Raw genomic sequence first — 144,179 nt, 5'->3', positions numbered from 1 at the left:
CATTTTTGTAAACCAACTGTTTTAATACCAAATTGTCCCAATAGGTACACTGCTTTTATAGCATTATTTTTACATTTCTCTTGAAATTAAATATGTCTTTCTTTCTAAAACATTAATGAAACTCTTTGCAGTAATAAACACCTTTACTGAAAGCAATTTTCAAAGGACTATGCAGTGACAATATCGAGTTTCACTGTGAAATTTGGGACTGTAGAGCCATCACAGACACAGTTACACAGGAGGTTAGACCCTAGATGACAGTCCAGGACAGATAAAAAGTAATCCTCCCTCTGTCTTTCCCCTCTTTTCTTTTTTTTGTTTTTACCTTTATAATGACCTGATCATACACAAACCCAGATTATCCCACTTCCTCACAAACATTGCTGGGTTTGTACTATGCCATTATTACAAAAGTGACACTGATTTCAGGATTTTCAAACACTGTGTAAAATGAGAAACTGGCCCAAAGTCAGAGAAATTGATTTTCAATCAAAATATAAATGACTGAAAATAAAATACATGTAGCAAAAATTACTATTATAAAAATTACAGATTTACAGCCCCAGTTTGTGATCAAAGGTCTCCAAGCTGCTATCACATAAAAGCTGTGCTCTGTCATGGAGGAACATTACAGCTCCTCTATTGTTCTCAAACACAGCTCAGGTCAAAGAAGTAGCATAGCAAATCAATTAATGTCCTACCTGCCTCCCTCACTAATTAGAGACTCTGCCTCTCTCTCTGCTCTTGATATTTGAAACTTCTCACAAGGTGAAGATTAAAGTAGCAGCTCTCAGACTTTTCCAGAGGGTTTCCTTTTTAAGCCTTGCCTTCCTTGACAAGTATGGATTCAGTTGAGGTGAAAGAACATTAGGAAATTTTACCATCTCTTTATTTATTTTTATTCACTCCCATAAACACAGTCTGTTAAACACTCCCACAAAGGATTATCTTTATTATTTTACCTCCAATTCTGGTTCTAAAAATATTCAGATAATCCAGAATATTGAACCTAATTGCTGTTAAACCTAATTATTCATGTTCCTCCCTGTTCCAGGAAATGTGGCCACAGTACACCTACAGTAAAGATCCCATCAACATCCCTGGTTTTTTAATCTGCTTTCAGATATTAACCAGCATCATCCTTCTTTTTTTTTTTTTCCCATAAGAGAAATTCTTCAGGCCATGTGTCTGAATTCCCACTGGACCATTGAGATACATGTTTTCTACTCTTTCTCCTGGTCATTCCACTCTGAACAATGAGGACATGTATATTCTGTCATTGTATTTTCCATATCCAAGACTATGCTCTAGGAAAACCTTTAAAAGCCTTTCCTTTTACTCTCCCTTTTTCTCAGCATGGGGAGCATTCACCAGCACTAGGGATTTAAACCAACATAATTATCAAATATGAAGGGTTTTGTTTCCATTACACAACTCGTCTGTGTGTAATAGAAGAATTTGCTCAGCTTCTTGGGCAAGCATGATTTGTATTCACACAGAATTAAATGCAATAAATGCAATTAAATTGTATCACACACAAGTGAGGGCTTCTGTGCACATGAAAACTGTTCTGGAGTGATCGGAGCACGATGACACCTGGTAAATGCCTGGATACACAAACCAAGCAAGCAGGAGTGTTTGTGCAGGAATTCTGGCTTTGGAAGGGTTAATCCAGGGCTTCAATCTCAGCATTTATGAACTATATCACACACCAGACTGCACTTGCAGCATTCACCAAAGCCAGTGGGAGTCATGGCTTCTTCAGCAGCGAGCCATACTCACCCAAACCGAGCTAAAATACATTGGTTACATACTGCAAAGCCAAGAATTCACAGAAGCCCTGGCACGGTACCGCAGGACTTTCCCGCAGACACTTCTCCAGAGCTGCTTTTTCACCTTGTGGCTGCAGCTGACCCTCGAACCATTTTGAGACACAAGTCAGTGTTCTGTTAAGCTGCCCGTGCCCTGCTGAGAGCCCCGGGGAGGAGCCGCAGGGATTTGGGCGCTGCTCCCTGCTGGCTCCCAAATGTGCCAGCACAGCCAGGGAAGGGCACAGCTGCCTCTGCTCTGTGTGCTCATCGAGAAGCTGAGCCCAGCAGAGTGAGGATTATTCCTGACAAGTCTCAAATGAGCTACTTTATTTTTCTTTTTTTCTCAGTTTAGATAATTTTTAGATTTTATTGCTATAGGTTTCTTCATTCCTTCCTGACTTCCAACTATTTAGAAGTTAAATATTTTAAAAGGACGTTAAATTTAGTCAATCCCCCACCCCCAGTTTTTCTCAGCCTCAAACATCTTAACAGGTTCCAATTACCATATTGGTTGTCTGATAGTTTTATTTTAACTGAACCCATACTCATGGTAGGTTAGGTTAGGAAGGAATTGTTCCCTGGGAAGGTGGGGAGACCCTGGCAGAGGTTGCCCAAAGCAGCTCTGGCTGCCCCTGAATCCCTGGAAGTGTCCAAGGCCAGGCTGGATGGGGCTTGGAGCTGCCTGGGACAGTGGAAGTGTCCCTGCCCATGGCAGGGGTGGCACTGGATGGGATTTGAGGTCCCTCCTAACCCAAACCATTCTAGGATTCTATGAAACTCTCACTTACTGGTCCAAATTTATCTCTAATGCATCAGCTCCAAGCTGGAATAACACTTTCAAGAAACTGGTGGGGGCTTCATCCATTAAACCACAGTTAGGGAAAAGTTAGCAAACGTTTCTATTACTCAATATTTAAGATTTACATCATAAGCTAATAAATAATTGATATCTAGAGTGAAATTCTGACATCATTCTCAAAAATGCAAGTCTGTCCAGTTATTTTTCTCTATGGGCAGTTTTTAGACAGAAAGGTGAATTTTAGTTCTAACTTTTCCTGAGTCTTTCTTAGATGACACCTCAAACAGTACAAAATGTTCTAATAGAAACAAGTCACTCTAGCAAGATGATTGTATAATTATAAAATGTTCTGATTTTCCAAAAGCAGATGGAAAAAGCTTATGCTGAAAGGCATTAGAAACATCTCTTCTATGGATTTCACGTTGAAGGAAACACAAAATGATATAATCAAAAAGGACAGAATTCAATTATTCTAATATTTTATTTCTGTCAGAGGCCAATTTTAGCCATTCCAGGGAAATGCAGAAAACCATTTCTGAACAATATAGAGTCTCAATGGAAGAAGTTAAAAACCAGAGCAGGTGTTGGAAAACTGTATCTGCCCTTTTTTCTGTTTGTTGTCCAAAAATGCAAATTGCTTTTTACCAGAAACCTTCCAGCTACATTTTAGCTTGACAAAATTTAGCATCTATTCATGCTAGTGCTGAGAGAGAAAGCCATAAATGTCAGCACACAGCAGTCTGGATTTTATAATCACATGTCTCTCAACATCCTTCTACATAGTGCCTAGGACCAGGTAATTACAGCAGAATTTTTTCAAGTCTCCTAATTAAATAAAATTAGGACAGAAAACATAGAGAAGTAAGGAAACTTATGTATTGGGGCTGCCAAATATGGATAATTGGCCCCATGTGCTTTAGTAACTGAAATATGTAAACACCAAAGCTATAAAAAAATCAGCAATTTACACTCAGATGTAAGATTCTTTAAAATTAATAAAGCATCTCTGCTTTGTTAATGGCATTAACAGTCAGAACCATGAAGTCCAGGAGCCTAATATCAAAATTCCTATTTGCACAGCCCTGAAGAGAACCCTTTCCATGTTAGAGGCACTCTCACCCAGTCCTCCAGCTTAAACCAGCCCAATTTTCTCAATTCCTACATCCAGAAGAATGAAACTACAGAACTCACATCCTTCAGCACCTTTCCAAAAATCCCTGTCCCACCTGACCTCTTCACTGGATATTAACTGACCTTTGTTTTGCGTATCTCAGGCAGGGCTCTGAGTGCTCACATGAGCATCTGATGTGGCTTTGTACCTAAATATCCAAGGGGAAGGAAACCAGGACTACCAGAGTGGAAAGACTGGTATAAATCTAAAAGGACCAGTAAAATTCTCTTTTTTTCCTCTATGAAATAAGTGAGATTCCTACGATCTGGCATTCCCTAAAGTTGTTGCACTGCATGCTTTGAGGTATTAATACAGCACCTGGACAGCATTCCAGAGTTACAAAGTTTTCTATAGATTACCCAAGAATTTCATTCTACCTTATATGAAGCTGAAGATTTTTCTTGTAAGTGTGTTAAATATACATTTTCCATTCTGGGTACTTTATTTTATTTCCAGAGCTGGCCAGTCTTGGTTATCCACAATATCTTGCATCCGTTTGGAAATTGTTTGCACAAGATTCCCCTGCTGACAGTTCCCATTAGCACACATTCATTTACACATACTTTTTTTTTTTTTTTTTGGCATTTGTGAAATTCCTTTCTTCAAGTGGCTATGAAAGGTTATTCCTTTAATAGTCCCTTCCCCACAGGTAGATAAGTCTCATTCAAGGAAGCTGTCGCTCAGCATGACCACAAGATCAAAGGAGCTGCAGCAGAAAGAGTCTCTGAATCTGTGAGGGATCACTTGTCCCCTAAGCCCTGGCTGATGTTCACATCAAATGATTGCCCAGGTCCACCCCAACCATTCTGGCATTGTGGCTGTAAGAGTGGGATTGCCAGGAATGCTACCTCAGGTCAGCTTACATTCTAATCAGTCACTTCATAAATTAGAGCAAAATTTATTTGGTCAGTGGGCACTAAGACACACAGAAAAGCTTGGCTAGTGCCCACAGCTAGGGTGAGAAGATTAACTGGACATTCACCCAAGGTCTGCTCTGTGGCCACCAGCACATCTCAAACCAGAATTGAATCCTGGTTCCTCTGAGGACCAAGTGCTGACAGTGAACTGAAGGCAGATCCTTCCTGTTAAGGTTGAGTTGCAGGAGTTGTGGAAACCAAAGCAGGGTCTATTGGAGAGAGGAGGTTCTAGTTCCTAATTTCTGTGACAATGGATATTCCATCAAAGTATTAATTTCAAACCTCTTTGAGAAGGGGGAGGATTTTTGTGAATGAGATCTGAAGCCACTGACATACATGGAGTTTTGTCTGAGTGAAAACCAGCAGTTTTAGACTGTTTCTGTATTATTTACACTAAAATGTAGTAAAAACAAAAGCTATTGGAAAGGTGGCTCAAGGTCAAAATGGTCTACTAGTTCACAGATAAGGGTAAAGAATATACTGAATTTATAAAACCTTTCAGTGTTAAAATAAAATCAAATTTTTACCTGTATTATGGGGCACGACAGTTTCAGCTCCAAATTTCCTCATGAAATGCAAGATCCTGCCTCAGGAAGGAACAGTCTGGAAGCTCAGTGCCAGCTGAGCAGCCCTGGCCTCTCTTGTCTTTTCTTGATCACTAGGCAATGTCTCCCATTGACTTTGGGTAGAAAAGATGATGCTTGGAAGATCTTAAAAAGTCCTTGGCATACAGCAGAAATAGAGTCAGATTCTGTGCCCTCAGTATTTCATGTTATCCCAGTTTTAAAGGTCTGTCAAGCACCAGGAACCCTGAGTAGACAATTCAATTGCCCAATTTGCCTTCAATTTTCTTCTTTCTGCAGCTGAGCCTGAGCTGGGAATTCAGCTGCAAGCATTTCAACATTGATGATTCACTGTTTGAAGGACCTCCAGGGAAGCCCTGCAGTACCTCCAGACAAAGTTCTCACCTCTGGCTTTTCTTGGCTTGCAGGTTTATTACCCAGCAGGGAGTTGAGAGGTATAATACATCAAAACACAACCTGAATTCCAGGCTTGTCCATGTGCTGATGGACCCTGGAGCTCCTAATTATAATTACACATTCATATCAGCTGAATGAGATGCTAAATCAGCCTGGATCCCACTCTGCCTCTGCACAAAGCCACAGCTGATGTTGATTCTCAACTGGAAGGATGGGAGGGGGTACAGGAACATCCAGATGTTGTGCATTTGACTCAAGAAATCATTTACTTTCTAATGTGCAAAATGATGAGAATAAAATAATGGAAGCAAAATAATATTCCCCACCCTGTGATTTACCAAAAAAAAATTGCTAATGACCTCAAACCTAAGGCTCTAATGAAAGGACAATAATGGCAATAATAATGGGAAATACTGTTTAAAAGCAAGCCTTTTTTCAATTAATGCACATTTTTACACTTTGTTTCCTCCTTGAAAGTTTGGCCAAAACAAATCTTCCTTAAGTTAATTTGTCTCAGGAGTAAAAGGGTCGATGCAGCACTACATGTTCATGCTCTGGATTCCAATAAAAGAGTTGTTACCATAGCAAAAAGTATTGTTGCAAAGACAACACTCACAGCGTAAGATTAAAGAAAAAAACCTCCAGAAATATTTACAATGCTCAGTGATAGTATAGGATACTCTGTCCTAATTACATAAAATGAGACTCTGCTACTGCTGTAATACTGGCTCCTTTAAGACCCATTATTCAAAAGGCAAATCTCTAAATTATTTGGGTATTTTTCAAAATCATATAAATTGCTTTCAAAATGATGCATGGCCTGAGGCTTGTCAAGGATTGGAAAAAAAGACATATTGTGTGAGATCTGTACACAACTTGTAAAAAAAGGGAGGTCATAGCTTATACTCTGGGTTAATTTCAGGAAAAAAGAAGAATGAAGGGAAAAAAGGCTGGGAATATGAATGGAAGGACAAGGCAGCAGAAATTTGAATAGAGATGCTCATGCAGCTTGGCACTGCCAGCATTGTTCAGTTTTTAAAGTTTCAAATAATAAACTGTGAGCTTTGTAAGCTTTCTTAGACACCTCAGGTCACAAGAGAAAGGATGGAAATGATTGCAGGAGCAGACTCCCATGTGGGAAAAGCTCACACTGCTGGAAAGTGAAGACAGCTGTAAATGATGCAGCACCAGCTGACACACAGAACAAGTGGAAGAGAGAAGAGCAGGACAGCAGAATGTGTGAAATAGGATGAAGAGCCAGGAAAATGATCTAAGGAGCAGAGTTTGAAGGGACTGTGTGGGGTGAGGCTGCCAAGAGCAAGGGCAGAGGGGAGGGCTCTGCCTTGGTAAAAGCTGAGCCAAGAGGAGCCCAGAAACACCTCTGCAAATGAGGGCACCTGGTGATGGACAGGGCAGGGGCTCTGCATGCCCTGCTGAACAGACAAAAGGATTTTCCCCAGGCTAGAGAAGAGATGGCCAGGCTGAAAAAGAAAACAAGATCCAGCCTTCAGCAACAGGAGAATGTTCTGTCTGCTCAGGGGAGAGAAAGGAGAGGGGAACGCAATAGAAAGTGTAAATGCAGGAACTAGGATTTCAGGGCAATGGTCTAAAAAAGGGAACAAAACAGTAATGGGAAAAAATGGGGGTGTGAGAGGAAGAGAGGAGGAAGAGTTCACTGAAGAGGGCAGCAATAAGATGGGAGATGGGAACATGACAGGATGAGAGCTGTAGGTCAATGGCAAATGGACATAAACAAACAGTTACACACCCCAAGATATTAATGTTTAAGTTCTTAACCATCATAAGACCTTTGACTTCACAATGCAAGGATTATTTTAAGAGTTTGTAGAAAGAAGGGGGTATTTATGGACTTGAATAAACCCTTTAAAAAGTTTACACTGCAAATCAAATGTCACGAGGCAGAATTCTGCCCCTCCAGGTGGTCGGCTGCTCAGGATACACAACAACTCTGCCAGTTCTGCCATAAGAGGTGGAGAAACAAACCTCTTCTCTGGGTTTCAAGTGCAGAGGTGTAATAATTATAAACCAATTCTGTCCCTGTTTCTCTGCACTGTCTCCAGAGCATCCTTTCCAATTATTCACTACTATTTGTCAATTGTTTTTACACCCTCACCTTCCTAAATTCTTTTAGTTTCCTTTACCACTCTGCTCTTGCCCTGCCATTCTTCCCTTCATCCACTGCCCTCCAACTTTTGTACCTCAGCAAGGCAGACCCCTGCTCTTCTCCAGTGCCTTAGCACAAGCCAGGAGGAGCACAGGGAGCTTAGAAGCGCCAGCCATTCCTATTTTTCTCTCTTCTGACCAGACTTATTACAGCTGCAGTGCAACCAGGGGGATGCAAATGCTTGCCAAGGCCTCTCCAGCCCATGCTCAGTTTCTCTGACAAAGGTGCTCATGTGAGCTGGTTCCGTATCAGAGTGCTCTGGTGGCACCTCTCAAAAATACAGTTGAAAAATTCAAATTACTCTCCCCTGAGCATGTTAAAATTGTCAGTTTTCAGATTCAAAAATCAAGTTCTCACCTCCTCACTGCAGGCCATGGAAGCATTAATAATTCTCAAAATTTCTTGTGTTTCTTACATATACATACACATGGTCATAATTACCTTCATACCTACACACAGCCCTGTAAACATGGGTAAACAATATCAACAATTTTTTTTTTTTTTTTTTTAAAGAGTAAACTCTCAAAACTATTTGCCCAAGGCAGACAGCATGGAAAATTTTGGCCAGAATGATCTAAGTTTGTCAAAGTCATAAGCAATAGAAAACAGGACCTTATAACAGAAAGTGCTGGGCAGCCTTATGGCAGACACCACCATTTGTGCTGCTTGTAAGACTTCATTTTCCTTAATAGGAGCTGCATGGCAGGCCTGGAATACCCTGGGGCTTCCTGTCTTTAATTTCCTTTGAATATAATCTTGGTCTTAAGCCTTCCTTCCTAAATAACCTCTGTCTTTAATTAATTTTTTTTAAGCAAATTACAACTTAACGAGCACACATTCTCGTAAGGCAGAGCCTCTAATTATCAAAATGACAGTGCTGCTTAGAATCTGAATTTCACAGTCATTCAGTGACCAATTCCACAGGTCAGTAAGTAAGTATACACCATCCCTGCAAAAAAAAAAAAAAAAATTAAATAGGATATTATAATGCATCACTGTGTACACTTTACATCACTTGGTCACCTGAATGACTCTTGCAGAGGAGTTTTCATGAAGGGAGCAGCAGGGAGGTGCAGATGTGCAAGTCCCACCTGGCCACACAATTTATGAACATTTAGAAGGTGTTTCTCAGCCTTTATTCAAGCACAGCTGTCACAAGTGCATGTAAGAGCACCAGGATGTAGCTCACCACTCATGGATACATTAGGCAAAATTATTCTGCTAGAAATAATTGTATATTACTTATCTTGCTAGGAATAACTTTTAGATCCTCAGAAAGGATTATGTCCTTTTGTAGGATTGGCTTTGCAGGTTTTCTAGACTTGCAGCACTCACATGTTTCTTCATCCTCTGAGGAGACATAGAACAGTCACTGGTTATGAAGCCAAGGACTGCCAGTTGCTTTGGGCCTCTACTGCAGCATCAGTGCTCAGAAATTCCAGCACAGATTCTTTATGCTGCTTAAAGAAACGTGCCTGGCACTGACCCTAAATGCCCCCATTATTCATCCCTGCATTTCCATTCTTACACACATCCCATACCTGAGGAGCTGAGATTTAAGCAGTGAACCAAGTGGGTACTCCCCAAACTGCTGGGGAGTTCTGAGACCACCTCCTCTCCATGACCTTCTCCCTCAACCCCCATTTTTACCACATGTGAAAATCCATATCACATTTAGATCTAAGAGGAAAAGAGCCATTTTCATGGTGTTCTCCCTTTGCAGAAGCCATCAAGATGGTTTTAATTTCTTGTTCTGGTTGCAGGCTGCCTGGGGTGGCTGCAGGCTGCACCACTAAACTCTCCTAACACACTTCTTAGTGGCCAGCAGCCCTCAGTAGTTACCAGCTTTGGACCAATATTGAATTAGAACAGAATACTTCTTCATTCTTATGCCAATTTCCTTGATTTAACCATACAACTCCTTTACAATGTATTTTTAAGGTTATTCTTTCTGTGATTTTAGGGGTTTCTGTATATAAAAAACCCACATAGCTTTTCTTTAGTGCCTAACAAAATTATACAGCAATATCCTTTGAAAAACAACTGTTTCAAGTAGTTGTGCAGAGTGAAAATGAGTCTAAAAATCGTAAATCATTCCTATAATTAATCAGCAAAATTATACAACAAAGCTTTTAATCACTGCTTTGAATATGAATGAAAATTCCTGAAATACTTGAGTTGCCTTATTCAAGGTAAAGACCTGACTCAAGGAAAATTGATCCATCTTGAAAGCAAACTAGAAAATAAGGGCTACACACATCTTCATGTGTGTTAAGCTAGTCTAAGTAAAAAGATGACTAACATCACCCTAGATTCAACTTTCCACAGCAATTAGCTAAAGTATCTCAATTTATCTTTCCCTGACAGTTTATGATTTTAAGGAAATTTGAGATGTTTGGGTTGTTGGGGTTTTTTTTCCTTTTAATGGACATTTTAGCACCATCTGCTGGTGTTAAAACTTGCTTGGAAACTAAACACCAGCTTCCTTCTTCATTTTAACTTCCTTAAGGCCTGCTTCTGGCTCTTATTAGGAAAGGTTAATTGCTTGCTTTTCTACTAGAGATCCCAGGATTGGATAAGTAATTCAGCTGAATGAATCATCCAGATGGAGGATACCTTCTGAGGCCACAGATCAGTAGCAACACACTATTAAAGAAATACCTCATCTGCAGCTACATCCAAGCATAAATGCAATGGTTTTCACTGTATAAAAATGACAATCCCCAGCCCTCATTCTTTAAGAGGTAATAGAAAGCTTTTTCCACTGATTTATTCCGGGTTCATACTGGTATTTAGACTACAGAATTATGCTGTGGTATTGGAGATTTAATGTCTGGGAGCACAGTCAAAAACTGACCTGCTGGAATTACCTCTGACTATATCCAGTTATATAATGATATGACTTATTCCATCTAATTCATCCAATTGCTTTTTTTTATTTCCTTAGACTGCTGCTGGCTCAAAGGCATTCCTCTTTCAGAACCTCTCAGGGCACAGATAGTCTGAAAGCACTTCAGGAAATGGTCCCATTAGATCCCAGCTGCCTTTGTGCAGCTCCTGTCCTGAATCCATGAAACACCTTCAGTACAAGTTTGATCTCTGCCTTGCTCAAGCCAAGCCTGAACTCCTCTCTAAAGGACTTGCCAAATAACTGGGTTTGAGTGACAACATCACAAAGCAACAAGAAACTGCCATGCACTTCATGGTCTCTGCAGAGGAAAAGAGCATCAGCCCAGTTGAGTTTAGGCAGGTCTAGCAGGGGAATTTAAGTTTTTCACATCAAGGACTCCTGTGACATGAAAAACTGGGAATGGACCTGGGGGTCATTTTTTCAGTCTTCCCTTTCAATACTCAGCATGACTTTTAATGGCTGTACTTCAGTCTCAGCTCCCAGCCACCACCATCCCAGCCTGTTTGTACATCTCATGCCCTGCTCTAAGGAATACCCTCCCTCCCTCCCTCACCTCTCCTCTGCAGCCATCACTTTCTCTTCTCAGCTGAACTTTCTTTGTGCTGGGAACTCCTCCTCACAGGATACCCATGGTTTAAAGCTGAATTCCAGTTGTCTGAACCTTAATAGGACACAGAGAAGCAATCTTTCAAAAAAGTGCATTCCAGATTGCTGTGAAAAGCTGATGCAGAAGCAGCTGACAGGATGATGTGCCAGTTTACCAGCATGGGGTGCCAGGATGTTATGGGCCAGCAGCAGGGCTGGGAAATGAGTTCCTTGTCCAGCAGCAGGGCTATAGGCACCCCTTCCCCTACAGATATCAGTAGGTCCCAGCACAACTGCACCTTGCCATGGTCAGTTTTGGCATCACTTACCCCATGGAATCTAAATGGCCAGCACACAGTTAAATATCTTTTGCTTCCAGTCACACATATCACATTAATCAAAGCCCAAACCTTGCTCACCTAGAGAGTGACTGAAGACTTTTCAGATGGGTGTTGTTGGGTAAGTTTTCAAAGTTATGCCTAAAAGGGTCAAGTCAAAAAAGAAATCCAGTTATTTGTTAGGAAGATTCGTGTGTACACCTCCCACATCCACTGCTTTGAAACGGACTTCTTAGTGTCTGTAGGGGATACAAAACCTAAGGTTCTCCTAAGGTTTCAGAAGGAGGAAGAAGGCCATTCTGCAGAAACAGGAATACTTCTCTTTGCATAAAATTTTACAAAATAACCTTGGGAAAAGGTGCAGTGCTGTGAGCTGAGACAATTCCTTAAGAGCTGTAAAGAATCAAGGAGGGCATTGAATATGTTAAATGTATTGATGGAAAAACTATGATCAAGAGTTCCAGGCCAGAGATGATTCCACTTGCAATACCCAGCCTCTGCAGATTGCAAAATAAAGAGGCAAATTTGGTATAATTAGTCCAATTATCTGTGCCAACAGTGATGAATGTCAATTCAAACCCATTTCTGAATTCACTTCTTTCACATGAATATAATTTCTATCTAATTTCTGTCAATATCAGTGAGATTCAGAAGCAGGTTTATCAAGAAGAAAGTATTTGGGTGGGGAGAGATAAGAAGACTCTGCTGTTTCAGCAAAACAAAAACTGTGGAAGCAAATTAATTTGGGCAAATTTCCCATTAAAACAAAGCCAAAATCTTTTGAAACTGTCCCAATGTCCTTTCCAAAATATTTTGAATAAATGAGTTCCTTTGAATTGCAATCTACTTCTGCTTTTCAAATTTAAATGAATATACATTCAAATAAAAGGTCAAAGTTGAGATGAAAACTTTCCAAATTGCATAAAAAGAATTGCCCTGATCTCCTAGATAGCATTAATGACAGGAAGCCACCACATGCCCTGGAACTCGCTGTGCAGTGAGACAGCAGAGATGTCCTGAGCCCCACCACCCTAACACAAAAGTCACAAAATTCAGAGCACTTCATGCAGCTCCACATCACTCCCTGTCCCTTCAGTGTCTGGTTTCATGTGTGACCACTTTGTTAAAAACAAATGAAAAACTTGTACATCTCATGGATTTTTTCATGCATTGGAAAAGAATTTTTTTTTTTTTTTTGCGTGTATAAAATATTTTTATGAAACAACTTCTGGCTTTATTACAATTTTTTCTACCCCAAGAAGTACCAAATTGCAAGCCATCAGCCACTCATCAGAACCTCAAATTGCAGCAAAGAATGTTTCTAAATGTGACAGGTTCTCCCCACCCAGGAGTACTCCAGCCCTGCCCTTTAGGGCTTTGTGCCCTTCAGTCCCCTCATCCTCACATTAGGCTATATGATATACTGACAAAAAAAGAGTTTGGGTGCATGAAACAGTTTTCAGTCTGGCCAAGAATGGGTTTCACTGGATGAACAGGGATAGTGTTGGATCAACACAAACCCAAATATCCCCTTTTGTGCTCATTCCCTGTCCATGGCTGATTATCAGACAAATCAGTGATTACCCATCTTCACCTCTAACCTAACATGGGCACTCTTCCTCCATGGCTGTGTTTGCTGCTCCTGGAGAACACAAATAATCTCCTGTTCCAATTTGATATGATAAATTATGTTTCCTCTCAGAACTAAACCAGCTTCCTCTGGAGGCAACAATAAAAAAGCCATTAATAAATGATGAGAGCCTTTAACAAGTATTGCTGTGGAATTTTATTAGCTCACTTCCTAACCAGCACTATTGTTCAGATAGCTTCTGTTCCTCCAACCTCTCACAACCAAACTGGGAGTGCACTTAGCCTGCTGTTAGTTAGTTAGTTAGTTAGTTAGTTAGTTAGTTAGTTAGTTAGTTAGTTAGATACATATTCTGACTCAAGTAACATCCAAATGTTCCATTCACTACAGCAAACCCCTACTTCCAAATATGCTCCTTACCATAAAACTATTTCTTAAGTTGCATTTAAATCAAAATGCAGTTGCAAAACTTTAACCTGTATTTCAAACTTTTTAGATTTATGGAGAATCCATGCATTTTTCCTTCCAAAAATTTCCCTTTGTGATCAGAAGAGTTTTCCTCTAAAGCAAGGCAAAGCTTAAGTGTTAGAAAAAGGAACTACAAGTACTTTGCAGTGAAGACATGCTTAAGGTGACAATGAATTCAGCAGCCACAAAATAATACCTTCCTGAGGGTTTTTATTACCTCAGTATAACCTGATAGCAGAAAAAGTGGGCTCCCTCCCCCCACTCATCGTTATGGTAAAAAAAAAATTAAAATCTTGAGCAGAAATCCCTTCAAACCATCATGAAAAGCTCTGTGCACAGCCTTGGTATAGTGCAATGAAATTAAAAAAGATGTCATGTAGCCATGTCAGCCACATCTGTGACCCATATGGTGCATGTAACAAGAGCATATGTCTGCACCTAAAGAGAACATTATATGCTGGATAAGGCTGGGACAAATGTAAAAGTGAAGTAGAACACCTTCACATTACAAACACAGTTTGTTATTTGTGTCACATCAAAGAAAGAGTCTCTAAGAATTATTGGCCTCTGAAGTCATTAAATTATGATTAAGTGAACTAAGAACTAATGTAAATGGTATTTTATACCCCAGTGAATTAAAGTATGAGATCTAGTCAAGGTGAATAAGATTTACAGCCAAAACTCATGCAACCTTACAGTAATTTCATGACACTTTTACTACTACCCTAGATATTTTTGTTCTTGAAATAATTAAAAGTACACAAGCAAATTTTATTCTTTGGATGCCTAAAATAAACCAGAGAAAAGAGAATAAGTTGCTTCTCAAGTGACCCATACACTTCTACTTTTATTATAAAAGGAACAAAGATTACGCAGGATAAATACGAACTTCAGATTTTACTAGAAAAAGGAAGGAGTAAGAAAAATAAGCATAGTAGAACCCTCATGAATCTCTTCCATTTGGACTAAGTCTGACACAGATTAAAGTCTCAAGACTCATCTCTGGCTAATCCCAATTCCTGCCTGCTAAAGAACACATTTGCTATGTTGAGACCCCATGCATAAAAGCAGCAAGTCAAATCAGCCAACTCACTTTAAAGGTTCTAATGGTCTTCTCACAGATTTTTAAGGAAAACTCTTCCCAGGCATTTGCCTTCAAACAGAATTAAGAGTGTCCAAGCAGAAGTGCATAACATATCAATGAATGAATAGTTATATTTCACAGCTTTTCCAGCTGGAAGTAAACTCATTTTCCAGTGACAACTGTTAATCCACTCTCTTCAAGAGTCGCTGTTTAAAAGGCTCCAGGTAAGGAACAGAAACTTGGCTGACAGAAGAAAGTACCAGATGGCTGCTGGGATGGGAAAAAAAATTGAAGGGAAGAAAATGGTGAAATGTGAGTTGTAGAAATAAGGATCAAATCACAATCACAATGTAAGTAGAGAACCAGAGCCCCAGGTTTTAACAGGAGCCATGTTTGCAACGAAGCATCTCTCCAAGGCACAAACTGGGGGGCCTCAAGAGGCCCTTAAAATGCAACAGAGCATTAACAAATTGCATAAATTAAACAAATAAGGAGTGCTCTTTGAACAGTCTCTTTTGGCTCATGTGGCCATACACTTTTGCACAAACTGATCCCCTCGTACCTCTTACACATAAACCGTGCACTTTTTCAACCTTTTAGCAAAACTTTAAAATTCCCAATAACCTATTTAGGAATCAAAGGGATCAAAGTCCATATGCTAAAAAAGTACTAATTGAAATGGCCATGCTGTGGTGGAAAATGGTGTGGAAGAAAAGGAGCTGTGGGACCCAAATTTAGGTCTAAAAATAAAACATGTAACTGACTTAGGAGCACCAAGGAAGAGTCTGGGTTACAAAAGACAATCTTGACTCATTGATCTCCTCCTTCTGGCTCTGGACACTAAAGTTAGTAACTTTAATCTGTCTCATTTTAACTTGACTTCAGAAATACTATCCTAAAGGAAGCTACTAATACTTCATTAACAACATAAGTGTCCAGATTTGTATAAATTTTGGATATTTGTGGAGTAGCCACCAGCAGGGGACGAGCACAGTGACTGTGGGATATAATCCCATTAAAGAATAGGGCCACCACTGTCAGCTGTGCTGGGCCACAACAGCTCAGGCCCCCATTTTATAACCATCCTAACAAGCTGGGCTTTAGGGGGGTTTCTTTCAAATAGTTACTGCTAAAGCTGCTTGGGAAATACTGAGTTCTGCATTTCCCACAGCAAACTGAGCACAGTGTGGTTGTCCTGAGCTAGCTCAGATACCTGCACTCATTATAGCTGTTCTTATGGTGCCTTAGGATTTTAGCTTTCATATTTTTCATACATTTGTAATCCTGTAATTCTTTAGTGCATAACTCTAAGCCCCATATACAGTCTTAGCTACTGTCTTCACATTTTGGTCAGACACAACAATTCCTCTCTAGGCTGGGAATCAAGGACACCTCACTGTCTCAGGCCCTGAGAAATGTAAACATAAGTGAGTTGGGGGGAGCAAACTGGGGGTAAATGACTTCATTACCTGAAGCTGTAATTGGAAGATTAACCTGCAATATGCAAATGGACCAAACTTATAAAAGTGTGAAAACCTGTGACCTGTCATCCATTTTGGGTGTAGCCCCTGGGGGGCTTTGTCTGCCCTAAAAGTACCTGAAGACCCTTCAATAAATACAACTGCTTTTTATTCTCTTAATTCTGTCTGGCCTCTGTTTTTAGGTAGCCCCAAAAGGCATCAGTCCCACACTTCTGTCACCTCTTCCTAGACAAAGCACTGCAACCAGCCTTCCAGAATATCCCCATTTTCCCTTGATTTTCCTTGCATTAGATGATCCTCAGCCTGACTGGTATGAGAGACTTCATTAAAACATTCCAGTTGAACTGAACTAGCCGATTCTTCCTGCCAATGAAATTGCTTTTGAGAAGCAGTCTGTGTAAAAGAGCAGCACCTGGAGACAGGAGATTGCTCAGGGGATTGGTAACAGGCTGTGGAATATTTAATCTCTAGGGCAGTGGCTCCAATCCAGAGTCAGGACCAAACGAGAAGCATCAGCCTCTCAGGCAGGCTGCCACATGACACCTTTAAAAATCACAGAGCCTCGCTCAGGAGAGCCCTCACCAGCCCTCTGCTGAGAAACCTTCTCCTCTCTCCAGCCTGAACCTCACAGCTGAGACAAGCTGCAAGCCTTTCATTCAGAAATGTGCAAAATGTTATGCCAACACAAAATAAAAGTTGTAGTGCAAGTGCCTGAGAGATGCCATGAACTAGATTTAGTGGTGTTTCAGAGGAGGGATGTGTAGGCTCATTATTTTTCTGTTCAAAAATAGTCCCACTATAACACAAGAGACAAATGACAGTAGTTCTCTATGCCCAGAGCAGTTATGCCAATAGTCTTTAATTCCTTCCATACCAAATCTTTATGGATCAATAATCCAACTAAAAATCCTTAATAATGGCTAAGTATAAAAAGCAGAAAATCATTTTAATGGAAATTAAAACATGGGGACCATCAAAACTTTAAAAATCACTTAAATCCAAATGACAACAGTGGAAGTTGAGTGTTTTAAACAAAAGACATTCCCCTGCACCTTTTCCCATACACAGCAGCAGCTGGCTGCTCCTTCTCTGTGATGGTGTTGGAAAGAAAATTCCTGTGCCACTCCCTTCCCTCCTCCTGTGTTATCATTGTCCACAGCAGATTTCTTCACACCCTTCATTACTCCTGATCCTCTTACTATTTGAGTAAAGACAAAATTATTTCCACTTGATGTTTGGCATCACTGTTCATCTCAATGAAAATCCAGTAACTCCCTCTATTAGTGTCTGAGGAGGTCTGTGACTGTACAGTATCAGTGAAAGCACAGCTGGAGAAATAAAACCCATGTAAATAGCTGAAAAGATAGGTAAAAGTCTGGGCAGGGATCCAAAAACACTAAACTACAGACTCTCAACATCTGGTTCAGGGTGGATTCCAAGAAAGACAGAAAGAGAGAAAAAGAAAGACAGAGAAAAAAAAATTTGATTTATCTGTTTTATCCGTAGAATTTTTACATAAGGTTTTAATTCAATTTTTTAATTCATCAAAAATTTTATTCAATTATTGTGGTTTAATTTCTTCACCTTACTGCATCCTGTTGCTTCACTCAGAAGGAAGCAGTGCCTTGGACAGGAGTTAGAAGCAGCCCTTTCATACTTTCATATTTTATTGTGATAAAAGCAATTACAGGTAAAAACCTCTAAACTTATTGTTCAGTCTCTCACTCTTTTCAGCTAGGCCTGGGTTTATGACACATGCATGAGAATCTTATACTGATTTCATGGCCTCCAGATAAATCATTACAACAGAGCTAAATCCCTGTCAGCTCCTCAGCCTGTCTGAGCAAAGCCCCCCTGGCTATGCACCCACCTGGGCTCCACCCCTGCTGTGTGAGGAGCATTTTCTGCTTTGAACACTTTTATTAGCCGAGAGCTTCTGCTGAGGACTTCAGAGACAACATAATTTTCAAAAGCTCATAGATGACTTAAAATCATAAAAGCCCTCTGTTTTTCAGGGATGTTTCCACTCTTAAGGTACCTGAGCTCTTTCCAAACTCCTGCCTCCCCAAGATAAAAGAGCAGATCACCCACCCCACGCAGGACTGCCTGTTGTGGCCACACGGAATGCCCCAGGCTATCAGTGCTGTCACTGTGCCCTGCTGCAGGTAGGACTCTTCCCTCCAACTGCTGCCAGTGGCATCCAAACCTCAAAAACTGCACCCACAATCATCATTAAATGCACAAATGAGATAATAAGAAGCTCTGAAAAGTGTCCAAACAATTTAGAATTTGCCTACTTTGTGCTTCAGCACTGCCTCACTCAGTGCTGAGCCATGAGTGTTTGTGTGCTTTCCAAGTGTTATTACATACAAACACAGAAAGAGAAATAAATTCACATGGGGTAACTGTGATTCTCCTGCCTTAGGATTAATTCTCCACTACATTTAGGAGTGCATTTTCCTACTTTTTCCTCTCTCCAAACAGAAAGAAAGTTCAAGACAGAGTTCAGGACTTGGCACTGAGCAAGTGCACAGCCAGGCTGGACACAACTCTCTCCACCACTGCTGTGCCCTGCCCATGGGCACCCCAGGATATATTTCCACCAGAAAACCTTTTATGCAACAAGGTAGCACCTTGCAGATAGTACAGACTGCCAGGATGATGGCAGTGACTCTAAATCTGTGATGAGCTTTCCACTCAGGAAAGGAGGAAATGACATTACTGAAAGGAGAATCCCTTTAGGGCAGTGACATGTAAGGAGGAGATTAATTCTGTCCCTCAGAATCAAAGTCCCTGAGAAATAAGAAAACTACAGTCCTTGAACATCAGTGCAATTTATTCTATAAGTAGGGAGCCTAAGGGCAAAAATTACATATGTATATTATTCAAATCTGAATTCTTTTCTTGCAACTCTCTTTTAATTGCGCCAGTTTACAGGACCATCTTTTCTACCTGCTCCCAGCCACAGAAGATCAGCTTTGTCCCCCTGGCTGCCTTTCTCCTGCCCATACCCTCTCACTTCCCCTTCACCCCAGTCCTGGCTTGAAGTGACCCTTAAGAAGCACACTGAGCTCTCCAGACCACCAGAAAACAACTGACTTTCACTCTGAAGATACTTGACTGATGCTCCACTGCCCCAGGCAGAAGGAGGAGAAGAAAGCAGCTTGCTGCATAGTTGACAAAGCATGAGTGCTTTGAAAAATGACTGATGGGCCCTCCACCCCATACCTTTGTGCTACCCACATCAGTCTACATGTGTATTTTCACACCCAGGCACCCAGATCACACACTGAAGGAAAGGAACCAACCCAACTGAGAGAGGCAGTTTCAAATCAAACAGCATCTCCCTCCGGGATACACTAACACCACTTCATAATAGAAGTGACAGAGAAATTGCATGAAATGCCCTGCTTCAATCCAACACCTTTTACCCCATTTCCTGCAGTTCTTAGATTCTTATGCAACCAAGTAATTTGGCAGAAAACTAACTCCAAAACACAGGACAGGACAGAAAGTTTTCACCTGAAGTTGTTTGCAATGGGTTAAAAGTTGGTTGATTTGAAGATTGCAGGTACCAGCTGATACACAGCTTTGGGTTAAAAATGGGGTCGAGAAGCAGAGGAAAAATGTCTAAATTCAGCCTTCATGACTGGCCCTGTCAGGTAGAATTAATAAAAGCACTTCACAAGCAGTTACACTTAGACTAGGTAAAAATCTAGCATTATACAGAATGCATTTTTGCAGCCTATGAGGTACTTAAAAAGATGACTCAAGACAGTCAAAAGAAGATTGATATCCTTCCTTTCCAAGGAAGGATCTCTACACAAACAGGCCAAAACTCTCCCTGAGACAGTCCAGCCTCATCCCATGCAATGAAGGCAACACACCAAGTCAGGCAAGTTGAAAGGAAGTCCCTTTTTTCTACATCTCAGCCCTTTGGCTTTCCCCCACCTGGACACCACTTTTAAAACGATGACCTCATCATTTATCATTTTACCTTTCATTGCTTTACTTAATACATGACCTGCTCAGTAAAATATTTGCAGACTTGGTACTCTGGTGCTTTATCCCATTGCAAAGGCACGCATAACATTTCACATCTCTCTCCTGCAGGTGGTCCTCTGTTCTGACTCAAGGCCAAGCAGAATATAAAGTTAGGCCAGTTCAGCAGTGTGGGGAAGGGATCTGAGCTGAGGGAGGGGAGTACAGTAACTAGAGATGCCAGTTGTGGCTATACATTTCAAAGATAGCGCTAATTTATTTATTTGGCTTACAGTGACCAAATCCATCTGTCCAGTACAGATGATCTACCACAAGATGTCTAAGAATCACTACAAATCAACTTTTTTTAAATTCAAATTGCTCACATATGTACCAAGGAGCCATAGAAAGGTGTATTAATGGTCCAGTTCTTTCAGGCAACTCCACTCCATTAAATATTATGAGTACACATGTCTGGAAAGGAGAAGAACAGAGGAAAAGAGTTTCCCAGTTTATTTTTAGAGTGTTAAACAGTGCAAAACATAATGCATTTTTAGTCAATTTCTCCATTTTTTTCTTCATTCCAATAAAATATTTCCTGTGCTAGATGATCTCTCTCCTAACAGTTCTACACCAGATGATCTGTTTGCAAGATTCTTCAGACACAGTGATTTTGATTTACAACCAGCAAACAGAACATATCAATGGAAGTACAGACAGAGGAGGTTCAGTGCAGGCAGGAGGCTTTTCTTTGCAGCTTATTTACAGAACACATTTGCCCAACTGGTTTTGATTTCTATTTATATTCCTCACTAAGAATATAGAAATGAAATTTGGTACTTATAGCACTGAGAGGTCCTGGGACTGTTGCCACTCACAAAGATGACACTGTGAGCTCGGGACTGACATACAGGTCCCTCCCAGAGACCTGGGACCTTCTGACCTTTCCAAAAAGGAGCACAGCAAAGAAGAGTCAGGAAGGAGATTCCCTCTGAAGTCCAGCTTTCAGAAACACATCCCTTCAATTCTGGTGCAGAACCTGCCTGAGCAAGGACTGGCACGAGAGCAAAAGGGCAGATGCAGAGACACACAGATGACAGAATCTAAGAGTGAGAAGTGCTTCACAGAGCTCCGTATTATGAAAAGCTGCTAAGGAAATTGTTGGGTCCACAGTGACTGACTTCCTATTCTTTCCCTTTTTTTTCAAAGCCTCAGCTATTCTGCTCTCAAATTAAGATCTGGCTTTAGCTTTTAGAAAGACATGAATAATAATAAAACCATATTGCTGCACATATGACTTATGATTAAGCAGCTCTCTGGGTTATATACAGAGGAAATGTCTGAAAAGGCACTGGCTGACACTTATCAGAGAATTTGGAAATGGAAATTACAGCAAGAGAAAGTAAATTAGCCAAGAATTTTAAAAGAAACAGGATATAATGATCAAATAGATGACATCAAATTAAAAACCCAGATCAGGAACCAATGCACTGACCTCAGGAAGACATGCTCTCAAGCTGGTGACATCATATTTATATATGTCCTATGTCATTCAGACATTTTCTGGTGGTTTCATTAAAGATACAAAGCACATGATTTTGAACTCCTGGGGTTTTTGTCTGTTGTATATCATCACCAGATTTCCAGGGCTTTTTAGGTTACTGAAGTAAGTCCACATTCACAATTCTGTTGCTCAGATTCTACTTCATGTCAGTGTCAGAAGGGAGAGCTTTCCAGCAGTTTGCTGATTGTGAAGAAAGAGTACAGCATTTTTCAAGACATGAGTTAATGAGTCACAGTGTTTGTGTTTCCCAAATAAATTAATAACAACAACTAACAATTCATTCCTAAAGTTCCTGCATGCCCACAATTGCAGTGGAAGCCAGAAATGCTCTGCAGCTCTGGAATGAAAGCCTGTGTCCTTTCCAGCAGAAATTTTTACAGATGAATCCAATGATGGTTAAAAGGGGACACTTAAAATCCTAGAAAAAAACAGATTTTAAAATTAAAAATCCTAAACCAGTAAAACACAATAAGCTTGTTTATAGAACAGAGTCTTCTGAGACTATTACTCCCTTGTCATGTGCAACCTGCCATTGAGCAGGAACTTCTTTATTTCTTAAGGGTATTGCCATTGACAACACTATCACTAGAATTATTTGTTACCAATTATTCCCAACAGAATATTGGCAGCATGGTTAGAACAATCCAAGTAGAAAAATGCTCACTTCTGTGGAATCACCACCACCTGGCAAGAAAAGCTGAAACCTGAACTCATGTCCTGGATGAACATTTTAGATGTGCGTAGGTATTGGTACCTAAAGCAAATCTGCATGTAAGGATCTCAGAGGTTTGGGGGGGCTGTTTGTTTGGGGGGGTTGTTTTTTTGGTTTTTTTTAACAAGCTGAGTTAGCATTTCCTTCTCTGTGGGAAGGGAAGAGCTGACTCAGGACAGTGCCCAGGTTTGCTCAGCATCAGCAAACAGCAGCATCCTCGTGTGCTGAGCTCAGCCTTCCAGCGCCCACACTGCTCCCATCTCCTGGGTGGGCAGCTTGGAGGAGCTCAATTCAGGAATGTACAGTCACACACCAAGCTCCTGCAGCTGCCACACAAGCCTGCCCTGAAAGAAAAGCCCCGAGCCTGGGACTCCTTGGCCACGGAAAGCAGAGCAGCGAGCCCGCAGTGCAGCGGGGAGCCGGAGCCCAGGGCAGCCGGCACTTCACCTGTGCGGGGAGAGGAAGGCAGGGCAGCCGGGGTTATGTAAGCAAATTCCCGGCTGGAATGTGCAGAATGTACACAGAGGGTGTGCCGGGCAGGCCTCGAGCTGGGGCCAGGGAAGAGCCCAGGGGCAGCAGGTTCCCTGGTAAAAGGCGTTCCCAAAGCGCAGCTCGTGTTCTCTGCGCTAGCGGCTCTGTCTGCCCTCGCACTCAGACACACAAAATCATCACACTGAACTATTTAATGATACTCAGATAATCATGAATAAAACAGTTAACATTTCTCCAGTGGCCTCATCTCCTTCCTGAAAGGCAAGACTTCTGCAATTGTTGGCAAAAATAGTGCAGGCAAGATATACAATCAAAGGTAAAGAAAAAAATTCACACCGTTTCCGGAGCAGTCTGGGTTTTAGGCTCTTGCTACTTTGGATTTTTTCCCATGACTAATTAACACATCCCTCCCTAAAATCTACTCAAAACCCCAAGTAACTGAAGGGGGAAAAAAAGAACATTTCAGTATTCAATGAGTCTGCTCTAACCACTGAAATACTCCTTTTGTTTTTCTCCTCAGGTGGCACTTGAAGCAATCAAACCCAACTGGTAAAGGTATTGAAAGTAAGTCTGCTTTAAATTTACAGATGTTTGTAAAGCAAGTACTTATGAAATCATGGAATAAAACATGATCCAGCTGAGAGACAGATTTATCTAAATAAAAAAAAAAGGGGATCTGAGTAAATTTGTGTGTTGAATACATTTACTATATACTTGACTGCTGGCTTTGCAAACCTGCTGTGGGCATCCAAAGTGTGCCTGAATATCCTCTGACTTCAGTACAAAGTGAGTTAGGGGCAGAATTCCACTCCTGCACAGCTCCAGCACTGCATCCTGTGAGTGTTTTGTGACTGCCAACAAGAAATCCGAGTTAAACTATCTGCAGTGGTCCTTGAACTGGCTCTACTGATCAGAACTAATTATAAGAAAAGTTCACACATTGAATGTCAAAGATGAATCCACAGAGGAAATATAACACATGAAACACATGTTCCAGACATGCTGTTCAAAACAAATCTGAAAAAAATAAGGTCAAAGCACCTGGAATATTTCTCACAGAGATTCTGCAAGCTAAGTAGTGAAATGGCATTAAATAAATTACATGGTTTCAGATTACTCACTCTGCAACTACAGAAGAGTCTGGCTCTTTGGGGTACCTGCTAGAGCACAACAGAAGTGTCTGGAGAAACACACAAAGAGCAGAAATTCTCAGTACTGTGTAACTCTTGGCCATGACTTACTTTGTTTCATGAACTCCAATCTCTTCTTCAGGAGCAGGATGTTGGGTGGACTCACTGAGCAGCTCTGTACTGAGGAATTCAGAAGAGAAGCATTAGCAGCAGCTGGACACAGACATGCAGGTCCACAGGTTTTTTTGAATCCCTCTCACATCAGCTCTGGGCAAAACTCAGTGCAGGATTGGGTGCTAAGGTAAATTTAATTTAGAACCAGATGTATTTCCTTGAATTTGGTTAATTTTGCAGGTCCAAAGATTCACCCAGTTGTGTGACCACTGTTTCCTGAGGTAACAAAAGGGATTGTTCACCATGCATTCAGCTTCTGTTAGAAAAGAGATGCTGGATTCTTCTGGAAATTTCATATTCTCAAGTGCCATTTTTCATAGGAATGGCCTCGTTTTTGAGTTCATAGACAGCGGAAAAAGCAATAAAACCTTTAGATGGGAGGTGATTTGTCATCTTGCTAGAAATACTTTACCACAATTCTAATTCACCACCATCCCAGGAAAGGCTGCTTATAACACACTGAGAGCCAGCTTGGGCTGTGAGCCAGCAAAGCACTCCAGCATGATTTCAGCTTTCACTGTACCACTGCCTGGAGTGAGATGACTTAAAAACCATTACAATTAGAAAGCCTAAATGGGTTGCTAATTTAGAGCCTTGGTGTGAACTTCCTAGAGTGAGTATCACAGCACCCAGCTACACCATTTTGAGTTTCTAAAGCCCTACCACATGGCCCAATCTGAGTGAGGCCCTACAGACGAGCTCCAGGTGAAATGAGATGGGAATGGACAATACTTGCAAAAGGCCTTCAGCAGAGCCCTTTGTATTCAAGAGTCTTTTATCCCACTGTAGGTGAGAGCATACTTTATACATCCCAGGAGGAAAATAACTTAGTCAGAAAGCTCTCAAGGAAAGATAAAGAGTACAGACAGAAAAGCTATTGTGCATAAAGCCAGGTGGAATCATAAGTCTTTCTCAAAATGCTGAAAGAATAAATCCCCCTTCCACAAACTACAGGAAAAGATGTGGTTCCCATGCACATCTGAGTGGCAAAGCAACTTCCCACATAGTCACATCTGCCTCCTTTTTCCTCAGTTCCATTGCTTAAATTCTGCCATGAGAGTAAACACAAGAAGGGGCAAGGGGCTGCATAGGCACCTGGTCAGAGCAAGAAGAAAAGGAGGGAAGAGGATTTGTACCTTAGGTATTTGCATATGAATTTGGCTTCAGCCTTCACAGCGTTTACATGCCTTTGAACACTTTCTGTTTCTTTCTGCATTCTTCACTGCTCCATTTTATTTATTTTCACCTTCTGATTCTCAGATCTTCTGCCAGATTGCTTATTTAATTCTACTTGTTGCACTGAAAACACCATTGTTGTCATCCAAATTAATCCCTGAACATAATAAAAACCTCAAAATAGCTCAGACAACCAGTTTTCCATCCTTTGGTCTCACTTCAAGTACAGTATAAAAAACCAGGACTTGGGAGCTCTGACAGTTTACAAAGGACCAGCCCTAGGTACATGGCATTTTAGTAGGCACAGGAGGCTTTTCCTTCTCCTCCAGTCTTTTCCTTTCACCAGCTGAGACTGCTCAGAGTCCCCCACCGTCTCCAGCCCAGTTATCCCCTCTGCCCAGGTAATCCATTGCAAGACTTGATGGTTTTCAAATAAACTTGGCACTTTTGAAATATTGCCTTCTGTGACAGGTTAGTTGAGAAGCAAGATAAATTAAGATTACCTTTGCTTTAGGGATGAGGGAAGGGAAGCATCTCCTAAAAATCTGTGCTGAAGCTGCAGGACACTCTGGCTACAGATTTCTTGTTGGGTTTTCTATGTTCCTCTCTGTTTAAACTGCACAGTGGGGAAAAAAATAGGGAGAATAAGACCAGACAAAAAAAGGCAAAGCAAGAAAAAAGAAAAGAAAAATGATAGGACCAATATTTCCCCCAAACCTGTATTGTCATCATCTGCCCTGAACCTTTTTCTCTTGCAGTCTTCCCAGGGATGAGAAGGGCTCTGGAAAGACTAAACACCCTTTTTCTTACTGGCTTTGGCCAGTCTCTCAGTCCTGTATTTTTACAAGGATAGGTCACTGATTACCCTTCTGTGTTTTTAGTTTTCTTTATTTGAACTAGATTGCAAATAAATATCATAATGTGAGCTTAAACAACACATCAGTGAGAAAAATATCCTCTTTAAATATAAGCAAAACTTTCACAGAGAGTATAACTTTTGAGCTGTTTCTAACTTTTAAAGGGCTGCTTTAGACCCATTCCTAGAGTCTCCACGACTCCCATTTGATTTTTTCACAGAGAATTCACAATTATTCCTACCATTTATGTCATCCAGTAGCACTTCTAAATTAGAAAACCAGACTGAAACTTCAGCAGCCTGTCTGAGTATTAACCAATCTTGGCTTCTCTGCTCTGACAAAGCCCTGGCTAAGAGATAAAAAAGAATCACATACCTTACTTGTTAAGAGCTATTCATGCCAACTCTTTCTCTTGCTGCTCAGCACTAATCACAAATTAGAGGTATTTTTATGTTGTCAACACAGAGACCTTATGTGAATACAGATATGAGAAATAAATCAGAAAAGTAACAAAATCTTTGAACGTATGCTTATGCTAATTTAGCAAAGAATTAATTGGCCAGAATTTCTGCAGGCTGCTCTCCAGTCTGTGGATATGTAAGATGCTATTTTAACAAACAGTGTATTTTTTAAAGTGAGTCTTTAACAACAAAAAGTATGTTAAGTTAAATCCAAAACATTTTAAGCATCCACTTTTTACAGTCTCTTGATTTTGCCATTCACTGATTTGGGGAAGCTAAATTGTAGTTTTCTGCTTCACTTTCTGTTCATACCAGGTTCCCTTTTTAGCTCTGACACTAAACACAGCAGGACTGCATTTAAATAAAAACATGCGGTTTCCAGGGGTATTGTGGATTTATCTTCCAGCTCACAGATATTCCTGCTCATATCAGACTCTGTAAAAAACAAACAAAAAGCCATGTCTAACCCACATTTTAATTCTAAAATATCTGCCAGCAGTCCTTTAATCCTGAAAGATAAAACTAGAATAAGATCATTACATGTATGCAGAGCAAAAAGCCCTCCTAAAACAAAGCCTTATAACTGTGGGGAGTTTGCCTGAGTATTTTGCCACACACTGAAATAGCCAATTGCTCCAGGAGGTCTGAGGCATGAGCAAAAGTTCAACACTGACATTTCCAGCCTCAGCAGAAAAATTATTCTGTCATATGAAAAAGTATTTACCACCTTTTAGCTGCTCTTTACCAGGGCAGTGTTTCTATCCTCTCAGAGCTGCTTAAGAGGGATACTCTTCCTTATTTTAACTTGGCTGCCATCAATAAGGGCTAACTGATAGAGAAGAAAGTAATGTGCATAGTTGCCTCTCCACAGCTCTGGAATCCTTTGAACTAGGAGCCCCTCAAAGCTTTCACTGAAAGGCAGATTTTTGCACTTGGACTGGGGCTGATATCCTTGAAACCATAATATTTACATTCTTTCTCTTTCATATTGCTTTTCCTAAATGCTTCCACGAGACAGTTAAAAATAGAAGGTGAGACACTCGAGCTGCACAGAAGGCAATCTGTGCTCCCCATGGCTTCTCCGTGCCTGTTCCTTTTTGATGACTAGGGGAAATACCTCCTAGGTCAGTCCTGCATCTCCTCCTGCTCCTGCCAGGGAAGGTTCCTACACTGCAGCTCTCCACCCTGGCTCATGCCCAGGCTGCAGGATCTCTTGCCCAGGTTATGTAATGAAGGATGCTGAGAGCTTCATGTGCTGACCTGGAAAACTCAACTGGCTCTTCTCTGAAGGATCTATTTGAGATCCTGCCGCCGTTCATCTGACTTCCACATCGCCTCATCTGCCATCCACGCCCCGTGCTGGAGGTTATCTGACACTGCAGCACTTCACCAAAATTTCAGGAGCTTGCTCTTTCCTACTGCACAATGTCAATATATTTTTCAAGCAAATTGAGTTGTCCTTTCAATGTCACTTTCTTCAGCTCTCCTCGTAGTAACTCTTCTCTTGAATATTGAAGTCTAATACAGAAAGAAGTTTCATCCTATCCTGGGCCTTTCCTCTCAGAAATTTGTGATTTGATCACCTTGGGGAATCTCCAAACTCTAACCAGTGTGGGAAGAGAAAGACCTGTCACTCACCTTGGTGTGGGATACAGCTGAAGGATGATGCACAGAAGGAATGGTTTTTGAAATCTCTAGTATCAGTCACCATTTCTTTATAAACAGTATTGCTATGGTTTACAAAGCAGCAATGTTCACATGCATCTGATGTTTTTTCATTTCAAATGCACTTATTTCCCATAAATAATCTTTAGATCTTTTTAACTGTATTTCAGCTTTGAAAAGGCAAATGTGGCTAAATGATTTAACTGATTTTACTTCTTCCTCGCGTTATTTTGTGACTGATTTTTTGCTGTCCTTTATGCTTGATTATTCTTTCATTTTGTCTGCCAAATGACCTCTCAATTTAGATTCCTCTCAAACCCAGTACTTTCTCCACCTCTATGCTTTCCTCTAAATGCAACCAATGGCTTGTCTCCTTTAGGCTTTAAATCTCTTCACTAGGCCTACACTTTCAGTGTTTATTTGTACAATATCTGATTAATTTGCAATCCTTTGAAAATTCTTACTAATACTTCAGTAGTTTTTTTTTCCCCTCACACTTAGAAGATGATACAGTGTTTGTCTTTTCTGAAGCCAGAGAGATAAAACAGTGATCTATAACTCCATGGACAAAAAACAGTGGAAAAATTAGGTGGTTTCAGCCAGAAAAACTAACAATCAAGAATTTTTTGGCAGGTCTGAATTTTAACTTAAAGCTGCAAAATACATCATTTGAGACAGTTTCAAGTCTTGACCAAATCTTTACTGGAAATTACAGTAGCAAAACAAAGCAGAGTCTCCTGAGACACCCTCACATTTCAGTTAACAGAGTTAATCACCTGGCAGCTTGCAGGCATTTATTTCACGTAAGAGGGAATGTTCCAGATGATTCTGGAATTTGATGGAAAAGATTGTTGAATTCAATAATATTCAGACTCTGGCAGCATTAACCAGTGTCAAACTTGCTGGGTCCAAAATATGATTTCTCTTCAAATATTATTTCCTTCTCATGGAGTTTAAACTCCATGAGGCTCCAACTTACACTTGTTCTCTGCAAGACAACTGGCAAGAAATTTTACCGACAAAACCCAAACAATTCACCCTGGGGCCTCACCATAAACAAAGTCATATATAAATGCTATTTTTATTACAAAAGCTGTAAAGATTTCCTGGAAGCTCATCTGTGAAGCTGCTGAATGCTTCATACCTAGCCGAGGTTTCCATCATACTGCCTCCAACTCCATGGACTTTCCAGGAGACAGGAACATTTTGAATGTCCTATTCCAGCAGTGGTGCTTAGGCTGATGGAGAGTATCCTTAGCCAGAGTTTAATAAATTTCTCGTTCTGATCAAGCATTAATTTTTTTTCTTCTGGAGATGGCAGTAGCATCTATGCACAGATCACTTAATTGCCTGTCTGCCTTTTCATGTGAGTGCCTGGAGAGAATAACTAATAAGTGGAAGATGTGTCAAAGAGAGAGAGACACTTTTACAACATGTGACAAATTAGTTTCATTCTCTCTCCTCCCCATTTTACCTCCTCAGCACAAGTCATGTCTTCATCATCTCTTCTCCAGTTTGTTTTGCTGTCAGACACCTGCAGGTCACAAGCTCTGAAAAACAGTGCTCAGTCATACAATTCTGATGAAGATGGCCTTTTCAAATAAATTGATTTGATTTTTCCAGATCAAGCTTGTATCAAGAATATCCCAGAAGATAAATATAGCTGAGTAAATGGAGCCCAAACACCATATGGGCAAGCTGCAACAATGCCATTAATCTGCTCACCTGCCTGTCCTGCCCCCTCCCACCCCAGCCCCACATCAACCCCAGATCTTTCAGATGTCTTTAATGTTTAGTTCAACAAAGAAGGTCTTTTCCTCTGTTCCAAGTCTTTCAGTTACTTGCCTAAATAGTTCTAAGGGACAGTTTTTTGCATCTAGCTCTCTGCCTCCTTTCCAGCATTATGCAGACCACCCAACACTCAGCTCCTCTGCCCTCCCTTCTCCTACAGCTGGTTGCATCTTGGGTTGAAATTTCTCAGAGGATCAACAACACCACACGTGTTCACCTTGTAATAGGTTCAGCATGTAACAGACAAAGCCCTGATCCTAACTGGTCCTTGGATGCTACCAAGATACAAACTGACACCATGTATTTTGGGTTTTAAAATAAGCTTCTGATTCATGCTCCCCCGGTATCGGCAAGGCCACGTGAGTGTGACAGAAATAAACCGTGTGACCTCCATATCAGCAGGGGATCTGCTTCAGGTTGTGCTCAGAAAGCAGAAATGGGAGAAGGGGGAGCCAAGCAGGCAGCACTTCAATCTCTCTCCTCCCCCTCTCTGCTAAGCCCTACCCTTCCAGGGCTATGCTTCCACCCTCCAGGCCCTCCTTCTGGCCTAAACTTCTGTTTGCTTCACAGTGTTCTCTCAAAGCATTTCCAAATTCTACAAAATAAGCAGCATTAGTCTATTTTTCCTTAAAATCTACAGCAGAGTGTCAGAGAGCAAGCTACTGTCAAGCAGGCAAGCTCTAAATATCCTTCCAAACAGAGATTACTTTGTTGAATAAAAAGCATTTCAGAGCCAAGGAATGATCATGTTTATTTTCTTATCTCCTTGATGAAACAGAACTAATTTCTCTCACGTTCAAAGAGATTGTGTTCAGAGAGAGCTTCGTTTTTAGAACTTCAACTCCTAACATTCCCATTAGGTTCTCCTTGCAGTTTAAACTTCTGCCAGCAAAACACAGACAAATCTGTTGGGTGTGGTCTGATGCCCATCCAGGAGGTCTCTCAAACCATATATTCTTAATGGTTCTAACCTACAATTAAATCAATCTAAAAGAAGAAGAGCTGTGTGAAAGGAGAAAAGAACTTTATCTAGAAATGAAAGAAAATTCAATCAAGTGTCATTTTCTGAGATTTAAAAGGTGTTACATCTCCCAGCAGGTGCTAAAGACAGGAAAGCCTCACTCAGTGATCAGTGCTTTCCCTCCTGTGTACAGAGCAATGGGTTCTGCTCCTCATCCACACACCACGAGACCAGTGAGTAGTTCTTTTAGCAAAAAACATGAAATACTTTTCCTTAAAAAAAAAAAAAACCAAGATAAAAAAGACAAAATAGACCCTCCCAAAACCCCCCCACACTTGTCCTATAGACAACCCTTTAGAAATCCATTTGTTAGTCTTTTCTTCATGTTTCCAGTTGTAGAAATGTTGAGAATTACAGGGCAGTAGGCAGGTTTGAATTGTGTGTGCGTGACATAATGCACTCATTTGTGCAGAGGTGCAGGTTTGCTTACAAAAGAGGTACAGAATTTGTAATGATAGTGTCACAACATTTTAGGGGAATACAACAACATGCAATGCTGTAACTCAAGTCCTTGAGACAAAAACTGTTCAAGCCAGCAAAGATGCTTTTCAGAATAACTATGTTTCTAACCAAAAAATGACATACTTGGTTGTTCAGTAGTGGCACCAAATTACAGCGTCCTCATATGGGGATTCCACATAAAATATCCTATAGCAGGAGCTGGTAATAAGGAGTAAATGCACAGCTGAGCCTCTGGGCTCACCCTGGCCTGGGCAGTGCTTCCATGACACCACATGGCCTTTGCCTGGCTCTGCACCACTACAGCACCTCCAGGCACTTCTCTTGCTGCCTGTGGAAGTGTCCTGAGGACAGGGCTGTGCCCTGAGCACCCAAACAGGAGCCCAGAGCCCGGTCAGTGCAGAGAGGCACCAATAAACACTGCAGCAGACAGGCAGCTCTGCTGGTGTCCCTGGGCTCTGAGCCCCGCCCTGCTGCATCCCTGAGGAGCCAGGCTCAGCCTAACCAGGGAGGTGGATGAAAAGGATCATTGCCTTATTTTGCTCCATCACAGCACATTCCTCGGACCCCAGCCCTGAGGGGCTTTACTGAACTTGCTGTGTGCTACACACACTTGGCTGTCTCATTAAACACCACATTTGGCAAATCCTACCTGCCTTAGGCCATGTCTACACGGTAAAGCTTTGCCAAAGTTTTGCACACCCAAGGTCAGCTCAGGGCATGGAAAATGCACATCCTGTAGCTGATTCTGTTACAATGGTGGGACTCTGGGGACTTGATATTACCTGTGCTAGCAGCAGAGTCCAGGTGAGTGCACCTTCTGCTCCTCAGGAAGGTGAAGTCCCTAAACCACCACCACCAAACCTGCTGGCAGAATATGCTGTGCCTCCACGAGGTTGTCTGTCCTGCAGCCACAGCACAATAAATAGTTTTTGCTGGGTGCACAAGACATACTAATTGCAAGCTCTACCTGTAGACTCCCATCTGGCATCTCTTCGTTCACTTTCTCTTCCTTATACACCATAGGGCTCCTTAGCCTTTACTTTGGAAAAGACTCACAGTTGCCTCAGGATGTAACAGAAATTCTCTGTGAATTTTTCATGTTGTGTTTACAAAATACACAGGTTAAAACATGCTTTTGGAGCTCAGTTTCTTGCAGATATCAATTATATGAAGATTCTTTTTGTTAAAAATACAACCTACATTTCACTGGGGGAGACACATTCAATACCAGGAATGCAAACTGATGGGAGCCAAGGGAGGGAGTGATAGGCAAAGAGGGCAACACCAGGTCTTTGGGATTGTCACTGACACATCATGACAAACATTCCCAAGCAGGTTCTGTGCAAAATAAACTATGCCCTTTCTCCTTAAAATAAACATCCTTGATATACTTACTGAAACCAGGAATGTGCCATTATTAATGATAATGTAGTGCAGGAGACAGCTTTTCTTAAGGTTACCCAAAATATTTTGCTGCTTCATCAAATGTATTGTTAGAGCTCACCAAACCCAGAGCTGTGGTGCACCTGTTTTCTCTCAGACACATCTTATTTTTCTTCCTTGGAAGTCCCAGCTGGCGTCCAGGTTTTCTTAAATTGCTACCAGAGCTAATTGCTAAATTGCTACCAGAGCAATGCCCCAGAAGATGAGGAACTGCTTTCTGCAGTGAAAGGTGAACAAATGAGTGGACTCAGTGGACCAGAGTGGCCAAGGAGAGGCGAAGAGCTGGTGCTGAGACCAGCGTGGGAGGGAAGAGGGGATGCGACAGCCAGGCAGGCAACCACAGCAGTTTCAGGGCTTTGTTTTGGGGGTGCTCAAAGCAGGAACATTTTCAGGAGGCTTAGGGGAGAAAGGAGCAGCTTGGGGCTGGTAAAAAGCTGGCAAACAGGTGGTTCTGTTGGGAGTTGATCAGCTATGAAATCACAAACCCAGGGAAAATATTTACTGAAGGCCAGATTTGCTCCACCTGAAGGCACAGAAGGCAGTCTGTTTTCTTCATTTGTTTTTTATTTCTTTTACTTGTTTGGATGCTCTGTGATATTATTCCAATATTATTTTTAGGTGGTTTCTCATTTAAGGAGACACTGTATTCAGCCTAATGGAATGGCTTCCCAGCTTCTGAGTGTTCTTCCCTCACAGAAAAATTAATCTCAAAGTAACAACTGCAGCAAACCCAGTAGTGGAAAGAGCAAATGGCCAAAGCTAAGAGTAGGCAATGTTTTTGAACTTGCATCCAGTTGGAGAAGAGAAAGAGAATTCAACTCTCTCAGCAAACTCACGACTTGGTAAAGGCTTTGTTGAAAGTCTTGCAGAGAAATTATTGACCACAAAATCGTGTATCATGGTAAAACCAACAATAACAACCACTAATAGCCTGTTCTGAGGGGCCTGTAATACTAAAATAATAGCGATAATTTAAAAATGTAAGTAAATCTGGGCAATTGTATGCACACACAATGGAAAAGACTTTCCTGTGATATTCATCTCAAGAGGCTATATCAACATTTTTACTCTCTGGCTTTAGGAACCACATCAGGAAATCAAACAAATATTATCCCATGTGTGCAGAGAACTTCTTTCTTCTTGTAACAAGCAAACAAAAATTATTTTCTTAATAAACATTCAACAGACAAAAGCACTACTGAGAAAGATCATAAGAGTAAGAAAAAACCTGTGCTATTGATGAAAACAAAAGCTTTCCTCCTTGCAGGAGTGGCTGGAATTGACACACATGGATTACTTATGGCTAGTGTTGCACAGAGGCAGCTTTGCAAGATGCTCTGTGCATGGGACCAAGATGAGCCTGTCATGCTGCTGGGGACACTTTGGAGAATACCCACAAGTAATAAATCCAAAGAAATAGATGTTATATAAGTTCAAAATGCCCAGTCAAGGCCAGACAGGGCCTCTTTGAGGATGGGATCTCAAGAAGAAAACAGCTGTGCAGGACAAAACTCCCAGGCTGAGAAATTGCAAGACTTGTCATTTTTCAGCAAATACACCACTCAAGGAATTTCAGGGAGAACCCCTAGAGAGCTTGGGATGTGCTCCCTGAGTGCAAAACTGCACAGCCTGTTAGAATGTGATGGGTATTAGAGGGGACAAAACTGGATGAAAGCCTCAGTCCCACCACACTGGGCCTAGATTGTGATCTCTAAGAACCTAAGCGCGGTCAAGTTATGTTAAACTTTGTCTGCATCATGTACCCATTGATTTGGCACATAAAGAGAGGTTGAGATATTTCATTAGCAAGCAAGGAAAATAGCATTAGAGATGGGCTTAAGAGAAATTCTAGGGTGGGTGTTTAAAAGTCTTCAATCTGAAGACCACTAGTTGCTACCAGAATAAACTACCCTGAAAACAGTGCAGGGCAATTGTTGCATTTTTCTGAGCAGACCAGCATCTCTAGATTTGTATTTGCCAGGTTCCCCACCCTCATTATCTCCCTCATGTTAGGGAATGGAGTTCTCACCACACAGGATTAGTCTCTCCTGTGAGGGTCATTACATTGCCAAAAATAATAAACAAGCAATAACCATTTCAAACTCAGGAAGATTTAAAATGCGATTCAGGGAGATGCTCATTCCCTGCTTTCATTTTCAGGAAAAAAAAAGAAAAAAAAATTCTTCAAGGGAATTAAGGGGGAGAGGGCAATTCTTCCCTAGAGGTTCAAATATATCTCCCAGGCAGCACAAAAAAAATGCTGGTATTCTGTACCACCCAGTGCCTGCCCACTTCTATGCTTGATTACCCCGATAAATCAGAAAACCTGTTTGTTACAGACTCTCCTTCCATTACAGCTGCTGCTCTGGTTAACATCTTCTGAATCATCCAATTCATCAGGATCACATACATGGGGCTTTAATCCTTTGATTTTTTAAGTTACTTTGTTCTGAATTTTTCGCTTCATCCCCTTACTGACAAAGGAACTGGATAAAGATAAATAAGTCAGAGTAGCATTGTTTTTCTGCCCTGCTTTTTATTCTGCAAGGGGAATAGGAAGGGGGAGAGAATGAAACTGCATTTCACAGTTCTTTAGTGATATCAGTGTTGATACTGCAAACCTCAAGTTTGAAGAGTCTGAAAACCAGTCCTGAACCTCTGAAGTACCATCATCTTCCTTGTGTTCTCCCAAACATTAAAATGATATATTTTTAAAATGTATATTAAATAGACAAATAATTTGGTGGTTATTCCAAGCCCCTCCATCACTGCTATGCCTTTCAGTACTAATTTCTGTAAAAGGAACAAATCCGGGAATTGAGTTACAGCTGGAGTGTAATAGCTACATAAATTACAGGGAGTGTCAGAGTGGGAAGGGAAGTGGGGAACACAGCAGGTCAAACACTTGCTAATGGGCTCTCAAGTCATTCACCTGCTCAAATCAAAATCAGACATGAGTACAACACTGGAAGGACACAGGAGAATCTACCCTAGAGCACACCCAGCATGATTTTAGGATTAATGCACACAAACGCCCCCATGCTGGTCCCCATGTCCCTGGCAGTCACTCCCAGCATGTGTCTCCTCTAACCCACCTGGGCTGACTCCCTGCTTTGTGCCAAGTGAAGATTATGCTTGGGAGCAGTGACAACACAAACCTGCACCCCTGCAGGGGACTCCAGCAGCAAGGCCACCTCCTCCCCAGGGAGGGCTGAAGCAAAAAAACGAGGTTCCTGAAGGATCCAGCTTCCTCCTCTGCCTGCCCAGCACTCAACACATGGGAATCCCAGCCCCTCAGTGCTGCCACAAAATAATAAATCATAATAACAACTGCAACTAGGGGGAACACAAATCTCTCATGGTGTTCCATTTTTACATGGCACATCTATAACATACACAAATGGGAGAAAATAAAGGTGATGACTAAACCTCAGTTGGTTCCGTGGCTTTATTATTGATCTGACACCCTTTGTTCTGAAAATCATTTCTTTATGCATTTCTTTATGGGAGTGAACTCTATACAGAGTCCTGAGACTGAGTTGTTCCAATCTTAGCAAACTTCAGGTAAGACTTCAAAACCTAATACAGACTGTTTATGAGAGCAAAAAGTCAACTTTTATAGAGAAGGAACATCTATAATATTTTGCATATCTCATGTTGGAGAAGCCTCATGTCAATGTTTATAAATTGTTTAGGAAGAAAATACAACAGCCTTCCTTTTGTATCTTTTTCCATCTATTTTTTCCTTTCCTTTCAGTAATGGCAAACTTATGTCATTGCAAGGAAGTATTTTATTAAGCAGAATAATGGACTCAAGATCTGAATCCAAGGGTATCAAATGAAAAGTACCTGTCTGGCCATATTATGTCAGAAGGTACGAGCCCTTAATTATCTACTTCCTATAATTATGATCAAGGATTTTGCTTCTGAATAATTTCACAAAAGCCATAAGAAATTATAGATGCAAAAAGAAAATTTCATGTCATCAGCAAAAGTACAATTTCTGGCCTGTCATATATAAGATAAAGACAAGCAAAGAAAACATAAATAAATAAATAAATATCTACACAAGCCTTTCTTCAAAAATCTGGCTGATATTTGCTACAGAAGGATTTAAATAACTGCTTTTGATTAAGTTTATCTTGTGTATTAAGCTCTCAATCAAAATATTTTGTACTAAAGGCTTTGAGCTCTTGTGCTGGTTGGACACAGTTGCACAGTATAAATCTCACTAGTGGAAAATCATAAAATAATCAACTAAACTTGTACAGGAAGAAGTTTGTGAAGGTCTTGAGGATCAAAGATACCAGTTTTGCCACAGTATCTCTTTACCCCAGAGCTTTCATTGAATTAAATAGATTGACAGAACAGGTAGCTGCATGAAAAATATGAGAAATGTGAAAATAAAAGCAGTATTTTAACTCTCAAAATCCAAGTGGTGGACTAAGAAGACAATATTTGTTTCAGGAAGAGAGCACACTCCTTTGATCAGAAAATGCCACCTGCTTGCTATTGTAGAAAAATTCCCTTTAACAGACAGAAAGATCCAAAAAGAGCAGCACCATGCAACATCCACCTCCAGCTGGGTGAAAACACAAACCAGGGTCAAATAACAACTGCAAGGATAAAGAGAGAAGCTAACAGGGACAAAAGCAGCACGTGGAAAGGTGACATAAATAGTCCAGCAGGAACATTTACCAGACTGTGACAAAGTTTGGGCTGCAAACAGAAATGGCATTGCTCAGAAAACAGACTGAGGAAGATGACACCGATTTTTAGAATTACTTGTTGAAAATAAAGTAGAAGAAAAAACACAAACATTAACATCTCTGAATATCTGACTTCAAAAATAGAGATTGGACTTGGTAAAGGTAATTATTATTCTTTATAAAACACGGAGGACTTTTTACTTTTAAGTCTATAATTAGACTTCAATGGAAAGTTACATTTTAAGTACAAGAAAATTGCCAAAGTTTCAATATAATAGAAGAATAGAACAATCTTTGTTCAAGGCTGCTCTGGACACGTGTTGTATTTTAACAAGTACTTTGCACTGGAAAAGTTCTCAGTCACAGCAAATTTTTAGTACCATTGGAACCAGATATTTCAAAATATGTAGAGAAACAGATCATTGTAAAAGAGACATCAAAAGGTTTACCTTGAAGCTGTCCAAGGCATCCAAGTGTAGTGGGGATAAGAATAACACAGGCCTGCTGCTGAGCCCATGTCCCCCACCCCATGGGAATGCTGCTCTTGGAGTCCATGAACGTCCCTGGCTGATGGAGGCCTCAGTGAGCCCTGGGTCCTCATCACATCATCATCATAACTTTGTACAGTTGGCACTCTGTCTTGCAAGGAAGTCAGAACACATTCAGCTCAGATATTGAATTTCCTTTCACCTCTCCAGAGTATGGTCTTTCCAACTCAGGGTTAAGCTTGTTTGCAGTTCCTGGGGAAAGGGATTGCTGCAATTGCTGCTGTCTGCACTGTGCATGGCTTGTGAACAAAGAACTCTGGTTTCTAGGGCTCTTGCAACTCTTTAAATAGTCATTCCCTCAATGAAAATTTCCTGAAATCTAACCCTCAGCTGTGAACCTTTTGAAAATAGGGGACGAACAGCCTGGATTTAAACCCTCTGAATCAAGTACCATGCTTCTTTGGTTTTAATTTATCCAGACCTCAATTCAGAAGAAACAGAGATCCAATTCCAGCATGACCAAACCTGAGTCTTGCCTTAGCAAATCTCATCCCAAGCTGACAGGATTCTCTGCGAGGGAGAAAGTAACTCCTGCAAGATTTCTGCCAACTTCTACTCAAATCATGCAAGGTCAAAGGCAGGATTTCAGCAGTCAGTAATCCAGACTCAGCCACATCAGTCTGAGCACACAGACCCAAGCTAAACACCAGCTCTTCATGACCTCTGCAATTCCACAGCACTGGGACCTGGACACTTCTGCAATCAACAAAGCCATAAGCACTTCATTAAAAATTGCAGTGTCTTCCCTCCCGTTCAAATGCAATTGCAATAATGTTAAGATATTCTTTCATATAATACACTAGTGCAGACATTCCATAAACACCTAATCCTGCTCAGAAAACCTTTATTAAAGTTTAAATTTAGCTGCCATTCTCTGCTTACTTTTCAGCAAGCCAAGGGACTCTCTCCAGAGGCAGTTCTGATTTTCCAGACAGTCGGGGTCTACAGTGGTCAGACAAGAACCTGAACTTTGGGAGCTCTGCAGCATTCCCTCCAGTCATCATAAACCAGCTGTGATGGGTTCAAAAGGAAGTTGTATCAGATGGGACTCGTGGGAAGTTACATCAGACCTTCATTTGCCCAAAGAAGGTCAGCAAGTCAGAGTGTTCGGAGAGAGCATGCAAAACATGGCACACATTGCAGGGTGTGGATAGAGAGGAAGGATCTTTCATAAGAAAGAAAAATAATTGACATGGCATATTTCATCTGACTGCAATTTTTCCCTATTTCCTGGACAAACCAAAGCCCAGAGAAAGATAACAATTTGCACACATCCATGCACAGAGTCTATCAGAACACGTATCTCTTGCAGGACACATCCTCTCTGTTGCTCCACTGCTTGGAAAGGAATGACTAGAGACTCTGTGCTCCTAAATCTCCTGCTTTGTGTTACTGTGTTTGTGTTTGTTACCTTACTGCCTGAAAACTGAAGTGTTTCTGACTGCTGGTCTTTTTAGTCACAAAGCTGTTTGGTTCCAACTGGCTGGGAATTATTCACACCCCAGAGCTATCTGTTGGTCAGAGATACACAGGAGATTGCAGTGTGAAGCAGCAAGTCCTCCTGGCTGACTTCCCAAGGAAGAGGTGGATCCTGTGTTCTGGCACACCCAGCACCTGCTGAGGGACACTGATCTCACAGGGCAAGGGGTGCTGGCCCAGTTTCTCCTGACACTCCATAAGGAGATGGCCTCAATACAGATTTGTAAGGGCTGGCAAGTCCAACATCTACTCCCAGTTCTTTGCAGAAGCTCAGTACTGAAGAGTGCAAAGCTCTGCACCTGGATCAAGGCACCCTCTGCTATCAGCACAGGCTGGGGTGTGCAGAGCCTGGGACAGCCCTGCTGAGAAGGATTCTGGGGTCTCATGGATGAAAAGCTGGACATGCCCTGGCCATGTGCCCTGGCAGCCCAGAGAGCCAAGTGTGAGCTGGGCTGCACCCCAGGCAGTGTGGGCAGCAGGTGAGGATGGATTCTGCCCCTCTGCCCCACTCTGGTGAAACCTCACCTGCAGAGCTGTGTCCTGCTCTGGGGTCCCCAACACAGGAAGGACATGGACCTGCTGGAGAGAGTCCAGAGGAGGTCACAAAGGTGCTCCAAGGGCTGGAACCCTCTCCTATGGGGATGGGTGGGAGGGCTGGGGATGTTCTGCAGAAGAGAAAATTCCAGGGAAACCTTTCAGTACCTAAAGGTGGGGACAGAAAGATGGGGACAGGCTTTTTAACAGGAGCTGTGAATTAGGACAAGCTGCAATTGTTTTAAACTCAAAAAGGATGGATCTTGATTAGAAATAAGGGAGACATTTTTAATGACAGGGACAGTGAAACACTGGCACAGGTTGCCCAGAGAGGTTGTGGATATCCAAGTCAGGTTGGACGGGGCTCTGAGCAGCTCTGATCTAGTTGAAGATGCCCCTGCTCATTGCAAGGGGATTAAACCAAAAAGTCCCTCCCAATCCAAACTGTAATATGGGAAAAAACCCTGTTGGTCTGCAGGTAACAGCATTAACCATGTTTGACAATAGAAAAGAGATTTATCACTTGCTATTCATAGCAAGGTATCTTCTTTGCCAGATTTCTATACATTGTCAACACACACCAGAGTTCTACTCTGCCTAAATACTTGATCCAGACAAACTGGCAACAATGGAAAACTAAGCAGGCTTTGACAGCACAGAAGTCACTCAATAATCCTTTATGACAGCAGTACAGTCTCCTAACTGCACACAATTGCCAGGGGTGAATTTTGGGGGCAAACACTCCCCCAGATAGTCAGAGAAGAGTGAGACCTACAAACCATTCTGGTCCCTGTGGCCTCAGATCAACACTCTCTTTTTACTCTAGAAAAATCAAGCTCAGCATCTCTGTCTTTCAGCTCTTTCACCTCCTCACTCAAATTGCCAATAAATTGGCTTATTGCAGTTCTGCCTACAAATAACAACAATAATCACTCAAGAAACCCCAGGCATTTATCTCCCAGAAAACATGCATGTGTTCAGCAGCTCTTTTCACATCAGTTACTGTAACACAGTAAGGTGGTTTTGCTCTGCCAAGAGATTGAATGGAGGTTCATTAGGGTAAAAACTCACACTGTTACTTAATAACCTCTCTAGGGTCTGAAGCTCCTCTTCTTTTCCTATCTCAGTATCTTTAAAATCCTCTACAATGTATGTAAGCCTGAATTCTCATAGCACTAGGAAAGCACAGCTGAGGTTTAGGGAGACCTATTTAAAATGAGAGATGAATACACCAGAAATTCTATTCTGCTGTTGAAAGCACGCTGACCTTGAGGCTCCCAATAATGTCCAGAATTACCTTGTCAGCAGCCCGGAGATCCAATCTCAGTTTTCATGGAACTGTTCCCAGAGCAGGTAGATAATGCCCAATCTTCAAAGTAACTATGTCTCAAGTTTATCAAACAAGCAGGAAAAAAAAATTACACACCAAAGGGCCTATTCACTAAACAGTGGCTTACACGAATCAACCAAGCATGTGAAGATCTATTTTTCTTGCTTGGGTGACATAAATGTTGCACTACAAAGGGCAAGAATACAACTTGTGAGTAGATTAGGTGGGTTCAGCATGGCCAGAATGAATTATTTCAGCCCAGTCACAAATCTACTTTGAACATCTGAGTTTAGAATTTGATTCAAGTATTAAGTTCAGATTTGAACAGCAGAGACCAAGAAAAGGAAAACTATGAGGGGAAAAAGAAAAAATCTAATGAAAAATGTACACTATGTCAGTAGCTCAAGGAAAGCAAATTCCCTTAAGCCAGTGTGACACATGCATTTCTAATCCATGAATGAAAAACTAGATGCTTCAGGGTTTATTTAGACAAAATTGAAACCTCCTCAAAGAAACAAAAAACTACAGCATAGGCTTGGCTCATCTGAAACAGGCATAAGGCCCCACCATAAGCCCAGACTTGGGTTGTGCTATTTCTTGTTGTTCCCACGTGGCATAATTAGAAATACTGTTACTAAGAGAAAAATTAAAGCCACACAATTCACACCAGCAAATACCAATGCAAAGTAGCAGCAGAAACAGACTGGGTCAAAACAGCAGCCTGAATGCATTTGTTTCTATCTGTAATAGTAATTATTATTATGGCAACACATTGTATTGAGGATATAAACCCAAAATCCTCTCCCAAGAAATGACTCATTGTCTTCACTCCCAACTATCTGCGAGATTCCCTGGAAAGAATTCGAGATACTCAATGCACACCTCTCTTTCATCTCAAAAAGCTGTCAGACCCTGCAGAGCTGCAGGGGAGTGTTTCACCATAACCTCACACCTCTCCCTGCCCCTCCTGAGAGCCACTGCAGCTCTGCAGCAGAGAAAACACCTCTGAGCTTCAGGTTAGGCTCCCAGGACTTCTGAGCATCATGACAAAGATGGGAATTCCTGAAATTAAAAGACAAGTCAAAGGAACTGTGGTTCTGAGCCAATACCTATTGCACTCAGATGGAAAGCTCTGCATTAACTTTATTCATGGTTCACCTTTTTGGACTCTTTTCAGGATTATTAGAGAGATACAGGACTGAGCTACCTTGTTTCATCACTGTCTCTACAACAGTCATTTCTAATGGTGTCAGTGTTCCAAATGCAGTTCCTGGGATACATCCCTAGAAATACAATGGTTTTTCTTAGGCTTGGCAGTTCTATTGATGTTTTATTTGCACAGACCCAGGATTCACACCATGGCTCCAATCATGCCCAAATGGCCTCCCATCATTCTACATTTATTTCATTTAGTGCATGGCATCTAATAAACCCCTGGAGAAGTCACACTGAGAACAGTATTTCTAAAAAAATATTGCATTTATCTCTCAGTTTGGGCATAAAGGATAATGTTCAAGAGCCAAAGGAATTACACTGCATGTGCACAGAAAGCAAATTAATATACTTTCTGAATTTCCCTCTGGTTACAGCACTCAGAACACCTACTGCTCAAGACTGTGTTACACACTTAACCTCCTCAAGAATATAACTCCTTGAAGGTGAAAAATAATTCACATTTTAGCCTAGATGGACTTCAGTGACTTTCTACCAGACAGGTATCTATCTTCCCAGTTTTGATATCAGTTCTGAGTACTGTAAAATTAAGAGTATTGAAGTCTTAGTCTTGACTAAAAAAAAAAAAAAAATCTGAAAAAATAAACTCTCAAAGAGAAACCATCAGACCCAGACATGTTTTTTACCCAGTCCCTATTTTTTTTTTTACTTGAATATATGGGCCAAGTCCTGCAAACCATGTTTATGGCCATCTCTTCAATTACAAAACTCCATGTCAGCTGCAGCAATTGAAAATGTGACTGAGAACAGAGCTGGTTTAAGGCCAGCCAAGTTGATATTTCATCTAATCTTTCACAGTGATGAGATCATATTCTACTACCAAGCTAACACTATAATCAAGATAAGTCCCATTTGTAGAGGGACCATGACTGACACATTCCTTCCATCTGCTTTAATGGCACAATCCTGCTTCTACAGGATTCTTCCCATGTTTTTTCTACCATTCATTGGATTTTTAAGGGGAAAAACCCCTTATTTTGCCATTACATACAAATAATAGAAGAACTAGCTAATTTAATACATAGAATATTGTTGAAATCCCAGATCAAGTTGTATAAATTTAGCTAATTTCCACAGTGGCCCACAATCTGCTTAACCCTGAGCACGTGGCTGCCTCAATATCCCGGAAAGGGTTTTTAAGAGCAGCTCCCTTCGTGTGTTCTGCAGGAGGCTCTGCTCAGACAGCCCCTGAAGAACTGGCACTGAGACCTTTGTGCCTGGTTTGTGACTGCTCTACCCAGCTTCACTCAAACATATTTAGCTGTCAACCTGCAAACAGGCCAATGTGTTTGTAATTAACAGAGTCCTTCATTTACTGTATATAAATCAGGAAAAGGGAAAGATACTGTTAAATGAAGACAGCTATCAAAGGAATTACTTTGCTTCCAATTAGGTTCATAAGGAAAAAGCCTTTTCAATGAGCAGTTTCCGTTGGATCTAACGAGATGCTCTCATTTGTTTTGCAGGGGTCCAAAGATTAGCCCTTCATTAGGGCAAAGTTAAGTGAAATGGCTAATTTAAAACTCATTCCCCTACTCCATAGATTTTTGTCTTCCTTTTAACTGAGAGGATTTGCTGGTAGGTCGTTTATCTTCTCTGACAGATGCTGCCATTTAGCTCTGATCACTTTGGAAAGTGCACATACACTCAAAAGCAAAAGATTTCAAGGAAATTCTATGTCATGGAAACAAGAAAAAAAATGAGTTTCATAATGGTGGGGTTTTTTAAGACATTATCCTGCCACAGTAATTAGCCAGCTATATTCTGCTTGTTACAAACTCTCCTTCATTTTCCTTTTTCCCCTGTCTGCTTTATATTTCAGACATAACACTTATAACTAAGCAATCACTCCAACAGGCACAGTCAGCATTTGACAGAGTAGATAGATTTTCAAAAAGCTCTTATGAAGCACTCTGGAAATTCAGGTAGGTAGACTTGACACACAACAAACTTTCCTTTCAAAAATTATTAAATAAAATAATTTGACATAAAAAACAGTAACTCCCATCATTTGTGGCCCTTAGCAAAATATTTTTTCAGTTGAGACAGCTCTTTTTTTTGGTGGAAGCCATATTTAAGAAGGCTTCAATAAGGAAGTAAACATCTACTTCCACAGTCATATATGAAGGAAAAGCTTCCTTGTCCTAACTGGGCACAAGAATTGCTTTCACCCTTCCAGATTTGTCTCACTCCACTTCCTGGATCCAAGGGCTAAAGCCTGGGTGCTCTCTGCAGAGGCACACTCAGGCAGGTGAAATAAAGATCTTTCTGCAGTTTTTGGGCATCCTTGCAGGTAAGCCATGCATGAATGAACACAGCCAGTGCCATTGGCTCACTCTCACCACACAAAAGGCCCTCAACAGCACACAGCAATCACGCATTGCCTCTCTCCTCTGAGCTTTAACACAGACAGTTTCTCCCTTACCCAAGGAAAGCTGAGCAGAAAGACACTGATGCTATTTCCCAGCCATGTGCTATTTGATTAAATCCCCATTTGTTGTGTTCCTTTGCCACCCCTTTTCTCAAGGCTGTATCTCTCCCACAGCTGTTCCACATTGAGTTGGGGAATTCATTTGGAGACTCAGGGAAGCAATAGCTTGGCAATTCCAGCACTGCAAAGGCAAAGCTGAAATGCCTTCACACAGCACCTGCTGAGGGGACCTTTTACTGCTTTCATAATATGGAACAGGAATTTGGCCCCAAGGGGAGGATCTTGATGTACACATGCAAAACCCCAGGTTCTGCCTCATTATAGTTATTGGCCTCCCAATTAACTTGCTTCCTGTGAGAGCTGGGAGGAAAGCATTTTCCTCACTGAGATTTCAAACTCTACACTTTGTGAAGTCTTTTGCCTTAAGGACTGTGTATATCCCTAATTGGTGTTTGTCACTAGCAATTCAAAATACTTTTCCTAGGCCAGCTTCCATACACAGCATCACACCCACATTTTACAGATAGGTAAACTGAGGCACAGGCCAGGACATCTCTCTGTGGTAGTGCAGCATGTCCATAATCCAGCCCTCAAGACTCAAGGCACTGTGTGCAACCTGCCTCAACACTGCTTCTCTGATTACTCAGCTATCAGATAACTATTTGTACATGGCTTTAACAAGGAGTGTCAGAAACACCCATTCCTGGAAATGTTCTGTGTTTGAGAAATAACTGGGATGCCCAGTCCTCTGTGAGTTTAATCTGGGTCATATAAAATGTTTTTCTGGTATATCATTCAGAGTCATCCATTGCCAATAGCATCTGCAACAATAGGATATTTAACTTGCAATTACATTAACAAACGTAAAAATGCTTGAAATCAAAGTTATCCTCTAAATAAGCTGTGTAATGCTTGCAGACTACTTAATATAAGCAGCATCTGTGATGCAGCACAAACCTACAAAGTGTTAAACAGTGCTACTGTAGTAAAACTGTCAGCCTTGATTATTTAAAAGGTGTCTACCTGCAGGCTTTGCTTTCATTCCCTGTTGTTATTAGTACATCCCACATGTCTGACCAGACTGGCCAATGCTCTGTTCATATTACACTTGGCCCCTGTTCCTCATTTATCAGCCATAGAGACAAAAGCTTGGCTTCCCCTTTCTGAACAACAAAGATTTATTCTTGATGGCATCCCTCTGCAGTCAAATAAAATCCTTGTATGCATTTCTCAACAAATCCACACCAATGCCATAAACTGACATGAGTGTTAGAGCCAAGACAATGACTACTTGTTCTGATAAAAGGTGGGGATCCTGCAAGTGCTGCAGTTGATTTTAACTTATAATAGAGTTGACATTGCATGAGCCATAGTTTCCAAGCTCCCTTGCTCCCTCCTGTCCACCTCCTTCCTTCAAGATTTTCAGCTGTCTGCAGCCCCCACCTCATTCTGCACATCTGCAACTCCCATTTCATCTCATGTCTACTCCACATTAATTCTTCACATCACTGAAAACAGGAATACTACCTAGTCCATCTCTGCAGCAGAGTTAAACAGTTTATGCAGCCTTCACTTCACACCACAGCTGAAAACATGTTCATGCAATCTTTGTGTTTCTATAAAACGTTAACATGCACAAAACTATATTGGCTTATTGTGCCTGGTGGACATGGGGAGTAAAATACTCTTACACGTTCCAGAATCTGTCCTTTCACAACCACTAAAATAACTTGAAAGTTTAAAGGGAGCTCTGCCTGATTCAACAGCTTTTAGCAAGAGTTTTTTAACGTAAAACATTAAAATAAATACAGTCTAGATTACATTTGATGTGAATTTATAGGTGAGATTTATAATGCTTATCCGTATGAACTAGACTAGCCAAAATTTTTCATAGCATTTTGCATGCCTCGGAGAGACAGAAAGATAAAGATTTAATTTTCTCTGAATGGGCCATTACGAGCTGTGAAATTGCTCGCTGTTATCTACAGCAAAGCTCTTTGTGGTCTAGCTGTATTTGTTCTGCATAATGAACAAAATGCCAGTGGTTTCCATCTCTATACAGCTCCTCACTCCGGGCACTCCACAGACACGGCTGACTACCTTTGCTAGTTAAAAATGGAGTTACCAGAGGCAAAGAAGATTTAGCGGTCAAAACCCAAGTCTGCGGCAGAGTCAAGAATAGAATTTCAAGCTTCTAAACTATTCCCAAAGGCCTGTTTTAACCACTACAGAGCACTGTGCTGGCAGGGTGCAACCACAGGTCGAGCTCTGCGCCAAAGGGAGAAGCCGTCTCTGGAGCTGAGCTCCACGCGCGTTTCCTTCCCATCCCCCAAACCTTTACGGGGCTTTTCGTGTGTGTCACAAGAGAATAAATGCCTGAGCCATTATCTGCCCATTCCAAGAGTTCAGAGAATGTGTATGACATCATGGGCATGACTCCCCCACTAATCACATTATATGCTGTTTAACTTAACACTGCTAAGCTTTGTCTGATAACATTGTAAATACCATTTTATTGCAAATTAGATTATACAAACCTCCTCAGAGTTTAGGTCAGTGCTTGCGTGAGGTCCTTGTTTCCCCCTCCTCTCTACTAGCCCAAATTGAATAATTTGGTGCCTAAACCAAGGCATTTCTACAGAAGGAAGCATGGGAAGAAACAATGGCTAAGTCGGCACTGCAGATTGCAGTAAGAGCACAGAAGACTCCACACATCTGTTCTTTTTCTCTCTCTTCCCTTGGAATAAAATCAATAGGTTTTGTTTTTCCCTTGAAGCTGTCTGGATTTCATTACAATATTCCTGTGAGGTAGCATATATCTGAGACCTATCATTTCCTTCTATCAAGCCTAAAGCTGAGTTATACCAGTTGGTAGCCACAGTGCTCTTCTCCTGGCCTGAAGATTTCAGATTTGTTTACAAAGGAAGCTGCAGAAGTGTCATTTTATTTTAATTTTTGCATTTGATTCTGATTTTTCTAATGACAGAATCAGACTCCAACTACACTAAACCATAGCCCCAGCATGATCTTCAAAGTCATTGCCACATTGATGGTCCAGAATTTTTGAGAATACTGAAGTTTTCATTTAATGCTGAGGGAGATATCTGAGAAATTTCTAATCCTTTAGAAAACTTCAGCAACAAGATTTCCCAACACTACTGCATGAGAAGATACTCCTCATCTTTCTTCCCTAATTTTATCAAGGCCATACATATCCCATGCTATTAGGGCAGAGGTTTGAGAATCCAGACTTCTGCTTGTTGCTCAGGACCCTACACATCCTCAGGGTAACTTCCTTGCAGGACATGGAGTTAAGGAATGCTGAGGGAAGCAAACACAATCCAGGTGACTGAGTGCCAGTAAGGCACCAGTTAACCGCACTCAAGACAGATCCTCATGTCCTTGAGCAAACCACCTGGCTTCTGCATTCCTGCATGTTCCCATCTGGAGGAAGGCAACAACAACGCTGCACAAACATAGCAAAGGATGCTGTAAAATAAACATTTTGAGATCTCACATGAAACTCAATCTACCAGAACTGTGATTACTAAATACTGCATTTATGAAAGGTTAAGGCTATAGAAACTGAGTTCTGTTAACTCCTGATTTCTCAGGACAGACTTTAAGGAAACTCATGTTATGAAACTCAAGTGGCTCTCCTGAAACATTTCTGTGGATTTTAATCTGATGCAAGCAGGTCTGTGCTCTCTTTACTGTGTCCTCCCTATACCTTGGCCATTTGCAGAACTCATCACAAATACACCTTTTTCTCAGCCTATTCATTCCTCTCTCCACAGAGATCTAGTGATGAAGTACCATGATCTGTGGGGCAGCTGGTTGCTTGATTGTGGAATTATCACTTCTCTTACCAAGTTTGCAAAGTACCTAGATGTTTTTTGTAAAATAGGAGAATAGTGCTCATTTTAACTACCTGATTCATTAAAGAACAAATTTAGTAAGGTATACTGAGCTAATATACAGAAAAGAATAATTACAGAATAATTATCAAATCAGGTTATTTATGTTTTTCAAGTTGTTATGTGTCTCTTTATAAGCATGCTATACAAAATAACCCAGTACTGTGCAAAGGAACTTGAGTAATGTTACTCACATGAACAGCAGTAAAGCTGAAAAGCTTCAGTCACCAAAAATGCACAAACTGGAGCCTTTCAGCATAAGTAGGAGAAAGTTTTTTGGTTTTATTTTTCCCTCTTTTGTCCCTCTATTCTTTATTTTAGGACGTCCCATCTAATCATCCACTTCTAGAATAACTCTGAGTTCAGATTCCTAACTCCACCTCACACACCAATATATTTCAGTTTTAGTCTCCAGTGAGAGAACCAGTGTCATCCCTAAAGACAGATACAGAGATACTGGGCCAAAAGTCCCAAAGCAACTTGACCACAGAAAATTACAGACTCTGTTCCACTGTGTAAATCTGTGCCTCAGCCTGAACAGTCACAGCACCAAGAGTTGCCTAAGGTATTGGAAAACTAGTCCCAGGTGAAAAGGTGAGAGCAAGAAAACTCAATGAATCTTTGCACTGATGTTCAATACAGACACCTACCACTATTTTGCAAGGAAAATGAATTTAAGGCAGCAGCACAGATGAAAATAACACAATGATATGAGGATTAACTGATGATCCCCACAGGTATCCCAAGGGAAATTGCCAGGCCATTAACTTTGGTATGAAATCCAGGTCATGAACAAACCTTACAGCAAGAATGAGAGACTAAGTGACATAACTGGTGATCTTAACCAAGAGAAATAAATGTTTGAGTTAGGAATGTTGGCACTCCCTGCAGACTCAGAATAGGGTCTGTGATGTGTCTCCTGCTGCTTCATAATCCATAAATGATCTGGAAATGCTGTGGGTAGGTGGCTGATGATATAAAGCCAGTGGGTGTTAAAATAGTAAATTTAATTCAAAGTCCATGGATAAAAAATAATGGATGAGGAAAAGCCATTCTTGCCATACTTTTAATGCTCTATTACCATTTATGAAAGAAATCTTGAAGAAGTGGATCATTCTCCAGAAAGGCTATCACAGTGTCAGCTGTCAGCATTTGGGGAAAACTATCCTGTTAGGAATTTTTAGAAGGAGAACAAAGCAGAAAATGGTATTATTCCTCTGAATAAACCCACAGTATGCCTGTCTCTTCAACACTGAGCACAGTTCTAGCAATTGTGGAAATACAAAGTCACAGAAAGAGCAAGAAGCACAGAGTACCAAAGCTGCACACAAGTGTTAGAAAGCCTTTGCAACAAAGAAAACTTAAGCAAGCCAGAGCCTTTCAACCTGAAAAACAAGGATAATAACAATTAAGTTCTAGACAAGCTGTTACAGCACAGAAAAGGTAAACAGCAATGATTATTTTAAAGTATTCTTAACAGAAATAATAGGGCACCAACTCAAACTGGCAGGCAGCAAGCGGGTTCAAAAGCAAACAAAAGGAAGTTCATTTTCACACAATGCCTAATGATGTTGTGGAACTCATTGCCACGGGATGTTATGGCAGCCAAAAATACAAGTGGGTTTAAAAAAAAAACGATTAGACAATTTTATGGAAAAAGGTCCATCAAGGAATATCAAAAACAATGATACAGCTGCAGCCTCCAGCTCAGGAAGGTCTCTAAACCAGAAACCACTGGAAGCTGGGAGGGTTTACCAAAGGAAGTATCACTCTATACTCGTCCTGTTTTCCATATACAAGTTATTAGCCATTATCAAGAGGCAGGATATGCGGCTAGACAGACCTTTGCTGTGACTCTGTTTTTTATTTTAATAATACTCACTGATGCAAATACAAACATACACCCTGCCATGGTCACAAATAATTCCATAAGAAGCTACTACAGTTAGAAGACACACACTTAGAAGAGCAACATCATAAAAGACAGCATTTTTTATTTGGGGAGGACTATTCTTGTATTTAATTTGATGTGTTTTGTGTTTTCCAGAGAGGAGTTGCAGTGTTAACCTTCTTTTTATCCCTAATTACACCAAAAGAGACAAACTCCGATTGAGAACCAGCTCCAAATGTCAGCTGTTAGGCCTAATGACTCAGTGGTCCTGTAATTCTAGCCCAAATCTCCAGGAAAAAAGTTACAAGTGGAGACAACAATATTATGCACTATGTTGCCCCCAAAAAGGAGCCTTCCCCATTCCTCAGTCAGCATCCAGCACTTGGAGATGTATTAATGTGAATAATTAGAGTCAGGATTCAAACCTGTCCTCAGCCATGCCAAGGAACCTGCAATTTTCAAATGGGAGAGAACCTCGGCAAGACAGCTCACCTGAGGGTTAGCAAAGCTCCCATGTTCATTTGCACATGATGTTCATTTGCACATATTTGTCCCTGATTCGTTTCACTAAAGACTGCAGATATCAATTACAGCAATCCTCTTCAAATGGGAGTTGCCATGAGTCAATTGAGCCAGAACAGTTCTGCTTTTTACTGTTAATCCACACAGGGATAATTAAAATCAGCAGATCCATGTTTGACACCAAGCTATCAATAACTGGAAGAGCTGGGTACTTCCTCATTTGAAAGTCACATCATTTATTTAGGCATCTGATTCCAAGACCCAGGTAGGCAAGTTCAGAGCTTTATCCTTTAGACCCTTATCTTCATTCTGCCACCAACTCTAAATGTGTCAACAACACCCTTTATACCTTGTTCTATACCTCGATGGAGATTCTGTTGTCTTCCAGTAGAAATCCTTCCACAAGGCAGAGCAGTGAGATTCCTCAGGTCAGGCACTCAGGTTTGTTACACACTTGTTAACACAGAATCCAGCACAAATAGGATCTATGGCCTGGAAGTGGTACTACAAAAGATGATAATAATAATAGTAGCTTAAGTAAAACCAATCAAAGATAAAAACCAATAAACCATCCTCTGCTCCCCTTAAGAAAATTTGTTTATTCACCCCCTCACAAAGGAGGTTGCCCTATTTGTCTGCCCGGAGAGCTCACATTCCTTGCATGTGCAGCACAGATGGTCACCACACCACAAAAGGCAGAAAGGCTCACGGTGGACGTGTCTGGTTTCTGGATATACAGAAACCTGGTCAGAGCTTCTGCTCCAGCAGGGCTGCTATGCATCCAAAATCCCAAACAAATACAGAAAGCCATCAATATCCTTTGGACAACATCTCTTAGTGGAAAAGGAGAATGTCCAGGGAAAAGGGGCTGCACAGTGACCTTGGTTGTGAGTCTTAATTAATTAGTGTACAAAGATTGTTGTGAGATCCCAAAGTGGGAAGTGTTGAGGAAGCAGAAGTATTATTTATTAAAGCTTAAGGCTCTGTTATTTCTTTATCCTCAGATATTCGCGTCTGTTTTTGCATTCATGGCCATTGCTACTTCAAATTATTTCAGCTGTCTTGATCTTTTCTTTACCAAATGGAATAGCTCCAGGCAGAGGATATGCAGTATCTAGTAGCTCAGATACTGGGTTGGCTCATTGCAGTTATTTATCTTACTCTTTTCTAATTTATTTACTGTTCTGATCCCAGTCCTGCTCTTCCTTTCATTTTATAGCCAGATACCAAATGTGGCTGCTCTCCATGGACAGAAATTACTCAGAGAGTAAATGCCATTAATATTTTTACTACCTCACTAAATACACTTCTACAGCATGTGGAAGGGGTCTGCAAGGTCTGTTTTAGCAAACTGGGTATAAAAATCATTGCTAATTCCTCTGAAAACTAAAAGACAGAGCAGTTTGGCAGTAACCATTTTAGTTCCCAGGGTGGGCAATACAAACCGTAATCAAAGAATAAATTTGGGGCAACTGAAGATCAATTGAAACAAAGCAGAGCAGAAAGTTAATTTTGTAACACTTTGTGTTCTGTGACACAAATTGTACACAAGTTTTTGTCCTCCTTTATGAAATTACTGAGTGCAGAACTGTGTTCTATGTCATACATGAAAAAAAAACGCTAAACTTGTTTCTGCTTTTGGAGGAGTCATTCTAGCTTTCAGTACTTAAAATACATCCCTCTTTTTCTTCAAAAACATAGGGTACAAATCTCTGCTTTTTTTCCCCTCAACTTAGTAAAAACATAAATAAACCAGGAAATTAAAGCCAAAAAAAAAAAAAAAGATGAGAAAGCTACCTTTTCCACATCCTGTTCTGCCTAAATAGAACATGTTGTACCAGCATGTATGATTTCTCAATAAAATGTATCTCGGACACTTCAAAAGCAGACTATAATCAGGAGAGTTAAGTGAGGAATGTCAGCTTGGATGGGGGATTGTGCTGCTTTTGTTGTACATTAGTTAAGCATGCAGGTTTGTGGGTTTTTACTTTATCTTGGATTTTACTGTAGTGTAATTGAACTCTGTTACCTTTCTCAGTTTCCTAAGTGTTCCACTAAGTGCCTGTGTGGATTTGGGTTTAAGGATATTGTAGACAGATCCAGAGGAGATTGAAGTCCGTGGCAGAGGCCTCTGCAGAGTTTGGCTAATCCTCCACTGTGGAAACTGAGTCTTCCTCTCACTTCTTAATCCCCCTGGGATCAGCCCTCAGACAAGTGCAGAAATAAGGATTCAAAACCATTAATTTTCTATGGATCCACAGGCAAACCTCACACTTACATCAGCAGAACCAGGTTTCACATAAGAGTATCTTTGATTGTAGTGGGATCATTCACTATACATTAATTTTATGCATTAAATTCACAGCCTTTACACGATTACACCCTCAACAGTAATTCCAGGTTTGGGGTGTCCCATCAGCTGTGTCTGGTCCCTCCCCATCTTGGACCTCTGTCATTTTCACTGGAGCACAATTTATTTCCTTCAGTTACCTCATCACACCTGAGTTTTCATATAGATACTACAGCAATAAACCCTTAATTTTTGCAGTGGAATGCTTGAACTCCTCAGATAGTGGTATCACCACGTAATCAAACATGATAAACAAATAGTCAACAAATGCACTTCAGTAGATTTTACTACCTCTGAAACAGCCTATATTTCTATAAAAAACATGAGTTTAGGCTTCATGTGTCAAGTTCTGCATCAACACCCCTTTTACAGCCAGAGCCCTGACAGGAAAAACTACCCCAAACCCCATTTAAAAACCAGACTCCTCACCCACTGCGACACTCGGACGGGTGTTTCACATCACTGTATCACAACTTCCTTCATGTCTTCACAAGAGAACACTGCCTGGGTCTGGGGGAAGGACCTGCAAACAAGGACCATTTTAACTCTTCCTCTGGATGATGTGGGGAGCACCTTACTGAGGGAAAGAGACTTGCTGAGGGGAGACCCACCATGGTGGGAACCTGATGAGAGGGAGAGACCCACCATGGCAGGAACCTGATGAGAGGGAGAGACTCACCATGGCAGGAACTCAGTGAGGGGGAGAGACCTAACACAGCAGGAACCCGATGAGAGGGAGAGACCCACCATGGCAGGAACCCAACTGAGGGGGAGAGACTTTCTCCACCATGGCAGAAATCCACGTTGGGGGAATCCACTGTGAGGGAGACACTCTCTGAGGTGAGAGACCTGCTATGGGGAGATCCACCATGGTAGGAACCTCCTGACAGCGAGAGACTTCCTGACGGGAGATACATGCTGAGGGGAGACCCACCATGGCAGAAACAGTCTGAGAAGGAATCCACTGTGGGGGAGACACAGCCTGAGGGGAGAGAAACATTGCGGGGAGACTCACCATGGGATAGACTTGCTGAGGAAGAGACCTGCTAAGGGGAGAGACACTCTAAGGGGAGACCCACTGTGGTGAGCACCCTCTGAGAGCATATCCATAGTGTGGGAGACACTCTGAGGGGAGAGACCTGCAATGGCAGAAACCTTCTGAGCTGGAATCTACTGTGAGCAAGACACAGTCAGTGAGGAGAGACTCATTGAGGGGAGTCCCATCATGGGATAGACTTGCTGAGGGAAGAGATGCACTGAGGGGAGACTCACAATGGGGGGAGCACACTGAGGTGGAGACACTTTCTGAGGGGAGAGACCCACCAAGGGAAGATCTGCCATGGTGGGAACCCTCTGAGGGAGTAGGGAGGATTCTCTCTGAGGGGAGAGACGCACTATGGTGGGAACCCAGTGAGCATATCCACAGTAGGACAGACACTCTTTGAGGGGAAAGACTCACTGAGGGGTTAGATCTGCTACGGGATAGACTGAGGAAGAGACATGGTGAGGGGATGGACCCACTGAGGGGGTACCCACCAAGGCAGGAACCCACTGAAGGAAAATACATTGGAAGGGAGAGACTTTTGCAGGTAACAGACTTACTGAGGAGAGATCTACTGAGAGAGGGGAACTTCTGAGACTTGCTGGGGGAAGAGACCCGCTGAGAGAGATCTCAGAGATTGCAGAGAGATCTGCTGAAGTAAGAGACCAGATGAGGGAACAAACCTGCTAAGGGAATCCCCACTCTGGGGGGACTCGCTGAGGGGAGAGACCCTATGAGAGGACACCGGCCAGGGAAGACACCCCACGGTGGGGATACGATAGTAAAATTAGAGGAGAGGAGGTTTGGTCACCATGGGGGAGACCCGCTGATGTGCACATGACCGATGCCTCAGCTCTGCACGCTGATGCCACCCGGAGGAGCCGCTGCAGCAGAGCGGGCTGGTGGCTCGGGGGCAGTTTTGGGTGCTTGCGGTTGTTTGTTTGTGGGGTCTCTGTCCCCTGTGGGGGCACGGCAGAGGTGGCGGGCATCACTCCGCTCCAGGGACACGACAAGCCAGCCCTGGGCCCACTCGGGCCCCCTCAGCGGGCCCAGCGCCCCGGGCGGCGCGGCGCGAGCAGCAGCGCCGCCTGCCGGGCAGGGCGGGCCCGCTCCCTGCCCTCGGTCCCTCCCGGCCCGTCTGTGCCCGCTTCGCGCCGGCTCCCCCGCTCCGCTCCGCCCGGCTCCGTCTGTCTGCAGCGCGGCCGCAGCTGCCGGCACAGATACGGTGTCAGCGGGCCGGGAGAGCGCGGAAACACCTGTTTCCAGCATGGGGAAGGTGGGGAGGGAGAGCGAGCGGCGCTGCCCGGCCCCGCCGCGGGCTCCCTCCCCTCCCGCCGGCTGTAACCCGGTCGTACAGCCCGCGGGATCGCCTTGCAGAAAGATCGCGTTCCGTTTTTACACGTTCGGCTGAAAAATGCGTCTCGACCCTCTCCTCACGTGTTGTTTTTTTTCCACCTTGTCCATTCCGGGGGATGGTGGGTGGGGGGCACCGACGGACCTGGGGCTTCCGACAGCCCCAGGGCCACCGATCCACCCGGGGGCTCCGACCGAGCCCCTCCGGGCCGGGGGTCGCGGCTGCGGGGCCGGGCAGGGCCGGGAGCGGGGCCGGGGCTGCCGGCGGTGCGGGAGCGGGTGCGTGCGGGGGCTCCATGATTTCATCGTCGGCTGGCGGGGACCTGCCAAGAGCTGTTACGCCTCACTGCGATGTGTAGCTTTTTCCTGCCATTTTTTTCATAATAAAAGAGGGAGTGAAGCGGGGCCCTTTTTTTTTTTTTAGGAAAAAAAAAAAAAAGCACCAACCCAAATGGATCAGAGAAGGGTGGGGGGGGAGGGAAGCAATAGCCAAAGGGGATGCCAGTGAGGTGTGGCTTGCATTTAAATATCCAATATGTCAATGTAAGGGGAGTGTGTACGTATATAAAGTGCAGTTCGCATCCGACGGCGGGACACTGGATCCAGCGATGGGAGGCGCGGGCGGCGCGGGGCCGGGCCGGGGCCGGCAGCGCGGGGCCGGGCGGCCGCAGCCCGCGCTCTGAGCGGCCGCTGTGCCCGCGCCCCCGGGGCCGCTCCGCTCCGCGCCCATGGCCGAGGTGGGCGGCTTCCTGGGCGCGCTGGACCCCGACCTGCACGGCTTCCCCCCCGCGCTGGGCGCCGGGCTGCCCCTCGCCGACTCTCCCGGCTTCCTCAACGAGCGCCTGGGGCAGATCGAGGGGCGGCTGCAGCGGGGCTCCCCCACTGACTTCGCTCACCTCAAGGGCATCCTGCGGCGGCGGCAGCTCTACTGCCGCACCGGCTTCCACCTGGAGATCTTCCCCAACGGCACGGTGCAGGGCACCCGGCAGGACCACAGCCGCTTCGGTAAGGGGCCGGGGGGTGCCCGAGCAGGTGCCCCGCGCGCACAGCTAATTACCCCGCTAATATAAATCATCCCGGGACGGATATAATTGGCCTCCTAAACAAATGCGCTCACTCCCCAGCAATGCGGGAGTTTTTATTTCCAATTTCCTACTCTCCCGGCGCTCAGCCTTTCTGCAGGTGCACTAAAACGTGCCTTCGCAAGGGGGGAAAAAAAGAAAAAGTTAAAAAAAATATTAAATAAAGAAAAAAGAGCACGGTGACCAGCTTTAGCTGTGCCTCTGAAGTTAGGGGTGAGGGAGGCAGAACAGAGACGTTCCTCGTTGGAATTTCTTGGAAATTCCTAGGTTGGAAAAAGAAATTCCTCGCTATTTTTTGTTGTTTCATTTTTTTTTAAACTCCTCCTTCTTTCGGGCGTCTGCAGATATTTGTGAGCTGCTTTCTTTTACATGCATGACTTTGATTAGAAGAGCGTCTCCCCAAAGCGGACAGGGATCTGTTGGCTGGAGGGGTGTCAGGAGCTGGGTTTGGGAAGGTTCCTGGAAAGGAAAGGGTGAAGCCAAAGAGGGAAAAACACTTAGGGGATCTCGGAAAGAAAGAAGATGGAACAATAGGCAGAGCACCGTGGATATACCTTGCCGCCCGGGATACAGCTGGAAGACTGCAGTGCCTGTATCAGTGGCATACAAGAGCAGTGACCTCTAATGAGACTATATGTAATCTTCAAAAAATGCATCCCAAGCCACAGGCAAAAGAGTGCAGTCAGTTTGAGCACAGTAAGAGAAATTCCCGCTACTCCAGCATCTAGTGCAGGTGTCTGTGTAAGCTATCAACAAGTCCCCTGCCAGTGATCTCAGCTACGTTGTCAACAGGTTGCAAGACGTGCTTGCAAGACTTTTTATAGTTTTCAAGTGATTTAACTCCTCGGTGAAAGGAATTCTTTTTTGCCTTTACTTGTTTGCAACCAGCCAGTTCTGATACTCTGGGAAGTGCTGCCGCTGCTATTGTTGGAGGTGTAAGGCAGGTTTTTGGAACAATTGGGGAAGCTTATCTTTCCATAAACACCAGGTGTGAGCATGGCATGTCCCTGCCTAAATCAACAAGAAAGTCATAACCCTCGGGTCAGAGTCAGGTACTAATATGCTCGTGGGGCAAGTGTTCTTTAATTACCTCCTGAAAACACCCATCTTTTAACCTTTCATGCTGCAATATGTGATGGGTTTCCACGTTCAAAGAGCTGAAAGCAAACCCATTGCATCTGGTTGGTTTTAGTTCAAGCTGCCACGTAGTGTTTCTAGTCTATCAGTTCTTTTTCCTTACCTTTTGTAGAACTAAACAGTTCTACAAAAGCCAGTTTCAAATGGCAGCATTTGTCTCAGGTCCATTTTTTATAAAGGTTGAGTAAAACAAGTATATTTTCAAACTTGGAAAAAAAACGTTAGACATGCTAAAACTTTTCATGGATTTTGCACACTGAAGCTTAAGTCACACAGTGCTTTCAATAAATCTAAACATTGGCATTCCCTAAGTGCTTTAGCAGTCCACATCCAGCTCCGTAAACTAGACCAGACTTCAGATATTATAGTTTTCTGCTTCAGGGTTTTCCCAGAGGCAGTGTAAAATAAATAGTTATTTGTTGTAATTGCAAGACAAAGCCCCAAAGGATTAGACTGGAATCCTTGCGTTCAGATCAAGTTTGACTAAGCCTTGCTTCAGCAGAGACTCAAAGCAATAATGTATTGGCACACAGTATTCACCATCTGCGTTCAGTAGCCATGAATATTTAAATTCCAGTGTTACTGGTATGGTTCATATTAGGATGTCATGTATCGATGCATTCCTAAATTTTGCATGCAACAGTCAGAAAGAAGTAACTTATAACAGGAATAGGCAGCCTGAGCAATTCTGGAGACTCCAAAACTGAGGTAAGGGATGCAAAGGTACACAAGGGGTTCAGGGAAGGACTTTAAAGCTACCTTAAATCTTGGGGCATCTGGAGAAATACTTAGAAATCCAGGATCAAAGCCATGTGGCTGGAAGGTGCTCGATGGTACCATGAGCAGATAATTAAGGTGCTCCATGGATGGCTGTGATGCCACAGCCCAGGCACGTGTCCAGCTGCAGGTGGGATGTAAAGTAGAACCAGTCTTGGCATCCCCATCTCTTAATTTGGGAGGGAGTCAGGAATAGACAGGCAGTATCTGCACCCTCCCATGCACTGCCATCCCAAAAGCTACCAGATGTGCAAGATATCCACATCTTCCAGAGAAGAAAATAGCCAAAGCCCAACTGATGCAGAACAGAGTCACAAGGTCCCAAGACTGAGGGTTAAAAGAAGAGATTCTTTTGTACCACAGCATTTGGGGGTGTGACTGTAGGACATGGGGAGGTACTGGCATCATCCACCCACACTGCCTGAGCAATCACAGGAACTACTGCCTCTTATCTGTCAAGGACTGGAGCCTTCCTAAATCACACCTGTCTTCTGGAATGTGGTATTTTATACTTGTAAAAACACAGGTTCTTGCAAGAACAATGGAGCACAGCTTATTTTTCCTAGAGGAGCTTTAATGCAAAATGTGGAAAAGCCCTCTAGATTTCTTGGAAGAAAGCTCATTGTTGCATTACAGAAATGCACAGATTCACAGCAGCTCTGGCAAGGTATAAAGAATAAAAGAATAAAGTGTTTTCCAAAATGTATCTGCCTCACTGCATCTGCTCAGAACCTCCCTCTACAAAGAAATAAAAGGACGAGCAAAATCTGGAGGGGGTCTGGACTGACATTAGCACCCCTATGACAATCCTCAGAATGAAACAGAGAGAAATTTGCCAGGAAAATCCCTTGCCAGGAGGAACTGCTCCTTTTCTGCCTCACATCTCTTTTACAGCAGCATTAAACAAGTGAACCCAACAGTGCTACTCACTGCAGTGGAGGACAGAAAGAGACCTTGACGTTGCACTGCAGGTGAATAAAGGCAGAAAACGAAGCTCTTCTGGGGTACAAACCTGCTGATGGATATGTTACACAGAGTCTTAGAGAAGCTACTGAGACCTCCAGAGAAAGTTTGGCTGTAATTTTGACGTTCAGACCACAGTGCACCTGTTGCTGAACAGTTGTTGAGGTTTTTAGCCGAAGCTTTAGGTTTGCAGCCATTAATACAACATCTGATGTTTCTGTAGCCCAGCTCCTGAATACAGTCATGTAAGAAGAGACAGGTGCAGGGAGCTGAATTGTTCTTTGAGGGATGGTTTAGAGTAAGGCGAGAGTGTGTGGGTCTGGCCATGGCAAAGCTCAGGAGATTATTCAGTGCTTTGGTGGTAAATGAATCCAGTCTAAGTCTTAATCAAATCTCTCCAAGTCTTATCTGGAAATGCTCAAGGAACAAAGAGAATGAATAGTCAAAGTGAGGGAAAAAAAGAGGCAAATCCTGGGGGAAAGAACAAAAGAAAGCAAAAGAAAAAAACAAAAGCATGCTCTACCACAAAAACACACCGCTACAATTGGAAAGAGAATTCTTGAGCTGGCCCCAGTGGCCACTCCCTGTGCTGCTGGAGATCAGATGTACGAAGCTGCAATTTTGTCTAGAATTGGAGTGAGTTAAGGACAGGATGGATATCCGCCCACATATTTTCAGCTTTCACTCTGTCTCCTGACTTTTGTGGGCTCAAGTTATGTTCTTAATGCTCTTTCAACATAGTCATCTTCCATGCATGTCTCCAAGTGCCACTCAGAGATCAGAAAAGGGGAATACTAGAAGGGATGTTGTCAGAAGAGATTGGCATGGGCACACCTTGGAAGAAATTTCATTTGCAAAACCTGTATCTACCCAACCTGCACCAGGTGAGGGATGTCTCATTCCTGCTCAGAGAAGGAATGTGCTGGTGCTGCACCTGACTTGGTCCTTCCCAGGTCTTTGGAGACCTGGATTCACATGCCTCATACAGAGCATGTGTATGGGCATACTCGAGAAAAGATCTGCATTCCCCTGCCTTAGACATCCCTCAGTTTCTCAACAGAACCACCAACATTTTCCTGCTTCCCAGAAGTGACAGGAGACAAAAAAAGTGCTGGTGCTGAGGGCTGTGTCTATACCTACAGGAAGGTGCATCTACCATTCTCTAGTTACCTGATGTGTTTCAGTTGAATATTCCTTTTTCTCCAGCCTGGGGAAGACTCCCCCATTCCTGGGTGTATCTCTGTACTCCTGTTTTACTTTTTACACTCCCTGTAGTTGTCCATCTTCCCTCACTCCCTCCTTTTCAAAGAGTGGCTGTGGTGATTTCTGGTCTGTGGATGGGAAAAAGCACTCAGCAGTGCTGACACTCCCTCGTGTCAGAACTGGTGGGGAGTGCAGGGAGGAAACCACCCTTCGTCCTGCACCTCTCTCCTCCCTGTTTGGGATTCTTTTCAGCTAAGAAACCACAACAACTACTGAGAAGAGGAGAGCTGGGGTCTGTGCCTGACTTGGAAAGGCTGCCTTCCCTGCCTGTGCTGCCTGTTCCTGATGTTTCTGCAGGCCAGGATGTGTAGCTGGGCATATTTCAGCCTGTAAAATGCCTGCTCTGGTCCATAAAGTGTGTTTTGTGGTGTTTGTTTCCCTGTTTGTCTTTAGGACTTGCCACTCCCAAGTCCATATTTCATGTCCCCTAGCACCAGCTGGTTTCAGGGAGGGCTGGATCAGACACACAAGCCCCAGAGCAGGCAGGGGAAAAGGAGGACAGGAGGTCTGATGGAAGGTAGGAATTCCTGCAGCCAGCTTAGCTGCCAGCACCCCAGGATGAGTCTGTGCAGCACGAAGGAGGTCAGGGGTGTCCATCACTGTCTGGGCTCTCCTATATTTAGGCAGTGACACAGTGTTGTCTGAGAATTGTCACCTCCATGCCCCAGGCTGAGGGGTGACCTAGAGCTGTGGCTGCCACTGAAGTCAGCTGGCTCAGGTGGCCGCTTGTCACGCGGTGGCTTTAAACCAAGGCAATACTTTTAACAGGAGCTCTGGGAGGTAACCTGATCAAAGGAGCATCAATTGCCCAGGGCTGGATGTTTGGGGAGCTATATTAGGAGAGCTGGAGCCACTCTAAAGGTTAGAGCAACTTTTCCCTCCAGTCAATGGAGACATGCAGTCGTCAGATGAGATGAGGAAAACCCTCTTCCTTCTGCCTCCCAGCTAATTAATCCTGCACTGGACAAGGGCAAAACTGCCCATGACCTCTGCATAGGCAGTGTGTGAAATCCGTAATAACACAGTCCCACCACTGCCTTCAGGAAGTCGTTCTGGGAAGACTGAAGGTCCCCACCACTTGTGGTGTTGGGTAGGGGCCGTTTGTTTTTAAGTCGTTCACCAAAGGTTCTCCTGTTACAAGTCTTTCTTTCCCCCATTGAAACAGCTGCCAGCTGTGGGGGTGCAGCAGCCAGACCCTGCTATTTCTTTCCAGAGGAAATGAGGCTGCCCCTGATGTTTAAAGTATCTGACACCATTAGAGCAGGCTGCAGCCTGTGGGTAAAACAGTTGCTCTTGCAGGGCTGGGGATGGCTGGGACAGATGCTGCTGGATTGGGAGGAGGCTGGGACAGGCAGCAGGACATGGGGGGTAGGAAGGGATTCTGTCAGTAACAGTGGCAAGGGGTGACAGAGAAGGACTGGCAGTGCCACGGCTCCAAAGGCTGCAAAGGAAGATGCATTTTTACCTCTGTGCTTTGAAGCTGGATCCTATCCCTGTGGCTTGTATATACATTTTGGGTTGACAAGTATCCAACTGGAGTGCCAGGATGAAGATGGTCCTCACAGATATCTCTTCTAGCACTTTTCACTTCTTGCTGAACCCATGGCTTTAAAACCTGTGGGACAATCATCTTATTCCAGAAGACAAAATCACACTCCTTTTGGTGAAGCATAAAACCCAGCATGGTAACACCCTTCTGACATTGCTAGTGGCCAGGCACAAAATTCTACATCTGTCTTCTTGGTGATAATTATGAAAAAAATCCAAACCCAAACCAACAAAACCTTGCAAAGCTTTTCTCATTAGCAAAGATAATCCCTCTTGGGCAACTCAAATTCACAATGCTGGGGAGAAGCCCAGACTGGAAATCAGAAGATTGCACGCAGATGAGACTACAGAGTTAAGAACTGTATTGTTGCTGGGAATGGCTGGTTTGTTTTTGTTGCTGGAGCCTGATGGTTTTTTCCCTCTGTATGATTTGCAGTTCTTTTCTTTTTTAGGGATTTTGGAGTTTATTAGCCTGGCAGTGGGGCTGGTGAGCATCCGTGGGGTGGACTCCGGACTCTACCTCGGCATGAATGAGAGAGGCGAGCTCTATGGGTCGGTAAGTCCAGGCTGGGCTGATTCCACCCTGTCCCACAGCCAGCACTGCAGCCTCAGCCATGCCACAGGCCCCCCACAACCTCGGGGTGCCACTGATCTCCATCCCACCCTTGATACCACTGCTGTTTTTACACAAATGATAGACAGAAAATCGGGTTTCAGGGAGGATTCACTCCTGCTGTGAGAGCCCATAGGTGCCAGCCCCTAGACATCACACTGAAGTTTTACCTTTCAGAACTGGTGTGGCAGTGGCCAGGTAAAGGCAGGGAGACATCTAACATAAAGCCAGCAACTGTTTATGTGTTTTCAGAGCCTGAATAACACATCAGTTTTATTCTCCTTGTGGTCAGGTCTGCACCTATCTGCAGGTCTTATCTTTGTATTATGGCTCTTTAACCAACAGAAGCTGAAATTGTGGCCTGAACATTACTGTAAAATTCTCTGTAACTCTTTTTAGGAGTTTAGGGCTGCTGCTCATGATTTCCTAGAAGTGCTCTTTTCAGGGTAAAATTTTCCATGTTTTGCCTAAAAACCCCAAGTGTAAACTCGTTAAGCATTATGACTTATAGTCAAAATGCCAGGTCTTAACAGCTGGGCAGAGGTGCTTCCTACAGGTTAATTTAACTCAATTCCTAATTATTTAGCTCAATTAAGGGTGGATCACATGAAATAAAATGAACCATAAATAAAAAGAAATAAAATAAACCAGTTTTAAACCAAAGCAGAAGGCAGCACTTCCTCTCACCATCAGATAAGCCTCAGTGTGCAAGTTAAAACTCATGTACTCTGCATACACAGAAGCTGTTAGAAAACCTTTGATTGGCAAACAGTAAACCATGAGTTTAGCTTATTTCTCCTTGTTCCATTTCCACATGAAACTGCCATGGACCATTCCACCATTTAAGACACAGTTGCTGATGTTTATGTGAGATAGTTCCCCAGAGAAGCTGTAGCTGCCCCATCCCTGCAAGTGCCCAAGGCCAGGTTGGATGGGGCTTGGGCAGGGATGAGCTTTAACATCCCTCCCAACCCAAACCGTTCTGTGATTCTCTGATCATCAAGTACTGCATGCACCAATAACTGTTCCTTTCCCAGCTAATTTCTGTAACAGCTTCTACCTTGCACAGCAATTAAATGCAGAGACGGTGGTTAAATTAAAAATGTGCAAAACAGTAAAGATAAAAAACACCAGGATTCCATAAAACACAGAATCTCCTGAAGCACACTTCAGAAAGCAGGGCTGGAGCAGCACCTCTCCTGTCAAACTCTAAGGCAGCTCAGCAGCTCCTTGAGTTTCAGCTTTCACTTGTGCCTGCTGGAGAACATGAGCCCATGTAGCCCCCCCTCTTTGCCTTCAAACCCTGCAGCTCTGATTGTGAATCGAGTTTCATGATGGGTTAATTAAATTCTAGAGCCCGTGTTCATGTTACAACACAGAAACAAAAATAGGGGAACATTTTACAGCACTGAATCTGGAAACAGAATTGACCTGAAGACAGTCCTGGGAGCTGTCCCTGCCCATGGCAGGAGGTTGTAATGAGGTGATCTTTAAGGTTGTTTCCAACCCAAACCATTCTGGGATCCTGTGCACCAAGCAGGACTCTGCAGGGACACACTCAAAAGGCTGCTCCAAACTGTGCTGGCGTCACGAGCCAGGTCCCCAAATAACCCTGGAGTTTTAAAATCTGGGACACGTGGGTTGTACAATGATGGCTTTTGGAACTCAAAAGCCACTACAGCATTCTTAATTAAAGGTCCATAAAACAGTGCCTGACAACTGCATTAGCATTACAATGGTATTTTGGGAGATCACAGTACAGCGGTATTTTTAAATTTTCAGCAAGTTTCTTATTTCCCTCTGTGCCAATTTTGCCTGATGCCTGTGTTGATGAGCCAGAGCCAGCCATCCCCACAGCGACACGTGGAGTCCCCTCGGGACACAGAGCTCTTCCGCCTGTCCCTGTTGACCTCGTGCCAGCATTTCTGTAAAGCTTCCCAAGGATTTCAGAAATGCCACTAATATTTCGGGCAGCAAAAGTCATGGGCAGCACCTTGCCTGCTGCCTGTGTGGTGTCAGGTTCAGTGGGGACATCCCAGGGATTGGAAAGGAATAAATCACACCTTGCAGAGTCACCCCAGACTCGCCAAACATTTTCCACAAACACTGTACTCCAAACTGGCCAGTGCAGCACAGGGGAATGGGGGCAAAGCAACAGCCAGAGTTCAGCCAGTCATCAGGTTCCAACATATTCCAAGTAGGTGGCATCTGAGAGGAGGGAAAAAACCCAGCCTGTATTTATTGACAGATCTGGGAAGAGAAGCCTGCAGTTCCCTGGGTCTCAGATGGCCAAGGCTGTGGCCTAGGACTTTTGGAGGTCTCACAACTCACCTCAGGCTTTATTTAATTAGCACCAAAACATTGAAAACAGGTTCTGAGCACAGGTGAGCTGCTGGATTGTGTTACAAAACACATCCACTGCAGGCAGTAACATTTACTGAGCACTCTGTGTGCTGTGAAGGGGACACATTCCCTGCCCGGATAGTTTACAGCAGAGGGACAGTGCCTGTAATATTAGAGCTCCCTACATTTGCAGGCTGCCCTTCAGCTGAGAGGGCTCCCAGTCACCCTGGCAGTACCTTGTGGTAGGGGATGGAGTGGCTGGACCCTCTGTGACAGCCCAGCAGGGCTGGTAAAGCTGCCTGTGTCCTTGTGGGGCAGAGGGACAGCCTTGCTCCCCACTGCAGCCAGGCACATGGAGATGGGAGGGAGGGGGAAGGAGCACTGGGCATGAACAAAGTCCATCATGAAACAGCCACTGCCAAGAACCCCCAGCTGTAAGGGCTGGATGGGAAGGCTGGCAGTGGCTGTGGTGACACCAGTGCTCTCTGTCCCCAGATGCCAGCACGGGATGGACCAGACCTCATCACATCACCTATCACCGCCCTAAACCTTCCCTGGGTCTGACATCCCAAATCCCTCTGGGTCTTGTTACATCCTCCTGCCACAGCTCACTGGCACTCCAGGAGGTGAAATCCTGAGCAATGCTTTCATTGCCATCTCAGTGAACCCAGCTGTGTGCGCTGAACAAGGCAGTGCTTGCTCCTGTTTCCCTGTTAAGACCCTTCAGATGTGCTGCCTGCTGCTTCTTTCACCCAAAAGAGGGGATTTGGGCTGTGTGGTACCTTGGAGGGCGCTGCTACAGGGGCACATGTCCCAACCACCCCAGCAAGCTCAAACTCACACCTGGACAGGTTTGGAGCTTCGCTGTGTGCCTGCCTGGTTTATTCATGGAGCACCTTTGCAAAATCCACACCCACCTTGTCCTGCTCTTGTGTCCTTCCTCCTCCAGCCCCAGAGGTCCTTGGGTCTTGACTTGTGCCCATTTCCAGCTGTAATCAAGGGGAAGCATCCCCAGCAACACATTCCTGATCCTCAGGGGAGCCAGGAGAAGGCAGCAGGGAAACGCTTGAAAAACAAAGTGAGGAAGGGTGCCAGTGTTTTCTCTTTTACCTTTGTGACACGAGTGTCTCTTTGTTCCCCTGCTGCGCTGCCCACGGCAGAAGAAGCTCACCCGGGAGTGCGTTTTCCGCGAGCAGTTTGAGGAGAACTGGTACAACACGTACGCCTCGACCCTGTACAAGCACCCCGACTCGGAGCGCCAGTACTACGTGGCCCTCAACAAGGACGGCTCCCCTCGCGAGGGGTACAGGACTAAGAGACACCAGAAATTCACCCACTTCTTACCCCGGCCTGTGGACCCTGCCAAAATCCCTGCCATGTACAGAGACCTCTTCCACTACAGGTGATGGTTCCTGCAGTGGCAGTGTACATACTTGGGCTCCCAAGCTTTTTCCCAGAGCATTCTATTAATAGTCATTCCATCATTCCTGTAAGCGTAGATGACCTAGGGAAGCACTTACATTGAATTCAGACACTGCTGTTCCTCCTTGTTTCCAGTGTATATCGAACCTGGGTTATTTATGGGGCGGGGGTAGGGGAAGGGAGGGAACCCTACATTTAATCTTCCATTTTCGTTCACTTTCGTTACCCGGTTGCTACAAGAGAGGCTGAATATTCAATGTTATGGTTGCTTAAAAAACGAGCAGGTCAGCAAACCTGATCAATGGGGAAAAGAAAGCCCCAGAACAACCTAAAAATGAAGAGAAGAAAAGAAAACAAAGACCACAGAACTGCTGCAGATGCTGCTGCTGAGCTGGGACAGCTCCCTGCTAAGGAAAAGCCTTTGAGTGATGCCCTGCTTAAGCAGCCTGGGAGTTTGCTACATGGATGATGCTCCATGGACTGGTCCTGATTTGTGGGGTTCTTCCTGCTGTTGGGGTGGGAGTGGGGCAAGGAACATTATTCAGATGTAAGCATGGATACTGTGCATAAGGACAAAACTATTTATAAAATGTATATGATATTTATTTTATATATTTATTTATTTCAAAATAATTTTATTTTTAATGAGAGATGCTATGACCGGATTTTCATCAGGAAGAATAAGGTCCTACTGAAACAGGAAAAAAAATGAGTTTTAAGAGCTTATCGGCAATAAAATTGTCTTTATATTGTAGATTTCTTGCTAGCCCTTTTTTTTTGGCATTCTTCAACAACTAACCCAGTATTCCCCCAGCAATATGAACAATAAATCCACCTCTAAAAGGGCTTTATGCAGTAAAGATCAATTACCTAAGCCCCAGACTCCTGCAGGAAGATGACATCAAGTCCCAGGTCTGGGCAGCACCAGCTCGGTCTCCTTGGGGCATTTCCATGGATTTACCATCCTGCTCAAAACCAAGAGGACAAACATTTGGAGCATCTGCTGTGTTTTGGATGGACCCATCAGTCCTGCAATAAAACCAGCACATCTTGCATGAGATTTACTTGCAGCACCAGGAAAAATCTGTGGGGAAATAAAAGCAACAACAGCAATTCTAAACCCTGGCTCTTAGGCAATTACAGTGGATGAGGATCACCCCTGCAGGCAGTGCTTGGATGTTCATGGCTGTGTGGCATTTTCTTCTGCAGAAGCTGCCTGGTCCCACAGTCCTGTCACCTTTCCACTCCTCCAGCTGGGCACAGCAAACCTGATGACATTTGGCAGCCCTGAGCCAGCCCCATATTCCCAGCTGTGTCCAACAGTGCCAGGAAGCCCAAGCCCTGCTCCAGTCAGGCCAGGCCAGGGACACTCATGGGGCAGGCTTGGCTGTGCTAGCACACAAGTGACACTTGTGGCACATGTCTGCCCTTGCTACCTGCTTGGGATGTCACAGACCTGCAGGGAAAGCTTCCAGCAACGATGCCAAATCATGTTCTGTACCCTGTGATCAACAGAGAGGGATCTCAGCACGCTGTGTGTGGTTGCAGAGGCACAGGCACTTTGCAGCACAAGGAGAGGCTGGCAGCAAGCAGGGTTCTCTGGAGTGTGCAAAAACCTGAACAACTACAGCTGAGGTGGCTCTGGGTTTTCCTTTCCACTGCTTTATCCAGTGTTGTTTCTTAACCTCCTTGCCAAACAGTCATGGTAAAACCTCAGCTCCTTCCTCTTCAGCCTGTGAATTCCCAGGACATTTTCACTGACCTAGAGATGATCCACACCTCAGCTTCTTCATGAGCAACATCACTGATGGAGCAGCAGCCCTGGAGCCCAGCTCTGCTCCCGACTGTCTCTTGCCCTTTCTGCACCTCCCATGGCCCTGCCACGTCCCTTCGCTGTCCCAGCGGGTCCAGCAGCCACCAGACGACAGGCTGGGGTTGGCAATGAGGAGATTACAGGAGCTTTACCTTCAATGATCCAGACATGAAGGAATTTAATCTCGTGTTTGAAATAAAAAGAGTTTATTTAGCTTCTTCCTCTGAGTCACTGCCGAAACATCTCATCCCCGGCTGCTGTGTCGGGAGCTCGCTCGCTCACAAGTCCTCAGGTGCACTTTTGACCTTCCCCTGCACGAAGGGAAATCCCTCAGCCCTGGAGCCTCACTCTGCCCCCTGGGATGATCCTGCTCCCTCCAACCAGGGCTTTCCATTGTGCTTGAAGATAAATCAGGTGGTTAAGATCCTGCTCCTTTTCAAAATGAAGGTCAAAATCCGATCTCAGCAATGCCAAGTACATTTTTAATCAACTCCTAAGGGAGATGATTTGGCCCGTGGGGGCAACACTGGATTCGTTCTTCTGATACCCAACTCAAAGAGCTGCTGCAGCAGAGCCTCCTGCCACAAGGGACACACAGGTACCGGGGATGCTGTAAAACCTTTTCAGGATCTGGGTTAAAAAAACTCATACTTGCAAAAAAGCAAAATCCACTGGAAACGCCTTGGTAAAGGCTGGTGTCCTGTCCTGTGCGGGGCATTCATTAGATGAGGATTTCAGTACTGCTAAATCCCACCCAAATAGTTCTTTCACAAGAATTTACTTTCTTTGCTTCTGGTTCAATAAAGCAGCTGAAGATGTGAGTGACCTGGGAGTTGCACAGCAGCAGAGGAACTGCCACAGGCATGGGGTGCATTTTGAGTGGCACAGGAGCGTGTGATGCACAGCACAGCAGGTTTGTGTGGACACTCTCACCTCTCCACCCCATCCCATCCCAATGGTCCAGCTGTTACCCACCTGAAGAAGCCAAATGCTCTCCTTTGGTTTGGAGGTGTTACAGGGCTGGCAGATGGACCCTGCTAGGAAAGTTTGAGAGGAAAATACGTTTGGGTTGCTTCATGCCAACAGAATCTTCCAAGTCAGCAAAAGGAAACAGTGTTTGGGGTCTCAGCTCATGTAGATTCCATGGGATTCAAAGGCACAACAGCCAACTGGAAAACTTCTCTCAAAGGGGAGGCAAAGGCTGGTGCAGGGAGTGGCTGTGATCCCCAGAAACCCCACTGTGCCCCTGACCCCAGAGCTGTTCTACACTCAGGACTCTGGGTCTGGAAACACCAGAGCAAACAGCACAAAAGGCATCTCTTCAAGCCTTCTCCTTCCATCCCAGAGGTGGGCCTGCTCTGTGGGAAACATTATCCTGGGACAGCTGTGCAGAGCAGGAGGGAGGAGGCTCCAGCAAAGAGGTGGGAAAGTGCCTGAGTCTCACTGTGGAGGGTGCAGAAACAGAGGGGAGCTGCCTGGGAGAGGCCAACGTGGAGCCAGCACAGCAGTGCCTTTCTCCTGGCTTGGGCCATGATCCAGGGCACAGGGATGGACTGGATGGACACTGACATACAAGTGGCAACAGCCACATGCACACAGGGACCATGGGGATCATGGAGACCTCACTGCCTGTGGGGAGCTCTTCAGGGTGGAATGAGTGGCTTGGGGCTCCTTTCTCCAAGGGGAAAAAGAAGAGGAGGCCCCAAAGACTCACCTCGTGTGGGGAGAGCGATGGAGAGCCCAGAACTGCAGAGGGAATCCAGAAACTCAGAAGAAATCCAGAAAATCCAGAAGCTGCTGGAAGGCAATGAAGGTGTCCTGGTGTTGTCCCACTTGGCTGGATGTCCAGTGTACTGCTGCTGCCAGACTGTGGCTGAGCTGTTCCTGGAAGGGCACCCAGGGATGGAGCATTCCTGAAGGAGAAGCTCGTGTTGATGTGGAGACAAAGACATCTGACACCCCTTGGGCCAGCACTGGTTATTGCTTTTTCCAAAACAACTGCCCCAGAGCTGCTGAATCCTCATCACGGAGAACACCAAGGGAGTCACCTCATATCTGCACTGGGTTTGAGCAGGAGCCCTGGGAAGTGAATTCCAAGGATTCTCAGGCTCTTCCCTCGCTGTGCCAGGAGGGATCTGGCAGAGATGCCACCGAGCAGGGCAGGTCACAGCAGACGTGGCCAGGGCACGCGTCCCCTGCCGTGCTGCTCGTGGGCATGGCGAGAATCCAGGGAAAAGAGCACCACTCTGTGCAGCTGAACTCCCACAGCAGCTGCTGGGTCGGGCTCTGGGGGTGCCTCAGGGATCAGTGACTGCCTCACTCATCCCCAAGCAGCTTTTGTGCATGCAAAGCCAGGGTGGTGTTTGAGATCAGACCTTGGAAGGGGCTGAGCACAGACCCGAGGGGTGACTCCAGGGCAGTGTCTCCACTCGGGCCACAGTGACCCCCAAGGCATCTCCTCCCTGGGGAAAGCAGGAACGGGAGCTGTGGCTGGATGAAAGGGTCACACACAGCATGAACTCACCCCACTCTTCCCAGCCACACACAGCAGGGCAGGAGCTTGTCCAGACCCTTCAGAGCAGCGCAGCTTTCCCAGACACGTTTGGAATTCTGCTGGTGCTCCATCCCAGGCCTCCTCCCCAGGGTGGGTTCCACAGCACAGAGGGTGCACAGGGGGTTATTTGAGACCTGAGCAGGTCTGGGAAGTTCAGACACCACGTGATTACTGGTGCCGGTGCTGCAGCCCCAGCATTTTTCCAGACTCCTCCAGCTGGGAACATTTAGGACATTTGGCTTTCCATAAACATTGAAAATCTATCCAACTTCAAAACTATTTTTTGCTTGAACTGATGAATTTAGCTTTATTTACTGTGCACAGAGTGGTTCTGCTTTTAAGATAAAGGCAAAAGCTGCTCAGGCTGAGCACAGCTGACACAGCAACAGGGCTGGGATATTCAGCACAACATTTTGGACATGGGACTCATCCCAGGACACTTCCCAGCCCAACACAGGCAGTCACATCCAGCCTGAGCTGCCACTGCCCTACACCAGTGTTCAGCCAAGTTAAAAAGCACAGGGATATTTAAAACCACACTGCCCACAGGGCCCCTTGGAGCACAACTCCAATATTTTCACCTCAGACACCATTTCCACCTCCCTCAGCTTTACCAAGACCGGCTGTGCCCCTGAGCAGCCCCAGCACTGCCAGGGAATGAGCAGAGGGCAGCTTTAAACACAATTATTACACTTTTCTTCACATAGGAAAGGGATTGCTTTACCCAACAGGTGGGATTTAATAACTAAGGAAGGGAGAAGTACAACTATGAGGTTAAAACATGGCAGCACCTTATTCTGATTTGACTAAGTAAAACTTCACCTCACTTTTAACCATCTCACTGCTGGACAACTCATTTCATTTTACAGACAAACTGGCAGAAGCTGCTATTAATAAAGTAATCTGAAAATCTGGACCACAGCTGTTTTCCTTAAAAGAAATCAATGGCTATATCCAGTAAAGTCATTGTAGAAAACAGAAAGAGCTTCAACTCACAGCACAGTTGTCCAAAGACACATTCCCAGGCTGAATCCCTGTGGAGTCAATGCTGGACTGTGAATGCAGCACAAGGCACGTTGATGTATTTTGGTCACTTTATTAAATGAGATATTAAATAGTTTAAGTTTCAACTACTAAAACAGCACTTTGAATGGTGAAAACACAGATAGTATATCGTCATACTTGAATGCTTCTTCTCTTTTAAAAACACATTTCCAGTCCTTATATATATTACAAAACAGCCTTATAGGAAGAGGGGACACCTTCTCTATAGTACTTAAGATATTTAATACAGAACTTAAAAGCCATCTAATAGAAACAAAGGCAAGTCTTCACAGCTGTATGATTTCAGCAGCCAAAGCTGGTTGATGGACTGAAACATTACTATACAACTGGGACAAAACATGTACAATATCACAATACTAAGCAAAAACGCTTTACATCCAAAGGAATAAACAGGTTACAAAATGTGGATAATTTAGCAGGCAAAACTGTATTACAAGCAACATTTTAATTTGTCATCTTAAGCCATTTTTATCTAGTCAAAACATCTAAAACAAATATAAAAATGAGCCTTTTATTATTTTACTGATGTATGTTCTGTCTTTAAGTACTGGTTAAAGCCTGATGTTATACTCAAAGCACATTGTTATGCAGCTAAAATGTCGAGTGAGAAATGTAAGCAAAGTGGTCCAGGTTTTACTTCAATGCTTATCTCGGATTCCTTCTTGTGCATTAGTCTTCTGTTATCCATAGGTTTGTCCAGGATGAAATAAAATGTGCCTTTCAATGTTGCCTAAAACTTCCACATTTAAGTCTTTGAGTTACTGTAAAACTCCATTTAACATTCCCAGGTTTGGTAGAAATTACTTCTCTTATTCACAACACGTAGCAATATCGGTGACAGTTGCCCAGAGTACATTTGCCTTCAAATGTTTGTCTCAACGTCTCACTTTTGTCTCTTCTAGTGCCAGCACGTCTCTCTTTGCTCCCTCCCCCAGATCAGAGTTAATTGTAGAGCTGGCAGAGCACTAGAATACACTCAGGGTCTTTTGTGGTATCCTGTCATCAAAGAGTCCAGGACAGAAAGTTGTCAGCTGGGTTTGCAGCACCCAACCAACCTCTGTCCACGTCACAAACCAAGTGTCAGCCACACACCGACACAGCGTGGAACATCTGCATGTTCAGATGCAAAACTTGTCCATTCAGGGCAAGAACTCCAACTCCTGCAAGAAACTTCCCAGCAACCAAAATGATTTTAGTTTATGCCAGCATCAGAAGAGTCCAGCACAATCTGGAGCCACTGCCTCCAGAGCCCTGTGCTGTCCACACACCAGCACTTCCATGTTCCTGCCACTTACTTGTGCCCCCAGATTATCAACAGGGTTTTTTTGGGGGTAAGAATCAACCAAACTCTATGAAAAGGAAAGTCCTATTTGTATGTAATATGAACTTCACAAGCACAACAAGTGTGGGCAGAGAGTGATAATGGTATAGAATAAACCTGAAATTTATCTCTGGCCTACATTAAAAAAAAAATCCAAAACAGAACAAAAACAAAAGCAAGCTCTTTGTGTCCTAACCCATGTTTTCACACAGCTGAAGGGATGGGGAGGAGTGCATAACCACACCTCTGTCAATAAAGTCATTTCACGCTTCTGGCAGCTCTGGAAATTGCTACAGCACTTTCTCTGTATGGATTTTCAACCAGCAATGGTTGTGCCACGTTAAAGGGGGTTCTCTGACAAAGTCTGACCCTGGTCACCATCACCACTGCACCCCCAAAAGCCAGGAGCTGAATTGTGTTGGCCCGTCCCCCATCGCCGGCAATGGGAGGAGACAGCAGCACCAGGGGGAAGGAGACACCAGAAATGTGCTTTGTGCTGGACTCCAGGAAAAGCATCTCCCACATCACCAGCTGCTATTCCATCACTGAAAACAAGACATGGCAGCAGACTGGGGAAGGCCCAGTCATGTTTAAGGCTGGATGCACAGTTCCCTGTGCCTCAGAAGTTCAGAGCAGTAGTAAATACGAATATTGCACTCAGTTCTGTTTCAGGGAGTATTTTCAGCTCCTGTTCCATTCAGCACAGATGACCCATGAAGCAAACTAGACTATTTCTGTAACAACATTCCCACTAATAGAAAGAAATGGGTAAGCAGAAAAGTATTCCATAATTTGAGGAATCAACTCTAATCAAGAACTCAGCTGTTTACAATTCATATGTGTCAGACTGAACATACAGACCTGCAGTCCTTCCTAAGCTTTCCAAAGCTTTGTAGCCACGAAAAGCAAGTGTAGGAGTTTAGACAGGAAACCTGTGGAGATGCTACTGTAAGGGAGGACTTGTTTTCACTGAAAACAACTTGTTATCTCCTGTACTCAACATATGTAAGAAGATTCTAGGCAACATCACTGACAACAGGGAAAACATTGTGTCCTATTTAAACAAAGCTGAAACACTAGTATGGAACATGGCATTTAGGGGAGCAACCAAACTATTTTTAATTTTTTTTTTTTTTTACAGTTGAGTTCTGTTAGGCCATTGATTCCTAAAAAAATAAAAGTTCTTTCTCTGATTTTAACAATCCTTTAGGCTTTTAGTGCAAAATCACATTGATTTCCCTTGGGAAGGCCCTGGATTTTTGCCTCTCATTGGGGGTGGTGCTCGTTGTAGGGGTGGTGGCTGCATCCCACCAGACACTGACTGATACATTCCTCTCACATCTATGGTTGGGTAGCTGGAAGGATTCATGATGAGATTTGGAGGCTTTGGCATCATGAGGTGGCTCATGGCTGCTTGCTGGTAGGACATCTGCTGCTGCTGCTGCTGGTTGTACTGCTGCTGGAGCCGCCTGTTCATCAGGATCCTCTGGACACAACTGATTAACTGTGGAGGGAAAGCAGAGCTGGCTGAGTGCACCTCCCGTCCCCCTGCTCCCAGGATCAGGTTCAGAGCTGAAATCAATTTGTTAGGGACAGCATGGCTGGGGGAAAAAGCCCCATTGTTATCACCATCCCTAATGTGATGGCATTCAGCAGCCCATTACTGGAGAAACCATTTAGTAACAGCATTTAGGGCTCAGTTCTCCCGAAGACTTGGCTATTGTGTTGCAGGCAGCATTTAGGTAGGTTGCCATGGCAACATGTACTCTACCGTGAAATTACTGCCAGGTATAAGTTACATCATCATCTGTCAGGTACCATTCATCTTCCCTTTGAAAGTCCCGCCCCTGCACTGTCAGTGTTTGTTTGCCTTAGAGAAAACTCTTCCCTCTGACATCATCTGGGCAACTTTCAGATTCTGCAAAGTAATTTCAAGCTAAAACAACATTACCAACACTTGCTAAGATGTGTTTCCTAAGTGGCTGGCTGAGCTCTGGGAATCAGATTTCTCTTTACGCCTCATGGGCTCGCAGCAAAGCACTTCAGCTCAAAAACCTGGCGAGTGCTTTCTTATGAACTTCTCCCGTGTCTCCCTCCCTGAGGCTGAGCAATGAACCCCAGCAGACTGCTGACCATTCTGGGAGGGCTATTTATGTGCCTAAACATACACTTGTAGCTGAGGAATGAGCACACACAAGATCCTCATTGAAACACTGACAGTAGGTAAATAAATGTAAGAGATTTTACCATCTGCTGTTTCCCGAGGACGTCGTTGTAAATGGCTTCTCGGCGCTTCACATCCAGCTCCTGGCTCGCCTGTCTGTTCAGGGCCAAGGCCTGCACCTGGCTCTCTGTCAGGGTCAAGTTTTCTTTCCACTGAAAAGCAAAAAAACCCAAAACCTTCTTGGCACTGGTCATTTGAACAAAAGCCTGATGGTATCTGAGACCTTGTGTCTGCACCAAGAGTTAAACCAGCCCAACTTCCAGTCAGGGCAAAACTGCTTCACCACAACCAGGACTAGGAGTTATTAGTTCTTCTAATTTTCTAAATGCTAACTGCCAATTAGCAGTCCACAAAACACAATAACTACTTGCCTGTAATTGTTATTCTGATTTCCAGAAAAGCAGCATTTTCAGAGCACTGCAAATACTTACAGATCTGAACTGCCACTCCTGTAACACTGTGCCAGCTAAATATCACCAAGGGTTACTAAGGGATAAAGGTCACTGCCACCTGGAAATGCTGCTCATTAATAATGCAATTCATTAGCTGGATGACCATTTGCAGTAGCAATATCTTTGTCTGATAATGCTGAATGTTTTTCTCTCCTGATCTAAGCCCAGGGTTACCCATTGCACTCACTATGGCTGCAATGATGTCTTCAAGGGGCTGGATTCTTGCTGCAGCCACACTGTTGGTTGCTTCCACCACCTTCTCTCTTCCTTGATTAATGAGATCCTGAGAAAACACCAGAACATCAGTTATAAAGCACAGAAACATCAAACACATTTCTTCCCCAGCTTTCTCAGTCTTTCTCTTGTACATACCTAGACTTCAATTGCCTTTCTGCTCTCAATTTGCACAAGTCAATGAGTCTAAGCTGCCACCCATCTGAATTTCAGCACAGAGCAGTTGAACAACATGTATAAACCTGGCAATTTGTAGACAGCATTTGTAAAAACCTATTTTTGTAGCCACAGGTTTTCAGACCAGCACAAGGATGCTAAAAAAAAAATCTAAATTTTCTACCATACAGACTTGAAGATGTTACAGTTTCAAAAGTGGTAATTAAAGCCTGCAAAGCATGCAGGTGATGCTCCAGCATCCCAACAATCTGCCCAGGTATAGGTTTATATCCATACAAGTTAAACTTCAATAAAGTTAAATGCAGATCCCCCACCCACCCAAACCTCCAAACTGTTAAAAATACGAAGACATTTCAGAGTGACACCCACAATTTGTGACAGAAAGCCCCTGCAGCAACACAAGCATATTGTGCTCCTTACCTCCAGCTGCTGGTTACTCATTGCTGACAGAGCACCCAAATTGTAAGGAATATATGTCTGAGAGTTGAAGTTGGTGGGCATTGTGTTGGTCCCTGTTGGCATGTTGAAACGCATGGTCATGCCCTGGAAAACACAAAGTGCATTTGTCACTAACTCTGATCATTCTGTAATAACCACAGAGCCCCCAGAGAGAGCCACAGGCCCTGAACTTGATCGTGGAGGTTTCCAAACCTCAGCTCAGAACCCCATTTCAGTCACAGAGCAACCCAAGTCTTGAATAATCTATGGGTTTAGCTTGTCAATATTTGATATAAAAATGACCACAGCTGATTAGTACAGCTTAAGTTGGTTAAGAGAAATTTTTACTACTTAATTTTGAGTTTGACCAGCCTGTAATGCAATTCTGAATTAGCAAAATGCACAGTTTATTAGCAGGAATGTAAAGCTCATTGCCCATTTGGATTTCTCACAGGGAAACTTCAGATTTTACTCCTTATCTCCCTACTTCTTTTCCCTCCCCAAACCTTTTCATCAGTTCACTCAAGGTGGTCAGTGGCAATTTACACACCCACTTTTTTACTTTTAGTAGAAGGCTTTTGAGGGTGCCTGACCCACTGAAATCCAAAGGGTAATTTTGGGTAACACCAACAAATCTGAAGGAGAATTTCATCCTTGGTGGCACCTCATTACATTCCCTTATGACCCTGCCAAGGGTAAAGACAAAGCTTTTGTTTTAGCACCACAAAGAGCTTTGGTGCACCCCACACACCCAATGAGTGGGGAGAAATCACCATCAACTGGATCTGACACAATAAAGGGCATGGGCCAACTAAATGGGAGCAGGGCTCCACCTTGTTGTAATTTCACTGATTTCTGTTCTTTACTAAGTGTTGTTCTATATGTTAATGTGGGTATTAGCTAAGGAAGGTAACACTGTCACACAGAGCCCCTCACAGGGACACCCTCAAATGGGAAAATGAGGGATTACCCAGGACATCAGGTGAGTTTTATCATAAATTAGAAAAAAATGCAGATGTAAAAGTAACTTGTAATTAAAGTAGCAAAGCAAACACATAGAAAGAACCAGCATTGAAGGAGCAAAAAAGACACAGTATCTCCATTTTTCCCATGTCAAGATTTGCTTTACATATTTATTTCTTGGTCTGTTAAAAGACTTAATTACCCAAGACAAGCTGAAAAGGTAATTGTGACTCTAAACCTCGAAGGGTTATTTTCATATATATAAACCAATTAAACAGCTTTACCTTCTTTTCTGCTTCATATTCTGCCCAGGCTGCTTTCCTCTCTTCTTCAGTGAGCTCCTCTTCCTCCTTATGGTCCAGGAGTGAATCATGCTCGTGGTACCCAACTATGTACTCCTTGTTGATCTGCAGCAGCTCTGCCAGGATCGTGTCCTGCTCAAAGCAGGAGACAAAGGAGGAGTCACTCAGCAGCTCTGCCCAATTTGCTCCCTCCCCATTCACACACAGCAGCTCTGAGCACTCCACAGCACAATAAAACTTGGAAATCATTTCAAAGTACAATTTTCCTCAGAGGGAGAGCCATGGATTAACAATCTGTTGCAGAGATGACAGTCCAGTCACTTAATAAACCACAGGAATGCACTCAGATTCCACAACAATAAATGCACCTAGAAAGAATGGAATGTGCTCAGTGGCTTTTCCATTGCTTAGGCTGGAGAACAGACAGGACCCATCAATAAATCTGCATTTATTATACATAAACAGCACCTCTACAGCTTTCAAACACTGAGCAGTACTTTGGGACTAACCTTTTAAAGTTTGTTTAAAGTTAAAAAATTGGTCCCAAACTTCAAAAAAGTCAAAGCTTTTTGTCTGAAAGTCAAGGCAATGCTGCAAAAGATGAAGAAAAAGATCCCTACAGGACTATGAAAAACTCCTGCTGCACCTCAGGGTCTCCTTCTGTAGCGTCATTACTGAGCAGGGTTTTTTTACATGACTTGTGGCTGATGAACTTCATTAATTAAGGAAGCTCCAACACACCTGAGCATTCAGGCTAAAATTCCTAACATGAAAACATCACTGAAGTACTCCTGAGAGGAACCAGAGTCCAGGAGTTCTCTGAGTCCCTCCAGCCCAATCCTGCCCTCACTGTGCCAGGGTTTGCAGGAGCAGGAACCCAGCCCATCCCACCCTGGCATTTTATAATCTCAGCTCAACAGTGCCAGAAGAACAGCACCCACAAACAAGCAGATTTTTGCAGCCACTCTGGGAACTGAGTGTGGAAATCCTGACCTGTCACAGCAGCTGCACAAAGCTGTTTGTTTCTTTGGGTTTGAAAAGTTAATTACATTAACTAATTATCAATGAGCTGCTCTTTGTGCCACCCTTCTCCCATCTGGTGTGAATCATTGTCTTCATCACCAGCTCCTCCCAGCACAGCCCTCCAAATGTGCTTTAAATTACATCCAACTGGGTGTTTGCTTTTCTTTGTCTAAACTTTATTTTGTGTTGACTTTAATGATGGGAGTTCGAAAATGGGGATGTGGAATAAACTCACATTTAGTTCAATGTTACAATAAAAAATATAATAAATTCACCTCACACATAAAAAGCCATCAGAATAATTATTTCGTTATATTTGTTTAGCTTGTTGATAGAATAATGATTATCAGTTGGTTTGTCAGTTTTAGGACAAAATCTTGGTGATGAAGGAAAATATGAAGAGAGACTGAAAAAGGGGTTTGAATTTTAAAAAAGACATTTGTTTTTTAAAATCCTGATGGAAATGAAATGCTATGGAGAGATCAATGTATTAGAAAGGAAATCTTCCATGAAGAAATGCAAGTTAGGTTGCAATTCACAGGTTTTTCTCAACCAGCTGAACATTTAATACTGAAGTTAAAAACAATAAAAAATTAAATAAGAAGTAAATTCCCCTAATCCTGAGATCAAAATTCACCAAGCTGAACGGGAGTATGGAACCACAGCAAACCACCTGAGGTGGAGTATAAAATACTGATATACCATATCCAACTGAATCTGAACTCTCATTTCAATCTGCTTTTCCAATCTGCATTACATGACGTCAACTCAGCCAAGTTTTCAGCTCACATCAATAAAAAAGTGACTTCAAGTTTAATTCCCTGAATAAGGAATGAGAATGAGCCCAGGACAGGGGTGCAACAGCAGGGACACCCAGTGCCCAACATTTCCTTTGTCCAGCTCATGGACTGTACTTAGCTGTTCTGTAAATTATAATGTCCTTATTTCTATATTTCAATACAGCAAAGGTGATCAAGTGATCATTCAGCTTTAAGATATATTTTTTGGACTGAAACTGCAAAGCAGCCCTTTCCAGCTGGGCAGGGATAGGAGAGAATGAAATCAAGCAGTGGAATTAAGAGTAAATAATTAATGTCAAGCACATTGATATTACAAATATTCTGTTAACCCCAGGTATCTGCAGAGCTGAACAGCATAAGCTGTTCCAGAGGGGTGAGGGCAGAGCTCTGGAGTTGGGGCTGTAGCACCACAGGCACTTTTTCCATGAGAATCTCCACACCTCAAGGTCTTGTTGGACCACAGAGGGCAGAAAACTGCTGCTCCAATTAAAACTGGACATGAAACTTGGATAAACTTCCAGGAAAACAACAGAGTGCACATCTGTACTGTCATTTTTATAGAAAATAAAACATTCAACATCTTTTCCCCCCTTAACAGCACTGTGGAAGAAAACTGGTCTTGGACTCCAAGTTGGATGGTTGTAAAGCCAAAATTCTCAAGGATCTGATTTAAAATCAAGCAGGATTTTGTAAAACAATACAGAATGAATTCTCCTATCCCATTTAAAACACAAGAATGAAGTATTTGTTTGTGCTTACATCCAGAAGTTAAAAAGGAGTTTAGAAGAACCCCAGCACTCAGCTCTGAATTATTCCTCCTCAACCTATACAAATCCTGGCTGAAGGATTCCTGAACACCTTCCCACTGTGCAGCCAGGCAGGTTGCTCAGAAGAAAACCAATTATCCCCAGGTTTTTCCACATTCATGCTCAGATGGTTGGAGAAAAGATGGGACACATTCCCCTAATTCCTGTTCACAATTCTCTCCAGAATGGAGTTCTAAAAGCTGCATTTTCAAACCTCCTTGTCCCCATGACAAGGACTCTGCTCTCCCAAAGCAGGGCTGAATCTCCCCTTGCACTCTAAAATAATGTAAAAGCACAAAAAATGGTATTTTTACCTTGCCTTCATGTAAGAAGATCTCAAAGAGAATTCTTATCTCTAAATGCTGTGTAATCACTTTATATTACAATAAAATGCATTCGTATCCGAAGAATTTTTAATCAACTTATCAAAATGCTGTGTGTTGTTAAATTAATTGTTAAGGAGATTTATAACCAAGCTGAATCATGCAAGCTTTGTTAAAATCACACTGAAATAAGGAATATTAACTGAATTTATGACTGAGGAACCCTGCACAGATGAATTTACTTGATGATTTACAGCCTTTCCAGGCAAAAAGGAATTAGAAATCTGCACACAGCATGTACTGAGGTGCACACCTTCAAAAGGACAAAATACCATCCACTAAAACCATGAAAAAACACCAAAGTTATTCCAGTCCCCAGATTTGCTCTATTTACAGGCAGAAAATGGTTAAAACTTCATATTCAACCTCACACAAACCTTACATTGATGATGGCATTGATATGGAACTTAATATTCAAAACTGAGGGATGGAGCAAGTTCTGAGTTTGTAAACACATTCATTAACTGATTTATTTTTGTAACAGAAAACCAGAAACCTTCAAAATATAATTATTGCACTGGTTTTATCAATGTTTCAAGTAAACAGATTTGGTTGCTTCACAAGTTTCTGAGCTATTTTTATATTTTTTTAAATAAGTAGCAGCCATCAGCAAATGGTGATGCATTGCCTCTGGGTTTGTTGAGGCACAAATGCACAAAGAATGAAATAACTAAGAATGTAAAAAAGGATTAAATACTATTAATTATATAATATAATGCTCAGACACTGCAGAGTGAGCAAAACACAGAAATTTAACCAGTTCATGACCACTCCCTGACGTGTTCCTGCCAGATGCCAAGAAACAGAGAATTCCACAACAGCTGAAGGATGAATTAATTAGTCTTTAGCAGTCCACAAACACTATAAATGAAATATAAACCCACAGCCTAATCTTAAATATAACTTAGAGAAAAAGAATAAAACAATGGAACCAGTTCTTTTCCCTAATGTTTATTATTATCTAAGTGCAACTCTTCCCTTATCTCTACCAATGGTCCCCACAGGAAGTTAAACAGGGAACTAAAACCCAAAAAGGCCAAAGGAAAACATGGATTAAAATGACTCTTCCATGGCTGCATGCAGTAAAACTTCTATTCATTGAAAATGTGTGGAAAAGTCTTTCTTTGTTCTGACTTAAAAGTTGGGTTTTTTAATGAATATCTTTCATTGTGTCAACTACACTGAGGGGAAACTCCTCCCCCAGCTCATTATAGGATTTGTTGTATTAATTATGGATTTTATTGTGTTTCCTGTTATTCACCTCCACTCCAGCACTGCTCTACGCTAAAAACCTGCAACACCTTTAAACAGAGCCAGGTTGTTTCTCCAGCACAAAGCTCCTGCTGATGGCCACCACTCACTTTTGGCAGCATGGGAGTGTCCCTCTTCTTCTTCTTCTCTGAGTTGGGGTCATCCAGCAGGTCAGGCTCGAAGGTGTAGAGCTCAGTGAGCTCGTTCATGGTGAAATGTCTCTCCACCTGCTGCTGATCCACCACCCTGAAGGACAGCGACTGCTTCGTCACCTGCCGGTCGTAGATCTTGTCCTCCATGGTTCCCTGAACACAGACACACCCACTGCTCAGCCACAGCAGCACTGACAGGTAGGAAAGAACCAAAGTAACAACCCAGCTGTTCTGTTTGCCTTGTTTCCCTGACCCCTTTCAAGCCCTTTGTTTGCTGAGCAATAAAAGAAGAAACCTGCTGGAAGCAGCACAGCAGGAATGGTGCATGGCACAGATGTCATCTAGCTGTTGACTAGAGGAAGAAAATTGGTTTTTAATGGTGTTTTGAAGAGATCCAGTTTTGCTTCAATTCCCCAAAGTGGGATTATGACCAAAAAATGGCAATTTTCACAGCATGTACCTCATTTTGCTGCTTTGAGCAGCCTGTGAAAAGGAAAACAGATACCATATCACTGTGGTGGAGGGGAGAGGGGAAGGAAGGCAGTCAAGTCTAATTCACCACAGCTGTGTACAAAAAAATTAGATCTTTGATGAAAAAAAGGAAAATTACTTATTTTTTGAAAAAAAGAAAAGATGACTGAGAAGGACAAGAACAGCACAGCCTGTTCTGAACAGCCTAATTTAAAAAGGATATTGACAGTTCAAAAGTGCACAGAGAAAAGTACAAAAATAAACTGAAACACTGAAGAAAAACCCCATTTTTGACAGTAATGTGTCCCAGACAAGGATCTGCTTCAGCTGGGATGGAAAGAGTGACTTCATCAAGGGTTAAGTGCTACTGGGAAAGGTCTCCAGGCTGCTCTGTCACACCTGAGGAACCAGCAGCTGAAGCAAGGCACTTCTAACAGAAATAATAAAGCACATCTCAGTGTCCACCCAAGTTAGTACCCATCTTTAACATCTGTAGGGTGTGATATGAGTTTACAAGTCAGGACTGGATGCCTTTTTATACAAATTAACTTGTATCCATGTGGTTTCAGGGCAGTTGGACCATCAGGGTCTGCAGAAGGAGCTGCCCTGGGCAGGGCTGTTCCCTAACACCATCAGCACCCTCTGCAGGGACTGCTCCATTCAGGGCTTTTAGTGGTGTGCAAATTTAAAAGGCTGTTCTGAGTCTGGGTCTGGACATGTGAATCCCTGCTGGAATTCCAGAATTTGGGTTACACAAATCAGATAAGAGGGACTTTACAGGAATAATGTGTCATTTATTTGACCATTCTTTCCCTCATGAGCTGCTTCAGTGCCCAAACGCTGCTCCAGATCAGAGCTGCAATATGACTGACTCAACTTGGGTCACTACAAACTCCAACTCCAGCCCAAACGGGGACAGTCCCCACAGTGCCAGCTCCCAAATTTGACTGCAGGATGACACAGCACAGAAACTGCAGCCAGAAACATACCTGAGCCAAAAACCTGTACACAAACACAGGCTTGTTCTGCCCAAAACGATAAACCCTGAAGATGCTCTGGATGTCATAGGAGGGGTTCCAAGAGGCATCAAAGATGATGACTCTGTTAGCAGCCACCAGGTTTATTCCCAGGGAACCTGCTTTGGTGGATATGATAAAGAGGCGGCCTCTGGAACAGAGAAGAGTTGCAAAATTTGAGTGTTTTGGAAAATAATTGTTCCTGCATTGCTGGGTTACTCTGGGGTTGTTCACACACTGAAATAACTCTAAAACTTCATTAAAATAATACATTAAGCATAAAACAGATGCAGATTTTACAAGGACAACACTTTTAGCAAAACATAAACTCCCAAAAATACACATCAAGGCCTTCTGCAAATTAGCTGTTAACAAAAACTGGAAGGGAAGAAAAAAAACTTTGGGTTTTGCATTTTCAAGCTCTAACGAAATTAGTCACATCAAATTAAACCATAATTTTAAACAGGCAGATTCCATGCCATTGAAACTCTTTCCTGGCCTGCCAACTTTCAGGGTAACTCTCAATGACACTGTCTCTTTGATATATCTGGGTTTTGTGAGATTCAAAAAATCTCACTCAGGTTTACCCTGGAACCAGTTCTTGACAGACACTTGACAGAATAAACTATTTAAAAGTATTAATACGCATTAGTTCACTTAATTTAACTTTTTATTCTTCCTGCACATTATAAATGACTGCACCATGATTACATACTTTATTTTTTAAACAAATCTAGGAAGGTGAAGCTCCTTAACTTCATTCAAATACAAGTTTGTATCTCTCTATGTAAATCAGAGTTGAAAATCCCATTTTGGAGGTGCAGTGGAGGGCTGGGAGCCAATTCTGGAGGCTGCTAAAAGAGTTAATTTGCTTCTGAGTGCCCCAGGGACTGCAGCCTCCTGGCCACACCTTTCCTAGATCCTTGTATGCTTTAAGTAATTGCAATAAAAACTGTCTCTTATTTAAATTAGTTACAATCTAAAGGACAATGAAAAAAGGAAGGAATCACTGCTGAGTACAGTGGGATTAATCTAAAACCAATAACACATTGCTGCACGTTTTCTGTGTGAGCTCTGGTCATCATTTGCCCGGTCCTGAAGTCATTAAGCCAATAAAAGTAATAATAAATAGAGAACAAAAGAAAGAAAAAGGGAGAAATAAAGCATATATATGTCAGGAGAAATCTCACCTCATATTAGTTTCATCATTAAACTCCTCAGCCCATTTCTTTCTGGACTGAGCTGTGGTTGAGCCATCCAAGCGATAATAATCAATATTTCTGAACCATTTTCCTTCACCTGTAAATGCAACAGCTAAGTTAGGAAAAGGCTGATGGTGTAAATAACCAGACTGGTAACCAATTGGAAGACAGAAATTATAATTTAAAAAATTGTTCTGAGGTTAAATTTAATTATTTGAAAATACCTGAGTTTTTTTGGCAGGGGGAAGTCCTCTTATTTTTCCCACTTTCTAGCTGTATTTATAAATTTGCAGAGCTATTTCACTTGGAGCCAAAGTTAATTTTAGAAGTCCTAAAGATGTTGTTACATCTCATCTCTAGGTGCTGTAGCACTAATTGCACTCTTCCAATAGATCCAGGTAGGTTCACATTACAGCACCAGTGCCAGCCTCCCACACAACCAGCACTGCTAAGGCAATGCTCCAAAGGAGATTTCAAAGGTCACACTCATTTTGGAACTGAAATCCAGCAAAATCTTTGGGTTTAATTACCCTGTGAGTTACAGTAACTTCTTGTCAGACTGGGGGCAAAAATAACTACAGCTCATGGAGGATTTTCTTCTCTGCCCAGCTCACAGTAACCTTCCATCTTCTCTGGCCATCGAGGTGTATGTGCACAAAATCAATATCCCTGAGCCATCAATCATAAAGAAAACAACGTTTTTGGGAGCAGCACTGCTCAATTCAATCCATCATGAGGCAGATTGGTGAGATCTGTCAGGAAAGGTGAATCTTGCCATGCTACATCATCTAATTGCTGGCCAGACCCACCCAAAAGTCTTAAAACATGATCTCAGAATAAAGGCACAACTCCTCAAAAAGACACCTTGTAATGTCTGAGATGACAAAATTCAGAACAGAAACAGGCAGGAACAATCAATCTGTGAGAGACAGATACTGCTGATCTCCAATCTCCATCACTGAGCCACTTCTCCCTTTCCTCTAAGTGCAAACAGGTGGAAGAGCTGGATGAGAGACTGGAAAGGAAAGGCAGACTTGAAGAATTCTTCAATCCACATGTCCTGGGAACAAAACTCTGGCTAAGAAGGAACAGCACTCTCAGGAGCTCTGGGAACATCCTAGTGAGAAATTCCATGCCATTTGATCATCACTAGGATAATAATTAATTCAATACTTGCTCCCTATGAAATCCATAACCCAACCTGCTGCTGTATATGTAAAGCCTGAATTCACATTTTCCATATTTTCCATGCTGGTTTAGAGCAGCCTCATTTTCCTTCACTCTCTCTCTCCCCCAGGAGGAAGGATCAGGATTTGCCATGCACCAGAATTTAACAAAATGCCTTCTCTCAGATGTGAACATTTCATCTGCTTAGGCTACAACAAGCATAGATGATAGAGAGTGAAATCAGAGAGTCCACAATGGGCTCCTGCAGGGAGCCCAATAACCCTGCCAGCCTCAGGGACACTCCAGAGCATGCAATATCCCAGTGAAAACACTGATTGCAAACCCATTCCCTGGGCACTGAATAGAGACTTGTGAAAGAGTTCTGAGCACTGCAGTTGGTGAAGGAGACCCTCACCTTTGTAGATAGTAGGCTTATCTTTCTCAGATTTCTCCCTGTTAGCCAGCTCCAGGAAATCTTCTATCAAATCCAGAGATATTAGGGACTGGCTGAACACAAGGCTGAAAAAAGAAACAGGAAAACACAGAATTCATCTCTGGAGTTATTTTAATTCTTGTTCCTTCGTCCCTCTGGTAACGACCTTTGAGACAAACAGAGCAAGACTTCAGTGAAGCACATGCAGGTGTGGGAAGATCCCTGACAAAAATGAGTGTACCATGCTTGTCTGCTTCAGAAAACAGCCCCAGCAGAATGCAGAGTGGATGGGGAACACTGTCAGACTAATGCACTCCTAAATATTTAATAACATGTCCAGAACTCACACTTTGTCTCCCAGCTCCTCTGCCATTCGAAGAATTTCAAAGAGCAGCACCATTTTCCCAGAATGTTCCAACACCTCAGCATCTGCATCAGTGACAAAATCTTTGTACCAGTCTGGAGCTGGGCTACCAGGATTGGAAGAGGATGTAGCTTTCCCTATTAAAAAAAAAAAAACCAACAAAGACAAATAAATAATAATCAAAGATGAGAAGAACACAGTCTTCATTTAAAGGTTTTGAATGAACTACAGAATTGTTCCCTCATTATTAGATTTAACTGGTATGAAAAGAGTTAAAGAGGCAAAGAAAAAACAGCCTTTGTAGTATCAGCATTTAAGGGATGCAGAAACAGAAACTCACCCTGCCTATAGCTCCTTGAACAAATTTAATCTCTGTGTGTAAATGTTTTACATACACACCCCCCACCTCTTAAAACATTTACAAGATGTTGTCACTGAGATAGGGGCAAAAAAAAGATTTTTCACCTGAACTGTCCCAAAAATTTTAAATTACTTAGGGAAAGAGATTAGACACACATAAAATAAGAGAATCAGCAAACTGTCTCTGTGATACCAGATACAATACAAAAGCTAAGTTTTTACAGGGAAAAAAACCCAAATTAAGAGTGCAGCTGTAAGAAGTTTGAATAACAACTTTAAAAGTTGTATTCCTGCTGCAATGGATCTGCTTGCTCAGCATCCAATTCAAATTCCAGATGCAATAAATTATGACAGATATATTTCCTAATCTTTCCATGAATCTTCCAGGTTATATAACTTTGTACTTCTGAGTTTAAAAATTTCACAGTGCAGCTTCCCTGCCTCAAAACCCCTGAGCTCTAAGTTGATGCCCCTTGTTTTTCCAGGATAAATAATTAAAAGTAGCAGGAGCTGTAGCTGTGAATTAAGGAATTTGCCATTCTGCCATACAACACAATTCCTGACAGCCCTCTCAAATTGCCTTTTGCAAAATGAAGCTGCCTCACGTTTTCACCATTCTGTGCTGTCCTCACCTTCATCTGACTTTGTTGATGCAGGGTTGTTTGTAAGATCTTCCACATTTCCTTCCCCACCTCCACGAGATCTTGAATTCCAGACTTTAATGACTTCCACATCATTATCACTGCCACTTCCACTTGAGCTACACTCTTTCTTCCCCTTTTTCCCCTTGGATTTTTTTTTCCTAAAAAGCAACATTATACACTTCATTATTTTTTTAAGTCTCGCTGAGAGAAAACATTCTAACAGACACATAAAATACAAAATAAACACTGACTTTATAGAAATCAGTTCTATAAGGGAAACAACACCAACAAACTAAATAAAAGGTCAATTACTTTGCATAGTCATCAGAACTTAAGCTCATGGAAGTTTCATCGGAATCTGAAGCTATGAAGTCATCCATGCTGTCTTCATCAAAATAGCCCTCAAAAGAGAAAAAACAGAAATTATTAACTATGTTCACCCAGAAGCTTTTATTAAACCTTCAGCCATCTGCTTACTCTTCATTTAAACAATGGCAAGTCCTACAAAGGCCTGGCCTTGCAAAATGTTTTAAGAATGACAACATACCCAGCAAGAAAAATATGACAAAACCAGCAGCAAAATGACCCCGCAGCAACAAAGATTTCCATTAATTTGACGAAACTTTACCTAGAGTTTGGCAGAGCTTATTTGGAAAGTTCTCAAGTGAGAGTATTTTGATATATCTAATTTACCTTATTTTCTTTGCTAATATAGTCCAGCTGCAAACACCAAGGGTGAGTCCAGATTCTGCTCAACATCTGGAAATCCTGGAACAGTTTAGCTCCAGCTTTGCCTCTTCCACCTTCATTGCCACCACCTACACCTGACAATAAAGTTCAGGTTTTAGAGCGAAGCCTGAAGTGAGTTTGCCACACTCAGCTCCCCTTTGAAGAGCCTGGCAGTGCAGATCTGAGTGTTCTTTCCAGCTGCACATCATACTGCAACATCTCTTGTAAAAGAGCTCAAATTACTCACTCACAGCCATTTTTTCTCCTAGTTAAAGTTGTCAAAATTAGATTTTCTCCTTTTTCTTGATAATGAGAAACATGATTATATTTTTTACGTAAAAGCACATTGCTCCCCAGTACAGGAACGAACACAAATCCTCTTAAAAAGACAGACATGTCTATTAAGGCTTTGTAAAAACAGCCCAAGGTGGAAAACACAAAATAACATTTGCATTTAGGTCTCAATGAATCTAACACTTCTGAGCTACCTTTAATGACCTGTAATGCTGTAGCATTCTATGACAAAAAATCCTACAAAACCCCAGCCTATTTGTTTGCTGTCCAAGCACTTCAGAAAGTTGATTTTCACCCTACCAACTGTGGCAAAATGCCCCTTATTAAATGCCATCAGAGCTGCAGGCACATACCTGTCAAATGGTCCAGGTAATACTGGTACAGCTTGCACTGGATCGGGGTCATCCGCACCTCGAGCACGTACTCGTATTTGGGGGGCAGGAACTTGGTTAACGCTGTGTAATCCTTCCTCTGCAATTTCACAAACAGTGCTTCACTCACAAGAAACGTGGCAACGACTCCTGAGAGCTTCAGGACTCAAAGGACAAAGCACTGTGGGTCACTGGTGGTGACTTTGGAGCTTTCCAGCTCCAAAGGAGGAAAATCAGCACAGGAAATGCAATTCACTGCAGGGACCCACCTGTTCCACTCAGGTTCTTCTCATGCCAAAGTCATGACCCACTAAGCCCATGCCCAGTTCCAAGTCCTTACAAAGTTCACTGCAACTACAGGAGCTGCTCTGGGAACTGCTTTTGGGTTTTTTTTTTAAATACCAAACCCAGGTTTTATTCTGTTTTTGGTTTTTTTTGACTCTGACACAACTCTGTCTCTCCACTTACCCAACGACCACAAGATCTGCTCTGCACAGGGCTGGGAGAAAATCCATGTGGGCTCCAGCCAAAGCTTTTTTTATCTAAGGTGTATAAAGTAACAAGTTCTTCATCCTTTTGAACCTGAATAATTTTCCTTCTCTCTTGTTTTCTGTTGTTCTGATTCTTGCAGATCAGAAAAAGACCATATTCAGAAATAACTGACAAACTATGCACCAGCAACTTTCTGTGCCGACTTTTAAGGCAGTTCTTAAATGTGCATATGGAATTAAACCAGAATATTTCAGAGCAACCAATGTCCTTCTCTACCATAAAATGTTCTTGGCTGCCAGCAGGAAATAGCTGTGTCCTCCAATACTGGTATTTTAGAATACACTGAGAAAAACTATGTTTGGAAAAAACTATGAGTTTGGGGAAAAACAATTAAGTTCTCCTAGTCACAAATAATGCAGGGATCAAATAATCAGTGAAAATATTTAACTTAAAAGATTTATGGAGCTCTCAAATCAGAAGCTGACAGGCCTATGGGTGATTTCATCAGAGTGAGACAAAAATAACTCCTCTCCTTCCCTGCAGGTAAATGAAGTGATGAGTAAGGGACAGAGTGTTCTCACCTGAACACAGCCAGCCAACATCTCATAGAGGATGTGAGCACGTTTCTTCATCACCCTGACATCCGCCAGAGTGGAGTCTGCACACTGCCCATTCTGGATGGGATTGATGAATCGATTCCGGAATTCCTTAATTGAGCCAAGCAAATTCTCCTTAATGAAGTTAACCATGCAGTGATCTAGGAGGAACAGACCACACTTGAGTGCTTCCAAATGGAAAGGGATTAATGCAAACAGAAAATAAATGTGCCTCATCTAAATACAGAGAAATCTAGCAAGCAGCTGCACTGTTTCAAATCCTTTTGTTCCAATCAAACTAAATATATATCTTCTGTGGCTGACAGGCAAAAGTGTACTGAAGAAAATAAAAGACAACTACTCACATTCTATAAGATTATTCTGCAGTGGTGTTCCTGTTAGAATTATTCTTCTCCTAGATCTAATAGAATTCATTGCCTTAGAAACAGCAGATGCTTCATTTTTCAATATGTGTCCTTCATCACACACCACAAAGTCAGGACCTGGAAAGAAATAATATTAAATCTCTCCACAATATTTCACTGTCACAAACAACCTGACAGCCTAAAGTACACAAACTTTGTTCTACCAATGTTACTTAAGGGTTTTTTTAAACTCTCTTTTATGTGTTATATGGTGAGATTTTTCAGCATTGATTGGGTTCTCACTCAGCCTTTGCACAAGCATTCAGAGTAGCCACTCTGGTAAAATCAAGGCTGTTATTTTAAAGTCTTCATGGCAAGGATTAAACTCATCTTTGCAGCATATTCCTGTCACAATGGTCTATTCCTGCTGCTGGCTGTGCTTGGCTGCACCTCCATCCACCCTGTCAAAACTCAGTAAAACTTCCTTCTCTCCAGCTTTAGGCTGCCATCTACTGACACTTAGGCAATCCCAAAACACCCAAAAACCAGGTAACCTGAAATTTTTCATTAAGGCAAGAGTATCACTAGGGGGACAGAGTGCAATCAGAAGTCTTAGATAATATAAAACACAACCAGATTTGAGCTGAATTACAGACAAGTGAATTGCCACCTTGCAGCTGAAAGTCACCTCAGGAATGTCCTCAGCTTTCTTCCAGGAGATAAAATATCAGTCTGGTTTAAGTGAGCTGCAGAAGGAATGTCAAAACCACACCACAACACATTCCCACAGTATGCAAAGCAACTCTAATAATAAGATAAATAATACTCAACTTGGCAGAACAGACTTACTCTTAATTGTTTTCAGACTTAGCACAATTTCTGGAATTTCTTTCCTTGAAAATGAAGTAAAAGATATTCTAGGATCCAAGTAGTAACTCAGAATAAATGTTTTACCAGCTCTAAACATGACCTCAGTTCCAGCACTCTCAACTCTGAAAGCAGCTCATGACAAGTTGCTGTACCTTGGAGAAAAGCCACCAGTTGGGTTCAGCAATTCAGAACTATAAAGGCCAATATTTGAGGAGCAAAGGACAGTTTAATCTTTTATAATTTACTGAGAATATTTTGTCTCTGACTAAATTCAAACTGATTGTAAAGAATAAAATTAATTCTAAGGCAGTGATCAACAACAGAGAATCAATTACACCTCTGACTACACACACATCAGTGCCAGTCACCTTAATCATGCCATTTTAAGGTCATTTAAAAGTTATTTGAATCTTACATATGAAAAGAAAATAATCAAGAAGATATTTCTTTCCAAGCAAAAAATCCAAACAAAACAAACCCCAACCTTCTGAAACAAGTCTAGAAGACAATTATGAAAATCCACATGTGAGTGGTAAATGCACTTAGGCTTGTCCAAGCCAGTGTATTTCTGAATTTTCCCACCTGCCACAGAAGCATTTCCCCATATTATTTCATGACTTTTGTACCTTCCCAGTTTTGACAGAATGAAAAGCACTGAGTGGCCACACAAAAAGCCTTCCTTTAATTGTAAGTAATCATCTCTAGCAGTGACAGATCCTTTCTCCAGTCCTCATTTCATTAAAGACTGTGATTCATTCACATGAAGGTAAAGAAATTAAATTTAAAAAACCACCTCAAAACTGCTGTTTAGAGTAAGTGAATGACAGTAAAGATATGAAAAAACTCAATCTCAGTACAATTACTCATGGTTGGTTTGGCTGAAATGCAGCACTGATATCTTGAACTAACATCTTGGCTACAGTTCAGCAGCAGGGATTTTCATCCATTTGTGGGGTTTTCCCTTGTTCTTCCAAAACACAAATGCAAATCATTATGGACAGAACATTCCTCAAAATATGATAAAGGAATGCAAAGCTTCAAGGGATCTCAGGGGATCATTCAGATCATTTTCTCCATCTCAGATAAAGGTTATGAGAAAGGGGCAGACCTGAGAGAAGTGGAAAACTCCACAGCCTCTCTTGCTAAAACACTATGCTACAAATCTGAATAAATTCTGCTCTTCCCTTTCTCCTAATCATGTCAAAACCAACTGACAACACTATTTTCATTAATCAGCTCTTAAATGGTGGAAAATTTGTCAGTTTAGTTGGTTTTTTCCTCAAAAGCATTACTCATGCAATCCTTCCTCCAAGCCTTCATCTTCTCACCCTTCTTACTGTACTTGCACATGTTAATATATTGAAATACATAAAATATACATATAGATGTATTCACACCATTCTCCTGTTCCTCTTAAGTCTACAAGAACTTTATACAACTGCCAATTTAAGAGAAGTCTCCAAGTTAAAAAGAATTTTTGTTAGTAAAAACAAGTTAAAAAAATAAATAAAGTTATTCAAGTGCTTCAAGCAGAGCACAGCAGTGATCAACAACCAACTGCCCTTCAGCAGTGGCACAACGCAGCCTGGAAACCCTGCATGTGTATAAAATCCTGCCATTCTTCCACATAGCAGAACTGGTTAATTAATGAAATCACTTCTCCACCCATAAACTTTGGCTAAACCTTCCCCCTCTGCTGCCCTTGACAGTGAAACACAAACTTCTCCTATATAGTATCTTATCCCAGCAGTATTCACCAGACACATCTCATTAAATTAGCAGATAAATCCCAAATTTGCAGCTTTTTCAATGGAAGTGCTCCCAGAGGCCAAGGTTTCCCTATTTCCAGTCCCAGCAGAAGCCAGCACATGGTTCTCTCTTGCTGGAATCTGCAACTGTCCATGCTGACCCACCAAGAGAGCAAGACACAAATGAGAATCTTGCAATCCCAATCCAAACAGCTCCAAAAATCAATGGGTAGCAACACACAGACACTTCTGTCTGGAACCTGCAATTAGTTATAATAAAGAAAGGGATGAGGCAACATGAAATGCCCTCAAGTTGTGCCAGGAGAGGTTCAGGCTGGACATGAGGAAAAATTTCTTCACTGAAAGAGTGGTTAAGCACAGCAGGACCTGCCCAGGGAGGTGGTGGAGTCATCACCCCTGAAGTGCTCCAAAAATGAGTAGACATGACATGGAAGATCAGGTTTACTTTAGTAGGTGTGGTGAGTCTGCACTCGAGCTTGGAGGTCTTTTCCAAGGTTAAAGTTTCCATGATTCTACAAAAATAACTGAGGAGTTATTTCAAGGTTGACTTTCTCAATGGTCTGGTTGCACTCTACCAACCAGTCCTGGAAGAGAACAGAACAGGAGGCTCCATGTTCATAAGGAATTATTCAAAATCTTTGAGGGTCAGTGTGCTGCAGCTTCCAAACTCAATTAAAATGACACATTAGAAGCCCATGACCTAATCCCAAAGACTGCTCTGTCCCAGTGTCTGAAGAGAGAACAAGAACACAGCAGGGTGTAAAAACCATGGCATGGCATAGGGAAGGATAACATTCCACAGTCCAGTATTTTTGGGGTTACACAAACACAAATCCATGAAGGGACAATGTTGCTGTAACAACACTTATGTTTGCCCTCCTTTACATTTTCCACCAGGAAAAAACTCCTCACAAAAATCAATTACTGTAGAACATTTTATTTCATCACTGCACCAAAACAAGACCCACTAAATACAAAATTACTGTCCTGTCACCACTACTTTGAGACAGCAATTCACACCTTTTCTCCCTTAGCTTTTACTTCCTTGACAATATTCCCAATAAATGCAATACCCTGAGAAAATCTGACAGAAAAGCAGTGACAGAACAGGGTTCCCCCCTCTATTTTTGTTTTTGGTTTGTTGTTGGGGTTTTTTTTGTTCTTAATAACTACATCTCAGGTAAAAGTCAGAAAAACCCATTAGGCAATAAGTGCATTTGCTTCACTGCTTAAATGATGTGTGTGGAATCAACACATTATATCTCAACAAAAATAATTAAAACAGTTCATCAGCTGCTGTACTGGAGCTTCCCTGACTCCACAGCCATTGCATGACTTAGTCAAGCTGGCAGAAAATTAATTAATATTTTAGCTGCTCCAACAGCCTTTCTGCAGAGCTGAAGATACCAATTCCACTTGGCCAATGCCAATAACCATGAAGTTATTTCTGCTCTTAGAATGAATGCTGTTCTAACAGACAAAAAGTTCACAGCTCTACTTTAGTGGGAAACTTCACAAAATCAAGCTCAACAAGTAGAAATTACCAATCAGAAAGAGGGGGGAAAAAAAAGAAAATCAATCACATACTGTCAATGTAAAGTCCAATCAGACAACTAAAATCCAAGAAAACCCAGCTCCACTTACTCTGCCTTCCATACCTGCATTCTCAAGGAGAAAGATCAACAGTACAGCAAAGTTGTACAAACTTTTAAATCTCAGTTTTTAAGACATCCTGCATAACCCTAATTATTTTCAGGTATCAGCTGCCAGTTCAGAATTTAGAAATTTTGCTATTATGATGAATCTTCCTAATCCTAAAATTTTTAGTCCTTTTTGGTGACCACTTGAGAAATCAGTTATATCAACTTGGAATACTTTCAAGTGTTTCCCTACATGTTGACAAAGTTTGCTAAATTCAGCCCAGCTCAAACCAGACTGAAAAAATAATTAACTGCTTTATCTGCATTCCCTTAATTAGCACTTCATTAACACTTGTTGTTTCACACTTCTAAGGTACATTGAATACTATTTTCATGTGTAGTTTGTGGTAGATTACCATCAAGGACAATACAGCCTGTGGTTGTAACAAATTAGATTAAAACAGCCCTGGGTCCCCAACAGACACCTCCAATTACAGTAATTTCACAATTATAAGCTGCACTGAGTATAAGCCGCACTTCCAGGTGCCAGCAACTTTTCATTCTTTGTCCATACATAAGCCACACCTGATTATAAACCCCACATCACAATACAGAGTGTGATAAAAGGTATCTATTCTATCACCATCTGTTGAGGGTGGGGGCAGTGATCCTTATCTCAACAGCAGATATTCTGCTAATGGGCCATCCACTGAAACCAAGCAGGGCATTGTTCTTTATCTTTTCACAACCCATCCTTCCTCCAGCCAGTCATTGTCTGCTAATGGCCATTGAGTCCCACTGTGTGACTGATAAAATTACTACATCCCATTGGAAGTTGCTCCAGCCAGGCAGAAGAGCCCAACATTTCTTACCAAGATAAAAACAGAGGTTTGGGGACACTAAGGGAGCCCCTTTCTCCACTGGACTCCAGAGGAAAACCGGATTTCTCCACATCACCACTGGACCTCCGGAGGGAAACTGCACCTTGTACAGGAGCACTGCTCCAACTGAGCCACATCTGTCACTGCAGGAGGATGCAGCCACCATGGAATGGGACCGCTACCAACACCCTGCCTGACGGGTGTCAGGTTGTACTCTGACTTTGTCAGGGTTTGGAGTTTGTTTCTTTGTAGTACTGTATTTCTATTTTAATTTCCCTAGTAAAGAACTGTTATTCCTAATTCCCATATCTTTGCCTGAGAGCCCCTTGATTTCAAAATTATAATAATTTGGAGGGAGGGGGTTAACATTCTCCATTTCAAAGAGAAGTTCCTGCCTTTCTCAGCAGACACCTGTCCTCCAAACTAAAACAGCAACTTTTTGTTCTTTGTCCATATATAAGCCGCACCTGATTATAAGCCGCACTTCGGGTTCAGACCAAAATTTTAGTCAAAATGGTGTGGCTTATAATTGTGAAATTACTGTACTTTGCAGAGGAAGCAAAGCCAGCAAATAAAAACACTTAACAGGAAAAGTTTCTAGAATATATTCCTTGTATTTGATTTAACAGAAAAGACAGAAATTTATTTACAAAAGCAGATGGGGTTGATTCTGAACAAATTTCTGTAACAGAGCAAAAGCCAACGAAGAAAAACTGCTGAATCTTACCAACACTATTTATTTTCTTGGCTGGTATACATAAACCTGGAAATCCAAACTATACAACCTGTATAAATTTTCACTTACCTGGATCGACTAAAGCTTTATTAAATATTTCTTTAAGTTTTCTACTCTTCACATTCCTGCCTTGTGCCAGGTTTCGGTACATCTCGTAGCCAATGATCATCACACCTCCATCATCCTGCCACTGCTGCAGCATGTAGCTCCTCTCCTGAGGCCTTTTCACAGTTGCCAGCTCATAGACCTTCCAAAGGGGAAAAGAACCCTTTAATTCCTCTTAAAATATTCAACAGTGGTCTAACTTTTAATACTTCGGCTGTATTAATGCAAGTAGATTTTTCACATCATTAAAGCACATTTCTTAGTCTTTATTTTAGGTGGTAGAGCTTCCCAATTATGCAAATCATCCAGTTGTATCAGGAAGAAATCTTTCTAAGCGTCTTACATCAAGTTTTTCCTCATCTTCTAAACCTTCTTGCCATTTTTCAAACTCATTCAGCCAGTTCAAGGCAGTGTTGAGTGGACACACGACCAGAGCTGTCCGAAAATCCAGTTTGTCACACAGCAAGACTGTGTGGAGAAAACTTACTACCTGCAAGAGAAAAAACAGGCAGAACACCAAATAAACACCAGGAAAGAGAGAAAGGTTAGCTATTCAATTATGTAATTAAATTACCAACAACAGTCATGTTTCAATATAGTTTTTGGTTAAACAAATAGAATTTTTAATTAAATTTCATACAGGTGCATTTGGAGTTCATACATTCCTTACTCTGTGTTCCATGGCTGAACACACCCTTCACATACTGAGATATTTTTGAATTGCTGAATGATTTAATAGAAAACCCTTCCTTGACATTTCATCAGCCATTTTCATAAATTAAACACTTTTATGACATAGTTTTTAAGCTTTCTCCCAACATTTGTCCCAAACATAAAAAAAATTAACAGTCAAGTTTCTTAAAAGTGAACTTCAGTCTTAAAGCAGTTTACCACACTTTTTTCAAGGTATTTCAAGGCAAATTCTCTCAGTAGAGCTCTGCAGCAGTGTTTTCCAAGGATTCACCTTGCAGTCAGCCTGGCTGTATACTGAGGATGACAGCATCTCCTTGGGGCTGGGAAAAACCCCAAATATTTTGGTGTCACTCAGTGTTTCTGCTGGGCTGCCTGTTCAGAGCAGTAGCAGTCAAAGGCAGGACTAGGGGAGAGTCAGTGATCCCATGGCAGCTCCAGCTCTCCCACTGGGCTTTGGAAGTACAACACAAGTTCTTTCTACATCAAATCTGAGTATCTGGAAACTCTGGTTTAATAGAGGAATTTTAAACTGCATGACTGTGCTTGGAATGCTGGGCAGCAAAGTGATTTTAAAAGAAGAAGATCTGCTGGTGGTTCTGTGTAAAACAAAACCACCCAGGAAGTCTCATAAGCACAATCCTTTGTCCTGGTCAGCAAGTCCCCAGTGCCCTGATTTCCCTGATCCCCACTGACATCCTGCCCTACAGTTGGCAAATTCTGCTACAACTCGTGGCTGGTTCAGCTCTTTTAAGAGCTAAACAACAAATGGCATCACAGAGCACAGCAGTGACTGGCAAATGGACACATATGGAAAAAACAATCACCTCAGCTTCAAACACCAGCCTTCAAAATGGTTTATACTGATAGGCGTTTCTAACTACAGCTTTCTCTGCTTATCAAGAAATTACAGCCAAAATTACTGTCATTAACATACCTGGATCACTGTAAGTATGTAATCAAACTGCATGGTGTGTAAAGTGTAGGTGGAAAAAGTCCCCTACACAACAGTTCTGCAAAGCATTGCAAATCTCCAAACTCCTCAAGAGCCACACCACCTAAGCTAGGATCAAGTCTGTAAAAATGCACCTTCCAAAGGTGATTTTTGAAGTGTTCTGTAAAATTGTAGACTGTCAAAATACTGTGTCTGTCACTCCCATTTCCCTAAACAAAGCAAATTTTAGACATGCTGGAGCTGGAGACAAACTCCTGCTGTGCATCAGCACCAATCAGAGCTGCAGCCTGGATTTGCCTGAACTGGTCATACATGAGTGACCTTGGCTCCTCTGGTCATCCTCAGTTCTGTGTAACTCCAAAAATCCCCACAAACCCACCAGCATCTGACTTCACACACAAGGTCTGGCATTAAAAAATAAAAACTACCAAATCTGATAAACTTGTACTTTATCAGCAGCAAATTGATTTTAAAACAGTCAAGAAAATAAATAATTTAAGGGAAAAAATGAATTGAGGAGGACAGAAAACCCACAACCTGCTTAAGATTATTGCACAGTCTTAGAAACAGGTTCCAGCTGTACTTATTTTCTTGTTCTGAGCTGCAAGAGAACTACACAGGACTTGGAAATAATTTTGTTTCTTACCTGTAGTGTTTTCCCCAGGCCCATACAGTGAGCAAGAATGCAGCCAGAGCCAGGAGATGTCTTGGTTTTTTTTACAGATTCACAACAGCAATCCCACATGAACTGAACACCTGAGGAAATTAATGAAAGTTTTCTGATTAAACATTCATTTTATTACATTTCATCTTATAAGAGATAGCTGTGATCTCTCAGATCATGATAACTCTTAGGAAAGCAGTTGTCAGGATAATTTCATTTCTGTCCAGTGGGATGAACTTTGTCTTGAACTTGATTATATTCACAGCTTCACTGAAGAGGTGGCAACTGGGTTGGAAAACACTCCTGTGAGAATGCAGATTGCCAGATTTTTTGGACAGGGAGAGGAAAAGATCCATTCTGGTTTTGCCAGTTAAGGAGTTTTGATTATTCTAATTCAATCTGCATAATGTGCCCCCGGGATTAAAAAATCCTTTTTTTTTTCTTTAAACTTTTTCCTTACCATCTACTTGGTGTGGTTTCAGTCTGGTCACTATTCTCCTGTGAACCTGCACTAATGGTTCTTTGGTTTCTTCATCTTCATCTAAAACCAGCTTGGTTGTAATGGGACATTTCAGAGGTGAAGCATCTTCAATCTCTATCACCTGCAAAGAGAAACAGGGCATCAAACAGGGCATTCTCACATGAGTAACACCCAGCATTTGAGACACTTCAGATTTACCAGAACTGCAAGTCATAATTTATTTAATAAAGAAAAACTTTCAATTCTTAACTCCATCACAACTTACTCTGGCACTGCAGTGAAGAAGCAGGAAACTGGAACAACTTTCTAAGGTCAGAGCAGTCAAATAAAACTTACCAAGGTCAACCTGCAGGAAACTGCAGACAAAACTTGTGGCTTACAAGGCTGTAAGCAGTTCTCAAAAACTATTTATCAAATTACACTGAGGTTGAAATTTATCATCTTAAACATCATCAGGAATTCAAGTTCACAGAATTTTACACAGAAAGCAGACCATACCTCTCTCAATTTCTCTCTCTCCCGTTCTCTCTCTGCTATTCGTTTTCTTCTTTCTTCTTCTTCTTTAAGTGCATTTTGTGTTTCTGTTCTGAGCTTATCATCTTTAATAATTTTCCTGATTTTCTTCCTGCCTTTTCCAGGAGATTTTGAGTCATCATTGTCTTCATTCTCAGACTTACTCTATTAGAAATTAAATAAAGAATGCATTAGCAAGAAAATCATGGCACAAACCATCAAACCCTTCTTTCTTAGACAAGCTCCCAGAAATTCTTACACACTCAGGTGAAGTTCAGCTAATAAGAAAAAAAAGGCCTTTTAAAAAAGTCTGACAAAAGAAGTGGCACCTTAACTGTAATGCATTCTATCAAAGATAAGCCCAGCTGTGCAAAGGCAGTACTGAAGGTACTGTTATCATTTCAGAGTAACTAATGATTATTAATAAAGCACTTTTTTCCTGCTACACTGGGGCTAAATCGGATCAGCCCTTACCTACACTACACAGGAAAAGAAACCCCAACACTACCAAAGCCTTAACCTACAACTTGTCTCATCTACATTTAGATTAAAAGTTCCATTTAGCTCAATATCATGCATTTTTATCAAGATCTAGAGAGGAAAAGTTTTAGTTCAACAAAATGTTTTACCTCCACAGTGGTGGCATTTTACAAATATCAGCCTGAATTGACATTGAGAAATGTTTTAATTTCTTACTGTCTTTTGTGCAGAGCTTTTGTTTGAGATACCCTGAGCAGCTGGCAGAGAGACAGGAACTCCCTATTTATTACTTCAAAACATGATACAGCACCTTATTCTCATTTTCACTCGATGAATCCTCCTGAACCTTTATCCTCCTTCGTTTCTTTTTCTGTTTGTAGCTGCGCTGGTTTTCTTCTGCTTCAGCTTTTTTGGCAGATCTGTTAAAAAGCAAAAAGGCAATATTACTGATTAACCATAATAATCCTCTGCATCACTGAAAAACAGTGGTAGAGGAGTACTACATTAATAATTAATAACATATGCACTCCTTTTGTGCACTTAGGGTTGACTTCCAAAATCCTTCCTGCTCAGCCCACTGGATACACAGAGCAATGAGAAAACCCTACAGAATCTCAGAACTTTATACTGCAATCCATCAGTTGACAGTGATGTATTTGGCATTAAAATGTCCATTGTACTGGTTCAGCATATTGTTGTGTATCCCCTGCTGTGGTACAAATTCAAAATTCCCACATTTGCTGCAAAATAAATTAACATTCTGTAATTCCTACAGACAATAATCATCAAGGGTTTTAACTTTTACCATTTCCCTGCATAAACTGCAGTATTAAAACCCAAAATAAACACAGGGTAAAAACAGTTCAGTTTTATTCATACCTTGTCCTTGGCCTTTGGTCATCCTCAGACTCACTGACCTCTTCACTCACTGCAGACTCTTGGAACTCAGAGTCATTCGAGTCATCACTGCTCACTTGGAAAATAAAGGAACATTTATTTCATTTTTCATCACTGCAAAACCAGCAGCTCCTCACTGCATAACTTAAGAGCAACAAGCATTGCCAAGGTTCATTTCAGACAATATGGGACCTATATTTATAAGAAGCAAGAGATAAAAGGGGTCCTTATGCATGACCATCTACATTTGTTTTACAAGCAAATGGCAGAGAGCATTAAATGACAGAGGAAAACTGTGGGGAACAATATGGAACTTCAGAAAATAAAAGGTGATTTTTAGTTAAACAAGCTTTTGTTTCAAGTGTTTTACATGTCATTTTATAACCATACTCTGAGAAAAAGGGCCCTTATTTACACACAAAATGTAAAATTGCATGGCTATATTTATGGTCTGGCATTTTTTCAGGTAATGCAAGCTCAAAACTGCCTCAAAAAGCAATTAAAAATAAACTTAAAAGAGTAGCATTAGCAATACTCTCCTAACCACTTTGAGGAGCTCTCACTGGCATTTTTAGGTAATGAAGACATCAGTGTGGCATTTAACACCTTTAATTTCAGCTTGACCTTGAACACAGAGGAAAGTTTAATTGTTTTTTGAATGACAAGGCTTAAAACATGAGGTGATCTACGTACATGGGAAAGGTAACACTAATAACATAAGGGCTAAAAAGGGCAAACTGAAATCAAATATATTCTGTTTGAGGGCAGTCAGCTTCAGAGGTTTGCACTGAAGAACCCTGAGCTGCCTCTTATTTGCACACTAATTCAAAGGTAATTTACAGTTACCCTCCTGCATGAAATGCTGTACGTAGAGTTTTAATCCTGTAAGGGAGGAAAAACATGGCTATGCAAAAACAGATAAAAATGAGTTTTCATGGAGGAAAATGCTAAACAAATCACTTTACATTTGTATTCAGTGGAAGACCACAAAAGCTGGCTGGCATTAGTGCAACTCAGGGATCAGAGAAGGCCAGTGCACCTTTCCTGGCCAGGAAACACCCACAGGTTCGTTGTTCCTGCCTGCAACAATGAATCTCCAGCCCAGGCTCATTTCACAGTGCCATCTGGTGCTCAGCCCCAGCCTGCTCCACTGCAATTGCAGCATGGACACATCCCTCGGGCACTACTGCCAGCCCAAGAGAGCAATTACATAAAGGACAAGACTGATTTCCCCAGATTTAGACATTCTGGGCTTGTCTCTGCTGTTTAGGATGGATATTCTAAGACTCCACAGGATTAATCCAATTCAAAAGATACAGCAAGTGGACAGAGCTGCACTTGTATTCAACAATTCAAATAAAGCTATTTATCAAAAAAATATAAGGGAATTCTAGACTTCATACACAAGGAAATTTATACAGGGATTTTAAAATCCCGACTGAGATCTCCACTCTGACAAGCTCTGGATTTGTTTTCCAGAAGTACTTTTTATGACCAAAAAAAGAAGATGTGGATCATGGATTGTGTACCTTTCCTTCTATTTCTTCGCTTCCCCCCTTCCTTTTTGTCTTTTGGCTTCACTGCCTTCTTTTCTTCTCCAGACTCCCCATCACTCACGGTGAGCTTGTGCCTCAGCAGTCTGTGTCTGTATCTGGGCTTCTTGGATGTTTCTTCTTCCTCTGAATCCGACTCAGAATCACCTTCTTCCTTTTCAGACTTCTTGTCTTCCTTCCCCTTCTCTCCTGTCACACCAAGAGTCAGTACCATGTGCATACCAGTCACTTTCTTATCTTACATAAACTGGGCAAGAATTAAAATCTGAATGAATTTAGGCTAAATCCTGTGCTTTTCCAGGGAATACAAGCAACAACATACCAGTTTCCTCAAATGTTTAGAATTTCCCACTGCCTGAATGCTTGGAATGCCTTTTCCAGTGAGTGTGTCAGCCAAATCTCTCCTATACACTTGTAGGACTTACTGTTCTGTATAAATAATAATCCCTCACAAACCCTAGGACTTCTTAATTGCTTGCAAAAACCAGACTGTAACAAAAAAAATAAACATACAGAAAACTAAAAGAGATTATAATCCTCATGACCATATACATTGGCCTCTATGTGGCAAATACATATCAAAATCAGTAATAGTTTTTGCTGAAAACTTTAACAATCACCATTTTCCCAAGTGACCCTTGAAACCATGACAGGTGCCACTTTTTCCCAGATGCTTTTTTGGTGCTTACCATCATCTCCTGTGTTTTCAGTTTGCTTTGCAGGTTTCTTTTTTCCTTCCTCCGGCTGCTCATCTGAAGATGTATCCTCATCAGAGGAAAGATTGGCTTTGATTTCTTCTAAAAGCATTTTCTTGGCAATTCTTTGAAGTAAAACAGAAAACACTATTTATTCCATTGTTCAAGTAAATCTATGAATGACAAGTGTAATCCTACACCATTCAGAACTTCAAAAAAAGGGCTGAAAGCTGAACAAAAAAAAAGACACGTGATGAAAAGTCATTGTGGCAAGACAGGATCTATCAGCAAAAATCTCATATTAAATGTAATTGTGCTGACTTTCTTTAGAAAGCAGGTTTGTATAAAGTTTCTTTAAAAGAAGTTTCTTGCTTTACAGCAGAGTTGAAATAGTTATAAAATGCACTGACTTAGAGATTTCATTTTATTCATGGTCTATCTGGATAACTAACCACAAGCACTTGCCTTACAGCAGCTCTTGCAAAAATCCTTATGTGTTTATATCCAAAAAGTCTGACCAACACTACAGGACCTTAATTTTAGATAAAGATTATCATCTTATTTCCTGCTCCACAAACTGTCCACTCAGCTTCCCATGTTTCACTGCAGAACAAGTTTCCAGCTAATGCACAAGTAACTATGGAAAAATTATTTCTTTACAAACATAAAAATCTTGTCTCAATCTACTCAAGGCATGTATGTCAAAAGCACAGGAAAATAGTGGACTTAGAGTACTTGCACTTCAAGGGAAAAAAAATAAACCAGTTCTTCCTCATATAAATTTCAGGAATACTACAGTTTCCATTCTGAGGTCATCCATTTTAAATACATTTGTGTTTTCTAGGTGAAACCTCATCTGTCTTGCCTTTTGGGAGAATTAATGGGTGTACATAGCTCAGGATGGGAAAGCTCTCCCACCAATCAAAACAACAGCTCAAAACAACCATGGAACTGAGCCCCAAGCCAGGTTTCACTTGGGAATGGCAAAGGAACAGGGATCTCTCAAGCAAAGCTTCCCTTACAACAGAAAACTGAGTTGCGACTTCTATGGAGCACAAATCGGCTTTTAATCAGTATTTCATTTTCCAGCCTGCAATGCCTCCCTAAAACAAAATAATTTTTCAAAGGGAATCTTCCCAAGCTATCTTTCCTGACACTCCACACAGTATTTTCTAGTTTTTGAGCAACAGTACAGATTTTTTTAAAACACTCTCACACTAATTTATATTCGGTTATTATTAAAAGATGGAAGCAAAACAGTTTAATAAACATTTCAGATTGTTCAGTGAGTCAGACCATCCATCAGCATTCAAAACACACCCTCCCCCTCTCTCTTGAGAAGAAAAAGCTGATTAAAACTTTACCAAGCAGTACCCTTGGAGAACTTCAATTCCACATCAAAAAATCACAGCATGAACACAAACAAAACTTACTAAAGTCCACAGATAAGCAACATCCTCTTCCAAATGCTTTTTGCATTAGGCCCTCCCAGAGGATATTTAGAAAAGGGATTTAGGGTTTGGTTGGTTGTTGATTTTTTTTTTAAACCCAGCACATCATGTGTAACAGCAATAGAAATAAACAGCTTCTCATATAAGAAATTCAGACTGTAATTCTTCCATCTCTTAATGGTCAGAACTTTTTCTTCAAAATGAAACTGCTTGGAATGTCACAAGCTGGCTTCCCTTTAACAGCTTTTAACATAAATTATTAACCTTGACTCCTACTCCAGAAAACACAGAGAGCAGTGGTCTGGCTACTTGTCTGGTTTAATACAAACCCAAAGTTTTGCAAAAGAAAAAAACCCTAAAAGATCTGAAAAAAACTGAAATCGAATCCTGCAAGTCCTGCCCTTGACTTATTTTGGCAAGTGCATCAGCAAAGTTAACACAGCTTGTGCATGGCAATACTTACCTCTACACAAGTCACCTTTAAAAGGCTGACTTTGGCTCTTAGCAAAACAGGACCTTCATTTTAACTTTTTCTTTAATGAAGTATTTTTTAAGAGAATTAGCAAACAGCAAATGTATCTAACACCTAAAAAGACCATGCACAAAATCTATCATCCAAAAAGAGAAGATGCTCTCATTTTTCTATTAATCACCAGCATAACCAACAACCAGATTGGGTAAACTGATTAGTTGCTAATTATTTATAATAATATTGATTAAGAAGTTATTGCTATGATAGAAAATTAATCCTGGTTTTTATCTAGGATAAAGACTCAACCACTTGCAACCAAATTGAGCTGGGACTGTTCGTTAGTGAGCAAAACTGCATTTTCTTCAATGCATTTACTGGCATGAATTTAGGCAAAAAAAGTGAGATATTATTAAGATGTTCAAGATTTAAAAGATGTCAATCTTTAGTTAACTTCATATCTGATCAGAATGATTAAGTGTAAGCAACATTAAAGAGATCAGGCCTTGTAAAAGCACGTGACAAATGACTGATGTAACAAACAGTTTATATGAATTATTATAAATTGAGTACTGGACTCTGGAAGCTGGGTTCCAATTAAACCACAACAGGTGTTGACCAGGATAACACATATTTCTATTTTATTATAAAATCCATTTAAAGTCCCAAAGTTTCCAAGCTAAGAAACTTCACATGGCAGCTTTAACATTTTAGTATTTGCAGGAATAGCAGCAAGAAAAACAAGCTATGATAGTGTGAAATTCCCTCACTCGTATTCTTCCAGAGCAAAGAATGGAAATCAAAAGGCAATGTAATATATTCTCAGGTCAAGGACATAAAAGATTCTTGGCCATTCAGATGTAACACTTGAGCACCAGCAATGGATTTAATTAAGAGGCACAGAGAGCCATATGACCTCCAGCACAGGGTTTTGGCAGCAAAAAATAAAGCAAAAAAGAAAATAATATTGAAAAATCCCTGGATTTTACTCATTCCTGCACTGATCTGCTGTGACCTGGAGCATGTCATGTTGCCCCACTCCATCTTATCTAAACTCATGGTGACATTTGTATGAAGGGCACTCTCCCAACACGCATTTATCCAGTGCCTCACAGAATGGGGCTGTAAACTCAACCAGGACTCACAAAAACAACTCTAGAATAAAATAATAGCATATATGCACAAGTTTGTATCAACTGGGATTTAAAGGTATTTCCCCTCTGTAAGAACAACACCAGCAGAATACACTTCTAAACAATGAATTGATTACTACGGATTTTTAAGCTGTGCTAAAAGAAAAGAGATTTCACAAGAGGCAGACTGGAAATGACCTGGGGGTTGCTTGGTTACACTGCAGGACTACTTTAAAAGCTCCTTCAGACATTGCAGCACAACTGGGGCAGTAGGTGCAAGCTCTCAGCATGTGGAGTTAAGCCCCCAAGGTAATTTGCACCATTCTTGTTCAAGAATTTTACAGTGCCAATACAATGAGATTGCTCAAAGTCTTGGTGAGACAATGCTACCACTGTAAAAATCCTTTTTCTTAAAAAGCCATGATTTTAAATTTTAGTTCATGATTGGGATGTTTTATTACCAATTAGATTACATCAACTCACACTCAGTGTTCATAAATACCTACTATTTTTATGTAGAAATAAGGTTGCCTGATACCAGCCCTTGGGTGGGGGAGGATGGTGGGATCTGGCTAATAAAAGCCACCAGAACTCCAGCTAGAGCACTACTGGCTCAAATGGGCCTTCAGGATACCACTAGAAAATTTAGAACCCCTTAAAATATATTGTAAGACATTACTATTTGGATGAAATGTCATACATATCTAAAAAAAAGGGTTGTTTTAAATACTGTGCTGTCTTTGTTGAAAGAGGCTCATTTTCAAGCTGTCAGAGTTGGATTAAATTAAATGCTTGGACAAGAAAAACGTTTTACAAAAATTTATTGTAACCATCAAATACTTAAAGGCATTCTGCATTAAATACACTATTAACTTCTTAATAAACAGAACTACTGCAAACATATCAAACAGTACCATTTAAAAGATCAGAAGGACCAATAATAGTTACACAACAGAAGATGAAAGCATACAGCACTGTATGGCATAGTATGACCCACTTGGATATTGCATTTTGGCAAAAAGATGATTTCAAGGCTATTAATATTCATTTCATGCACATCCTCAGGTATGCAAATAACAGAACATCTAAACTAGAGACTTGCAAACAGGAGAGTTCCCACACTACAAACACCCAGCAGGTACGAGGTACCCTCTTTGGCCTGGAAGAAAATAGGCAACTTCTCTGAATCAGTAGGTAAACTATTTAAACACTTTGTGTTGAGTAAACAGAAGAACAAGTTTTTAACTTCCCCAAATTTGTTCCATCTTTTTACAGTTTACAGCTCTGATTTTGGTGCCAAGTACAACACACGAAGAAGGCAAAGTCAGACTGCATTACCAGTTAACATGTCTGAAGGTGAACAACACTGTTTATTGACAAAATACCTCCCCATCTCAGAAATAGATGTTCAAAACAACCCTTTAAAAACTTAACAAAGAGGCATTTTCAAAGCAAAGTACAGAAACTGATTTTTAAAGCCCAAATTTATATTACTGTTTGTTATCAATTAAGTGCATTCATTTCCCAACATAATTCTTACACTAAATCACAATTGAGTTCTGTCAGAAATGTTTGTGCTGTAAATACTGAACTTCTGACAGAAGTGTATTGGTTTAGTTTCAACCAGAAACTCACAACAACAAAAAAAAGAATAAAAAATAAGGAAAAAAAGAAATTAAAACAGGACTGAAATTAAAGCAGAATTTTTTAAAGTTTACATGTTCTGCTTATGACCCTGTGCTGTCAAGTCCCTAAAAAGCATCTTTCTTTAAAGAGCTGAATTACCGGGTAAAATTTGATGACTGAAAACACACAAGAACTAATTCAGCAGCAGCATTTTGATGCCAAACTGAGGTCTGTAAAGGACAGAAAACAGTGTTTTTCAAATTTGCTTCAGCCACATATCAAAGCATACAACTCTGTGAAACAAAATTCCATATTCTAAACTAGTAAGGCTCAGAAGCAGAAAAAGACTCCACCAGCAACTGGTCCCACACGACTCCACCAGCAACTGGTCCCACACATGCTATATGGCCAAAACAACTACAAAAAAATCAGTTTCTGAAACACTGTATAAAAATTTGTTGAGCAGCTCTTCAGTCTGACTACAGTAACTTTCAAAAGGAACCTGTGGCTCAGAGCTGAACCATACTTCATGTTGTGCATTTAGGAAATGAAGCTTTTACATTTCTAGCCAGGTTAATTTTGATAGCTACAATGGTACTGGTAAAATATGACATGTCTTAGCTAACTGTATCTTACAGAGATTCTTTTTTATTGAATTCCAAACTGAAGCAATACATATAAGCCACAATTCTGAAAATATCTATGCAGACTTAAAATATATAATTAGTCTCTTTGATACCAGTTGAGCCTACGCCAAGTACTTGTAGAATCATGGCCTTAACTCACATTAGTCACTTCAGGTACTTTTTAGTGGATTAAAACTCAGTTGAATTAACAGCTGAAAATATCTAATATGGTTTTTCCCACATTTGTGCTTTCTCTTTATTGAGAAAAGGCATTTTCAATTAAAAAGCATATGAAGTAACAGTAATAACCAAATTCATTCTGAAAATATTTCAGCACTGCATATTGTACAGATGCAAACTGTCCCCTTCCATTCCCCCCAACTAACTAAAATTCACATTTAAGCAGCAGCAGCAGCAGCTTTTAACCTGCCTGCAAAACCCTTGTCACCACCCACCCACACGCACCAGGAACCCCAGCGGGACAGCAGTGCTTATAGAACACCCCCTAGCCAGGTGTGTCAGCTACCACTTCTAGACATTTGCTTTGCATTCCTGGCTCTGGGCCTCTGTTTTCTGGCCCCGAGTTCACACTTGCGGGAGGCCCGTGCGCGAGTCTTTACGCGGCAGGCAGCCGTGCCTTTTACCACCTGCTTGCTCCTCCGTTGCGCCGGTTTGCGCCCATGCCTAGGGTGTGTTATAATCGTTTTTAAGTCCTTATGGAGGGTATCATACCTATTCTCAGGGTCGTCATCATCATCATCTTCCTCCTCCTCCATTGGGATAGTCCTTGCTAGAGCCTCTCCCTCATCTCCTGGAAAGAAAGCCCAACAGGAAATACTTAATACGTGTAAATCCGACAACAAACAGCACAGCACATGAATGGCATCTCCATCAACAATCCCCATTCAAAAACAGCTTGGGAACACTTTCTATCAGTTACCTGTCTTGACAAATGAAAATAAATCTAGTTTTTCCAATTTGTTGCTTGCTACAACACACAACTTGTTCCTAATTACATACTGTGAATTTGGGATTTTACACTAAAACATGAGACTAAATACTCTACTCATGATTCAGAAATAAGTCTCCTAACAGGTTGTTTGCTCTGTCAGAAGCTCCACTAGTGAGTTTGGGCAAACTGAAAAGAAGGCACAAACAAATACAGGACAGAACTGCTTCCCAAGCCCATGGGCTTCCCTGCTGCCAGGAGACAAGTACTGGAGAACACCAATCCTTCCTTTTGCTTTCACACTATGAGTGTGTGTAAAAAGTTGTATTTTGAGAACTCCACACGCTATCCTTACTGCAAATATCCAACCTCAGCTTCACTGCATGGCATTGTCTCATGTACAAAGGACATCAACACCAACAGCGTAGGACATGTGACAGAGAAGGAACAGCACAGTGTGACTCCTGCCCTTGAGCTCCTCTGCACTCTCCTGGCTGGGCTGAGCAATTTGGATTGTTTCTAGCACATTCCCAGACCTCTCCCCTTGCTTTTCTCTCTTTTTTTTGTCCTCTATACAAGTCACACAAACCTGCTAGGTAGTGAAATTAAAGGAAAGAAACCTCTTAAACCTAATGAGCTGAGATCCCCTCATTCATAATTTCTGTATGTATTCTATCTGTGAGGACTGGACTAAAACGAGGCTGGACTAAAACAAGGCTACAAGGGGAACACTCTAGGTGATCACAGAAGGTCCCTCATGTAGATAAATAAAGGTATCCTGCTGGTTAAACCAGATCCCAAGTCTCACTCAATGATCAATCTACATACAGAACAGACTCCTTTATTTTATGAATTCACCTATTAAACCAAAAGCAAACTGCAGACAAAGACCACATTATTCTCCTCTGAAAATACTCTTAACACAGGCAGAATTTCACAGAATCAAATGATAACTAAAGCTCAAAGAGACATCTGGACATCCTCTATTCCAACTCCATCCTCAAAGTAAACTCCAAGCTCAGGTCAGTTATTTAAGGGCCTTGGCCAGTCAAGTTTTGAGCATTTCCAAGGACAAAGACTCCAAAGTTTAACAGGGCAACCAGTTCCAAGCTTTGACCATGCTCAGTGTAAGAATATTTCTAGTATCTGTATCAGTTTTCCTTGATGAATGTTTTATCCACTGCCTCTCATCCTTTGGGCATACATCCAGCTCAGCCTCCTCTAAAATTGCCCCTGAGGTGATTTGCAGACAGAAATTCAGATATCCCATTTTCAGCATTCTGTCTCCAATCCAAACCAAGCCACTTCACTCTGAGTCTAACTCTGCTGTCAGTCATCCCCAATCTTGTTCAGTTTGTACCCTGCTATCATCTCTCCAATCCTGACCCAATCTTTCCACTGTGACCTGCAATTCTCCCAATACCTCAGCTCTCAATGCCTCAGACACTTTCTGATATATTAAAACCAACTTTCTCCTCTTGGGCCATTTCAATACCAAGTCCATGAACTGTACAAGAGCAATTCCATTTTTAAGGCATTTTTTGCTGATGGTCCAGTGGTGCTGAAAATTATCACTGAGTGCCATCAATTGTCTGTCTATAGGAGAGTTTTAATGGCTGTGGCAGCAACCACATGCAAGAAACCATTTCATTACTATGCAAACCATGAATAATCTGCAGTTTGCCCCAGCAGTGACATCACTGGGGAAAATTTGATAATTGGTAATTGGATAAAATTTGAAAATTGATAAGGCAGCACTCAAGGAAAAGCTCTACAAGTCCCAGTATTATCTGCACAGAGACACAACATATAAAATCAATAAGCAATGGTAGATTTCTAAGTAGCTGTTCTAAGCCTACATGGCTCTTGTGAGACATAAAAATCATCTACTTGATTTTTAAATGTATATTACTATGCCACAGGTCTCCAGAGTCCCCTCCAGTGCACAGACAGGTGATAATTTGAGTTCACTACATTGTCTACTCTTTCCAACCAGTGTCTGCTAAAAAGTCCCTGAGCAGGTGAGGCAAGGGTCAGGCTTTGGAAAGCTGGACTGCAAGGCAGTACCTGTTGTAAATACTGCCTGGAGCTTTCAAAGCACCTCCATTTACAGTGATATTTTTTTCCTCAAGGCACAAGCTGAAATCACAGAATCTTACAGCCACAGGATAGGAAGGGACCTTTACAACAGGTGCTTCCAAATCTGTATCAGAAAACCCAACAAGGCTGCAAACATCTTAACGTAGAATTACCAAGTGATGAGTGGTTTTTTGCTTCTAGATTAGTAAATGTCACCCACATCTTACAAAGTTCCTCTGTTAGTATTTCAGTATGTCTACATGAACATCTTTTGCACACCTGATGACTGACAAAATCCTGCATCAGCAGACAGCATCAAGCTCTCGGTCACCGGCCTGATCTTCTGCTCGTCGCTGCTTCCATCGCCCGTGGAATTCTGATCATCATTTTCTTCCTTATCAGAGGAGGAAGAGGAAGTGACAACCACCTTCTTTTTTGCCACTTTCTTTTTTAAGTTGCTTTTTTTATTTTCTTTTGCTAATCCTCTTTTAACCTTTTTCTTAGTGTCTTCGTAAGACTCCTCATCAGAAGAGGACGAGTCATTCTGTTCTTTCTTGGAAATTTTCTTTTTCTGGCTTATTTTTTTCTTTTCTTTCGTGTCTGTTCGTTTTTTACGCCGCATGGCATCATCATCAGAACTCTCCTCTTTTTGGGGAGATTTCTCAGTATCAGAGGATAAATCAATGTGTACTCTTTTTGCTACTCTCTCTCTCAATTTCCTCTTTTCTGTAAACACGGGTTCCTTTTTAACTTTGTCGTTTTCAGAAGAATTGCTACTTCCTTTCTCTGGAGATGACTTATCAAGATCAGAAGAGGAATCATCCTCCTCTTTCTTGAAACCTTTCTTTTTCAATTTTTCCGATTTCTTTGCTTTGCTTTCTGATCCTTTTTTGTTCTTAAGTCTATCTTTTGAAGATTCTGACTTGTGCTCTTTCTTGGCCGATTTCTCAGTACTCTCAGAAGAAGAATCATCCTGTGCCTTTTTCTTTTTCAAATCCTTCTTCTTCTTAACTTCAGGACTCTCCTCCTTCTCCAGTGAAGACCTCTCAGCATCAGAAGACTCATCACGTTTTCCCTTTGCAGATTTTTCTTTTGAGTCTTTGTTTATCTTGTCCTTAGCAGCTGACCTCTTACCCATTTTTTTATCTTTAGAAGAGTGATTAATTTCTTTCTCTGGAGAAGACTTCTCAGCATCATCATCTTCAGAAGATTTACCTCTCTTTTTCTTCAGATTTACCTTTCTCTTACTGCTTACTTTTTTCCTCTGCTCTTCTTCAGAGGAATCATAACTATCATCTTTTTGTGAGAATTTTTTCTTCGATTTTTTTGCATCATCAATTTTACTCAACATTTTAATCTCTTTTTCCAACTCAGAATCATAGTTTGAAGAATCAGAGTAGCTTTGGCGTTTCTTTTTAGCAGCAGCAGCGTTTTTACCTGATTTGCCTCTCTTAGCATCTAAATCTGAACCGGAACTGGAACTTTTCCTTTTTCGTTTCCCATTTTCATCCTTCACTGGTTGACTCTTCTGTAAATCCGAAGTCTTCTGATTCTTTGTTGGTGTTTCACTGTTGTTTTCACTGTCTGAGGAGCTGCGACTCATCATCCCTGCTGCTTTGAGAACAGCTGGCAACTCATCAGAGTCTGAGCTGTGATCTGAGTCATATGGTTTTTTGGATTTGGAAAGTTTGTTAGGACTGGGACCATCAGCAGTGCTGTCAGAATTTCTTTTGTCGTTTTTCTTGCCGGCTTGCTTGGATTGTTTCCTCTTCTGTTTTTCATTGCTCATGTCGTTGCTGTCCTCTTCTGAGTTGGATGTCAGAGGGTTGATGTCCGTGGGGCGCCTCAGCGGGGTGGTCTTGACGCGCGGCGACCTCCGGAGATCCGCGTCCTCCACGGCCACAGCGTCGTTCTCCGCAGAGGCCTCGCTGCCACCGCTGTGGTTTTGTTCCACAGAATCACAGTCTGCTGCCCTAGCTTGAGATGCATCATCTTGAGATGCATCAACGTCCTGAGATGCATCAGCATCTTGAGATGCATCAGTGTCTTTACTGTCCTTTTCTAGGTTGTTGTCTTGATCGTCAGCTTTAACTGTGGACTCTGAAAGGGAAACCGGAGTCAATTTTACAACCAGTTCTTTTGTTCCTTTAGCTGACGATTTCAACTTGGTACCACCTTTGGTGTCTTTCACAGGAGTGCTTAATTTTGTACTTGAGTTTGAAGTCTCATGATCTGCTGCTGTGTTTCCACTGTCCTGCTCATCTGATGGCATCTGAATCTCCATAGCAGATTCCAGAGTCTCAAAAATATCTTCAGGAACGGAAGAGGGGATGGACACAATATCCATGTCTAAAGCCTCTGTACTGTTGGGCTCATACTGCGGTTCCTCATTCCTGCCAGACTTTTTCTCCTCCTCAGGAGCTGCCTTGTTATCTGTCTGTTCCACTGAGGGAACACTTTGATCCATGGGCTCATTGTCAGGCTGCTCCGACACAACTTTTTTCTGTGTCTCTGTGGCATCATCCTCTTTTAATGCAACATGTTCCTTCCCTTCATCTTTTTTCACCTCTTTTTTTTCTGATCTAACCTCAGGTTTTTTCTCTTTGGTATTTTTATCTTTGATTTTAACATTCAATGCTTGAATCTCCAGGTTCAGGCCTTCTTCTAGTGACAGATGAGCTTTTTTCATGTCATTCAGCACAGATTTAAAAGCTTTCAGCTGGCACAGTTGCACAGTTGGGCTTATTTCTACATTTTCTGCAGTGTTTTTCAAAAAGCTTACAAAGCTAGAATTCAGATTTGTTGTAGTTTCAATCAGTTTTTTTGTTTTCTTAAGCAAGTCTTTTGGCACCATTAGTGCTTTATAAGAATATGTTAGTGAACCTGAATATGGATTATCTCGTTTTTTTTCTTCCCCATTACAATTTGCATTATTTCTCTTTGGAGAAAACTTGACTGTGTGGTCATGTATTTTACTTTTCTCATTTTCAACTTTTATCTTTTTTTTGTTTTGTTGAAGTAACTGTTCTAAATTTTCAAAGACACTGTCACAGGCAGTGACCAAGTCCAACAAAGGCTCTGGATGGCAAATATAGCAGTGCCACTGGGTATTTTCATCAAGGATAGTCGAGAGCTCCTTTCGGCCCAGGTTGCGCAAAATGCACTTTTTACAGAAGGCGTTATGGCAAAAGTCACAGCAAATCAGATTTCCACCTTCAGCACACCACCTGCAATTAGATTGAGAAAGGTAAGAGTTTTGTCTCCATGTCAACAAGGTGATACATTATTAAGTTCACACATTTAAAATTTCAGGTGACGAACAGATACCCGTTACTGAAACCGTTATTGAAAGTGTGTCTGAAAAGCTCAATGGAAAATTGCAAAGTCAGAAAATTCATGTATTAGACCAACAGCTCACAAAGCTGAAATGGTCAGTAATTTTCAAACACAATTTCAACACTGATTTCTTTAAAGAGAAAAAAATAATTAAATATTTTTTCCCTGTTTCTTCCGAAATTTTGTGATTTATTTTATAGTAAAATTAACAAGCTTCAGACCTTCTAGCCTTAACTCATATATTACTACTGCAGTACATGAAGACTGAAAAGTGGTGGATAACAAGCTCATAGAAACCACAGACTGCACAATTTTTACCAAATTACATATCTAGATATTTGACAGAAGGACAGAGAAGTGCTTTGGAAGTGGGACATGCATCTGGAGAACTGAGTTTCTCTGGTTCAAAGTTTAGAATGCCAGATTCTCTCCCCATCTTTACATTGTTAGGAAGTTGGCATAAGGTGGTCATTTAGTTAAAAATGTGCTGTCTTACAAGTGCTTGTTATTAGATTTCTTTAGAAAATGTTTTCCTGTTCATGACTAAAACAGTAATCAAAGAGTTAAAAAACCCTGGGGATGAGCATTTCTTGGCGACAAATTATTGTTGTTTCAGCTTTTATGTACAGTAATTTCACGACTATAAGGCGCACCCTTTTGACTAAAATCTCCCCCCAAAACCGGAAGTGCGCCTTATAGTCCGGTGCGCCTTATCTGATCTACAAAGTTGCGACATTTGCCACCCCGGAAGTGAGAGCCCGTCGGCATCAGGGCCTCCCCCGTGCAGGGCGGGTCCGCCGGCATCGGGGCCTCCCCCACGCGGGGCGGGCCCACCGGCATCAGGGCGTCCCCGCCGGCATCGGGGCCGCCCCCGCGCGGGGCGGACCCGCCGGCTTTGGGGCCTCCCCCGCGCGGGGTGGACCCGCCGGCATCGGGGCGGACCCGCCGGCATCGGGGCCTCCCCGCCGGCATCGGGGCCGCCCCCGCGCGGGGCGGACCCACCGGCATCGGGGCCTCCCCGCCGGCATCGGGGCCACCCCCGCGCGGGGCCGGCCCGCCGACATTGGGACGGCTCCCTTGCGGGGGGTGTGAAAGCCGCAGGAATCGGATCGGCTGCTGCGCGAGGGGGGCGAAAGCCGCAGGAATCAGATCGGCTGCTGCGCGGGGGGGGCGAAAGCCCCCGGAATCACGGCGGCCGCCGCGCGGGGGGGGGGGGCGAAAGCCCCCGGAAGCACGGCGGCCGCCGCGCGGGGGGGGGGGGCGAAAGCCCCCGGAAGCACGGCGGCCGCCGCGCGGTGGGGGCGAAAGCCCCCGGAATCACGGTGGTCGCCGCGCGGGGGGGGCGAAAGCCCCCGGAATCACGGCGGCCGCCGCGCGGGGGGGGCGAAAGCCGCCGGAATCACGGCGGCTGCCATGCGGAGAGGGGGAAAGCCGCCAGAATCGGAGCGGCTGCCACGCGGGGAGGGGGCAAGCAGCTGGAATCGGGGCAGCGGTGGCACGGGGCAAGCCTGCCGGCATTGGGTCACCCGGAGCACCAGGGAACTCCCGGAACAGCGGGGCCCTGGGGATGCTGCACGGAGCGGCGGTGGGCATAGCCTGGCCCTGCCGGGTACAGGCAGGCCCGGGAGCCAATGGCTGCCGGATTGAGGCGGGGCCTTGGCCAGCAAGCGCGCAGGAGGAGCTGGGGGCGGAGCCTCGCTGCAAAAAAAAACCCGGTGCGCCTTATAGACCGGTGCGCCTTATCTGATCTACAAAGTTGCAAAATGTGCCGGCTCCCGGGGGTGCGCCTTATAGTCCGGTGCGCCTTATGGTCGTGAAATTACTGTACTTGTCTTTATTTGTCAATGTAACAATTGCAAGAAAAAAGATCCCCAAACCAGTAGAGCTGTGGGTGTAACTTCAGGTTTTGTACACTTTCCCATTCTGCACACACTGCAGTGGGTTTTGTACACTTTCCTATTTTGCACACACTGCAGGTTTTGTACACATTCCATTTTGCACACACTGCAGGTTTTGCACACACCGCAGGTTTTGTGCACATTCCATTTTGCACACACTGCAGGTTTCACACACACTGCAGGTTTTGTGCACATTCCATTTTGCACACACTGCAGGTTTTGTACACATTCCATTTTGTACACACTGCATGTTTTGCACACATTTCAGGTTTTGTACACACTGCAGGTTTTGTACACATTCCATTTTGCACACACTGCAGGTTTTGCACACACTTCAGTTTTTGTACACATTCCATTTTGCACACACTGCAGGTTTTGTACACATTCCATTTTGCACACACTGCAGGTTTTGCACACATTTCAGGTTTTGTACACATTCCATTTTGCACACACTGCAGGTTTCGCACACACTGCAGTTTTTTGTACACATTCCATTTTGCACACACTGCATGTTTTGCACACATTTCAGGTTTTGCACACACTGCAGGTTTTGTACACATTCCATTTTGCACACACTGCAGGTTTTGTACACTTACCTACACTGTTCATCCATCCCATCTGAATCACGACTGATGTCATCACTCATATAATACTTGTAACAAGTCTATAAAGAAAGAGAGAGGACAAGGAATTCTTTATTAAATCTCAACTGGGCTTCAGCAATTCATTAGATTTCAGCATGCATTAGAAGCAAGCCAGTAAAAGCAGCAGCTGCAAAGTCTTCAGCATTTTGAGCCTTTTACATTTGTTTTAATCTATAAAACCTCTTCCATGGTCCCAAACCATGACTTATTTAGGTGGCTCAAGGTTTGTTTGAGAATTAAACAGGCTTTTGTTTGATGGTTGCATATTTGTGTATTTTAGAACATCAGCTGAATACTTCTCTCCAGTCTGAATATTTCTTCCATCTATTTCCTAGGTAAATCAACACTAACATCTCTCCCTGACAATCCCACATAAATTACAGTTTGCAGCTGGATGCTCCTTATGTTAGCATGTGATGCCATAAGGCTTTAGATTAAAATGTCTTCAGCATTTATCATGATGTTAACACCCAAAAATTCCATTTCCAGGTGTAAACAAAGCATCTTCATTTGAAAATTTAGTAATGGTAATAAAAGAATACAAATGGCTCAGCTAGGAGTACTGATAGCTTCAGTTGCTGAAATGTTGCCCCAAATTTTGAAGGCTTGGTGCCATTTTTTCCCCAGCTGTTACTGAAGAACGTTCTACCAGACTTGTAGCTCTACTTTGAACAGGCATTAATACAACTCAGAATGCAGAAAAGGCTTCATCACCTGAATTGACAATGATGATGCCCCATTACCTGGAACAGACTTGAACATCTGTTCAACTAAACTATCCAAACAATCAAAATCAACATAAAACCCCAGTAAAATCTGATGTTTAGACACTTGATGGAACATTTGCAACCAAAAGAAAACAGCCTCCCAGGTCTGGGACTTTTACCTAAGTAGGAGAAAAATAAGGGCAGAACTAGGCACAGAAATAATGGAAGAGCTGGAGATGAGGGGCTTCCATTCCTCCCTCTCACATTCACATAAGGCCATGTTTAATTAAGTAAAAACAGAGAAAAATCAAGGAAAACAACCCTTGATGTAATTCATGTAGCAGAGTTCCCAGTCAAGAGCTGCTGTTGAGCCCAACATCCTGACCAGGTTACAAAAATGACCCAGGTCACAGGAACATGGGTGTGCAAGGCCAGGAGCAAGAGCTGGGACTCCACTGGAGATGGGAAAAGATCACCCTGTGAGCTGATTTTTGTAAAGCACATTTTTGTAAAAGAAACAAGCCAGAATGCAGAGAAGAGCCAGCACACCAGCCTAGATGGGAATGGCTGAGAGAGACTGTCAGCTGAGTCTGTAACACTAATGAGGAACTGGGAAGGAGGAGGAGCAGGGAAATGCTACATGTGAATTATAACAGAGAACTGTATCTCTGTCTTTAGCAATAGTTTTATATATACAAAATCTCCACCAGTACAGAAATATGCTAGAGATCTCTGCAGCTCTTTGAAAGCTAGCAAAGGTCTCCACAGCAGGAGGCAGGGACATTTCCTTCCTGCCCTGTCCCACCTCTTCCCTCTGCAGCCAACTCAGGGCCTGTGTGGGGCCACCAGGAAGCCACACAGCTGAAGACTCAGATTATAGACCAGAGCAGCATTGCAAAGCTGCCATAAATTAAAGTCCAGAAGCTGGCAGAAACGGAGATGGCTTTGAAGCTGCTTTTCTGCTCTTTATTTCAGTGCTGTTTTACATGGAGTGTTTTACAGGAGATGCAGACTTGAATCTGTTCTTAAAATACATTATGAGTAGGCAGAAATTTCAGACAGATCATTTAACATTAAAAATTCACTAAGATTATACCCTTAAAGCTATAGAAGTAAATAACAAAGAAACCACCACCAGTTTAACTGGATATAAGAAAAAAGAAATATAAATTCATAAGTATATTTGCCATTTCCCCCCCTCCTTTTAGTTTCCTTAATTGTAACAGCTAATGACTGAAAACTTTATTGACTAATGAACAAGAATTACTCCCACAAAAATCCTACCCAGACCAACTAATATGACATTTTGCAACAAAAACAAACAGAACTGTTTACCACATACCTTACAAATAAGCACTTTCAGTCTAGGGTGTCTATAGATGGAATCCTTTTGAAAATGGTTCACCTGCTGCCCACAGGCTGTACAGCTCACAATTCCATGGAGTCCTTCTTCTATGGAGAGGATTACAAACCACATATTAATTGTTTTCATTCTTATTTAAGAAATTGCATTTTCTTGCAATATTCTGGACTGTCAGGTTTTTGTTTCTGCACCACCCAGCACCAGAGAAATCTTTCTGTAACCATTTGCCATTTAAACACTGAATTTTCTCCTGATTTCTATGCTTCTCTTGCCAAGATAAAACTTTCAAAGTGAAGGAATTGTAAGTTGGGTTAACTGGTCACCTCATGAAAACACACCTAATTTAGAGTCATCACTGAAATTCTTTCAGAGCAGCTCTGATATACTGAACAATACTCCCCATTTAATCTTTGTTCAACAAATACCACTGCAATTCATGTTTGTATTATGGCATTTCTTTCACACACAGTTTTAGCTTCTCTAAGGAAAACATAGAAAACTCTTACAAAAATCCAAGTAATCCTTGTAATGGTGACTGAAAAATCATTTCTCACATTTTGTTTCCTTCTCACTGGTGGTTTTAGGGTTTTTCTGAAACTACAGTGTTGCTGTAATCCACATGTTCTCCCCGTGTTGCTGACTGCTCCCATGGTGTGTGCACCACTCTACTGCTGTGCCTGTATTTGGTCAAAAAAGGTGGTTTTTTTTAATGCCAACCCCCCAATTCACTTCAAAAGGGGTGAACTTGGTATGCTAACTCCATGCCAGGCTCTTAACTAATCCTCTGAGACCTCTTTGTCTTCAACAGCAGAAAAAGGAAAATCATTTGTGAAATTCCTGCACTTCCAAAAGCCCAATTTGGGATCAAGCAGACACAGGTTTGATGAGATCACTTAACTGCAACTTGTCCTTTGCTGTCATGCTCAGTGATTAAGTCACAAGGAAATTAACTCAAGAGTTGGATTTAATGACTAGAATCTGCATACAGACTCTGTATTTTTTCTATTTTGAATTAAACCATCACTTCCCCCAGAACTGGAAGCAAGCTCCAACACCAGCACATTAAGGAACTGAATGAACATTCTCAAGACACAAAACAAGCTCCCAGCAATCATCTGTTGAAGCACAACCTCAGACGGCTCAGGGGCAGTGAAACAGCTGCTCCACACTAATTCTGTGAAATTCTGGATAAAATTCTGGATATAGGATTTGTGCACCCTGCAGCCATTCCTGACAGCACAGCCACTGAGCCTGGGGACCTGCAAGCCCCTCTCAGGAGCTGCAAACCAGCTCAAACCCTGGTTTCAAATGCTGCTGTGGCCATGGATGAACACACCCATCCCAACACACTCCTTAGGAAAGAATCCCACACTGCAGCACAGAATCCAAGGCTGGCACACACCACAGCCCTTAAACTGCTGCAGGAATCACTGAGGGGCCCAGCCAACCCAGGGAGAATGTGATATTCCCTGCCAAGCCCTGAGCCACTTCCCTGTTTTCCACAACCAAGGGGAAGGAAGCACTATGACCCCCTTCCTCAAACCTGCAAGCTGGCAGCAGGAAAAGAGAGAATTTATGAGGCAAACCATTGTAAATCACATTACTACTACAAGTGATGATGATCCACAGAAATTAAACTACTACTAATTTGTTAATACTGAGAAACTACTTGGTTAAAAACATTCCTAATTGAATTTATTGGCAAAAATACAACCACAACCGTACTGCAGACAAAACTTGAAAATAATGACACAATGCCTCTTACAGTCTTACATAAGAGGAGTTGGTTGCTAGAAAGGCAAGAGTTCTGCTTCTACCACTATTTCTAATACACGTAGAACATATAATCCCTACTAGGAATGCAAATATTTAAAATATATGCATATATGTCAGGCATAGTAGAGTAACCAATCCAGTCACACAAAGGAAGGCCTGCAAATTCCCTAGGGATGGAGATTAAAAAAGCTGGAAGGGCAGGTGATACACATTGCCTTGGGGATGCAGACACAGGCCACAAAACTCAAGCACAAGTGTCTTTTTAACACTGTACCCCTGAAGAGTTCTGTTGGACCATATGTAGAATTGTTATAAGCACAAATGGAAATAGCATTCTTATATGAACAGGACAGCTTGCATGAACAGAACAGAACCAAGCCCCAGAGTTTGTAATCTAGAGAAAACATCAATGCCCAAAATGTCACTGACATCACATGAGCCCAGGTGTATGCACAAGCACATTTCCACACAGTGACATTTCACTCCCCTTCACCCACAGAAACAGCACTCAATAAATTACTTTAAAAGAGAGCAAGGATCTTAAATGATTCAATGGGAAGGATGAAGAGTGTGTGCAAGATGGTTTGTATGGATTCCCTGGCTACTGTTGGAGGTGTGTGAGCTAATACTGCCAGCAGGGTTAACAAAAATATCTACCTACTTATTGGTTACATTATACATAATCCTCCCTCCTCTCCTTTGCTTTTGGGGAAAAAAAGAGAGAAATTAACTTCTGTTAATATTACAATCTACCTAACTTCTCAGTTTTAGCAGCAGCTCTGGAAAACCAGCTGACACAGCAGCTTTTCAAAGGTAATCCTTAGAAGGGCCCACTGGAAGGGACTTTCCCACAATCTCAAAGCAAAACAAAAAAGTCTCTATACTGTTTGAGGGTTTAGGATTTTTTCTTAGCTCACTGATGGATAATCTGCCCGTACATGTCCCTGCTCAAACATGGTTCTTTCCTGGTGAGTCAGTGAATGCTCCTGTATCAATGGAGTTTTATAAAAGGAATACCTGTAACACCTGATTGCAACCAAGCAACTGCACCTAATGAAGCATCCTATACCTACTGAGAGGAAAGAGTTTAATGGGAACTAATCTTAGCTTTCACTGCTGCATTGCAGGGGCAGCAATGGAGGCTAATTTCTATCAGCTAAAATCCTTAATGAACAAAAAGCCAGAAGAGTGGAGGTATTTTTAGAATAATTTATTCATAAATATGGACAATTTTTAGATATACCAAATGTGGTCATAAGCAACAATTTAAACCCATTTCAACAGATGTTTTAAATTGTATTTACCTCCACGCTTTTTGGGAGCTTCAGGTTTCATTTTAACGGTATTTCTGCTTCTAAATTCAGGCCCTTTAAAATCATCTTTGTCTTCATTCAGCACTGGCTCAGGCTGTACAACCACTGTACCTAGAATAATTTTATTTAGAAATTGGAAACCATTACACATCCAAGTGAAGTGCAAAAGTTCTGATTAATAAAGCAAACCAAAAAAAGCTAAAACTCAACAAAGTTTTGAATGCACAGATGTTCACAGAAAAAAAAAAAAAAGAAAAGAAAAAGAAACCAACACCACACATTTCAAGCTACATCTGTGTTGCAGCTGTAGGACAGAAGCCATGGACTGAATGGGCTGAGGAGTAAATTCTGCTCTTTCTGCTCTGCTGTGGATGTGCAGGACAGGACTGTCACAGTAGGACAGGAACTTGCTACCAATCAAGGACATCATTTAAGTTCCATGCTTTTCCCTCTTTGATCCCTTCTATTCAGCTCCCCTCATCTTCATTTATTTCAATATGAAATTTAAAAAAAGCATTAGAATAAAACCTGCTTTGTCTTTAACAAGATACCAGATTTGACATTTTCATTTTAACAAAGTACTAATTACACTTACATGAAGGAAAAAATACATCTTTCCTATTTAACAGCCCAGTTGTGTTGTGAGGACACTGAAAATAATCTAATATTCTGAAAAAAAATCCTTTTAGAGTGACTATTCTCAATAATGCTACTCACAAAGTGAACAGCAGCAATTTTTCCTGTAACTCCCATAGGTAAGAAATGGAGGAGATTAATCCAAATCACACTGCAGCTAAGAGCAGAGTGATACAGGCCTGCAGTGTTAACTGTTTCTAAAGGTGCTTAAAAAGAGATCCAATAATGGCATTTTTGCCCCCAGAGTTAGATGCGCTTTTGTTGATCTAATTGCTAATAACCTCAAAGAAAGAACAGTAAAATGTGACCTTCAAGTGACAGAGCCTGAGAGTCCTGCAAAACAAGAGAATAAATAATTTCCCCTTTGTGATGGTTTTATACAGGTATAGCAGGCATTAGAAACTAAGCCACCAGCACATATTTGTGCACCCACAGATTAAAATCTGCTGGGCTCCAAACTGAAAGTGCTCAGGTTCCTCTTTTTTGTGGACAGAAAACCAACAGGACCTTCAAGAGGCATTTCACTAATACATGTGCATTCTAGTGAATTATTTATGCTGCGTCATAATCTTGGCTAATTTGCTGAATTCAGAAACAAAAATAAAACCAACCAAAAAAAAGACATGACCTACCTTTAGGCAAGCTTTGCATATCTACATCATTCTCTGAGTTCTCATTTGAAATATCTTCATTTACAGTTTCATCCGCAATTTGTTCATCGTCTGACCCAACATATTTTGTTACTACTGTAGGTTTCCTGCAGAGACAGAAAAAGAACATCTTCTCACAAAAAGTACAAACTGCAATCCAGGTAAGTTTTGCAGGCAAAACACCATATGAACTGTGAAAAACTTCAGTTCTTTTTGAATTTATTAAAGACATTATGAGCTGGGATGCCCCAAGTTAATATAATTGTAGGATAATTTTCTGGTTTGGAACAGGACTTCTCCCCTCCCATGTGAAACAGAAGTATATACTAATAAAATCTTTTTGCTGTAAAATCAAGGATTGATGTATTTTTAAGACAGTCACAATTCCAGGAAAGAAGTCTGAATGAAACACAAGTGAATGTGTGCTCATGAATTTTATCCATCATTCCAGGTTAAAGAGGCAGCACAAAGAGAATACACAGATATTAGCAAATTACAAAAAGCATCTTGGCAGAAGAGATGTTTGCAAGGAAATAAAGGAAATTTAGAAAGAAATGAAAAAGCCAACTTGAAGAAAAGGATCAGCTGATAGAATTTCACACAAACAATTAAAACCGAGTTCCATGAAAATGAATGAATTTACTGCGTCAGAACGGGGAGAAAATAATACAAAATATGGAGCAAATCTGTCAGTAGTCTGAAGGCAATGCATGAACTACTGCAGGATACTGGTTTTGTCAATATGAGGTACAGCATGAGAAAGGGATGAGTGAAAATCCCTTTAGTGATAAGACAGGAAGCAAAAAACAGGACTATAAAAGTATATAAATGAAAAGAGTTCAGCAGGACACTGGATTCAAAAGATGAGGGAGAAACTAAAGCCAAATATAAAGCCACACTTGCAAATATGGCATCAAGACAAACATAAAAAGGAGACTGAGGAATATTAATTCCAGCAGACATGATAAAATAAAGCAACTTGGATGAAAAGGGCAGTGAAAAGAGATACAGACTTCTAAAGAGCAGTACTAAGGCAGCTGCTGTAAGATCAACTCCCTGCACTGTACACTGGGATTTAATAAAATCACAGAGGACAGAATTTGAGTGAGAATCAGCTGAGAGCAGATGAGGAGGAGTTTGACTGGACTAAGTCTGCTCTTACTTGGGACACAAATCATTTGTCTCTTGTAGGGTCAAGCAGTTGGCAAACAATTCACTCCATACTTTTTAGACCAAAGAAGGAAAAAGTATTAAGCAGGGACACAGCAAAAGGCAATTTCTGCACAGGACACCTCAACAGCATAGTCTGATGCTGCACTCTTCCAACAGTGAAGCACATAAAACCTTTCATTCTGTATGATCCAAGTTACATTTTTGGAAGAATCCTACAAGTACAAACGGCAAGACTGAAGGAACTCTTGGATAAACTCCTCTGCCCTGAAGATATGGGATAATCTTGTCTTTGCAAATAATAATCAAGCTTTAGCATCTTAACCCTTCATCTTGAGCAATGGTTTGAATTTTAAGTGTTACTATGAGGCATTTGTTTTACCAGCACTCCATAACTTCATGGATTTATACTGGTGTGGACCAAAAATATTTGACACAGTGCACCCACTTTTCTATAGCTACCCACACCCAAAAAGAAATTTATTTGTTTTTATTCTCCAAACCAACCTTTTGGATCGGGATAATCCTAATGATTTGGTTCTTTCTGAAGAACTACTTCCCTAGAAACAAGAAAAAAATGTAAAAGTCAACACATTTATATCCAACTGTCAAAAACCAGTTTCTTGCATTAACTAGAAACAGCTCAGAAATCACTGTTATTTAAAAAAATAATTAAAAGAGCAGCAGGAAAAGCAGTAACAAGTGACAATTTCAACAGTCATGCCAGTTCAGTTAAACTGAACCTCTGGAGTTTCAGGTCAGAAGTCAGCAGCTCACACGGGTCTGGGAATGCTGTTCTTGCTACAGGAAGAAACCATCTCCCTTTTCCATCCAGAGGGCTCTGGCACTCAGGAGTAGCAGCAGCCTGCACCCACAAACTGCCAGCAGAACAGACTCTTGCTATGTGGTTCATGTGCCAGAAAGCACTGAATGCCTTCACAGCAAAACTCATTTTTTCAATGGTTTTTGCACTCAGATCACAACTAAGTCTGGGCAGTTGAAAATACCTGAATTTACAGCAGTAAAGACAAACAGACAGGACACTGGCACTTGTGTTTTCTCTACAATGTTAAGATCATATCCACCAGAATGTTTCCAACAGGAGAACACACAGAAATAACAGACCACATGAAAAACTTCTACTCAGTTTGACACAGATCCAGTATATATTTTTTAAAAAATGAAGCATATCTGCCTAAAGAACAACTCAGTATCCACTGTTATCTGAGTAACAGGGTGAAGGGGGATGACATTAATGGGAGCTTCTGACAGTATTACTGAAGTATTTATTGCAAAAGCCACAGAGTGAATTCAGCCACTGTGCATTACACATGCAACTAGAATTCAAAAGCATTTTTGTTCTTACCTCATCCCTGTTGTTCTCCATTGAAGCTGGGCTTCCTTTAGGGTCTCTGTTTTTACCTATGGAGAGAAATTAAAGGAGTCCATTGAAATGCATGGAAGTTCCTAAGTTCTTCACACTGCACATCACAGCACTGTTTATGTCTCACCAGGCTGGACAGAGATAGCTGTGACTTCCAGAGACAAACTGCTGCACAACAGAAAAGACATTCCACTGTGTGGTATAAATTTTACAGAAATAATTCAGAAATTCCTTTCAGTCTCTGGGAGCTTTGCTGTTGGTGAAGAAATACTGAAGCACTGCAAGTGCAACTGCATGCAGAAATAGTATCATTAATGCATTTTTGCTGATCTCCAAGAATTTATTGCAAATATTTTCTCTCACACATCTTGACATAACAAAGTATTAAATCTGAGTTCATGGAACTCAGACACAGACAAAAATCCCATCTTTTTCACAGACAAAAATCCTATTTGATCCAAGTTCTGATGAGAATTCCTTTTTCTCAAGCTTAGGAACTGTGGAATATAAAGCCTCAAGACCTGCAACCTATTGGCACTTGCTCCAACCCACCAGTCCTGGAAAAGGAAGGGAAAGTTTGGAGTTCAGTGATTGAATGATTCTTGTATGAAGTTGCTCCAAAAGTTTAGGAACAGTAGAATTTTAACAGATGCTACTGAGCACAAAGTATAATTACAGGATACTTATCTGGATTATTTGTGATTTTAACAGAAGACTACTAGCACTGCAACTTCTTTATCCTTAAACTTCAGTTTTAGGGAAAACCAAACAATTTACTTCTATATTTTGAAAAATCTGAATCACTTAGAGAATTCAATGCTGGATATGTGACCTCTGCAGAACTGAGTAAATTGCAGGGAAAACCATCCAGCCAATTTCCACACATGAAGAAGGAAATACATAACAGAAGCAGACAATGTTTCTGGTCTTCGTAAGTACCTGAAACAACTTCTCTAGATTATTACAGGCATTCCCAGTTGTGAGGGAGGAATCTGAGATGTGGAAGGAGGGTGACATTTCTGCTGGAGCTTGGATACTGCTCACTTTCTACTCTTGACCAACTTTTCCCAAGTGATAAACCCATGGAAAATACCAGCTTGGAGAGCTTGGCAGAGCTTCCCCTGCTCTGGCAGCCCCAGTGTGTGCAGACTCTGCACTCAGCCTGATTCCATGTGCTATTCCAAAAGCAGCTGAACGTGCTGCAGTGCCAGTTTCTCTGTGTGCTCACTGAGGAGCTGTGTGCTGCCATCCCCTCCCAGCTCAGTGCTGACCTGGCTGCTCCTGCCCAGCCACTCCAGGGCCATCAGGGAGCAGAGCTTCCCCTGGGATTGCTGCTAACTCTTGGAAGAAGAGCAGGCAGGCTGGCTCTCCTGAGCTCTCTGTGACTCTCCAGGCTGGAAGCCACGCAGTGGAAAGGAGGGAGGCATCCAGCTCCAGTGCAGAGGGGATAAAGAACATTATGAAAGCTATAAAGCAAGTATTGCTTCCTGTTTTAACTGACCTCTGTGTATGGCAGGGACAAAAGTTTAGGGTATGAATACCCTAAATAATACCCAACTGATTTCTAACATCCAGCCTTCCTGGGCCACACTCTACCACCTTCATCATCATCTCCCTCCTCACAACACTCTACCCAACAACTCACATATCCTCCAAATGCTGGAACAAAACAAGATCCATCACTAAATAAATCTGATTTGGCTCCAGTCACATCCATAACTTCTGATTCTAATAAACACCCTCTCGATTAAAAAAAAATAAAAAAGCAAGCACAGTTGCTAAAGATATTTTCATTATGCACAGAACATTAGGAAAGGAATTTGCACAGTAAATTCTGGAATTTCCTAATATTTAAGTGTTTTATCTTCACTCTTTAATAAGTTCTTTTAGATCTCAAAACCAACACTAAAACATGTCTGCTATGAATTTGCAAGTGTATCCATTTCAAAGACAATCTGTGTTTTACAGCAAGAAACCAAATGCTAATTTTTAACTACAGAGTATAAAGGGAGAAGATGTCTATTTCCCAGTGTGCTCCTCAGCAAAATTTCACTTTGAGATACATCTACATCACAGTTTATTTTACTGTTCTGCTGAAGCACCACAAGCAGTTTCTTTTTCCTGAGCTAACAGTTCAGTTTATGCTGACATGAGGAGGTGAGTGCCACAGGCAGCAGACTCTCTCTCCAAACAAAACATTAAAAGATAAAAACTACAAGCCAGAAAACCCATTGAAGGTATTACCTATGACAACAGGAGTTTAAAATAAACTCTGCAATACAGCCAGTGCACTCTTCTCCTCACTCCACCACATCAACACAACTTTTAGCTCATTAAGCAGCAGAGATTGCAAGGTTTTGCACCTGTATCCAGTCCAAGCTAAACTAAGAAACCAGTTAAATTTGGAAACAGATTTTATTCAGTACTGACATGAAATAAATTCACTTTTAATCACTGTCATCGAAGTGTTTAAACTTCATTACCTAATTCTAACTTAGAAGTAAAAATTTCCAGTATCAATTCTGACCTAGTGTAAGACTCTAGTTTTTTAAAAAGTATTATTTTGTTTTCAAATGTTTCCAGAAAATATGAAGAAATCTTCTTCAAATAACTATGGAAGCATAATCTCCAGAACTTCTTTCACACCTACAAGGACTGTAAAGTGTTACTACTACAGTAGAAAAACCAATTCACTGCATTTATAAATTCAGGAACGCTGAACAAGGAACTCCTAGCACAGCAAATACCTGTGTGTTTGATATCTCGTGTTTCAGAGAAGGAAAATTACCAGAAGATTAGATTTTTTTCACCTTTAAAAAGATTCAGAACTGAAATAATTATTGTGTATTTATCAAGCTATCACCACTTAAATCACATTAAGACTTGGTATAATTACCCCAGTGAAGTGTGACACAGTGAAATAACATCAAGTTGGCTTTAGAATCACACATACATTGAAAATGAACACAAAATGTCTTTTTACCTATACTTTTGTTTTTAGGTAATGTTGGAGGAGAGTTTGCGTCCTCAGATTCTTCTGATGAGTGAGCCAAGAAGTCATGGAGTTTCTGTACCAATGTATTCAACTTGCTTTCACTGTTAAAATACAAATAATACCCAGAGTCACACATCTCACTCGTTTATCAAGCTTTTAACCTTACGTTTAATCTTAATTAATACACATCCACAAGAGATTTAAACATTTGTTTTTGCACGAGTATATCAGAGCAAATAAAAAACATGTAATTTTTGCAAATGCTGAGTGAAATGGTAGGTGCAGTCTTATTGACAAAAAAAGCACAAAAAGTCTATTTTAAGTAATTTTCACTGTTTACAATTGTTGACAAAACTTAAGAAAGTCTGAGTGGTAATGCTGCTATGACATGAAGACAGCAAAAAATAAATATGCTACTTGTCAGAAGCCAGATATGTAAGAATAATAAAATCTTCATTTTATTACTAAAAATGTCACCTTTGGGGTATAAACCACTAGAAGAGTTTCACCTGCAAACTTAGAAACAACCAGACCCACTGAATATGACAGTGAAGAGTTCAGTGAATGTGATGGGTGCACTGAATATGGAAGTTTGCTGATGCAAAACTTTTATTAAATCTACCATCACATACATGTTGTGTGGTGTTAATTTTGTCAAGAAAGAACCATGCAGAATCATTCCTTGATCTGTTTTTTTGAGTGCTGATGGTTAATTCATAAAAAATAATCCCCTGGCAATTTTCTCTAGACACTTTCAGACCCCAGGAAGAGTCCTGGGTACATTCACTGATTATAGTAAAAAGCAACATTGCGATGCCAGGCTTGCCTTGAAAAGCTGTTCCATTTTATAACCTCCATTTACTGCCGGCATTTTACATGGTTTATTTCTCCAAAACTCCTGTAATTTCCCAGGACAAGGCTTTTCCAGCTGTCCAGACTGAGGCCAAGGGTGTTCAGCCCCTCTTCAGAGGGTGCCACTGAGCTGTTTGCTCCCTGCCCTCCTTATCAGCCCTCTGGAATCTGCAGCTGATCGGTCCTGACTCATCACCCCTTATCTGCTGCTCCAGACACTTTTCCCACTCCTGACCTACCCAATCCCCAGCAGATGTGAGCCCAGATGAAGGATAAAGCTTTCCACCCTTCCCACTGTTTGTTTCCCCATTGATTTCAAAACAGTCTTTTAACAGCAAGAAGAAATTACATTTTCTGTGCCTGTTTTATTGGTCATAAGAACTTTTGAATATTCACCCTGAGCAGTCACCTTTACCATCACTACTATTTCTTTGAACACATCCATTTATTAACTTCTGACTTTCAATTTGTTATTGCTAGAAAAAAAAAACTCATTTTATCAGAAGGACTTGCAGGTGAGTGCTCTCTTGAGCCAAGAGTGAATATCCTCACATCAATGCCAGTGACTATTCCAACCAATGAAAATAACCACATAAAACACCATAAACCATCCATTTAAAAAAAATCATCTGCAATTTCTTTAAATCTCCTGAGGTACTCAAAATAAAACAAAATAGCACTTTGCAATGAAAAGATTTTCTGCATGAGTGAAGGGCACTTTTCTTTTGAGACTACATATGTACCATCAATCACTGGAGCAAGTCTGAAAGAGCAGAACAAAGCTCTTTAACTCTCAAGAGTACCTTAAAATTTTTCTCTCAATCTGTCCAAAAGTCTTTCCCTCTAATTACTGGACTCATGCTGCTACACAACTGCCAGTTCCCTAATCTTGGGCTTCCCTTTTTCTCATGGATGGAAGGCATACTTGGAAAACATTACAGGAGATGATAATGGTACACTGCAGTCTTAACAGCTTGCATGCTCTCCTTTAGAAAGGAGATTTAATGACAATTTACTCACATTAAGTGAAAAAAAAATAGAGTTGTTCAGAATTATTTGATAGTAAAAGCATATAAAGAGATTTTATATCCGTTCCAGATGGTCTGAAGAAATAAAGCACATTTAGAAAGGCCACAAAAAAGTACATTTTTGGTAGTAAAAACAGCAACAACAAAAAAGTCACACATGTGGAATTCTGCTCATTTAGTTTATAAATAACTTGTTTTGGTAACAGCATTTTAGAAAGGAAATGGGAGCTATAGATGAGTTTAGCATTACTCTTGTCAATACAGAATGAATTCAGAATAGTATGCATGTGTCTTTGTGACTAATACTTGGAACATTATCTACTACCATTCATTAACTCTTATCCTAAGGAACAGAAAATTATCATTTTCAGAGCAAAGTTCTTGCTGACAACCAATCAAAAAAGATGATATTCAACTTGCTTTTTCTCTTGTTTATTCATCACTTTGTACCACAAGCCTTTGTTAAGAAATACCAGGTCAAATCTAAGCAAAGGTGTTACACTTACTCTACTCCACTAGAGAGAAATGTTAATTTAGGGCACAGCTTTAGTGCTTTTACGTCATTCATTTATACTTGAGAATAATAATGTATTATTTTTGTTTAAAGCTTCTTCTGCAAAATGCTGATTCTTTCCAGTACAGACCCAGTCACTATGACATTGATCACAATCTATAAATATGTGGTTTTTAATAAACATAGGAGCTTAAAAATGTAGAACTATCTCTGAAGCACTACTGAAGCTCCTCTACACTGACAGTCCCCACGTTATTTATTAGTGTCTTCACACTTGAGTTTTCTAATCAAATGGCTTCCCCACCACTGTAGAGCTATTTCAACACTGTTCAGCCTAATTAAAATAGGACTGAAAGGAAACGTGCCCTGCTATTATTGATTTGGCCATGAACCTGATTTGTGACCTTGGGAGCTACCTTGGAAAGTGCCATTCCTTACCTACATTCAGAGCAAGTGCTGCTAAAGCAAATAATAAATGCCTGGCCCTTACAGGATAACAAAACACCCAGAGTAGGCAAATTACCTATAAATGAGTCCACAAATAATTAGAATAAATAAAGATCCAGACAGGTTGTGTCCTAACGTAGACATAACACACTTCATTCCAGCTGGCTGTTGAGGGCTGTTCCCTGGATGTTCTTACCTGCACCAGGTTTGTGTGGCCAGGTTTTTGGTAAAGGGGGACTACAGGGGTGACAAACTTCTGTGCAGAGATGCCAAAAGCTTCCCCCGTGTCCAGCTGAGCCAACACCAGCCTGCTCCAAGATGGACAGGCTGTTGGCCAAGGCTGAGCCCATCAGCAGTGCCTTTAGTGCCTCTAGGGTTATGTATATGGGAAAAGAAAAATTCTGCTGCAAAACAGCAGCTGGGAGAGAGGAGCAAGTATGTACCCTGCAGCAACGAGGACAGAGAGAAGGGGAGGAGGCACACCAGGGTCAGAGGAGAGACCCAGCTCAGCCCACGGGGGTGCACAGGACAGCACAGACCCAGCTCAGCCCATGGGAATTCACAGGGCAGCACAGACCCAGCTCAGCCCATGGAGATTCACAGGACAGCACAGACCCAGCTCAGCCCACGGGGGTGCACAGGGCAGCACAGACCCAGCTCAGCCCATGGGGATTCACAGGACAGCACAGACCCAGCTCAGCCCACGGGGGTGCACAGGGCAGCACAGACCCAGCTCAGCCCATGGGGGTGCACAGGGCAGCACAGACCCAGCTCAGCCCATGGGAATTCACAGGGCAGCACAGACCCAGCTCAGCCCATGGGAATTCACAGGGCAGCACAGACCCGGCTCAGCCCATGGGGGTGCACAGGACAGCACAGACCCAGCTCAGCCCATGGGAATTCACAGGGCAGCACAGACCCAGCTCAGCCCATGGGAATTCACAGGGCAGCACAGACCCAGCTCAGCCCATGGGGGTGCACAGGACAGCACAGACCCGGCTCAGCCCATGGAGATTCACAGGACAGCACAGACCCAGCTCAGCCCATGGGGGTGCACAGGACAGCACAGACCCAGCTCAGCCCATGGGGGTGCACAGGACAGCACAGACCCGGCTCAGCCCATGGGAATTCACAGGGCAGCACAGACCCGGCTCAGCCCATGGGGGTGCACAGGACAGCACAGACCCAGCTCAGCCCATGGGAATTCACAGGGCAGCACAGACCCAGCTCAGCCCATGAAGATTCACAGGGCAGCACAGACCCAGCTCAGTCCATGGGGATTCACAGGGCAGCACAGACCCAGCTCAGCCCATGGGGGTGCACAGGGCAGCACAGACCCAGCTCAGCCCATGGAGATTCACAGGGCAGCACAGACCCAGCTCAGCCCATGGGAATTCACAGGGCAGCACAGACCCAGCTCAGCCCATGGGAATTCACAGGGCAGCACAGACCCAGCTCAGCCCATGGAGATTCACAGGGCAGCACAGACCCAGCTCAGCCCATGGGGATTCACAGGGCAGCACAGACCCAGCTCAGCCCATGGAGATTCACAGGGCAGCACAGACCCAGCTCAGCCCATGGAAATTCACAGGGCAGCACAGACCCGGCTGCAGCCCATGGAGAGCCCCAGCCCTGCTCAGGGCAGTGCCCAAAGAAGGCTGTGAGCCCACGGGAACCCTCTGCCGCAGCAGCCCCTCCCTGAACCCCCTGAGATGGGAAAGGACCACGCTGGAGCAGTTTGGGAACAGCTGCAGCCCATGGGAAGGACCCACGTGGGAGACTTCCATGGAGAACCATCTCCCATGGGAGGGACCCCACACTGGAGCTGGGGAGGAGTGTGGTGAGCACAACCACAGCCCCCATTCCCATTCCCATCCCCCTGCATTGCTCACCAGGAGGAGGCAGAGAACCAAATAAAGTTGAACCTGGGAGAAAGGAAGAGATGGGCAGAAGATACTTTAACACTGGGGAATAATTTCTCATTACCCTGCTCTGATTTGATTGGCAATAAATTAAACTCATTTCCCCAAGCAGAATCTGTTTTGCCCATGACAGCAATTGCTGGGTGATGTCCCTGTCCTTCTCAAAACCTGGACTTTTCACTGTGCTGTCCCTCCCCTGCCCAGCTGGGGAGGGGCAGGGACACAGTGACACCGTGGGTACCCACACGACCTCACCCCCTGTGCCAGCTGTGCTTCCCCAAAGCAAATCACATCACCTTGCACAAATAAAATTTCAACAGTTTTCATTTGGATCCAACTTGCTCCACATTCACATGGTCATATTTCTTCTGAAGGCAGGTGAGCTGATGAAAATTCATAACCAGGGCAGTGGAAGGAGCAGCACTGAACACTTCAGCAGCAAAGCCGTTGGACTGTCCTCTGAAACTGCACTGAAAACCTTGTTATTGCATTCAGTTTCTATTTGCTTTCTTCAGACACTTTAAAAGTGGAAGTGGAGAATGTCCCAGTTATTGTCAACATCTGGAATAATTTGAAAGCTGCATTTTCTTTAAACAAACACCTACCAACTATAACTCTAAACAAAGTGTCCCTCATCTGCATTTCAACTGTCTCCTGAAAGTGGCACAGGAGTCCTTTCCAGCTTTTATCTATCCCAATGTGGACAAATACACCTTTTTTTAACCATATGTCTTCCTTAAGTTCAATACTTGTGGCTTGAACTATTGTAAAAGTTTAAACATAAGAAAATCTTGGACAAGTTTTTTAAATTTATGTTTACAGTTGCTTCAAATTAAGTCTCAGTCATTTTTCACTTTTGAAACCAAATCTGCAGAACAACTATTAAACAGACAAAATTAAACAATCCTTAGGAAAAATAATTAAAGAAAAATAAAAACAGATGTACTTTCAAACTGCTGGTCTGTAGACTGCTATCCTCTGCTTCAGACTGTATATCCCTGTGTGAACAGCAGAAATCCAACAACCCACAGCAAAACTCTCAGTATTTTATTTAGGATGGTGGGAAGAGAGACTGCTCCTAAGCCTTGATATAATCAGGCCAGTATTCTGCCACCTGCAAATCTTCGTAGAAGTTTTTCATGATGAGAAGCAAAAGAGTTAGGATTAGCCCAACTCAAAGATTTCAGTTATAAGGGTAGAGCCTACATTGTTTTTTCACATAAAATATGTCAGTATTGTGGCTGAACACACCTGAATGAAATAGCTTAAAGCTGTGGGAAAGAGTGAGAGGGTAAAGCCTCCAGTAGGAGTAGTTTTATTTTCTTATCCCAGTTTTAAAAACTGAGTGAACACACCACACCTTCCATGTCCTAAGAAACCTACTTCTGTCAGAAAAAATACAAAACCAGAAAACAAAATCCAGAAATACAAAACCAGCCTACCATTATATTACTTGAACAAGTAAAAGATGGTTTTATCCTGGTGGGGAAACAGCACCTCATCCCAGTGTTTGTTTTTTAACTCAGCAATGGCTTTCCTGCAGGCAAAAGCAACATGACACTCCAAGTCCCAGACCAGATTCACATTTTGGACCTTACTTACACTGATGCACCAATTCTGCCAAACCAAGTGAGGTTTTACACTCAGGATTCACAACCTATTCGTGTTGGCCTGCCCAAGGACACAAACCCTCACACCCTGCACACACCTGATGCCATCCATATTCATTCCTCTCCTTTCTGCGCCACTCCACACCAGGGACTCTGGAGATCCTTTAGTCCAACCCCCAGCACAAGCAGAGACAGCTACAGGAGGTGACCCAGGACAATGGTCAGCCAGGTTCAGGTGACTCCACAGATGGAGGTTCCACAACCATTCTGGGTCAGCTGCTCATGGATGACCATTACCACAGTAAAGCTTTTCTCTGGTGTTTGGAGGAATTTGTACATTGAACTGACTAGATCAGATACATCAGAAAATACCTGAACACTAAAGCTCTGACTGAAAAGAGATAGAGGCATCCAGAACTTCATCAGAGATTCTGTACCTAACACTTTGTTAACACACATTAACTTTTTTACTTTGTTTGGAAGTAATTTTTAATCCAGGGGGACTTAATCAAGTGATACCTGGTACAGTTGAAGACACTCAGTGATGTGGATGAAGTAATTTTGAAGCTTAAATACAGCATAACAGGTTCAGACAAGTAAACAGAATTATCTTCCTCCAGACACACAAGGGGAATGAGAAAGCAACAGTTCAAAGTCACTAAGAGACCCTTTATTCTGTTCACGGAAGATTACACAATTTCTTTCTGTTAACATGGTGTGAGTTATTGCACTTCATTCACTAACAAGTTAAAAAAAAAAAACCCACAAAAACTTTGTTTTTAACCTGTTTCTTTAATGGGATCTTAAAAAACCCAAACAAGCAACAGCATCATAAACCCACAAGGCAAAAGTGAGACAAACAATCTCATTGTTAGGTTGGTTTCAATGCCACACTGAAGTGCAACTTCAGTGGTGGGTGAAATACCCTGCAAGCTGGAAAAGACTGAAGCCACCACTTGAAAATCTAAATAAGTTTTCACCTTTATGAGACAAAAATCATGTAAAGTGCACACCTTAGTTGATTCAGGAAAGGAAGCTCAGTTTAGCACATTAAACACACAAACCAAGCTGGATTTAAAATCTTTAAACACACTGTGTGGGAAAGGAGGAGAGGCCCCATGTTCAAGAGCATCAGGGACCTCTAACTGTAAAAATTCCTTTTACTTCATTTCCTTCTGCTCCCTGGACCTGAGCAGAGGTTTTCAACAAAACCTCCTTCAGTACCAACTCTGCTGAGAACCAAAGCCTGGCCCTTCAACTCCTCCACGTACTCTCAACCACAGCTGCCACAGTTTTGGGGGTGTAGCTCATCCAAAGCACAGGTTTTCATTTTACAAGATAAAAAGCATCTCAGTCTCAAATGTATTGCCTATTTTTTGGTTTTGCTTTACATGACAGATGCATTTACCCAACAAAGCTTCTAGGCTGAACCTATTAAAGCCTACAGTTGGACCCACTCAGATAGAAATTTCTACAACTACGCAGCTTTTGGACTTGCAAATAAACTGCTTCAATGGCACTACAGCTGACATTGGTCAGCAGCCTGTGTCATCAAGTTCTTCATTTTTTCAAGGTTTCACTTCTTTTCTAACAAAAAAACCCAACACAAATCAATCCATCACACACTCTGAGTGACAGCTACATTTCATCACAGACTATGAAAGCTTTATGCTCCTCCTTTAGTAAATAAATCAGGACACTTCACCTCCTAAAGTCAACAAAAAAACCTTCCATTATATTTGCCATTGAGGTTCTACAATTTCTTCTTTCTCCTGCTGCCACACCAAGGGAACAGCCTGCCACTGACCCATCCATGAACTCATTCATGTTTCCAAATGACCTGCAGGCATGCACTGAGCTCCAGCGATACAAAATGTGATTTCATGAGGTTCAGCACTATCCTTAGGCTTCCCCTTTATAAAAGACACTTCTGGTAATCCAATTTAAAATGTACTTGGTCACAGGCTGCAGACATTTGTTTTTATGGTCAACACAGCACATTTTAGCATTACTTTGGGATTTTCTTTTGGTGAGGTACAGGCACATAAAAAGCACTCTCTTTTCCATCCTTCAAGCAGAGGGTACAAGGAATTAGTCTTTAACAGAACTGAGAATTTCAAATTCCCACAATGTTAAGCTCATCCTGTTGCAGAATTTGTATTACACACACAGAAAAATGAAGATACCTTTAGCTAAGCCCTATAAAGACCTTGATACAAAGTCTGCAAAGCCCTAACAGACAGCATTGTACAAAACCAGAAATAACAAAGTCTCTGCAGTAAGTTTCTCTCCCAGAGAACTTCATTTCAGTGCTGCAGATATTTGTTCTGGGGCACACTTGGCACCGAAGATGACACAGTTTTGCTCTTCTTGAGTAAGAACTGAAAAATCTGCCTATGCCAATTCCAGAACAGTATGGAAGACAGAGAACTTTCACTATCCCTTTAGGGAATACAGAAGATTATGTGTTGACTTACTTCCAATTATATCATCCTGGCATCAAGTAACACACCTCAAACAACCCTGCAATATCACTCAGAACAAAGACAATCAACTGACTCAAAAATGCAGACAATTTAATAAAAACTTTAAAACCAAATGACCAATATCACAATGTGAGGTGAAAAACCTGGATAAAAAAACTCCAAGAACGAAGCCTATTTTGCCAACTTAAAAAACACAAAACACTACATTCATTGACTACCAGATAGTTCAAGTGAGGAAGATTCAAAACTCGTTTTCTTTTCTGCTGTGATTATTCTGTACAATGTATGAACTGGAAGGAACAGGTTAGGTCACTATGACGAAGATTCATTCCTTGCCTTGAAAAGGAAAGGACAAGAAAAAAAAAAGTTTTCGGGGCAAAAGCTATTGAGGAATCTTTGTAAATATTTACAGAGGCAGCACTTTTAAAAAGTTCTTAGGAAGTTACTCAAGTTTTCATCATTCAGGACATGGGAGACTCCTAGGATCTTAATACTAAATTAAAGTATTCTTATGACAAAAGTTTAGAACTCCCCTGAGAGCAGACTAGTATTGATTGATGATTTTCCTCTGAAACACTGGAAGTCAATCTTCCACAAGTGCTGGGAATACATTTTCCATGCAAATTCAGTTTTTTGCACATCTTCCCAAGAATTCCAACAGTGATTCCCCGGTCCTTTATTTCTGCACACCTGACATGGACAAAACTGCAGAGAGCAGAGGATGGAGTGACAGAAACACCGGTAGCTGACAGCCAACAGCACTTGTGGGAAATGAGAGCAGAAGAGGAAGACAGGATGAGTTTTCCTTTTTAATTTCCTTCTGTCCAACTCCAGTTTAAGAACTGGACTGGACAGAAACAAGGCAAAGCCCATGCAGTGGGTTCATCACAGCCCTGAAATGCTGGGACCCTGCAGGGCCAAGTCCAGCTCCTGGCACAGATCTTGGGAAGTACAAACTGCTCAAGATGAGCTCTACACGGGATGGGAATTGTAACAAACATTTAAACTGAATGAGAACTGAGTTTGTGAACAGAAGGAAAGTTTGGAGCATCAAAAGATTGTTACGTCTATCTACTTAAAAGCAGTTTGTCACAGGGCTGATTAATCTGTGGGCAGATCCCACCCAAAGAATTCACAGGATCTCAGATCTATTCTGTCCATGCTTTTTGATCTTCGAGATCACAAATAATCTGAAATAATCCCATCTTCTCTGCAGGTAATCTAAGAATTGCATGGAAAATGTATGAGCTTCTGTAACCTCTTCCTCCAAAGCAGTCCCTTGCTAGTAACACTAATTTTGGCACTAATAACAACATAGGAATATGGAAAGGGTTAAGTACAAACCCTGCATGTTACAGACCAGGAACAAGTGGCTCCAAAAAAGACAGACAAGATTATGGACAACAGAGAACAAAATATGACAATCATAATAAAACAAAAAACAAAGCAAACGGAAGAACGTTTTTCAGAATATAAAACACTAATGGTGACTGCAAACCAGACCATAAATATTAGTAACTCAGAACTTTTTGTTCTACAGTAATCAAACCCTTCACTTGATTTTCAAGGGCTGGAGAAGAAAAAGGAGAAAGTCCCTTAATTAGCACTTCAGTCTACCCAACAGAATAATGACTCCAACAAAAGAAGTTGTTTAAACTGTCAAAGTAGTTTAAGAACACAGAGCAGAGAAAGTGGGAGTAGGAAGGAAAAAGGATGAGAGATGGACAATCCCTGTCTTACAAAACAAGGAAAAGCACATGCAGAAGGAACTGCTAACTGCTGGGAAGTCATGCACCAGATAATGTGTATTTGCAACGCTCGTGACCTACATCAGCATGTGATCAACTTCAACAGTGATGAAAATCATCAAAAACCTCCTTCTTCTACATTCCTAATTGAAACGTTAAGACTTCAAAAACAAGCAATATAAAAGGGGAGAAAAACCACTATTCCTTTAACTTTTGTCTTAAATGACACAGTAGTTATGAAGTACTCAAAATAAGGCAGGAGGTGAAGATACACAAATATGACCGCAGAAAAAACTTTACCCAAGGCTCAGCACTAAAGGCAGAGTGACGAGAACTAAAGACACAGCGATGTTTCTCCAACACGGTGTGAAGATGTGTGAAGAGATGTTTGTGAGGCTCAAGCGCCAACCCCTCCCGGCTCGTGCAGCGCCTCAGGCGCGCGGCGTGTCTGTGGGTGATGGACTGCGGGGGTCACAGCCCCGGGGATTCGGACAAAACCGAAAGCACACAAAGACAACTCTTTACTAACAGTTTAACATGGCGCCTCCGCCAGCCGCACTTTGCGGGTGTTTCTCGGTTGCTGCCGCTCTGTGCCAGCCCCGCGGCCGCTGCCCGTGCCCAGCGTGAGGCGGGCGGGGGCTCGGCGGATCTTCCCCGCCGCGCTCGCACGTGGGGCGGGGGCCGCCCCCGGGGCCTTCCCGCCGCACGGCGCGGTCCTTCCCGCCCTCCGCGCCGGGCCCGGCCCCGCCGCCCGGGCCGAGCGCCGCGCTGCCCTCCCCGCCGCCATCCCGCCTCCCGCCCGTCCCGCCAAGGCTGCGCCGCGCCGGGCCCGGCCCCGCCCCACCCCGCGCGCGGCCGCCGCGGAGCCGCCCGGCCCGGCCGTACCTCACGGGCTCTGCGGTCATGACTCCGCCGCCGCTGCTCGGAGCGGAGCCGTCGCCCGGGCCGGGGCCGCGCTCAGGCGCTGGGCGCAGACAAAGCCGCGGCCGCCGCCATCGCCAGCGCCGCCGCCATCTTATCGAAGGGAGCCCGAGAGGACCTGCCTCCTGCCGCCGTCCTCATCCGCCGCCTCCCATTGGCTCACGGCCGCCCACAGCTATTTTCTGATTGGGCAGCGCCGCGCCGACTGTTGCTAGGGCAGTTTACGTCACTTCCCAACCTTCCCCGCGCTGATTGGCTGGGGCGGTGCTGACGTCACGCTGGCGTCATGGACCGAGGCCCGTGACATCATTTCGTAACAAAGTGCACTGACACCTGTGTCCAGCAGGGGGCCCCAGCGCGCGGCAGCGGCCATGGCGGCGGGAGCCAAGCGCTGACACATGCCGGGGATGGACAGCGGGGGACAGCAGCTGGAGTCACACCGGGGACAGGCAGGTGACACACAAGACTTCGTTGCAGAAGAACCATGGCATTGGGTGACTCTGCAACCTCGATTCAACCACAGCGGGTTCATCACAGCATTTAGACGTGTCACCCGTATGCAGAGTAACAAGGAGCAGGTGCCCAAACTCATAGTAACAGCACCACAACAACTCTCCTATTCCTTAAGGATCCTCCTTCTCCTCTACAAGGATCACCACAACCACCCTCCTCCTTCAACAGGATCACCAGAGTGATCCTCCTGTTTTGTGGGCATCACCAGGATAACCCTCAGCCTCTCCAGCGATCACCATCTTGACCCTCCTCCTCCATGGGGATCACTTATATCCTCTGCAGGAACCAGCCCTGGAACTCCAAACAAGACAGGGATAACCTAAACCACACACAGGCTCGGGTGAGCAGCCCCAAGTAACCCTGCCCAGGGCAGCTTCAGCCCAGCTTGGCTACAACTTTTCCTTTTTGAGCAGAAAATTCTCTAGGTAAGGAAACGCATCATTGGCAGCTACACCTAAGTACACCAAGACAATTTTCCCTGCTGGTACTAGCAGCTTCTACACTCCTGTCAGATGTTAGAATGTTGTGAAAGGAGGAGGATTGGAATGCAGCCTCTTCAAGGGAAAGTTGTTGCAGGTTTTTATGAGAAGATGACTGAACTGCTGGAGTTGTGTGAGCTTCCATCACCACACAGGACCAAAACAGAACAGACCACCAAAGCCAAGCCCAGTACCACCCAGAATTTGAAACAGGTGACAAGTGTTAGCCACTTACTGTAAAGGAAACCAGTTTTGAAAATTAATATATTTTCCTGCAGAAACTAAAGAAAAAATAATGTACCTACTCACCTGGTTTCATAAAGTAATGT

The 144,179-nt window shown here is 42.3% G+C and overlaps 2 protein-coding genes across 3 annotated transcripts; one reads left to right on the top strand and one right to left on the bottom strand.

Annotated features, from left to right (window-relative positions):
* Positions 1-57,314: 57,314 nt before the first annotated feature.
* Positions 57,315-68,488, top strand: FGF16 (fibroblast growth factor 16). The gene is made up of 3 exons (XM_033072052.2): positions 57,315-57,591; positions 63,809-63,912; positions 67,473-68,488. The coding sequence occupies exons 1-3, from the start codon at positions 57,315-57,317 to the stop codon at positions 67,716-67,718; spliced, it is 627 nt and encodes a 208-aa protein (XP_032927943.1). The 3' UTR covers positions 67,719-68,488.
* A 4,693-nt stretch (positions 68,489-73,181) lies between these two features.
* Positions 73,182-142,930, bottom strand: ATRX (ATRX chromatin remodeler). Of its 2 annotated transcripts, XM_033072061.2 has the most exons (35): positions 142,823-142,930; positions 131,319-131,431; positions 128,318-128,373; positions 127,459-127,511; positions 125,764-125,888; positions 124,487-124,606; positions 121,386-121,495; positions 119,289-119,356; positions 113,738-116,685; positions 111,163-111,241; positions 105,120-105,250; positions 104,407-104,619; positions 102,860-102,953; positions 102,291-102,399; positions 101,486-101,665; positions 100,967-101,108; positions 100,489-100,598; positions 98,541-98,687; positions 98,162-98,339; positions 92,197-92,334; positions 91,817-91,992; positions 90,726-90,843; positions 90,043-90,173; positions 89,662-89,750; positions 89,338-89,507; positions 88,329-88,482; positions 87,964-88,067; positions 86,370-86,478; positions 85,153-85,330; positions 83,651-83,845; positions 79,260-79,409; positions 77,995-78,117; positions 77,351-77,446; positions 76,735-76,863; positions 73,182-75,991 (listed from the first exon to the last, which is right to left on the bottom strand). In XM_033072061.2, exons 1-35 carry the CDS (start codon positions 142,840-142,842, stop codon positions 75,713-75,715), a joined length of 7,335 nt encoding a protein of 2,444 aa, XP_032927952.1. In that variant the 5' UTR covers positions 142,843-142,930; the 3' UTR covers positions 73,182-75,712. The 2 variants fall into 2 exon arrangements, with proteins under 2 accessions (XP_032927952.1, XP_032927954.1); XM_033072063.2 differs by lacking the exon at positions 124,487-124,606.
* Positions 142,931-144,179: the final 1,249 nt, after the last annotated feature.

Source organism: Catharus ustulatus, chromosome 14, assembly GCF_009819885.2.
Source record: "Catharus ustulatus isolate bCatUst1 chromosome 14, bCatUst1.pri.v2, whole genome shotgun sequence".
NCBI lineage: Eukaryota > Metazoa > Chordata > Aves > Passeriformes > Turdidae > Catharus > Catharus ustulatus.
The sequence above is the reverse complement of the archived record's forward strand: the minus strand, read 5'-3'. Positions and strand labels throughout refer to the sequence as shown.

What these genes read in the sequence shown, in the direction of transcription:
- FGF16 (XM_033072052.2), top strand. Translation starts at nt 57,315, where the DNA reads ATGGCCGAGGTGGGCGGCTTCCTGGGCGCGCTGGACCCCGACCTGCAC. An exon ending in GCAGGACCACAGCCGCTTCG is followed by an intron (nt 57,592 to 63,808) that starts GTAAGGGGCCGG and finishes TTTCTTTTTTAG; the next exon opens with GGATTTTGGAGTTTATTAGC. An exon ending in GAGGCGAGCTCTATGGGTCG is followed by an intron (nt 63,913 to 67,472) that starts GTAAGTCCAGGC and finishes TGCCCACGGCAG; the next exon opens with AAGAAGCTCACCCGGGAGTG.
- ATRX (XM_033072061.2), bottom strand. Translation starts at nt 142,842, where the DNA reads ATGACCGCAGAGCCCGTGAG. An exon ending in GAAACCACACCAAGTAGATG is followed by an intron (nt 100,599 to 100,966) that starts GTAAGGAAAAAG and finishes TAATTTCCTCAG; the next exon opens with GTGTTCAGTTCATGTGGGAT. An exon ending in TAAAGCTTTAGTCGATCCAG is followed by an intron (nt 92,335 to 98,161) that starts GTAAGTGAAAAT and finishes ATTTCTTTCCAG; the next exon opens with GTCCTGACTTTGTGGTGTGT.